The sequence below is a fragment of the Homo sapiens genome, chromosome 15 (assembly GCF_000001405.40).
Source record: "Homo sapiens chromosome 15, GRCh38.p14 Primary Assembly".
Lineage (NCBI taxonomy): Eukaryota > Metazoa > Chordata > Mammalia > Primates > Hominidae > Homo > Homo sapiens.
Window position 1 is genome coordinate 60150326 of NC_000015.10, and position 144179 is coordinate 60294504.

Here is a 144179-nt window from a genome sequence, read left to right on the forward strand (position 1 = left end):
TTGAATGTAATGAGCAATGGATTTCAACATCCTTTAAGTAAATACAAGGTCTTTCAGCCCTCTTTCATTTAAACACTGCTCAGTGCAAGCCAATGGTGAATTCTGGCTGAAAGAAATGCAATTCAGTGTAAGCAATTCAGCAAGACAGGGAGGTTGTCAAAATGACACCAAAGGGGTACCTAGCTCTCCTGTGATCTGTTCAGCTCCTGGGTTGGATTGGACCACGTTGGATGAGGGCATGAAGATCCTTTGCTTCAGGAAACCCTCCACAGATATGTGTCTCTCCAGTTGAGCATTTGATAAGCAGCAGCTCTGGGTTCAAAGTTCTATTCCCTGCCAAGTACTGTGTCTTCTGTTAAGTGCAGTAGCTTGAATATTCAACCAAGCAGACTTAGAACAGATGCCCTCAAGGGGTGTGGAACTTGACAAATACAAGTGCCTGAATATAAGGCACCCCCAGCAAGCAACGCTGAGGGTCCCAGTGGGCAGATCTTGCCTGAACTCCAGGCAGGTGGGTGGCAAAGCACCAGATTTCAATGCAGAGTCAGATCGCTACTCTTTCATTTTTATTTCAAATAAACAATTTATTCAATCATAATTGTTTGATTAGTATTTTGTGTATGAAGTTTAATAAATGCATAAAATAAGGGAGCAGTTTGGGCAACTATATTAAATATTAAACAGCAGAGCATAATAGTGCAAAGTCCTTACTGTATTCTTTATTGCTGCGTTTTTCATCGCAGCCCATCAGCAAGTGAGTAAACAAGTTCACCACAGTCTGGGTTTTGGGTTCTTTTTTTTTTTTTGGAGACAGAGTCTCTGTTGTCGAAGCTGGAGTATAGTGGCATGATCATGACTCACTGCAGCCTCGACCTCCGCAGGCTCAGGTGATTCTCCCACCTCAGCCTCCCGAGTAGCTGGGACTACAGGCGTAAGCCATTACACTCGGCTAGTTTTTATATTTTTTTGTAGAGACAAAGTTTCACCATATTGCCCAGGCTGGTCTCAACCTCCTGGACTCAAGTGATCTGCCCACCTCGGCCTCCCAAAGTGCTGGGATTACAGGCATGAGCCACTGCGCTCGGCAGTCTGGGCATTTTTAAGCAGATGTGACCAAACTGCCGCCTTGGTCATTAAAATATACTAATGTTGCTAAAAATTCCAGGAAAGCAGCTATAGTCCTGGAGATCTGAATGCATACAGTGCTCCCAGAGGCCATACCCCCACCTCACCATCAAGAAGGCAAAGGGTTGACGCTCCCCCTCAACCATCTTCTCCTCCCAATTCATTTCCAGGTATAGTCACTTTAGCTGGTTGCACATGTATATTAATGGAGCAAGGAAAACTGTCCATGGGGATTTTCCTGTCTCCTCATTCCCACCCACAATCCCCAGGAATGGCCTTCACTGTATAAGCTGGTTTTTCTAGAGAAGTCTTTTATAAGCATTCTAACAAGTGGCTTCACTTGGCCACATTGTGGATCCTAGAGGAGTCTTGAGGAAGGAGCCTACTCAGGAGCCCTAGGGTTTCTTTGTTTACTAAGTCAGATAACTACCAACCCTCCTTTCATAGGTGAAGAATCCTGAGGTGAACGGTGTGTCTGCACCATCAAGATCGTGTGCCTCTGGTCTAGACCATCAGTTCTCAAAATGTGGCCTCCAGGTTATCAACATCAGGCTGAGAACCCGTTAGGAGTGGCAATTCTCAGCTTCACTCCAGGCCTACTAAATCAAAAGCTCTGGGACTAGGTCCAGCAAGTCTGTGGTCTAGCAAGCCTACCAGGTGATTGTGATGCTTGCTAAGGTTTGAAAAGTATACATTATTCTCAATTCTGATCCTTCCAGAGGTGGTAGAGAACAGCGTAGAGTGTGGATCCTACAGCCAGGCTTTCTAACTTCTCACCATAGGTTTCCCACTAATTGGATGATGTTCCACAAGTTACTTCACCCTTCTGTGCCTCAGTTTACTTATCTGTAAATGAAGTTCATGGTAGTGTACCTACTACTCATTGGATGGTTGTGAGAATTCAATGGATTGTTTTAATTTTTGTTAGCTATTTTTATTGGGTTTAAACTACTTGTTGAGGTGACTTCTCCTAAGAGAAGGAAGACCTGATCTGAGTTCTGCCTTGCACAAACACCTTTACCCTTCTGAGCCTCAACAACTCCGTCTGTAAAATGGGAAGATTACATCTGAGCTACTTGCATCACTGAGCTGGCATGAAGACAAAGTGAGAAAATGTGGCAGTGCCTTGTAAACCGAAAGAGCTATTCAAGGCAAAGTAGTAAATACATGCCACACCCACCAACTTGGCTACATGACTTTCTCCCTCAACAGCTACAGTGTGAATCCAGCGAGCTATCTTTCTCAGTTTCTTCCCACCAGCCGATCACCCTACTCTCTTTTTAGGGCAATTCATATTGAGAACAGCTGCCACAGTCTGCAAGTTCTTTTTCTACTGTCTCGCGTAGTGTTTTAGACATCAGACATTCTGCCCCCTTTTCAATGACATTATTAACTCCATCTGAGTTGGAAATATGCCATAGGTAGGCCGGGTGCGGTGGCTCACACCTGTAATCCCAGCACTTTGGGAGGCCAAGGTGGGCGGATCACGAGGTCAGGAGATCGAGACCATCCTGGCCAATATGGTGAAACACCTTCTCTACTAAAAATAAAAAATATACCCGGGCATGGTGGCGCACACCTGTAGTCCCAGCTACTCAGGAGCCTGAGGCAGAAGAATTGCTTGAATCCGGGAGGCGGAGGTTGCAGTGAGCTGAGATCACGCCATTGTGCTCCAGCCTGCGAATAGAGCAAGAATCCATCTCAAAAAAAAAAAAAAAAAGATAAACAGAAAATAAGCCATAGGCAGCAGAATGACTTACTTGTTGATATCTTCCCAAGCTACAGAACAACTATGGCGAAGATGCATTACTAATACATCCTAATGATTGAATAACTATTAGGAACAAGGTACTGTACCAAGGCTCCACATACCTCATTTCACTTAGTTATCAGAACAACCAAGAAAGCAAGAACTCCAAATATTTCTGTTTTACAAGTAAGAAAACCAAGGCTGAGAGGTTAAGTAACTTGACCAATGTTTTCCAGCTAGGAAGATCTCTTGAATTCCAAGAGTTCTTTCAACAGATCCACACTGTAGAATAAAATCATCTTTTTCTGGAATGCTTTTGGCACTTTGAAAATTCAGCATGCTAAGGTGGGAACAAAGACAAATGAACCAGCTCATATCACATGGCTCTAGATAAGAAAACTTGCATTTGGGTAGAGTTCAAGTGGCATTTCAGAAATGAATGCTCAATAAGCATTTCATCATTCTCCAGGCACTACCTTTTGTCACCACGAAAATCAAGGCTGTGCTGTGGACGGCACCTAACATTCCCTAAGTAAGCCAAAATCAAATTACTGCTCGAATCGCATTTTACAATTATTAAACTTACCATGTAGGTTTACCTGTTTGCCTCCTCCTAGGGTACATCGTTTTTTAGCCAATAATCAAAATGACATGCGACAATATCTTTTATTGACTTTATTTTTTAAATACTTTTTATCAAAGATGCCAATATGTAGAGAATCGCTTAGAAAAGCTCAAGTATCTGTAAAATCTAAAGTTTATTTTAAAATGTGCGCTACATAACAGGATTCTGTTTACCCATAATATTATATTAGGATTTGAGATAAAAATGTTCAAAGATCACCAAATGGGTATATAAAAACCTAGGACTGCAGAAATTTAAATAGAGCCAGACCTTTCAATCAACTTCTTTACTTGAGATGTGATGTCTGACAGCTTCAGTAGACTCACCCATGCTTCTGCAACTAGTGGAAGCAAGACTCAAAACCTAGGTTTTTAATGGGGTTTTAAGCCTAGCATTGTTATAATGCCTTGAAAAAAAAAATCTATGTAGTCTCCCAAGCATACAGACCTGAGAATTGCCCTCCAGATATATTTGAATAAATTAATTTGCTAACTCAATTGCAAATGAAATGTAATTCAATGGATCTTTTCATCTCATGCATGAGTTCTGCTGAGGTTCAGAGTGCATTTGCTTCAACTTTTGAAGTAGATTTTGTAAAGTTCCTTAGCTGTTACCCATGGATGGTGTGAATTTATGGAGTGCTAGCCTGGATGAAAACAGCATTATAACATAAAATGCATCATTAATACTTTAAAACCCAGTATGATTTATATTTATATAAATAACATAAAGGAAGCCAATTAAACCAAAGTCACTGGAGTGTAAATAACATAAGAACTTATTGTTCTGTAAGCTACAGAAAATAAACTAATAATGAAAGTATTTATCATACATCTAAAAACTACGCAGGTATGAGTGGGTTAAGCTGACTGCAAGGGGAAAACGTTTTTGTTTTCCCAACATCCTCTAATGCAGGCCCAACATTTTATACAATTTAGATCCATTTAAAACATGACATTATATCTGCAAGTTACCTTTTGTCCATTCAAGTAATTAATAATTTAAGTTAACAAGGATGTCTTGATTCAAATGCTGTAATCTGACTAGGAGGATATTTAAAATTCATTACAGTACATTAAACTTGCAGTAAACAGTTAGCTTCATTGCAAAATAAATAAATAGCCAATTTGCTTTGATCAGCAGAAATTCTGATAAAATCAGCAAAACACCAATTAAAATGTGAAAAATATCACCTACCATAGTTACTCTAATGGAACATGCTCTTACAGGAAGGAACTGATTCAATGTTTATTTTCATACCAGCTGTGGCTTCCAAATGTAAATCATTTCACTTCTTGCTAGTGTATGCCGATCCTCCGTGGCCCCTGCATTGATCCTATGGTCGAATAATTTGCACGTAGTATTACATAACAAGGAAGCTCTACTGGGGCTGCAGTTGAATTCCCTTAATTGTCTGGCAAATCATCATTTTCTTTATGTGTTTTACTAGTATTCTCATTTTGGGGATTACTGTTAACTGATGGAGGGCAAAAGCCATCACCAAATAGCCACAGTTCTTCCTGGCACATGTGACAACTGTCCTAGGTTGAGACAATCTCTTTTACAATAATTCTGACACTTTGATCTTTCTTGTCACATCAGTCACTGGAGTCTGTTAGTACAACGCTATGTATCCACATAATTCAGACTTCTGTTGCAGCGCAAGTTCGAGTTCAGTACGGGTTTGCTTATTTCTAGGATTTAACCCAGTACCAGGAGCCTGCCAATGCTAGTAAATGAGCTCTGGATGGACTGAGGAGTCTCTCTTGAATCTCAGAACCCAGGAACCAGTTTTCAGGTCCTCAGTGCTTTCGAAGTGAAAGAATAATTAAGGTAAAAGCAGAAAAGGCTACTTAACACTTCTCTGCATGCCCCATTTATGGAATTTTTGTTAAAGAACAAAAATAGAATTGCATCAAACTGCAAGATGGATTTTCTTTCCTCATCTGCCTTTTCTTCTATGTAGGCAGTTTCTTCTTGACAGAAACCATGAATTCATTTCTAACAAGCACTGTGGAATCTCTGTCAGTTCGGCCACTTCAGAAATTAGTAACAGGAAAGGAATGTGCAAAAATGAAAACAGTTGCGCTGTGTCGTGGGTGCTGTTTTCTTCTTTTGAATTTTCTCAAAATGTTGCTTCATCATCTTTTCAATAATTAGATGCAATAGATATCAAGGAAGAAATGTTTATGATGAGACCCTCATTGTGGCCCATTTGCAGATACACTTGCTCATTATCTAGGAAGGAGATGGAGCCTGAGTTTAAGCAAATCCATAATTCGAGAACTCCAAAGTTAGATTTTAAAACCTTAGGGCAATCCATAATGAGTTTACAATGAAATGAAATAGAGTTTTATGGAGTTTAAAACAACTAATTGTTTGGGAGCTGCTTTCATTCATTTGAAGTTTTGTCCAATTATTGCCATTGCATTTCACTCCTTGAATTTATATTTTTCCCAGAGTTAGGGGGTTCTTTGGAATAGTAAGAGGATGTGCCAGCCCATTTGCCAATAAGATGAATCCTACATGTTTGCCTTAAACCTATACTATACCTGCAAAACTCAACCTTGAACCTACCCGTATGAATTTGAGACTGTATTGTATCCTTTAAAAAAAGTAGAGAGACCCATGATCCTACCCGCAACTGGTCATTTCCATGTGATTAGAAAAGCATAATGGTGATACCTAAATGACGAGTTAACAGGTGCAGCACACCAACATGGCACATGTATACACATGTAACAAACCTGCACGTTGTGCACATGTACCCTAGAACTTAAAGTATAATAATAATAAATAAATAAGTAAGAAAAGCATAATGGTGTAGGGGTGAAACCAGAATGGTTTTTATACAGACCCCAGCCACCACCACGTTTGTGTGATCTTAGGCAAACGCCTTAAGCTCTCCAAGCCTCATTTTCCAGTATTTCTACAATGGGATAACAATACGCTTAATTGACTGGATTGTTGTGAAGACTGGATGATCATAAATGTGAAGTATGTAGGATAATTCAGCAAGGCATTCTGTACCTTATCTGGCAACTCAGGGCTTAAGTTCTGGTATTTACAGACTTTAAAATTTCATGCTTTTCCTCAATTATTTGGGAATCAAGCAAAGAGAAGGTTAGAAGTAAAATATTTAGATGATTGCCCTAATTCTTCACTTTACGCACAGAGGAAGAAAGTTTCCACTGTCACTCTGGATGTCCTTGGGACACCATGACATGCAATCAACATCAGCTGTGCTGGCTGATAATTCAGAGGCTATGATACCCTTGTTTATGGCACCTTCAGTTCCAAAGACATTTTTACTTGACTAATTCACTGTTTCATACCAAGCAGGGGATGAAGAAGAAATCATTCAAACTAAATGCTACTTTGAAGTTCAGTTACTTGGCTGGAAAACAGCAGATAAATTGATAATTGCAAATGGTCTGAAATTTGAATAATTTCTTTTCCACTTCAACTAAATCTATTGAGCACACCCAAATAATTTAAAAGTGCTGAAAATAAGCAGTATTGGGGATTAATGAAGGCAATATATTCACTGTTGCATTTATTATTTCTAAATTATAGCACTACCACTTGAAGGAATGCAATGAAGTTGAAATGAAGCAATTTTGTTGTTAAATATTGTCATTTAGAATAAAACGCATGTGACTGTAGAACTGAAATCACACAGGCTGTTGCTGTTTACTTTTCATACTCATTTTCAAGTGAATTTTTAGAAAAAGTAATAACAAGAAAGTCCTGTGGTTCAATGACACCACGAAGGATTTACCAGACTTTGCTTAGAATGGGAGGCCCGGCCAGGGGCAGTGGCTCACACCTGTAATCCCAGCACTTTGGGAGGCCGAGGTGGGCAGATCACAAGGTCAGGAGATCGAGACCATCCTGGCCAACATGGTGAAAACCCGTCTCTACTAAAATACAAAAAATTAGCTGGGCATGGTGGTGCGCACCTGTAGTCGCAGCTACTCAGGAGGCTGAGGCAGGGGAATCATTTGAAACCAGGAGGCGGAGATTGCAGTGAGCCAATATCACGCCACTGCATTCCAGCCTGGCAACAGAGCAAGACTCCATCTCAAAAAAAAAAAAAAAAAAAAAACCCAAAAAAAAACAAAAAAACAATGGGAGGCCCAAGGAGGTAGAGATGGGTACTCAGACCCTGGCTGCTCCTCTGGGGGTTCAGCTAGAAGTGGCTCTTCTTGCTTTTAGATTGGCTCTAACATAGTACCTCAAAGAACTTAGTGGGGTCATGTGAAACTTTGGTTTTGAAGTCAGAGGGACCCAGGCATCAGGAGGTTCTTTAGGGGCACAGACCTGTCCTCATAGAGCTTATTTTCTATTGGGGGAGATTAAAAATTAAAATATTTTACGTCAGATGATGACGGGTGTTATGGGAGGAAAATGGGCTTTTTGGCTGTGTGGCTTTGGGCAAATTACTTATCCTCTCTGAGCTTCAAGGCTCTTTTAAGAACTACAGATAACTTATGCAAGGGCACACAGTTCCTGAGGGGCAGAAGTGATAACTGCGATTGTTTTTATTACTCTTATTTTCACTATTATTTTTCCTCCATTTTGTTAGAAATGAAAACCAACAAAATTAGGGTTGCCAGATAAAACACAGGATGCCCAGTTAAATTTAAATTTCAGAAAAACAATGAATAATTTCTTAGCATACATATGTCCCATACAATATGTGGAATATACTTAAACTAAAAAAAATCATTTATTATTTATCTGAAATTCAAATTTAACCAGGCATTCTGTATCCTCTTCCCTCCCCAAAATATAGCAACCCTGAGGGAAAAAGCCCCCTCAGGGAAATCTGTTGAAATTAAGATCCTTCTGAGTCAAGTTCTCCTTCCCTGCTAATTTCTCCACAACTTTGATGTTTTCTTTATCTTTTAAAACAAATTATGTGTGGCCAGTTGCGGTGGCTTACGCCTGTAATCCCAGCACTTTGGAAGACCAAGGTAGGTGGATCACTTGAGACCAATAGTTTGAGACCAGCCTGGCCAACATGGTGAAACACTGTCTCTACTACAAAAAAATAAGTAAATAAATACAAAAATTAGCCAGGTGTGGTGGTGTGCACCTGTAATCCCAGCTACTGGGGAAGCTGAGACATGAGAATCGCTTGAATACAGGAGGCAGAGGTTGCAGTGCGCCAGGATCATGCCACTGCACTCCAGCCTGGGTGACGGAGTGAGACTCTGTCTCAAAGGAAAAGAAAAAGAAAAGAAAAAAAGAAAACAAAAAACAAATTGTGTGTAATAACAAATTCTTTATTAAAGAGAAAGGTGCACAGTCCTAGTATCTTCAGGGCAGCTCTGTATTCCTTAGAGCAGAGTTCTGTGCATGTGGGGCCACCAGGAATACAACTTCATCTGTGAAACAGGATGCAAAGTAACAACAGTGATCTACCTGTAGGGCATCATGGATGGCATGTGCTCAAGGGCGTGGAAACTCAGTGTGGAGCTCGGCACAAGGTAAGTGCACAAAACAGCAAAATAATTGTTATTATTCACTCATCCATTCCACAAACATTGACTGAGTTCCTCCTATATGATGGGTACTGTTTGAGGCACAGTGAACAACTTCCATTGTCTGGAGGTTCCACACAGCATAGACCCTACTGTCATAGAACTTACTTTCTAATGTCAGAGACAAATAAAATGCTGTACATCAGATGATATTAAGTACTATGGAAGGCAAAAAGGGAAGGTGGGGATAGAGTGTGACAGGAAGTTATTCTCAGCTGGGTGGTTGCAGAAGAAAGGCAGCACCAATGAATGACATTCGAGCAGAATCCTCAATGAAGGTAGACAGCAAGCCACACAGATATCTGGGAGAGGAACATTCAAGGAGGCAACAGCAAAAGCAAAGGCCCTAATACAGGTAAATGTTGATATGTTGGAGGGAAATCATTATTGATGAGATGGACGAGGAAATCCGTCACAACAAGCCAGTTTACCTGGAAAGACTAGTCTTATATAGACCTCAGGCTCTCATCTTCAACCCATTTGCAACCCCTGCTTGCAAAGCTTGATGAATCCCTGGTATGTGTCTGAAAAAGTGCCACACTTTTGAAGCCTGTGCTTAGGAGGAGCAAACACTGTCCCAGCTGCTGCCACTGGGTATCTACACAGTAGGCAATGTTCCCACAGCCACCTGGATGTGGAACTACACATAGAACCTTGCAATGGGAAGACAGCTTCCAGCTCATCACACCCACTTCCATTTTTGCTTTCTATTCAGCTATTTTTCTTTTCTTAGCTTTCTAAGCCTTGTTACATTGAATAATCACCACAAAATTCTGTCCCTTCAAGTGGCTAGTATAGAAGCCGACCTCTGGCACCTCTTTTTCCTAGTCATCATGCAGTGCATGTAAGTTGGTGACATCACCTTCAGGAGAAGTCTAGGTTATTTAAAATCTTTGAAAAATGCAGCTTGACTAGTTTTTTAGTACCTTCAAACCATCCTATCTTTAGAGCTCTTGAAAGTGCTTCCAAGAATAGAGCAGAATTATTTAAAATAATCAAATTCCTTTTAACATGCCAGTCCTATATTAAAGTGGTCCTTGGATTTAGTAATTGTTTCTCACTCTTAAGTAGAATAAACATTTCTTTCATTTACATTTCTTTCTACTTTTCTCCTATATAAAATATAAAGATACCCAGTAAATTAATGTGATAGGATCTATACATTCAACATTGTAAAGAACTTATTTGTAAAGTTCTTTTTATTCCTCTCAGTAAATATTTTATCACTGTGGTGGTGGGTAAAATAGATACTAGGACATTGTTCCTGCTGCTGCACCTACCAGAATGAACCCTGATATGTCCAGGATACTGAGGCATAAAAAATTGCCTCTGATAGAGCTTCTGAAAATTTGGTAGGTGCAGTTGAAGACCTCGGAACAATGGTTCCTTGAACTTTCTGCACAGGACATGTTTATTCCTTTTTGACTTTTTTTGAGACAAAATCTCACTTGATGCCCAGGCTGGGTGTAGTGCAGTGGAGCAATTACAGCTCACTGCAGCCTCAACCTCCCGGGCTCAGGTGATCCTCCCACCTCAGCCTCCTAACTGGGACTACAGGCACACACTGGCATGACCGGCTAATTTTTCGTATTTTTTTGTAGGGATGAGGCTTCGTTATATTGTCCAGCCTGGCCTTTTTGACGTTTATCAAAATGTGTGAGCAATTTCCAGTGCTACTGACAACACAGGAGCCCATAAAGGGGAAAAAGCCATTCAGGCTAGAAGTTCACTACATTGAATCCTTTAACCTATTAAGAAGTATGTATTGTAAGACAAAGAGTGTACTGTAAGTTATGTTAACTAGCTAAGTCATCCTTTAGGAAGGTGAAACCATTTGCTAAGATCCCTACCCCACGTGCTGACCAAGGATTTCCATTTCCATGACAAATGGCCACCCTCTCTTATCTCCTTGGATGAAGATCCCTGGCTACAGCTTCTATCACCCTTGGATCTGGTTATAACCCTCAGAACGAAAGTCTTTAAAAAAAAGGAAAAGATTCTCAGCCTGACACGCTGGTTTTGTCTGAGAGATTTGGCTTACAAAAATAGTGCTATATACTGACTGCATGCCCACTTTATAGAAGTGACTATTGTTAATTAAGCACCAACTTCTCATTGTAATTATCTACCTTAAAAAGAATTCTGCCTGAAGGCGGAAGGGCTCCCGAACATTTTATTTTGTGACATTGAAGATAAATCCCAACCTCCCAAAAGTTTTTTCCTTCCCACAACAAAAAATAGGATGTAGAACATTAAAATGACAACAATAACAATCCCCCTTCCACTCCCCAAAATAACCTGGAGAGGAAAACAGCAGCTTCCTATAAACAAACACCATGAAAACTTAATGTATTTATTAGTAAAGAAAAATAAACCTTCCTCTCCATGCTGGTCAGTTATCCCGTTCATTTCTTAATAGTCCTATATTCATAAAAGGCCGAAGGACTCTGCCCTTGACAAGCTAACTGAGCAGGAAAAGGCAATCATGTGTACAAGGCTGTCACCCACCCCACAAATTATGATAAAATATACCTCAGGATTGCAAAAAAGAGTTGCATATCTCCAGTGACATCCACAGTAGTACGTTTAAGGATTTGAATAGAACAGCAATTTATTTTGCACTAACATGTTTTATGGTTATCATCAAGCATTATGTCTTCAGAGACTGAAAGGTGATGTTTTTATGGACTCTGGCTCCTTGTTGCATTATCTTCACAGCTCAGAAATGATCTCTTGCTCTTTTTTTAGTTCCTCCTTCTCACCCACTACCTTTGCCCCTCCTTTAACAAAGCAGCGATTTTTGCAAAGAAAAGGGGAAAAAACAAAATAAATCCGCATTAGACAAAGGGCACAAATGAACAGATTTCCAACCCTGAATAGTTTCAGAATGAATGATTATCTGGCTAATTAGTGAAATAAATAATAATAATTGCCTGTCCCTCCTCATTAGAGCCCTTAATAGCAAATGGAACCCCAGTGCAGAGTGCCAGCAAGCTGGTTTCACAGCTCAGTGCTGAGTTGAGAAAAATAGACAGTCTGTATTGCAGATGTTCACATGCCAACCCTAAAACCAGAAAAGCCAGAAAAACTGGGGACTTCAGGATCTGTAAGGGAGATGGCTTGGGACATAGAGGGAATATTTCTGACTTCCTTCCATGCTTAAGAATTATGCTATGTTCTGGGCATCCAAGAAGTGAGCTAAGACCTATGAACATAGACCATGGACGCCAGAACACAGAAGAAGTTATTCTTATTGTTCAAAGTTTATCCAGTAGCAGCTAAGTTCTTAAAGTCCGATCCAATCCAACTGCAGCATTATTTATCTTGCTGCTTGTTAAACCCATGGGTTCCGGGCTCCCTCCCAGACCACCGACTCAGAAGCTCTGGGACTGGGCCCAAGGCCTGCATGCTCATCAGGATTACCGAGTGCTTCTTATGCCCCTGAAATTTGAGAACCTCTACTAGTCAACGGCTGGTGAAACTGGACAATGCTGTGAAATAAAGCATGTTTCGCCTGATGGAGAAGATGCTGTAGCAGGAAATCTCATGAGATCTGACCATCCTCTTGCAGAGATTTTTACCCTGGGGTTGAGCCACAACATCCTTATTGCCAGGGCAACTCTCAGTACCATCCTTGCCACAACATCTAAAATTAACATAAGACCTCCTTGCTGTTTTGATCCCTGGAGCCAGCCCAGCCAAACATATTACTCAACACTGAAGGCATTTGATTGGCTTCTAATGAGGCAGCAGATCAGCTTTTAGGGGTCTGTTCTCAGTGTGATGTATGAGTTAAGCTCCCGGTAATGTTAATCAGTTGGGAGTTCCCACTGCTCAGGCAACTGTCTTGTAAAGCTCTCACTACTTGACCGCCAACTTATCTTAGCCTATTCTTTCTGTTTTGAAGTCCACCAGTGTTCCGATGCCAGCAAGAATGTGAATAAAAAGACTGCCTTTAAACTTCTCCCACGTTCTGAATAAACCTCCTTTCAAGATGTCCTGAGGCTCCATCCACACTGTTCCCCACACCATGATACATTTACCCAGCCAAAGTGAGTAACTAGTAATTGATTCAACTATAATGCACTTAGCACTGAGGAGACAGGGGTGTTTCTTGAATTTGAAGAACTCAGAGTCTATCCTGGGAGGCAATCATAATACCCCCAGACCCACAAAACAGATTGGGTGGAGTCTCAAAGAAGAGGAGACACTCAAGAGGCAGAGGAATGATGCTGAGAGAAGATGTTTGGGAGAAGAGCATTTCAGCAAGGGAAGGATAGGCTTACACCTGGGGCCAACTTACCCAACAGGTTGCAACTTGCCTGAGCCTCCACCAGTAAGTGCCATGCCCAGGGGCCATGATTCTCTTAGGAGACCATAGAAATATTGTAGTTCTGATTTATTTTAAAGTCAGAAAAAAATGAATATATAATAATGAATCTAGCCTCATCTTTATACCAACACAGTCATAAAAAAAATGTATAGTCCTTTTTTAATAGATGAAGAGATCCATGAAGGCAAAAGTGCCTAGGGCCCTCAACAATCGTAATGCATCTGCACTCCCATGCTTACTGCAGCATTATTCACAGCAGCCAAGATTTGGAAGCAACCTAAGTGTCCATCAACAGATGAATGAATAAAGAAAATGTGGTACACATACACAATGGAATACTATTCAGCCATAAAAAAGAATGAGATCCCATCATTTGCAACAACATGGATAGAACTGGAGGACATTATGTTAAGTGAAATAAGCCAGACACAGAAAGATAAACTTCACATGTTCTCACTCATTTGTGGGAACTAAAAATTAAAGCAATTAAACTCATGGAAATAGTAGAATGATGATTACCAGACGCTAGGAAGGATAGTTGGGCGAAGGGAGAAGGTGAGGATGGTTAATGGATATAAAAACATAGTTAGATAGAAGGAATAAGATCTAGCATTTGATAGCACAACAGGGTGATTACAGTCAACAATAACTTATCGTACATGTTAAAGTAACCAAAAGTATAATTAGAATGTTTATAACACAATAAATGATAAATGCTTGAGGTGACGGATACCCCACTTACCCTGATATGATTATGCATTGTATGCCTGTAACAAAATATCTTACATACCCCATAAATACATACGCCTACTATGTACACATAAAAAACAAAGTAAAAAATATAATTCCCAATGTAAGTTGAAAAAACATATCTTAGATGTCTTTTGCTGTCATGGATAAAAGTCCATTTTCCTCCTACAATTAAACATTTATATTTTAAAAAGTCATAGTGCAGCCCCAGCTTATGCAAAGATACAAGTGAGTGTCTGGAAGTGCAAGTGACAATATTGAAAATATATGGAGCCTCACTCCGTAAGAGGTACTTTTCTACCAGTCCTGCAGGTATTAACCTCTGGATTCCTCACAACCCAGTGCAGTAGGCACAATTACCACCACCCCAACTTTACAGATAAATGAAGGCAGAAGAGGATAAAGCTCCCCAAAGCCATTCAGTCCTACAGATAACCAGGCCACATATCTGAGTACTATGGCTCTAAAATCTGCACACTTACACTCCATGTGGGTGTTCCCCAAATTGTCTAATTATTTGTGATGAGGGCCCATTTTCTTTATTTCCTATCAATCACAGACCAATATCTTTGTAAAATAAATAAATAAATAATAAATTGCCAGAAAAAGGAAATGCAAAAAGAGTACAAAAAACCAAGCCCAATTTTAAAAAATCAATTCAACAGACACAAAATTACATTCCAATAATTGTGCTTGACAATTGCAGCCATGTCAAATTTTTCTAAAATGTTCTCAGGGCTTATTCTCGATGTCTATTTTTACCTCACATCAGATGGGTAACAGCCTGCAGACCAGCCGGGGTCCTGGCCCACATGCTAGGCATGCTGCCCTGGCCAAAGGAGCTGCAGTTGGCTTTTGCAGTAGTGGAAGCAAGGAAGGGGGAAAAGGAAGAAAAATGCCACTTTGCCAAAATGTCAGTGAGAAGAACAAAGAAGGTGAGGATGGGAACTGAGTAAATTAGGATGTGTGCCTTTTCAACCAACCTGAGGTTGTGCTTTTGTGCCAAGCACCTGCCTATCACAGGCAGAGCTGGGGACCGTGGTGTCAGAGCCTCTATCCATGAAAGCCTCAAATTTTAGACTTTTGAGGTGATACATATGAGCACTGATGCAGACTCACGGGATCCAAAGTAGAACGTTCAACAACAAATGTAGAACTGTGACCCACGAACTGTCCACACTCCCAATGGTCCTCAATAAACTAATATTTTTAATTGAATCCTTCATTTGTCTTATAATTCATATAATGGCTACATTATAAAATTTTGTATCAAAAATTATGTATTGAATGTAAACATAACATATACCACAATTTTGCATTTTCTTTCTGTACTTTTCTTTGTATCATAAGTATCTTCCTGAACATGTAGGGGAAAATAGGATTTTGGTAAGCACAATCATATTTTAGACATCCCAAGAGACACACTGTATTAGATTCAAAAAAATCAGACTTTATGGTGAATTCTATTTCCTTGTCTGTAAAAGGAGAGCAATAACCTATAATAACCTGTAAAAGACTCTGAAAACCTTACTGTGATGTTTTTAAACCAGCGGTTGTAAGTAGTATTCTCTTTTGTTAATCCAAGCTTTCACACCAAGGTTTGTGAAAGATGCACCTCTATTTCTTGGTATAGCATTTAAGCCATGCGCTGTCTTCCATGTACATCTCAATCGGGAGATTGTAGGCTGGTAATTGTCCTAATATGAAAAGTAATCACTTCAAGGGCCTAAGGAAAGGAGTTTTGGGGTATTATTTAATTCAATCCCCTGCCTAGAAAATCTTAATATCTGGCTGAGTGCGGTGGCTCAAGCCTGTAATCCCAGCACTTTTGGAGGCTGAGGCAGGTGGATCACGAGCTCAGGAGATCGAGACCATCCTGGCTAACACGGTGAAACCCCGTCTCTACTAAAAATACAAAAAATTAGCCAGGTGTGGTGGCGGGCACCTGTAGCCCCAGCTACTCGGGAGGCTGAGGCAGGAGAATGGCGTGAACCCGGGAGGCGGAGCTTGCAATAAGTCAAGATGGCGCCACTGCACTCCAGCCTGGGTGACACAGCGAGACTCCGTCTCAAAAAACAAAAAAAAAACCAACCAAACAAACAAACAAAAAAAAAAAACCCAGAATAATCTTAATATCTGATCTTAATTCTACCACATTTTAATTCGTTCACTTACTTTCCATCAGAAATTTCCCCATTTGGTAATGGGGAAAGGAAATGAATCTTGCTCGTTTCCCACCGAAGGAGACGTGACCCCCTGAGATATAGAGGTTTAGAATTTCTTGTTAATGGCAAAATCGTGAACAGTGTTGTAACTCAGGCAGCTAGTCCACGATAGTCACTGTCCTGAGAGAAGAACAGCCTGCTCATAAAGAAGATAGAGCACATGAGCATCCTCCCAGAAATGGACCAACACAACCATTTTGATAATGCCAATATGGCGCCCCTAAGAAAGGAGTGGACCCCGCCCCTGGGAAGAACAGTAGCACCTCCTAAGAAGACAGAAACGCGTGTGTTCTCATCCTATCACCATGGAACCTGTGCAGCTTCCCAGGAGACTTGGAGACCTGTTATGCTGAGATAATAACTTCGCAGTGCTCTTCTAAGAGCTTTGCAGGTAACTACCTTATTTGATTCTCACAACAACCCTGAAATAGGTACTGTTGGTTGACAGAGAAACTGACGCGTTGTATTGGTGAGTAACTTTCTAGGAGTCACACAGCTACTTATTGGTGCTGCTGTGGTTTCAATCCGGCTGTTCAAATAAGTGTTGAATACAATGCATTATATTGATTTGACCCATATTCTTCCATGTAGAGGCTTTATTCCGCCCATTGGAGGGCTCTCTTTTTGAAGACTATCATCAGAAATTGAAATATAAGAGGCAGGGAAGCCAGTATTAGCAGTACTAAAAAAAATAGTTATAAAAAGCATGTACACAGTAAGAAACTTTTGCTATTATATTTACTTCTCTAACTGCAGTATTTTATTATACCTATAATTAAAGATGAGCAAAGGATCGCTCTGAGAGATTATATAGTTATTATAGTCACACAATTGATTTGGACTTGATTGGAGATCTTAACCCGCCACTTAAAAAGCTACATTGATGCTATTTCTAAGTCTCTGTTTTCTAACCACCATTCTTGTGGGTTGTCAGGGCAAACTATTTCTATCTGGTGCACACACTCTCTATTCCACCCCCTCATGAACAAATACAGTTTCTGTAGGTTTTCTTTACCCATCTCTTCTTTGTAACGCCTGAGGTCTAACATGCAAAATATTTAGACAGTTTAAAGCTTAGTTGCGGCACGGCGTGGTGGTTCATGCCTGTAATCCCAGCACTTTGGGAGGCCGAGGCGGGCGGATCACTTGAGGTCAGGAGACCAGCCTGGCCATCATGGTGAAACCCCATCTCTACTAAAAATACAGAAAAATTAGCCGGGCATGGTGCTGAGCACCTGTAATCCCAGCTATTTCGGGGGCTGAGGCAGGAGAATTGCTTGAACTCGGGAGGTGGAGGTTGCAGTGAGCCAAGATCACGTTATTGTACTCTAGCCTGGGCAACAAGACCGAGACTCCTTCTCAAAAAAAAAAAAAAAAAAAAAAAAAAAAAAAAAAAAAGCTTAGTTGGACATTTTAGGGTTGGGAAATACTCCCCTATCCCATGCAGCTCATTTCTCTGTGAATCAGGTAGTGAAAGGAGCTTCCCAAAAGGCACAGATGATTTGTATATGCTAAGCTTAAACCGAGGAACCCAACTCGTAGCACTAATAATTATTGCAATTTGTTGAGAATAACAATAGCTTCGTAAAGCCCAGTGTTTCCCTAAAGGGCAAGTATAATAGGCCTATAACTTCAAACGTGTAAGAATAATTTGTTATTCATGTTAATCCCCTCGCCATTGCCAGCCACATCAATCTTTTTCAAAAGGGGAGCACTGGAAAAACCACTGAAGTCTGAAGGGAAAAAATAAACATGTAAGGTGAACAGGAGCACACAGTAAAGCAACTCTGTGATTCTGCTGGTTGCTGCCAGGGACTCGTAATGTTTCATTAACGTTCACCCACCACCCCATACCCATTTGGCTCCAACTCTCAGTAAGGCAGGGATGTGAGCCAGGAGAAGAATACCACCATCAAGTCATTGCTGGCTATTCCTACGAGGATACTATTTTTCAAAATTTTTTGCCACCTGAGGCCCAGGCAAAATTACTGGCCCTTGTTTAAATCACTGCATTCTTTACTCATGTACAGGTCAGTTTCAACTCAGAAACAGTGCCTACTTTAAAAAATGTACACACACCCAAACAGCCACCCTTGTTTCCGGGACTTAGATTTCAAACCTACAGAAGTATTTCAAGTAAAAAGGATGCTTAGGAATAAGCAGTAGCTGACAATAAAAGAAAAGAAGATGCAATATGGATGGAGGTGACTGAAAACCAGGAATTCAAATGAACTGAAGGTACAGCCTGTGGACCAACATCCTCCTGGAATAGAAATAAATAGCATTGGTAGTTTCAATTACATCCCCTCCCCACTTTCACTTAAATCATGAATCTAGATTTACACAAGATTTATACACTTCTGACCACAAATGGGCCTCCACATACCTTCATTTTCTTGTGCCATGCACATGAAAGAGAAGGGAAAGAAAGATTTTTTTTCCCCTTTGGTTTGCCTGGACATGGCACGAGGAAACATGAGCATTAGTGATGTCTAGCTTTCTCAGTTCTTGGCCTTTGAGGGCAAACAAGGCTCCTTTCCAGGTAGACACTGACCAAAGGCCTTAAAGCATGAGTGTCTCAGTTTGTTTTGGCTGCTATGACAAAATACCTTAAACTGGGTAATTTACAAATAATAGAAATTAATTGTCACAGTTCTGCAGGCTGGAAAGTCCAAGATCAGCATGCTGGCAGATTCAATGTCTGATGAGTCCTCCCCCTTTGCTCCATAGATGGCACCATGTCGCTGCATCCTCACATGGCAGAAAGCATGAACAGCTCCCTAGCACCTCTTTTATAAGGTCACTAATCCCATTTATGTGGGCTCTGACCTCATGACTTAATCACCCCTTAATACTATCACATTGGCAAGTAAGTTTCAACATATGAATTTTGGGGTCGCACTCAGACCACGGCAATGGGAAAATTAATATTTGTTTTCATATAACAGGGCATTTGATTCTCCTCTCTGCCATTAGCATGCAACAAGCCATGTAACCTTCCAGGTTTACAGAAGGCAAACCTCAACCACTGACTCCTCCTGGGTGCTTTTTGATCCAGTAGTCTGTATGGCCTACAGGTAGACCGCTTCCTTCAATCACTGCTTGAGGAATCACTGGAGGAGGAGTCTTATTGCGATGAGAGACTGTCTGGGTCCCATGTTGTCAGGGGCAGGCCCAAGAGACAGAGAGTTGTAGGATGGGCATATAGAAGTAGGGCAGTTGCTAATAATTGTCTTAATAAGTTATTCTAGATTTGCCAGGCCTGCACCTCAGCAGTTGCAAGCCACTTTTACTTCTGGGGTATATTTTTTCTTTTAAATTATTTTTATAGTTTCTTAAATTAAAAAATTATAAGCTCATTATAAAATAGCACCTGAAGCACACAAATTAAAAGTAAGAATTTTTTTGATTTTTGAGGCAGGGTCTCAGTCTTTCACCCAAGATGGAGTGTGCAGTGGCACATTCACAGCTCACTGCAGCCTTCACCTCCCAGGCTCGAGCAACCCTTCCACCTCAGTCTCCTGCATAGCTGGGACTAAACGCATGTGCCACCATGCCTGGCTAATTTTATTTATTTTTTGGAGAGACAGGGTTTCCCTATGTTGTCCAGGCTGGTCTTGAACTGGGCTTAAGCAATCCTCTGGCCTCAGCCTCCAAAAGTGCTGGGATTATAGCATGAGCCACCATGCCCAGCCTAAAAGTAAGAATGTCTAAGTTTCTTTCCCCAATCATCCCATTCCTTCACAGTTAACACTTTTGCTCCCAGCATTCTTTACAAATTCTGCTTCTGAAACCTGTGTTACTCTGAATTTGTCCATTGTCTTTTACTGCCCTGGCCTCTAACTTTGGATACACCCTTAACTTGATGTCTGCCACAGGACCTTGAGTTAGGTTCCCATTCACAACAGCTTGGCCTTGACAGCTTCAGTTCAGCCACTTGCCATGTTTAAGCTGGGTTTTCTCCAATTTAAATACTTTCATTTTTTAAAGAGCTGCCTGGCCTTCCTCTCATCAGCTATAGAAGAGATTTAGTGGTGGTGGTTTTACAAGCTAAAATACAATCAAGAAGTTGTGAATAAGACATTCTAGCCTAGAAGGAATGAATGGTATCTCCTAAACTCTAAGGAAATATTGATTACAGTATTTAATCATGGAGAGTATGGAAGAAAATAACAAAATACTATATTAAGCATATTTATGAACTGTAACATGATTTTATGAACTATAAAACATTAACTTCATTTTCTTAAGGTACACTTTTGAGTCAAGAGGATATGATACTTTCACTCATTCACTTTTCACATTGTGAACTGAGATCCCTACATACCTCTCCCCCTTCTTTTGACATCGTCTGCCCTAATATGTTCTCTTAGGTAACTGTGATGTTAAAAGATAAATAGCCTCAAATACTGGATGTCTAATGTGAACATGAGTTGGGACATGAATTAGTCTAAATCATCTGGACATTTTGCACTGGCACACCCACCTTTGCTAACAAAAGTTTGTCTGGGATGATTTTCCCATTAGGAATCCTGCCCATGGCCCTTTAAAAATAAATCATACCTGTAGAAGATCCTTCTTTCCATGGTTATGGCAGAAAGCATGGGTCTTAGTTCCAAGTCTAGAATTAGATGACATGGATAGAATCTAGAAATACCAAGGCTGGGTAAAGAACATAAAACTGAGAGTGATCTCTTGTTTCAGGATGAGGTTCCCAAATGAGGTTATGTGATGAGACAACCACTCATATAGCAACAGGCATCACACAGACCACTTCTTAATATCTCTTCACCAGTCAACTGACATTCCTCCAACAGAGTTGTAAGGGCCGATCTATATGAGATGGTCAAGCAACAAGGCTGGCCTGATGAATGAGTGCAATTTGAGACCTTCCAGGTATCATGAACCCACCCACTCCATTATGACATCTAAAATTCTCCTACCATAAATTAATTTATTTGCATTTACGAGTCCCCGTTGAGTCACTAGGAAAAGCAGTAACTTAAGCTGTTGTCATTTAACTAAAGCATGCTTTGAAAGCTACCAGTACCCAAGGTTGAGGAATATAAAGGAAATACAAAGTAGGTGAAAATGGACATTTAAAGGGAAGTTAAGTTGTCAAAACCAAATTGCAGTCTTTTCTTTATTTTGCTTATGGTTTGCCCTCTTTTGGAAAATTTTCTTCCAAGCAGCGGAAAACCCTCAGAATGAAAAATGATGCACTGTAAGGAACCTGAAAGAGGATTAATTCTAAGCAGATACTTACATACTTTTGAACCAAAAGGAGAAGTATTTATGGATTCTAACCGTCCTGACCCTCTTTTCAACATAGCTGTGAATATCAATGACAGTGTTTAACACATATACATAAAGAAGGTCTATGTAGGGAAACCAGAGTTTGGATGGAATTCAACCAAAAGACACCCCCACTTGGTTTCAGGACCCTCCCTTCTAAGGAGCCAATTTCCAATAGAAAGCAACCAAACTTTAAAAAAAAATCATAGAGTAACCCATTAAATATTTCACAGAAACTCATTAAAACATTTTACTATTTGCTCTGATTATCATGTGGCTGCTTATACAGATGCCCATAAATCTGACTGCATTAGGTTCTCAGGCCTTTATTTCAGTTAATTTCTTCTCCCTATGTGGACTTGCCCAGGAAATGAGATTTAATGAGTCATCGTCCTCCCTGATAATCACAGGAGAGCTCATTAGCTTTTTGTCAGATTTGTACCAACTATCTGCCCCCAATATGCCTATGACTTCTTTTGAGTTAAATATGATATTACCAAAAGGGAGAACTGAAAAGAGCATTTCTGTACTGAATGCTGCAGACTTGAAACACTATATAAATATTTTTACATATGTTAAAAGGCATCTGAGAGCAAAAGGTAAGAAAATAACAAAAATACAACATTCCCTATTGATGGCATCACTATTTAGATGACACACATCATTAAAAAGAAATAAAGTTTGACATTTACATGTTTGGAAGTCTTTCTAAATCTGTTTAAATGCCTGAGCTGAGTCAATGCAAATGCAAGTTCAAAGAACAGAAGAAAACAATCTAATGGTTCTTAAAATTCGTGAAGTTTGAGGAGTTCTCCATCATGTATGTTAGGATACTTCACCAAGGTCTCCCAATCTCCTGACCTTCCGTTTTCACTGGAAATAACAAAAGGCTCTCATGTCACTTCATGGGAAAGGGGAAATTTTTACACTTCCCCCAAAGAAAAGCTTGAAGTAAACCTTCCATACTTTCATGGACCACCTTAGTGATAAAGTTGACTTGGCTTTCAGTAAAATTGCCCATAAAGGAAGATATGACAGTGATGGTAAAAACATCAGAGTGATTTTCTGAATTCTCATTTGAGTCCCTCAAGAGGTTACCATTTCCCTTCTAGGTACAGACAGAGTTACCTGGGCAAAGGTGTTGCTCCTGCATGGCTGAGTGACCACCACGGACCAGGGCCCAGCTCTTCATCAACATTTATTGAACGTTTGCAATCTACTTATCTGACAAAGGGCTAATATCCAGAATCTACAATGAACTCAAACAAATTTACAAGAAAAAAACCCCATCAAAAAGTGGGCAAAGGATATGAACAGACACTTCTCAAAAGAAGACATTTATGCAGCCAAAAGACACATGAAAAAATGCTCATCATCACTGGCCATCAGAGAAATGCAAATCAAAACCACAATGAGATACCACCTCACAGCAGTTAGAATGGCGATCATTAAAAAGTCAGGAAACAACAGATGCTGGAGAGGATGTGGAGGAACAGGAACACTTTTACACCGTTGGTGGGACTGTAACCTAGTTCAACCACTGTGGAAGACAGTGTGGCGGTTCCTTAAGGATCTAGAACTAGAAATACCGTTTGACCCAGCCATCCCATTACTGGGTATATACCCAAAGGATTATAAATCATGCCGCTATAAAGACACATGCACACATATGTTTATTGTGGCACTATTCACAATAGCAAAGACTTGGAACCAACCCAAACGTCCGTCAGTGATAGACTGGATCAAGAAAATGTGGCACATATACACCATGGAATACTATGCAGCCATAAAAAAGGATGAGTTCATGTCCTTTGCAGGGACATGGATAAAGCTGGAAACCATCATTCTCAGCAAACTATCACAGCGACAAAAAACCAAACACCGCATATTCTCACTCATAGGTGGGAATTGAACAACGAGAACACTTGGACACAGGAAGGGGAACATCACACACTGGGGCCTGTTGTGGGGTAGGGGTAGGGGGGAGGGATACCAATAGGAGAAATACCTAATGTAAATGATGAGTTAATGGGTACAACACACCAACAGGGCACATGTTTACATATGTAACAAACCTGCACATTGTACACATGTACCCTCGAACTTAAAGTATAATAAAAATAATAATAAAAATAAATATTTATTGAACTAACCAGGGGCCATAGAGCCTATCTGGAATGCATAAGATTATGCAGCTCTATAGTCCTTAGATTGAAACAAAGTCCTAGATTCAAACATCAGTGCTTCTGAACACTTTTTGGGTGGCATATCTTTTTCAGAATCTGATGGTAAAAATGGACTTTTGCTCAAGAAAAATGCACCACTCCACTACAAATGCACATACACACAAAATTTGGGGGACAGTTTCAGAGAGTTCTCAAACACTGCAATCTTATTTCTAGCCTTGCTTGGGGTTCCTGGACCTAAGATTAATCCTCTTATACAGATGACAATATCAAGGAATGTAATTAAAACTACTACTCATTGAGAACTTACTACATATCAGGCAATATTATCTCATTACACTCCCACAACAACCCTAAGAGGTACATCTGTTATTAACCACATTTTACGTATGAGGAAACTAGACAAAGATTTAAATTATAACAGCTTGTCAGAGGCAGAGCTGGAGCTTCAAACTCAGTGCGCCTCTGGCGTCTGTGCTCTGAGCCTCTAGAGTCTGCTGCCTGTCCTATAAAACATATTTTTATTCTAAAGCATGTTCACTTCTGCTTTCTCATTTAATCTTTGTAACTACCCTATAGTTACAAAGATTAGATTGTGATCTGATCTACCTAAGCTAATTCTAGGAGTTAGATTAAGTAGATATCTCCACTTTAGTAGGTGTTGAGGGCATTTCCAAAGTAGAGCGAGAGATTTGCTACCCACAGTCTTTTCAGACAACGAAGTCACAGTTGATGAAATTAAAAATTAAAAACCAAAATTCTGACTTGAGCCTTCTTTCTCCATTCACTACAGGTTTAAGCACTCTAGGAACACCATCTAATTTCTTTATTCATAGCCATCCACTGCCTTGAGGACTAAGTCAGCACGGTAAGGTTTTGAAGCCATGTGGTGATTCCTACAAAAACCTGGCTTCCTGTGGTTCGCAGAGCACAGTTTTGTTTCTACAAAGGCAAAGGCATAGGGAAGAACAGACAGAGGAGAAAAGTTGTCAATCTGCAGAATATAAGAATGTTTAATGTGCATATGATCATGCTGGACATTAGATGCATGGCCTTGTCTTTATATAGAACCCCAAATCTAGTTGAAATGTTAAAATATTTTTAAAACATTTAACCCTTCCCTTACCTGAACTCTACCTAGCATTCCTCAGTGCTCAGCTGTTCCCATTCCTCAGTGAATTTCTCCCTCCTGAAAACCTCTATCAGCTTGTACTGCCCATTCTGCACAAACATTCAATGTCAGTCATTTGTCCTGGCTTTCTGCTCCAGTGAAATGGCAGACTGCACAAACACAGCTTCAATTTACTTCTAAAAGCGCAGAGAAATACAGGGGGAAATGTAGCAAAAAGTTTCTGAAACAGAACCAAACTTGTAAGAAAAAATGAGAAAGAGAGAATAAAATAGAAATTCCCAGGTACAAGAAATGAGGAGGAACAACAGCCAGAGCTGCCATGGTGTCATCTGTGAACTCACGCTCTGGGGACTCAGCAAGGTGTGGGTCTAGATTTGGGCCATAAAGACCAGGGGCTGGGGTTGAAACACCCATTCAGCAACAGGAGAGGTGGAGAAGGCCTACGCAAGGTGGGGAATTAGAACTGACAACCGGCTATGAAATCAAGATCCTAGAAGGCACAGCAAAAAGGGAAGAGAAAGGAACTTTGTCTTTTCCCAGATCCAAGTGGTAAAGAAAGTCAGTTATGGGAAATCAAACCCCCAAGTCTATTTGACCATGCAGGTGTAGGGTCTAAACTCACATTATCCACCTGTAAGGAAATCTCAGTGAAGAAATTAAAGTAAAAACTGGATGCATACCAATAAAACCACTGAGATGCCCATCATAAGAAATGTAAAACTACTCTGTAGAAACATTTTCACAACCCCAGGAGCATGGAACATCCCCAAGATGGAGAAAACTCCTGCTAAGCTAATACTTAAAAGAAAAAAATTACAAATCACAAAAGAAAATAATTCTCTATAAGAAAGAGTAAGCAGATATAACAAACAGGAAGGTAATACACTAATAACTTAAGATAATAGAACAATCTGAAACCAGCAATAAAAATAAGTATATTTAAAATAAGTAGGCCAGGCATGGTGGCTCACACCTGTAATCGCAGCACTCTGGGAGGCCAAGGTGGGAGGATCACTTGAGTCTAGGAGTTTGAGACCAGCGTGGTCAGAATAGTGAGATCCTGTCTCTACAAAAAATTTTAAAAATTAGTCTGGTGTGGTGACACATGACTGTAGTCCCAGCTACTCGGGAGGATGAGGTGGGAGGATAACTTGAGCCTGGGAGGTTGAGGCTGCAGTGGGCTGCGACTGAACCACTACACTCCAGCCCGGGTGAAAGACCAAGGTCCTATCTCCGAAAAATTAAAAATAAAATAACTAAAGATATTAAAGAAAGATTTGAAGCCACGATACAAGAACAAGACACCCTATAATAAAAAATACATTTGGAAACAAATCATGTCATACTTTTGGAAATTGATAAAACACAGTGAATTTAAAACTAAATAAATAATGTATTAGTTTCTTAGGGCTGCCATGACAAAGTGCCACAAATTGGGTGGCTTAGAACAACAGAAATGTATTGCCAGAAATGTACTTTTAGACGCTTTTTTAAACCCAAAATCAAGATGTTAGCAGGGTCTTGCTCCCTCCCTCTGAAACTTGAAAGGAGAAGTTCCTTCCTTGTCTCTTGCAGCTTCTTCTAGCCCCCGGAGTTCCTTGGCTTGTTGCAGCAAAGCTCCAATCTTCACATGGCATTCTCCCTATGCCTCTTCACATAGTCCTCCCTCTGGGCATGCCTCTGTGTCCAAATTATCCCTTTTTATAAGGACACAAGTCATAGTAGATTAGGGCCACCTTAACGACCTCATTTTAATTTGATTACCTCTGCAACAATCCTATCTCCAAATAAGGCCACATTCTGAGATACTAAGATTAGGACTTAAATGTAACATTTTTGGAGGACACAATTCAATCCATAACATAACAGATACAACAGAAGAGAATCGATGAAAGGAAAGATAAATCAGGGAATTAACCACAATGCAGCATAGAAAAATTGATAGGAAATATAAAAGCTAAAAGTTATGCAGAATAGAATAAAAAGATTCAATATACGTTTCTTAGGAGTTCCAAAAGGAAGGAGTAAAAAGGATGAAAGAGAAGCAATATTCAGTGAGATCATGGGTGAGATTTTCCAGAATTTATGAAAACAGATCCGTAGATTTAGGAAACACAGAAAGTAAAGCAGGGCAAAGAAAAATCCACAGCTATATACATCCTAATGAAACTGCAGATCTTCAAAAATAAAATCTTAAACAAAGACAGATGAACTATAAAGATTAGGTTGGTGACAGATTTTTCTTTTTTTCTTTTTTTTTTTTTTTTTTTTTTGAGACGGAGTCTCAGTTTTGTTGCCCAGGTTAGAGTGCAATGGCGCAATCTCGGCTCACTGCAACCTCTGCCTCCCAGGTTCAAGCGATTGTCCTGCCTCAGCCTCCCAAGTAGCTGGGATTACAGGTGCCCGTCACCACACCCAGCTAATTTTGTATTTTTAGTAGAGACGGGGTTTCACCATGTTGGTCAGGCTGGTCTTGAACTCCCGACCTCAGGTAATCTGCCTGCCTCAGCCTCCCAAAGTGCTGGGATTACAGGTGTGAGCCACCGTGCCTGGCTGGCAGATTTGTCATCACCAAAATTAAAAACTAAAACAAGAGTAATCAGTGCTGGTAGAAATCTGGATAGTGTTTAACTGCTGGGGGACTAGCGGCTGGCAGGGGCCATGAGGGAGCTTCTAGGGTGCTGGCCATGTTTAGTTTCTTGACCTAGTTCTGATTACATTTCCTTGTTGATTACATGTGCTCATTACGTGTATCCATGATGGGTGTGCTTTTTCTATATGAATGCCATAATCCAATGAAGATTTTTTTTAAAAAGAGAGACCAGAAGACAAAGGAATAATGCCTTCAAAGTGCTGAGGAGAAAATAAGTCAGCAAAATTATCACTCAGGTAGATTGACAAGGTAAAGATATTACAATCAGATAAAGATTGTGAGACATTACTGTTCACCACCTTTGCTGAAAGAACCGCTAAAGGATGTATTGTAGGAGGAAGACAATTGAACCCAGAATGAAGGAATAGCATTGCAAGGAGCAATAGTGAGGCAAGAAATTGTGAGGCAAATCTAAAAAAAATACTCACTGAAAAATAGTAAAGATGACAAAGTTTTAACCAAGGAAGAATCAAAATCCTAGGGGAAAAATATCCAAGATGGTGAGAGAGACCTTTGGGTACAAAGTTTCTTGTATTATTTGAGAGAAGGGAAGAAGTATTGAATTTCAACTCTAAGTATATGTGTTAAAAATTGAATGGCCACTAAAAAGTAAGAAGTAGATATATAACTTTCAAAGCAGTATGAGGGGGGTGGGGCATAAAGAAAATTCAGTCTATCTAAGGGAAGCCAGTGAAGGAGGAAAAAAAAAAAAAAGCCAAGAAAAGTTGTTGAATAAAAAGTCCAAAGAAATTATGGCTTAAATCATGAATGGACCAAGCTAGTCAATTAAGAATAGATATTCTTAACTTTTTCTTTTAGAGGCAGGGTCTTGCTCTGTCACCTGGGCTGCAGTGCAAGTGGTACAATCATAGCTTGCTGCAGCCTTCAACTCTTGGGCTCAAGTGATCCTCCCACCTCAGCTTCACAAGTAGTTGGGACCACAGGCACAAGCGCCAGTGGCTGGTTAATTTTTTAAATGTTCTTTTTTTTTTTTTTTCGTAGAAATGAGATCTTACTATATTGCCCAGGCTAGCCATGCTAGCTTTCCTCCATCTGTCTCCCCCTCCTCAGGCTTTCCTATTTCCTGGCTTCAACCAATCCCCCTGCCTTGGACTCCAGAAGTGCTAGGATTACAGGTGTGAGCCACCACACTTGGCCTCTTAAATTTATAATAATTTAGTTATATGCTGTTTATAAGAGACAAGTATGAAATACAATGACACAAATAAGTTGAAAAGAAATGATTGGAAAAACATGTATGAGTCAAATCTAATCCAAAGAAAGTTTTTAAAGACTAAGATTAGAAAAAAAAAAAAAAAATAAGGGGAAAAATTCTTATTAGAAGAAGAGTCATTAGTATATGAGGAAAAAAAAGGACCAATTCACCAAGAAGATATAACAATCATGAGATTGAAAGAACCAAAGAACATTGCCTCAATCTATATGAAGCAAAAAATTTAGCTGAATTACAAGGAGAAATTGATCAATTCTCCACAGTGCTGGGAGATTTTAACATTGGTGCTTTAAATCTGATGAGTCTACATTTCATCTCCACAATCAAACTGTAAGGTTCTTGAGGTCAGAGTGCGTGTCTTATGCCATGTTCCCCCAATATATGAGATGCATTTCCCCTCCCTCCCAAAGTATCTGAACATATAAATGTCCCCGCTCATATAAATGGTTAAAAGACAGTGCGCTATAGGCAAGTGCAAAGCACAGAAAGTATGTACTAATAATTTATTACTGATAGTAGACACTTTTTGTAACAAGTAAGACTATTACAAGTAGAATAATTAATGAAGACATAAAATAATGGAGTCAAGAGAGAGAAAAGAAAATTGTCCCTATACTTCTTTTGAAGCATTTATGAGACACCAGGTTCATTTCTTAAATTATTCAAACTACTGTATAAACTAATTGGAAGATCATGTATATTCATTTTAAATGGGAAAAAAATGGACCTAGAAAGAATTTTAAAAGTGCAAACAGAATTTGCATTTGGTGGATATAAGACAGTAGCAATGATACTACCCCCTAGTGGCAGAGCATAGCAACCCCAACAGGATAATGAAGGTATGTGTTGTATATCCCATGGGTCATTTTCCTAACAAAAGTATTAAGCTGTAAGAAGTATTCTGTAGATCATAAAGTTGATTGTAGTAAATGTTCAATCAATGTCTGCTGTTGTTATTGTCATCACTACAGTGTCATCAGCATTTTTGTTATGCTCAGCCTATAGCTAAGTGCCTTTGTGACAGGTATCAATATCCAGGACATCAGCTGTGGCCAGGGCTACAAGGTCACACCACATAGAAAGGGCAATTTATATTAAGGGAACAGCCTTCAGCCACTTTTTTTTTTTTTTTTTTAGAGCGGAGCAGTGTAACCATCAGACACCAGGAGGCTTCCTGGCCTTCTCAGTACATCACGCAATGGCAGCTTTTTGAAGATCAGTAACATGAAGTCTGTCCTAAAGAACATTGAAGGTATCCCTCCTGGAAAACAATGCTATTTTCTTATGGTCCACAAGGAAAAGAAAGAAGGAATGTAAGTATTCCAGTTACAACTCACTAGGATCCATCCATGTGTAAATACATCCCACAAGGTGGATTAAAAGTATATAAATTTGTGTTAAAAAGAAGGTAAAATGGTTATTATATAAGATGCTGATATTAGGGGAAAATTAGTGAAGGATACGTAGGAACTCTCTGTACTCTCTCTGCAACTTTTCTGTAAGTCTAAAATTATTCCAAAATTAGAAGTTTCTATTTTTAAAAATTGATGGTCAAAAAGAAAAGAAGAAGGTAAAATTCTTATTGTATTTGTCAAGAGATTCACTGACAGCAAATGCCATAACCTATAGGTAGCAGACAGCAATTTTATTTTAGTTGGAAAAATGTGGGTCCAGAATGGAATTTCTTGAGAATGTCCAGAATTTCTTGAGATGTCCATTAGGCATTCTTCTAAACCAGTGCCCCAGTGCAGGCTTTGAGCAATCTACTTCTACAACAGAAAGGCAGTTGTAGAACCCCTGCATAGCTTGTCCTACAAAGAAAATAATACTCTTTATAATTTGGGCCATTTCCCGTAAGGTTTGGGTCATTTTTGTCATGTGCCTTTTAGACCAGTCAGGTGGAACACTTAACTATGTTAAATCATTTTTTCAAGAGTTATGACTAAACGATTGGCAAAGGAGCTGGAGTTGGAGGTAAACACTGAAGAAATGTGGTCAAAGGCAATTTGAAGTTGACCTGGTGGTCTAAAGTGCAATGACCAAACTATTCAGCTCTCAATGATTGATGTGTGGACTTCACACAAAAGCAAATGTGGAAATTGTGATTCCAATCTCAACACAAATCCAGTCAGTTGCTAGTCTAACCTGTTGGGTTATTTTTAAGTTTTAAAACATTGTTGATAATTAAAACCACAATGGGCTGCCAGGTCAAACCCATGAGAATGGCCAAGATAAGAGAACTGTACAATACTAAGTGTTGGCAAGGGCATGAAATATTTGGAACGCTCACACACTGCTGGTGGGAGTATAAAACGGAGTAACATGCTGAAGAACCATTTGGCAGCTTCTTATGCATCTACCGCATGACCCAGTAATCCCACTTCTAGGTACTTACATAAAACAAATGAAAACACAGGTCCACAAAAGCACTTGTACACGAAGGGCAGACTTTTTAATTTTTTTTGAAGTACTATTTAAAAATTGTTTATTATAGTTCATGTTTTTGGTGTCTTATCTAAGGAATTTTGTTCATCGCCAGGGTTATGAAGACTTCCTTTTCTTCTAGAACTTTTGTAGTTTTAGCATTTATATCTAGTCTATAATCCATTCTGAGTTAATAAAAACAGACTGATACCCAAAAGTTCATGGGAGCTTTATTCATAATGGCCTCAAACTGGAGACAATCAAATGTGCATCAGCAAGAGAATGGATAAATACAAAGTGGTATATCCAGACAGCAACAAGGAATAATACACATTGATACAATAGTTGATACACACAATGACATGAATCTCAAAAATATTATGTTCAGCAAAAAAATGTAGACACAGGAGAGTATTCTGTATGTTTCCATTTGTCTGAAGTTCAACAACAAGCAAATCTAATCCGTGGTGATAGCAGTCAGAAGAGCGGTTGCTGGGGCTGGCGAAGAAGGTGGTAATAACAGGAATGAAGCACCAGGAGACTTTCTAGGGAGATGGCAATGTTCCAAAATTTGTGGGGTTTGTTTGTTTAAGACAGAGTCTCGCTCTATCGCCCAGGCTGGAGTGCAGTGGTGCGATCCTGGCTTACTGCAACCTCTGCCTCCCGGGTTCAAGCGATTCTCCTGTCTCAGCCTCCCGAGTAGCAGGGACTACAGGCACCCATCGCCACGCACAGCTCATTTTTGTATTTTCAGTAGAGACAGGGTTTCAGCATGTTGGCCAGGCTGGTCTCAAACTCCTGACCTCAGGTGATCCACCTGCATCGGCCTCCCAAAGTGCTGGGATTACAAGCGCGAGCCACCATGCCCAGCCCCGAAACTTGTTTTGAGTGGTTCCACAGACATTTTGACAGTTACACAGAAATTCACTGGTCAAAAAATTTCCACCTATCTACACTCAGGAACTGCACATTTCGTTGTACGTAAATTATACCTCAATTAAAAAAAAAACTGCTGACTTCAGCGCTGATATTTGCTCTGCTAAATTTAATCCACTAGAAAAAACCTTCCAAGGCACAGGGCCACTTTCCCAGTAAAAGTATTTTCAGCTTTTGGGGCCTTGTCCTTGTGCAGTATTGTTGCAGAGAGAAGCTACAAAGCAGAAAGGTAAAAATCAAGGTGGTACAGAGTTACATCTCTGAGAGAGCAGCTAACTTTTCTGGTTCCTGTATTCACAAAATGACTAACAGCAGGTTCTCGAATCTCTGCCACTTGCCCTCTCTAGGAATAGTTGAGTGACAATGAACAGAATTCATTTTTTATTAACTTACTACCAAATAGTTTTATTTTCAAAACAGGAACATCCGGCAGAATCTCAGCTTTCATTTTGAATTCAGTGTTCCCGCTTCATCCATTATTCATACACACTGCACTTTCCTGGTTTGTGATTTTACTAAATTTCTTCATTTGAATTATGGCCTTGTGGTCAACAGCGGGCAATATATTATTCTTATATAATTTTTAAATACAAAGGCAAACGGCACGGAACAATTAGAATCGATGGCTTGGGAGTCTGGCACTCAGATGTCATAGGCAAATGCTGTTTTCTTGACTTTAACCTATGGGTTCCACTTCATGTGGGTTGTATTTTTCATACATCAGGAGTTTTTATAAATTTCCTATTCAATCCAGCAGCCCTACTTTGTTCGCAAAATATAAGCAAAACAAATATGTCAGGGTAATGATGCCAGGACTCTCCCTTATTGAAAAAAGCAGTTTATTAATACCTTATTGCTACAAGCTAGATCTTATTATCATCTTGGGTCATTTAGAATCTTATTAGGTATTCTGCTGGTGGATGAATAATCCTGTGATAAATTCTTTGCCATGTCCTTCACAGTTGTCATAGCAGGATCATAAACAGCATTTATAACAATCTAACCTAGAGGAAGCGGCTGACAATGGTCTGCTTAGCATGCAGGAAATATTCAGATCGGCAGTGTCTGGTTAGACACAAGCCCACAGGAGAGCTCCCAAAGTTAAATGTAGCATGGGTTTCTCTGAAGATTCCCCTTCAAAAACGGCAGGAGGTCAGGGACGTGGGGACCAAAAACATTTTGGAAGCCACAGATAGTTTCTTTCCATCAGATCTGCCGGGCGGCAGGGGAAGGCCAAAGCACAAGCCATTTTGTTCCTGACGGGCTATTCAGGTCTTGATTCCCAAACTCCAGATCAAGGTACAAAGTATTTTACGTCAACTGTTGTTTTATTCTCACAGATGAAATTGTGATTTGCCTGTATTACTACTGTGTGTCTAATTAGTACATTTGATGAGAAGATGAATCTGAAGGTGAACGAGATTATGGGTATAATTCCCAGCACAAACTAGGTGTTTTTACTCTATTCCAAAACTGTAGATCTCATCACTTATAAAAACCCATGATGTATACATACATACATATATATATATATATATATTCCTATTCACATAGCGAGAACCATGACTGGAAATCCGCCATGACTCTTCCTAGAAAAACCCATTCAAGAGGCAAATGAGCCAGTCCAAATTTCTCCAGCTTCATCTCCTATCATTTCCTGCCACTCACAATTAGTTCACAATTAATCTCTTATTATTTGCTAAACAAGTCTGGGCCTTTTATAAAAGCTGTTGTCTTTGTACAGAATGCCCTTGCTTTGTTTTTCTTTGTCAGACATCCTAAGTTGGTTTCTCCCAGAAGAACCTGAAACAAGGATTTGAGGGAAAGTAACTTATTTTGGAGGTGATCTCAGAAGCAGAGACAGGGAAGATAAGGAAACCAGTAATGTGAGCATTACTAAGCAGGTTGTCACTGTGGGCGACTGAGGCACAACCCCCCCGGGGGACCTCCCAGTGGGAGGATGGGGTATTTATTGATTTGCTCCCATCAGTCATGGATTGTGGGCTGCTCTGATGGGATAACTTAACTCCCTAGCCCTGCCAGCCTGCCAGTGAGAGAGAGCCCTCAGACAAGCAGCTGAGTCTGAGAACACCATTATGGTGGATGCCACAGCAGGGAGGGTAGGGCACCGACAACATTCACTCCCCGGCCTAAGTCCTCCTTCCCCTTCAAGTCTTAACCTCAGTGTGACTTTCTCTGGGTAAGCTTCCTTGACTCCGCCACTCTGACTTAGGCAGCCCTTGACTGGATTCTCATAGCAACACTCTGAGTCACGGCACTTGCCTGATCACATTGTAGCTTCCCCTCTAAATAATAAGTTCCTCTCGGGAGGGAGTCGTACCTAACTCACGTTCATATCACCAGTGTAGTCCCTGGCACGTTAAAGAAACTCAGTAGATTGATACATTCCACAAATATTTATTGAGGACTTACCATATGCCAGAAACTATTCTAGAAGCCAGGGGCTAGAGCAGTGAGCAATATATTCTACTCAGGGACCTTATAATGGACAGAGGTAGGAAAAACCCATATAACCAAATTGACATAATATGTTCAGGTGTTAGTAAATGCTAGAGAGAAAATAAGAGAGGATAAGGGGTAGAAAATGACTAGGGTGAGGAGAGGTTGCTATTTTAGCCACGCTGCTGAGGATAGGCTTTTCTGAGAAGGAAATATCTGAACAGAGATTAAAAAATTAATGGGCAGGGGCTAGGGAAAGGGAGGGATGATAAGGCAGAGCACAGAGGATCTTGAGTGCAGTCAAACTGTTCTGTATGATACCATTATGGTGGATACATGTCATTATGCACTGGTCAAACCCATAGAACATACAAAACCAAGAGTGAATTGTCATGTCAACTATGGAATTTGGGTGATGATGATGTGTCAATGCAGGTTAATCGATTTTAACAAATGTACCACTCTGTGCAGGATGTTGATAGTGGGGAGGCTCTGCGTGTCTGGGGGCAGAAGATGGATGGGAACTCTCTATACTTTCCCTCAATTTTGCTGTGAACCTAAAACTTCTCTAAAAAATGAAGTCTAAGCCACGTACAGTGACTCATGCCTGTAATCTCAGCACTTTGGGAAGCTGAAGGGAGCACATTATTTGAGACCAGGAGTTCAAGACCATCCTGGGCAACATAGCAAGACCCCATCTCTAAAAAAATTAATAAAGTCTATTTAAAAAATTAGTAATAATGAGAAAGACCTAGTCTTGTAAAGATATGGAAGAAAGACAGTTCCTGGCAGAGGAAATAGCAAGTGCAAAGACCTGCAGGTGGGAACAATCATGGCGTATTCAACAGTCAGAAAAGCTAGACTGTAGTGAAGGAGGAGGAAAAGGTCAGAAGAGCTCTGAAAGGCTGGCGAAATCCAGATCACATAGGGACTTTTGGGTGTTATAAACCATCTCAATCTAATATCCTAAAATCAACTAGAAGAAAACTCGAGACTACATTAAAAACCATTTCCCTCAATTATCCGGATATTTAAGCTCACTTTCACTTCTAAATTTACTTATTATGACAGCTGCCTCATTTTGTGTGGTACACCAGAGGGCTGCAATGTTGACTAGAGTGCTTTCCCAGCTATTCACTCACACATTTGAAATAACACCAAAGGTGCCATCCCTGAAATAGCCACAGCCATAAAAAATTAAGTCCCTTATGATGGTTGGCTTCTTGCATCAGCTCTGTTACAATTAACTTTTGGAAGTCCTTTACTATCGTATCTTCAGTTTCCTCTTCAGCAGAGTACAAGGATAGGGACTAAATGGCCTTCACAGTATTTGGCAGCCCTACAAGTCTATGAATCAAATTGTTCAAGGTGAAAATAGAAGATATGTGGCTGATTATTTTAAGTTTTTAATAGGAGCAATTTTTAAACATTCACAGACATGGAAAGAATACATAATGAAACTGCATGTAGCCATTTTCGATCATCAAAATTTATGAGCATTGTGCCATGGCTGGCTTATTTCACACATATCAGAATTTATGCAACTAAATATCCATGCTCCCCTTCAAGGTGGGCACCCTGAGAATCCATCCATGGATAGAATGATGCAACACATTCTTGTGCATATTCCAGCAGGAATGGGCTGACTTGGGAAAAACCTTATAATCAAGGCCAGAGAATAAGATAAAGTAGATGACCATTCATGTGGCCAATATTAAACATATAAAAAAAATAGGTTTTGAGCAAGGGTTTATTCACTACTGGAATACATGTTTTCATGTATTTATTCAGTAAATACAGCATACGAAGCCCAGGGATAGACACTATAAGGCAGGGGTCCCTAATCCCCTAGGCTACAGGCTGGTACTGGTCCGTGACCTGTTAGGAACTGGACCACATAACAGGTGGTGAGTGGCGGGTGAGCAAGCAAAGCTTCATCTGTATTTATAGCTGCTACCCATCCCTGACATTACCGCCTGGGCTCCACCTCCTGTCAGAACAGTGAAGGCATTAGATTCATATAGGAAAATGGACCCTACTGTGATCTGCACATGCAAGGGATCTAGGTTGTGCAATCCTTATGAGAATCTAATGCCTGATGATCTGTCACTGTCTCTCCCATCGCCCCCACATGGGACCATCTGGTTACAGGAAAATAAGCTCAGGGCTCCCACTGATTCTACATTATGGTGAGTTGTATCATTATTTCATTATATATTAAAATGTAATAATAATAGAAATAAAGTGCAAAATAAATGTGCTTGAATCATCCTGAAACCATCCCCCCAACAGCCCCTCATCTATGGAAAAATTGTCTTCCATGAAATTGGTCCCTGGAGCTAAAAAGTTTGGGGACTGCTGCTATAAGGGATACAAAAATTGAAGGACACACAGTTCTTTCCTCAAGGAACTCATAGCCCCGTAGATTCAGAATTTGCAGGTCTATGCTGGCTCTGATGCCCACATCCCAGGATGCTTGATCCCACAGCAGTCTCATCATCACACCTGGGTATTCTGACTTGCCGTTGCCTCCCTTTCCAAGGCAGCCTTTGTTCTAGTTCACAGTCACTTCTGTCTCCATCTTGGTGAGCAACATGTTTAACATGTTTTCCTTCTGTAGCACTGGGGACAGGGTGATCTGCTTTTCCTCAGACTCTACACACAGAAAAGGTTGAGCCTCCCGCGCACTTGACCCTCCCTTGATGGACATCACCTGCCATGGCCCTTTGGGACGACGGGAGGTTCTGCTCTGAGTGATTTCTCCTGCAGTGTCTGGTGCCCCCTGGACCAATCGTTCCCACAATTCCCAGGGAGTGAATGTGCAACTCTTTAACTGATTGACTTACCACCAGCCAATTAGAGCTTAAACTGTCTAATTAAGCCAGAGATGGAGCCATCAACTCACTGAATTCTGAGGCCTATTAACTTCACCTAAACAATAGAATGAGGTCAGGTGTGTATTATCATTGGGAATAACTAGTAAAACCAGCGTAAAGCACTTTGCAAATATAAAACACTCTGGGAATGTTGGTAAGAATAAACAAAAGATAGGTCTAGACTAAAAAAAAAGTCAAAACCTGTGCAAAATTCATATACAACCTCTTTTTAAATAGCCTCTCCTCAAATGCATAAACTTCTGAATTCACTATTTGTCTAAACAGCAGAGTAAAATATGCATCATTACATAGGACTCTACCATAAATGGTCTCCATTCTTATTTATTTTTCATAATTACCTTTGACCAGTGTTGTTTACTACGTTATGACTATCAAGACAGCTCTATTACACTGGTTTAGCCACAATTCACAATTCATATGTGCTTCTTTCTCAAATCTTATATCAATATCATAATTACTCCCCATTTTTCTCTTTTAAGACAATAAAACTGCTCACTTCAGAAACAGGGAAATCATCATTCTCTTGGAGGGTGAATAAGAAGTACTTACTGACTTGCTTTAAAATCAGGCAGCTCATTGTTCGTGTCCTTTGTAGGGACATGGATGAAGCTGGAAACTATTCTGAGCAAACTATCTCCAAGACAGAAAACCAAACATCCCATGTTCTCACTCATAGGTGGGAATTGAACAATGAGAACACTTGAACACAGGGTGGGGAACATCACACACTGGGGCCTGTCGTGGGGTGGGGGGAGGGGGGGAGGGAGAGCATTAGGAGATATACCTAATGTAAATGACGAGTTAACGGGTGCAGCACACCAACATGGCACATGTATGCATATGTAACAAACCTGCATGTTGTGCACATGTACCCTAGAACTTAAAGTATAATAAAAAAAAACAGACAGCTCATTTATGAAAAGATTAAAATTGTCCGCTCAAAACACCTTTTTTCACCGTAAAACTAGCAACTGCAAAGAAAGACAATATACACAGAGAGATTTTTGAACCTGATTTATTTAGCCAAGAACAAATGTTTTTGTAAACATCACCACACAGAGAGAACCCATTCTAGTCTGTTCCTAAAGCTACAGCTGCGTTGGACCCTGAGATCATATTTAGCAAAGAGACATTTTTAAGAAAGTCAGCATGAGAGAGAGAAAAAAATCTTCTCAGGTATGTGTATGTTATTAATCATAATTAAGGCAGGTTTGACAGCTTCCTGGCAATAGAGATGATAAGTTCCTTTTCTCTGACATCAAAATCCTAAAGGAATACTAGCTATTTCATTATCAACTTCACTGGTCTTTACACCTATGATATCCACTTCGAGAATATGAGGTCTTAGAGAAACCTGAGCTCTGACAATTATTGTTTGCCCACCACTGACACCGGGTAGGGTATAACACAAGCTGGGCTCTTACTGAGATCTTACTTTAGTACAGAGATCCACGCTGGGGTTAAAATATGAGTTTCAGGAAAACACATGGCCTGCTCCATAATGCATTTCCACTGAAGGGTCATCCTTCAGAGTTGTTGGTTTTTGTCTGTGCAGATGGCTCTGCACTTTTGATTTCCCATTAAATTGGAAAGGGAGCACTTGGTCCCCACTGCAATGGCATCCTGACAAGATATTGAGAAATGGGAGATGGATCTATTTCACGAGTTAGATTCATTTTCATAAAACCAAACAAGAGAATTGCCTCCATTTAATCACACCCAATTTCATTAACGTGCTTTCTAAAATACCTCCACTTTGGAAAGATTCTTACGATGGCTACATCTTAAAGGAAGCATCACCAGGATATCAGTTTGGTGCCTTTGCAGGTGATCTCAAGGAATTTATTCTAACCATCTACTGACCATAAACTCCAGCCGAGTTTCTCGGGCCCAGCAGGGAAATGTGGCCTGTAGTGTGGAAATCCTCAGCTCGCCTTCTACTTCTTTCACAGAAAACATGAGCTTAACAGACCCTTACCTATGTTGGCACCTACATAATGGTGTAGGTTGAAATTTGGATGATCCTCAAGCATCCCATGTTCCTCTTTGTGCCTGTCTTTACGTCTTTCGGCACTGAAACGTTTGTGCTTCCCAGGACTTACTCCAGGGAAGGAAGTGTTCACTAGGAGCTCTACTCTTCGGTAATCTATAGATAGTTCCTCATGAAGGGAAGTAGCAGAAAAGGTTTCACTAATTTGTTAGAAAACTATTTTATTGAAAAGAACAAAGAAGAGTCCTTCCCACACATTGATTAGGAAAAAGAGAAGCATGTTGGGGGGAGTTTTTCCAATGGCTTTTAACTCAAGATTATGTTTAAAACCAAAAACCAGAACAAAACAAAACTTAGCAAGAATAGTGAGAACCAAAAGCAAGGAAAACATGAACTAGTATTACCATGAAAAAAATACTGCGAAGATATTCTTCATCCACATCATAACCAAAACCTAGATTTAAAATCAGGGAAACAGCCTGGACAAGATAGCAAGACCCCACCTCAACAAAAAATAATTGCTTAAAAATTAGCTAGGTGATATACCTAATGTTAAATGACAAGTTAATGGGTGCAGCACACCAACATGGCACATGTATACATATGTAACAAACCTGCACGTTGTGCACATGTACCCTAAAACTTAAAGTATAATAATAAAAAAAAATTAGCTAGGTGTGGTGGTATGCACCTGTAGTCCCAGCTACTTAAAAGCCTGAGGCAGGAGGACTGCTTGAGCCTGAGAGTTCAAGATTACAGTGAACCATGATTGTACCTCTGTACTCCAGCCTGATGACAGAGCAAAATCCTGTCTCTAAAAAAATAAATTTTTAAAAAGTAAAGTCAGGGAAAAAGTAGGATGAAAAGCCAAACGATTGTTGTCTCAGAAGGAAGAACCCAGCACCGTCAAATCTCAACCATGATAGAAACAGTTGTCTCCACCAGCAAAACCATCTAGAGGAGCCAACACATGCTGGGAGGGGTGGGGGTAGGCTAAAGACAAATAATTTCTATTATGTCATGAATAGAAAGAAAATACATTTCTAAATCTTAATTACTCAATTTTCAGCTTATTTTGCCCATATCAATCTAGAAGTGCAATCTGTGATGTTCTGGAGTTAGAAGAGACCTCAAGGGAAAACAAACAAGTTAACGTCCCTCGTCATGACAGGACTGCCCCCCCCCACCCCCAAATCAGTTACTTATTAATGAAGGGTGTCTGCCTCTGCTAACTTAACCTCATGGCTATGATATTAAGTTAACATCATAACATACCTTTAAATATGGTCTTTAAGATGTTAAAATCACCACGTCTGCTGACTAGGCGTTTTATTGTCTATTCTTGGCTATATCTCATCTTAGTGAGATCCCATGGGATTTAGCAATTAGTATGGATACAGCAGTTTGATAATCAAAAGTAATTAATGGCATCGAAACACAGTCTTGCCTGTTTCTGAGGACTTGTTACACGTGTTTGGGTCTTTCTTTTTAAATAAGCCACTTGATTCCTGTTAGAATAAATGCCAACAGATAGCAAACACTGTAGTTTAATATACTGACATGTTTGAAGCGACACTGAAAGGCTGACTCAATGTGCCAGTTGGCGATAAGTTCTTAAGTCACTTATAATTCATGATTCTAAACACAAAAGAAACACCAGTGTTGCTCTTCGCAATGATGTATACCATATATAGTACAGGCATTTACAATCTTCCTTTTAAAAAAAAAGTAGAATTATAAAATAGAGACTGTCAACTGTCAAATGGAAATTTAAGAAAAATTATGGTTATTTCTTTCAGCACTGATTTAAATATTGCTGAGGAAAGTAAAAGGAGAGAGATACTTTATTGTAAGTGTTCAGTTTGCCATGAATCAAATGAAAAAAATTCCAAAATTTCTCACAGTAAAAGAGAAGCGTATGTGGGTTCAGTTGAAACAGACAAATGAAATTCTCATCCGAGAACTTGGTATTCCTTTTAACAAGCCACCACCCATCTTGTCACTGATGAAGTTGAATCTGTTTTTATATCAATAGGGTACAAGGAGTGAAGGTTTGGAAAGGGGAGCAGGTTTCCAAAGAGTCAAGCCTCCCTCTTCCCAGGAGAACTGAATTTTCCATTGATTTTCTTTTAAAATGTCCTCAGTTTCAGACAGACTGAAGCCCAACACACATGAGCCCTTTCAGTAGTCCACATCTGTAACTCATTTCCATTTCTTAAAAAATTGATGATGTTTGATTTAATGCCAAAATCTCCCCAAGCACAAGGGACGCTAGCTTCAGGCAGCTTGGTATCATTATTTATAAAGCTAACACTTGAACCTTTACTGGGAACCCAAAGTGAGAAGACCGAGGTGGCTGGCAGCTGCAGAAATAAGAAGCTCTGTGGAGGCTCTTCTGGAAGACTCCATGCTTGGCATTTCTCTTTTTAGTATCACTGAAGGTTGAGACAAACATCAAGTGTGGGCAATTTGAACAAACCTTTAATATCATCTGCTAATCTTCAAGAGCAAATGGAGTAAATGTAAAGTGTCCTGTCAAGGATTAAAGTCTCTTTGGTGTAGGATTATGCAAATATGCTAACTTGAAACCATACTTATTTTTTAAGGGCATTTTATTTTAATCATATGTGCGACCTGTTCTGTGCTCAAACAATATTTGAGAATAATTTCCGAAACTTTAAACAACTAAGAGAGAGTAACATTGAAAGGCAAAGGGACTCAGATGCCCTTTCTCCAATCTAGGGAAGGGGAAACATAGCAGATAACTTGCTCATCTCTTACAGGCAACTAGATAAATGTGCACCTTCTAGCTCACCCACATTACTTTCTACCAGTAACAATATACTACATTTTGTTTAGGCTGAAGACAATATACATAAGAAATATGGCATTTGTAGGCAAACTCATAACCTCATAACTATACCTCCCTTATAGCTGCAATCATATAAAATGAGCATTTATTAAGTTTCTGAGAAATCTCAAAGGTTATTTTTATTATGAAATATCTAGATAGAAAAATCATTTAACAATCACACATGTAACTAACCATTTATTTTTGTCATAGCTTAACATTTTGCTTCAGATAGCTTAACATTTGTTTCAGATCTTTTTCTTAAGGAAGTGAGTCATTACAGATACAGTTGAGGCCCCTCAAGCATCCCCACCTAATTCAATGCCCATTTCCCCTGCCAAAAAGAAAAATTGAAAATCAGCTCTGGTCAAGACAGCTGTGTTGTATAGATCACACTGGCCCCTGGAGTTGTGCCCCCAGCACCTCAATGCTGGGATTGCATCTTTTTTAGTTTTCCTCATTTTTTTTTCCATCACAGGTTCATTTCCATTCAAGCAAGGAGATGGGAAACAAATTCTAGAAATGCCTAAACTTTCCTAAAGTGAAGTCATATTCTTAACAGAGGCCAGTCTTTGATAAAACCAGAAGTTAGCTTTTGAAAGGAGGGACTCTAGGTAAAACTGTCCACAAAAAAGGTCTCTTCCTTTTCTGCTTTCTTCACTCTATTTTTTATTTTATTTCGAGGCAAGGTCTCACTCTGTCACCCAGGCTGAAATGCAGTGGCATGATTACCGCTCACTGCAGTCTCAACCTTGTGGGCACAAGCAATCCTCCCACCTCAGGCCCCTGGAGTAGCTGGCACTACAGGTGTGCACCTCCATGCCCAGCTAATTTTTGTATTTTTCGTAAAGACGGGGTTTCCCCATGTTGCCCAGGCTGGTCTCAAACTCCTGAGTTCAAGCAATCCTCCCACCTGGGCCTCCCAAAGTGCTGCGATTACAGGCATGCGCCACCATGCCCAGCCAGAATTTCATTTTTTGATTAAAAAATATTTCCATATTTTCATCCTTACCATTGATATAAAGTTCTCTACAACACACATTTAATAAGTATTATTTTTGCAATATTTGCCTCAAATTGTTGTGTTTAAGAAAATCAGATGTTACTAATAGAGCTAGTAGAGATAAGGTCACAACAGATTCTTTCTAAAGTGGTTGCACCATATGCTCTATTAGCAGCTTGGAAGAGGACCTAGTACTTCATATTGTAATGCATAATAATGGTTGATCCCCTCCCTTGCATAACACATTAGGGAATCTTTAATATTTCAAACCAAAGGAAGTAAGTTTTAAGCATCAGCAATAGGAAGATGTGGAAAGTTTAGGCAAGGGGTCTTTCAGTATTTCACATCGTGTTGTTACTTTTAGCACACTCCCATCACCTCTCTTGTTCTCCTACTCTGCACCCCATACTTTAACCAGAGTGCTCTTGAAAACCGAATCTGATCATGCCACTCCCAACTTACAACTCTTGGGTGCCTTCCCATGGTGTTAAGGAGAAACTCTAAGCCCCTTTCCCACCACAGGCTACCTGAAGAGGCCCTGTTCCCTCTCCTCTTCCTGTCTGCATTTGCCACTCTGACCTCCTTTCCATTTCTTAAAGGTGCCAAGCTCTTTCCCACCTCAGAGTCTTTGTATGTTTTCTTTGCCTGAAACACTCTTTTCCCTTCTCTGTGGTTGGCCAATTCTAAGCCATTTTTCACATCTCAGCTGACAAGTGCCTTTAATAACAAAAAATTTCCCTGGCTTCTCGTATATCTAAATCAGGACTCCCTTATGTAATCTTATTATATCTGTTGTTTTTTAAATTATAATTTACAAATGCATATTTATTTGTATGAGTATTTGTTTAATGCCCGTTTCTCTTGTTAGACTATAAACTTCATAAGGCTAAGCATCATGATCCTTTTTCACTTCTAAATTTACCAGCATAGTGCCTCTTATAGAATCAATCATTATTGCTTGACTAAATGATTGAAAATACCCTGCTCCAGACCTCAATATTTAAAGCTTCCTTTCCCAAACTTGCACAATTGCCCCAAGCCTTCCCTCTTCTTCTCTAACTTAATCTCCACTCCAATCTCTGCCCCCCTCCTTTTCCCTTTCCACACACGTTTGCATGTCTCCACCCACTTGGAAAAAGGAACTAAGGGCTGGTAACAAAAAGTATGCCTTATGATGATTACATGCATTCTAGTCTATTTCTATTACATACTGCAACATAAAATGTCATTATATGGTATACATGCAATGAAAGGTTTATTTCAAATTTTAGAAGTATGTCTTTAAAGACATCATGAGAACACCTCCATGGATTCAAGATGATTTTGGTAAGCACGAATGGTTAAATTAATAAGCCAAATAGCTACTTTGCAAGCATGGACTCAACCAAGAATTCTAAACTATAAGCTGGAAGACAATGTCACCCCATGAAGCAGCTATCAGGTTTTTAAAAGTGGTTTTGAACAGAATTGCAAGTATTATTAACTGTAACAGAATAGTTGTGTTCCCCCAGGTAGTTCTGAAAAATACTGCACATCATCTTGTCACTTAATATTCAGAGACAAATTTGGAGGTTCAAATTTGTATTTTTATCGTGTACATAAACATTTTTCCAGTCACACTAACAAGGAGGGGGAGGAGGAAGACGAGGAGGAGGGGGAGGAGGAAGACGAGGAGGAAGGGGAGGAGGAGAAGGCAACCAAAAAAGGTGGATCATCATGAAATTAAAGTCCCATGCTGAAAACTAAGTACTCTGAAGAGCACTGGTTTTTTTAACTGATAAATGTTCTTACATACATTTTTCAACCTTCTTTATTCACCATTACACGATTTCATCCAATGATTCCATGTTTCTTTTCCTTTAAGAACTCCGGGTATAACTGATGTAATTTTAGAGTTCATGCCTCTCTCCCTTCAAAACAGACTAGCAATGACTAGCAATACTCTAAAGGTTGAAATAATTGTGCCAAGAAGAGGACACAGCAGAGGCAAATTGTCCCCATTCCAAAAGCAGCTAAAGCTATAAACAGAAAACAGTGTTGAATCCAAAATCCAAGAATTTGACCTGGGGATGTTGCTAGCTGTGTTCTTCTGGGACTTTTTTATTTTGTTGCTCAGCAACCACAATCCCCATTCTTTGTTCAGACAGATGCTCCAGACCTCCAGATCCAGAGATGAGCAGGCTTGTAATTTCCTTCTTGAACTTACTTTCAAACTAGTGATTCAAGGTAGAAGGGAGAGAGGCATAAATAAAGAATCTTCCAATGAAATCTTTAAGACATTCATTTATTTACTCAACAAGCATTTACTGAGCTCCTATCATGTACTTAGGAATTGTGGCCACAAGGGATATGATGGTGAACAAGATTTCCCTTCTTCATGAAGCCTGTCTTGGGATGGGAAGCACCATGCATGAAACAATTACACAAATGAACATCAACTATTCATTGTGGTGAGTTCGTGGAAGGAAAAGTATAGGCTCCTGTTCATAATTATAAAAGAGGGAGCACGCTTTGTCTGGATTTTGAAGCTGATTATTTTTTTTTTCTCCAAGCTAATTTTGCATATTTATTTAGGAAGACTTTCAAAGATGGGCAAGGTTTAAAAATTTGTTTATTTAAACTTTTAGTATTTTAAGTTCAGGGTATATGTGCAGGTTTGTTACACAGGTAAATGTGTGTCTTGGAGGTTTGTTGTACAGATTATTTCATCACCCAGGCATTAAGCCTAGTACCCATTAGTTATTTTTCCTGATCCTCTCCTTGCCACCCTTGAGCTGAACTATTAATAAAAGAGAAATGAATAGGAATAAAGGGAAGGAAGGAGGGAACCCTCCTGGCACAGGGAGTGGCAAGCACAAAGGACTGGAAGTAAGACAGCACACAGGGCGGCACACCTGCTGCATAAAGGGAAGGTGGCAGAAACTCAGCTGAGAGGTAGGCCAGGGCCCAGTCACCAAGGGCCTTTTAGGCCACTGTAAAGATTGGGGTCTTTGTCTAAAGAGAAACTTGAAGTCATTGAAAGGATGTCACTAGTGACATTCATAATCCAACTGAGTCTTCAGATCACTCTGACTGCCACGTTGACATGTATTAAAGGAGGTAAGGACAGCAGCAGGAAGCCCAGTGGCAACACGATTTGATGTGTAATTTTTAAGATCATTGGCTATCATATGGAGGAGGAGTTGGAGGGAAGCCATAGTGTACGTGGGGACATGTATGTGGATCACTTGAGGCTGGAGGGCAGTGGCACAATCTTGGCTCACTTCAACCTCCATCTTCGGAGTTCAATCAACTCTCATGCCCCAGGTTCCTAAGTAGCTGGGATTACAGGCAGGCATCAGCATGCCTGGCTACTTTTTTTGTACTTTTAGTAGCGATGGGGTTTCACCATATTGACCAGGCTGGTCTCGAACTCCTGGCCTTAAGTGATCTGGCCACCTCAGCCTACCAAAGTGCTGGGATTGCAGGCGTGAGTCACTGTACCCCACCATCAACAACACATTTGAGGCCCCACCTTCACCAAGTTACCACACTTCTCAGCCTGCCTCTTTATGGCTAAACTCAGCCTTCTTCTCGGTTTACCTTTCCTATTCTTATTTTCTCTTTTAAAATTTTTTTTGTTTTATTGAGTGGATATATGTAACTTTGAACACATTGCTATTTCTCATTTTATAAGATTCTATAAGAAATTATTTTTAAAAATTATTCATTATATAGTAACTTATTCTCTTGTTTAAAATATGATACACATTCATTGCAGAAACAAGAAGAAAATAAGAATAATCTAGAATCCCACCCTGGGGAGATTGCATTAGTTAACATCTTGGTGTATAGTCTTCCCATCTTATTTCTATGCTTATCTATATACCTATATATATCATCTTCCAGTTTTTCCATAGAAACGAATGTGTGTATGTGTTTGTGTGTATGCATTTGTATAAGTCTCTTAGGTTCATTTTGGAATGAGAGAAATTGATATCAAGAGAAAATAATAAATAGAGCGATGGATAGACCAAAATTTTCTCTACATTTTGAGCCCTAGATGATTTAAATCCTAGGCTGGTTTTTTGACATTATCAAAATTGTTTCTTCCCAACTACTTCTGTCAATAAATAATACTCCTGCTTGCTCAATCAGAAACAATTGCTTGGCCAAGTGATGAATGATGACTTAGAGGTTATGTGATTCCAGTCTTTCCATCTTGAGTCCTAAGAGTATTCAGGTTGATGGAAGACTGACCACAGGTAAAAAGTAAACACTCCCTATGGTCATGTCACATAGTCCCAGACCATACAGCACATTATATTTTAAGTTGTTTATATAGCAAAACTAGATTGGCCAGTGGAAATGACAAATCTCTTAGCTTTCTTGCTTCTAGGGCCAATCTATGAAAAGGCAGAAATTTGCTCCCAAGTTTTATCAAGACTAGTTTTGTTTTGTTTTGTTTTTAATTGCAAACCAACCTGAATCCAGTTCCCAAAAGGGAGGAATAATCAAGAACTACAGCCATCTGTACTAGCTGTCTTAGGAAAGCTGTAGCAGTAACACCTAGAGTAGGCACCACTTGGAACTCATGCAGTAGAAAACTGTGAGCAATGTGCACTTTAATCAGATGTTCAACCTTGCCCAGCTCTCTCCTCTGATAATCAGTTGGGACTGTCCTGAAATGCAAATACCTAATAGCATAGTCTACATGGTTTCATCTGGGTCACACCTATGTGGCCATTTTGTACTGAAACCCATAGAAATTTGTGGCAGCTATATCATACCCCAACCCCAAACCAGAAGAGAATATTTAAGCGTTTAAACAAGTCTGAACTATATTGACCAGGAGGGACAAACTGTTCACTGCAGGACTTTCCCACCTGAATTCTTCCTCCTTCTCTTCCTCTCATCCTCCCTTCCATCCTGCCTTTATGTATCAAATAAATAGGCTCAATACTTTGAATGTTTTCTATTGAGATGAATACAGTTTTTAAAATTAATTCAGCAGCACATTTGTTTATATGTAAAAATCTTTACATTCTAGACTTACCACAAAATCCCCTTCCAGATGTCTATCCCTAATTAGTCAGGATGTGTTTCAAAAAGGTAACTTTATTGGAATATTAATTCAGTTCAATTTTAAAACTTTTATTGAGCATGAAACATATGCCAGACACTATTCCAGGCGCTGGTGACCTCAAAAAAGAGACATAAACCCATCCTCATGAATTGTCCAGTTTAGTAGGTACCTCATAAACCCTGAGTAAAATATCCTAACTTTAAAAAGACGATATACTTTGATTAACATTTTGAATGTTTACTTAGATTTTAATACATAAGTCCAATGGGTTCTCCTCTTTAAACTTCATCTTCTTTCTGATTACCCTGAAATGCCTGTTGCTCTCTAATGACGAGTTAATAGAATTCCTACTTTCAGGAATATCTGTATAGTTCATACACTCCTTTTCTACACACACACACACACACACACACACACACAGAGAGAGAGAGAGAGAGAGAGAGAGAACATGTTCCTTTAAAGGGACTAATATGTTTAAGAAATTAGATGGTATGATAGGGCATTTCAGGAGATAACTAGAAAGCTAATTTTTAAAATAACATATCAAACAGAAATTGCAAAACCAAAAACATAATAACTGAAATTAAAAATTCAATGAATTAAGAGCAGATTAGACATAGCTAAAGAGAATATTAGAACTAGAAACTTGTCTTTAAAAATATATACCCCATCTAAAGTACAGATTAACAAACAAAGATGGAAAATACAAAAAAAAAAAACTATGTGTAAGAATTTTGTGGATAGAAGTGTAGAACTGTTAAAAGACAGAAAATAAAACCTAAATGAGTAAAAAGCTGTGTAATGATTTGTATATATGATGTATAATGATTATGGAGGGAAAAGTCAATATCATAAATATGTCACTTATCACTCAAGTTTATCTCTAAATACAGTAAAATGTCAAAGCTCCCAATAGGGACATGGGTGGGTGTGTAATTTGACAAGCTGTCTCTAAAATCCATATGGAAGTAAAAGACTATGAAATAGCTGAAACAGTTTTAAAGAATAAGGACAAGCGGAACTCAGATTACCAGCTTGAAAGACTTTTATTATAAATTAAGGCTTTAAAGACTTAATATAAGTTAAGACTTCAAAGACTTATAAATCCACAGGAATTAAAAAGCATGCTATGGCTCAGGAATAAAGAGATCAGCAAAACAGAATAGCTAGCCAGAAATTGAGTACACCCTCCACCTCCCCATCCAAGTACATGGGAGCTTGGAGGCATAACCAGGCAATGAGGGAAAGGAAGTCATCAAATAGTATGAGGACAACCAGCTGTCTACATGGAAAAAGTAGTATTTATTTATACCGTAATTTAATAGTGTATATAAAATTAATTTTAAGAACATTAAAGACTAAATGTGAAAAAATAAAATTTTAAAACATTTAGTAAAAACACATAAGACAGAATATTTTTAGGACCTAATGGTATAGAAAGAATTTTCAAAGACACAAAATAACTAATTATATTGGAAGAGATTAATAAATTCTAGTACATTAAACTTAAATCTTTTAACAAAAAATCACAAACAAAATTTAAAGGGAAAACCGCAAACCAGAAGAAAAATCTTGCAATGCATAGAACCGATTAAGAAATACCCAGAATATATAAAGAACTTCTACAAATCAACAAGAAAAAGACAAACAATGTAAAAGAAAAATAAGCCAAGTCTATGAACAAGTAATTCACAAAAGAGAAACCTCAAACAGCCAAAAACATAGGAAAAGATGTTCAACTTCAGTAAAAATGAGGGAAATGCAAATTAAAACAACAATGAGATATCATTTCATACCATCAGAATGTCAAAAACTCTAAAAGCCTGACAATACAAATGTAGAGAATGACACAAGATGACAGGAACTCTCATTCATTGTGAGGAGAAGCATAAAGATGTACAATTCTGGAGAGTAATTTGTCAACATCTAATAAAGTTTAATATGTGCATGTTTTATAAACCAAAGATGTCATTCCTTGGTAAATAAGGAAACAAACCCTCACACAGGTTTATTATGTTCCAAGCCCTGTTCTAAATGTTTTATATATTAACTCATTTAATCCTTACAACAATTCCATGAGCAAGGTACTCACAGCACAGAGAGGTTAAGTGATTTAAGGTCACATAACTAGTTAATGGCACAGCTAACAAGGAAACCCAGCAAACTGACGCCAGAATTCATATTCTTAATTCTTATAATATGCGACCTCTCTAGACGTCTTCTTACATATGTGCAAAAGGGGACATGTACTAAGATATTTACTCAGTAAATTATTTGTAGTGGTAAAACACTGGAAATGACCTAAAGGCCATCAAGAGGAAAATGAAAATGAAATGTGGTATCTTCATTAAATGAAATAGTGCATAATATTAAAATGAATAAACTAGACTTAACCTGTATCAATAATGATGAATCTGAAAAGCTCAATGTTGGGAAATAAAAGAAAGTTGCAGAAACATAAGTACAGTATCTAGAATTTGTCAACATCCTATTGGAGCCAGAATTGCTCTCATCTAATCAAACATAAGCTTCAGGCCCCTTTCAAGCCCCTGGGAGGGGCTCTGGCAACATGTTCACATGGCCGTATGTTTTGTAATTTTTATAAGTAAAATATTTTAGCCACACTTGGTTAAGACAATTGTCGCTTCTCACACCAACTTCAACAATTTCCTGTCCCTTCATATCATGTAGCATTGGAGTGACCAGGGGCACTTTTTGGATCTGATTGAGGAGAAGTTAATTATGGACACATTTAGTTTAGGTTTTATGGGACACATCCATGTGCTTTATAACCCATCTAATGCAAGAATTGCCCCCAGAAATATTCCTGCTACCTATCAAAGGTGCGTTCCCTAAGGCGTGATCAAGACATAATTGTGTTCTACAGCACCAAGAACCGGAAGTGTGGAGATGATCCAAAAGAGGCCATATTTGAAATGGATGGAATCAGAAGCTGGTCTTTGAAAAACTCAGTCATCAGACATGTAAAATTTCAAATGGGAGATTCGGTTTTCACTGATGCCAATTGAAAACAAAGCTCTCTTTTTAGGAATGGACTCATAATATAGCATATACAATTATAAACACACTGCTTTTATTTTGTTTTGGGGAAAACTTTCCAAAATAGAATTTCTCATTATTCCTATGTTTGTAGGGCAAAAACTCGTAGCAGCACTACAAAACAAATGAGTATTTCTGTGTACAGACTCATCCTTTACAAATTTCTACTATTAAGAACAACAACGACAAAAAAGCCTGATGCTGCATTGTACACCTATAATCCCAGCTACTCAGGAGGCTGAGGCAGGAGGAATGCTTGAGCTCAGGAGTTTGAGGTCAGCTTGGGCAACATAGTAAGACCACATTTCAAAAATAAAATAAAAGAATATGAACGTTCGATCAACAATGCTAAAGGGAAAAAATTATCTTTGTATTCATATTGTTGTTACTTAGGTAATGATATTTGTCTAAACATTCAGGAAACAATATCTATTTAGAAAAAAAATTAAGAAAACTATACAGAAAATATTAAATCATTTCACATAAAGTATGCAGCCAAAAACCTGGAGAAAAAATTTAACAGGGGTATGTCAAATAGTTAATTAACACAAATACTATTATTTTTCCAAATTTTTGTGATATTTGTCAGTTTTTACAATTTGTAATTTATTTTTCTTATTATTTCTCATATTTTTCACCTTAAAATATTGCCAAAATTTTGTAAGTTTCTGTGTGTAAAACTGAAATCTGCCCAAATCACAATATATTATTTCCTTTTAACTTATAAACGGTAAAAGGTGAAAACACACGCGGGAAGAACATGCAGCAACTTTGGGATCCTGTTTACCTTAGGACTGGAAAGCGGGGCCTGAGTGATGGGCACTGGCACCCCCCACTGTGTTCAGTGCATTTTACATACTCCGTAATTGCAATCCCTGAAATCTGGTGTGGATAAGCATCAAGCTAAATCTGAGATATGGTCTCATTCATGGAATTGTTTTGTTAAGTGACTAGGTGGGATGAGATTTGCCTCATTCTATAAAACTGGATATCTGACCTCTATTTTTACAAAATAGATGCAGTTAAATTAAGTGAAATCATAGTAAGAGAGATTTGTACACATTATAAAAGTGTATAATGTTAGATAGTTTGCAAAATGGCAATCTATATTATATGCAAGTATTACTAATGTCAATATTATCTGACATTTACTGATTGCTCAATATATGTCAGGTACAGTTCTATGTGCCTTATCTATGTTTATCTCATTTAATAATCCCAATAAGACTGAGACAGCTATTACTATTTTATATATCAGATCAAATATGTAACTTCTGATGGAAATGAAAAGTATATTTGATAAACTACACAATGTTTACCTATATTAATTAATACCTATAAAATATTTAAATAGTTAGACAGTTGCCTTTCTCAATTCACTCAAAAGCTATTAGTCTAGGTATATGATGTAATGTTAAGAGTTGGGGAATGGTCAGTCAAGAATGCTACAAACAATTATTGAATCCATTTTTAGTTTTTCAGTAGTTATTGAATGATACATATCTAATACATGTCATGAAAGATCTCAGTTTGAATTTTGAGGAATAATATGAAGTAATGTATATAGGCTTTCAGTTTCTCACTCACATTTTAATTCAGCTTCCACACTATTTCTTCTAAAATCAAAACTCAGCAAATTCAGATTACTCTCCCATCAAACTCAGAAATTCTGTTTTGGTATTTATCTGTGGACTCTTAAAATGCCACAACTTATAACAGGAATTTGCAGCATTATGGAATCAAGAGTTCCATTAAATATCACGCATTCAACAACTATATTTGCATAAAGTAGAACCCATGTACCGCAAACGGGATGGGAGAGGGGAAAAATCCCCTGCCCTCGCCGAGTTCGCAGATCCCATCTGAACCAATCAATAACATTATCAATTGTAGACAGAGGCACCTACAGAGAATTCTAAAATAAAACCACATGTGCAGATACATAGATGGGGGCCTGAGGACACAAAAACTGAAAGGAAAAAAGAAACCCAGCAGACCAGATTCTTCGTAAACCTCACTGCTTCACTCCTAAATGGATCCAAAGTCCAACAGCTTCATTACAATGGCCTGACTCAGGAGCAGGAGCTTTGAAATATCGCATCATGGTGGCAAACGGAGGGGTGAAGGGGATCTTTGGTGAAGCTAATGAAAAAAAAAAAAAAGTTGGACAGAACATTTCCTGCTGGAACGTGTTGAGAGTGTGTGGTGTTTCAACCATGGGCTCCTGATGATGGAACTTTAGTTGCTGAACATGAAGATAATTTCAGCACCCTACAATTATGTGCCTAATTAAAATTAAGAAATTAGAACACAGTTAAAAGGAATAATATTTTGCTCACAGCTAATTTCATTAAAGTATTAATGAACAGGACTCTTTTTATGGCCAGAGGGCAACCACTTTCTACAGAGTACTTCCATGCTAGCTAATTTATTCATGCATGAAAAACAATCCAATGAGAAATGAGGGAGCTGAGAACTGCTGGTCCTAATTAAAATATTTAAAACACCATGTCTATTTTCTTCCATCTAGCCAAATACCTAAGCCTGAGCCAGCATGGTGCCAATTAACATGGAAAAAGCAAATACAAACACCCACGGTTTCTGATTAAAGTGCACATTATTGTACCATGCAATATATTGTTCGGCACATATATGTAAATGTTTAATTAACCCATGTCTAAATCTCAGCAACATTCAGAAATCGATACTTTAATCCCTAAACAAGTGGCAATCTGTGTAGGGAGACGCTGACTTATTTATCACCGTGTTTTATTCAAACCTCATTTGTAGCAGTCGTGTGCTGGCCATGCTAAAGCGTTTCTTAAGGGAAACGGGAGGGAGGAGATTCTTTGCTTGGCAGACTTCTTTTCAGATGGCAGCGAGATTGTTAGTCGCCAAAGACTCGTGAAAGGAACTAGGCTAGCCTCAGGTGATATGAAATTTTTCATTAATAATGCAGGGGGAAGTCTGGATCTAAACCCATTTGTCAGCCTGGATAGCAACAACAATAACAACACCTGCACATGTACACGCACACGCACACGCGCGCACACACACACACACACCCACCCCTCTTCTCTTTGTTAACTAAAGACCTATCTGTTGGAACAAACTCCAAGACATCCCTACCACGGCAGCATGTTGGAGAAAAATGTCTAAAACCCAGAAGTCGAAGATTTGAAAATCTTACAAGTACCCATCAGAATTTTATCATTATGTTAAAAGCAACCATAAAAGGAGAGTTAACATTTTAGCAGCTGCCAGAGTTAACAAGCACTTTCAGTTCAGTTATTTCTACTTCACAATCCTGGGAGGCAGGCTGAGCAAGGGACACCAAAGCTGAGGGCAGTAAAACGATTTGGGGAAGCCACACACAGCACACGCCAGAGCCAGAACTTGAACCCGCATCTGTGAATTCTATAATCATTCCACTCCACACCACATTGATTAAAACGGCTCTTAATTTTTTATGTAGAAGAGACCAAATCTTCAGAAACCCAATTACTACCTATTTAGTTATGAAAAGTCATTTATCCTTTGCTTTTTAGCATTTCTTAGGAGGTAGGGAAGGTGAGGATATATTAAACACAGTTTCTTCTTTCTGAGGTTTCTCATTGTTTTTAGCAACTAAAACCATGGGATTTTAGACTAAGATCTTAGATATCATTTGCCCAGAGCATTTCAAACTGTTTGTGGCAGCAGAATCCCTTTTTTTCCCCAAATACCATCTTTGTATATACAACCAATATATTGACACAGATAAAAGCAGACCCTTCTGATGGAGGGGGCTGAGGCACTGCCACAGAACCCGTTTTCTGAAAACCACTGTGTTCATCAAAGTGTTTATTAAACAGCTGGAGGAACTGAGGTCCAGAGAGGTGAGGACACAAGGGAAGTACTCATGCAAGATAATAGCAGACCTGGAATACACCTACAGTAATCTTGACCCTCTGCCCCATGCTCTTTCCACAGCATCATGGTCCCTAATGAAATCAACCTAGACTATGATGCAGTTAAAGAGCCAAATAGAGGTGAGAGTGTTTGTGCAAAATTACCAGCAACAATACAGGAATGTATGGTCATAAGGCAGGACAGCCTAGTGTACAAAGCAAGAGGTGAGATTCAGAGGCAAGAGACTTAAGAAAAAGATTTGTCTCTGTCCTACAGGCTCTTCATTTCCATTCCCTGGGGCCCAGATTCCTCATTTGAAAATGGTGTTGATATCTCACAGAATTGTATTAAGAACCAAACAAGAATCAAGGAATGTGCCCTTTCAAAAGTATTTTATCACACTGCATTGCAATTGCTTGTCTGTTTCTGTCACTGGACTCTCAGCATTATTCCGAGATAATGTCAATGTTTTACTATCTATTCATCCTCAGTCTAGAGTTGCTGCTCAAATAGCATTGGATGATGTTGAACTCATAATGACTAACATATATTGTGCATTTATTTACTATATGTTAAATATAATGCTAAGCATGTGACATTGATCATATATTTCATCTTGACACCCTCATAAGACATACTGTCACTGTCCCCATTGCACAACTGAGAAACAGAGACACAGAAAAGTGACTTACCTGTCCAGTGTTCCAGAACTATTATAATAAGCTGTGGAGCAAAAAACCGACACTGAGATGGTCAAACTTCAGAGCCTAAGCTCTTAGTCACTGTGTTATACAAAAGCAGCAAAATAAGGTAATAAACCAAAAGTTATCAGCTAGGGCATGAGGCAAATATCTTAGGTGGGAAAGCATGTGAAACACTGGGCATCCACTGAGAAACATGAAGTGCAAATTCCAAGAAGAGTTTTGTTCTCGATGACTGTTCTAAAAAGCAGAAATTAGGGAGAATAAGAGAACATTTCTAACCTCTAAGAATGATATTGGGAAAGAGATATTTCCACTGTTAAACTCTCAGAAAATGGTCTGATTCAATGTGTCTAAAAGAGAAAGACTCTCAAATACGCTATCCTTGTGATCAACAGCCTCATCGTTCTCATTTATAAATATACATACACACCCCCAAAAAATCATGCTGTACTGTGAAGTAGATGTTTATGGTCACAGTGCAGGTTGATGAGAGTCAACAGAAAGATGGCACTGGTCCTCTCATATGTAACCATGGAATTATTGCTTACAAATGTAAGCAGACTCAGCAAGTGTTCATGGAAACTCATTAATGATGTGTTCATACTTGCTCATGAAGGAAAGTTGTGCACACCCGAGACACATCCCAGACATTTTCAGGTGTAATCATAATTAGCATAATGGTCAAAAATTGAATAATGGGCCTGAACAGATCACTGGTCTAACCCTATGTAATAGTCTTCATGAGATCTTGACATTAATTGGTAATTAGTAACTACAGTCGTGTATGTAAATTCTCTCTTTGATGATGAGATGGGTTACATTTCCTGGGTTCCTAATTTTCAGCTGGCATTGACTAAACCCTTGCTGATTATAGTTTTCCAATTATTGAGAAGACTTCAAGGAGACAGCTCATATTCCGTCATTTTACACCTTACAGCCTATCTGCATCCTACTAAATTTCTCAGTTCTTTGGAATCTGAAGTAATCTAATTAAATATATTTTCTTATAACATACCAACATGTAAGTTAATATTTCAAACATTTGGTATTTTCTCCAAAACAGCCAGTATGAGATAACTAGATTTTTCAAAAGGTTTGTTTGTTTTTAATTCTCTTCCCATAAGCAAGTTTGGTTTTTGAAATTTTCCCTTTCAAGAAAGAAAAAATAAGCAACAAAGCAGATCTCGAAAACAGAGCCTACATTTTTATGCATCTTTAGCCAGATAAACATTAGTCCTTCCCCAGAACTGGCGCAGCTATTCTGAAGAATGTAAACTTGCTGTTTTCTCAGTATGCAGATAGCCTGTTGTCATAGATCCTCATAGTAATGAACAACTTCTCAATATTTAATAAGCCTGGCATTCCTGTCCCCAGGCGGAAAGCACAGACAGTTGGTAGCCAGCTACTAACTGACCATTAAAATACAGAATCTGTCTTTAAAATGTGCTTCACAAACAGGTTCCATCACCTGCAGTGGAGAGCAAGTGCTGTCCTCTGCAGTGAGGTGGCCTATTCTGCCTGGAAGAGAAGTGGCAGGAGCAAGCCAAGTTAGCCTGCTCAGTATTCAAACAGGGGCCATCAAGAACAGAATCTTGTTTACAAAGGGGAGGAAAGCCCATCCACAGCCCTTCTCTTCGCAGTGTTGTTAGCTCCAAGAACTGCCAAGCAAGTAGAAATTAGGAAAGCTCACCATGGTAGTTTTGTCAATGTACAACAACAAAACCATTCTGCAACTCTGGTTTTGTTTTTTTTTTTTTTTCCATTCTTTCCATGCTTGCTTATACACAGGAGCATTTTCTGCTGTCTCTGGTGTGCTGTGTGAGTATATATTGCAACAATAATGCTCACTAATTGGACCAAGATGCCACTGATTCCAAACAATATTTGAGCATTTCAGCATTGCCTTTTTTAAAATCCAAGGAACAAAAACTAATGTTATATGATTATATGGAAATTCAGGAAATCATTAATACAATTATATCATTTTCTGAATAATAGAAAAGCTAACATAATGAGTTCTCTTTGCTCTTATTGACCATTAAGAGAAGATGCTTGGCTGTAACTATAATTTCAGGTTAACACAAATATTCCCATGATCGCATTAAGTACAGAGTTTAAAAATTCTTGAGTAGGCCTACCACAACTCTTGTTACCAACACACTTCATAAGACATGATCGTCTTGTCTTCTCTTTCATCAACAGTGATAGGAATTACTGTGGCTTTTTTGGCCCATTTTCTACAGGGAAAAAAGGGAATTTTATTTCTTAACCATTTCAGGGGAATGGTTGCATGCGTAATTATGCAGGGAAAATAAAAAAGGTGTGGACGGTGGGTGGTTGACTTTCTAGCTGATGACTGGCTCTCATCACCATCCTCCAACAGTGTGTAACCCAAATCCATGTCTCAGCAATGCTAAAAATAACAACTTCGTGGCCCTTTTGGACACTTTCCAGGAGCATTCATTCTGTAAGCGTTGACAGTCATATACTGCCAAGCAGCAGAAGGAGCAAACCTGCTCTATGTTGCTGCATGAGGAGACAATATGAGGATAAGCAGTAAAAAATACAATGGAGCAGATTTAGAGCCTTCATGAGAACTTTCTAGCACAATTGTTCAGTAATATAATGAATAGGGTAACTTTCATGATAGAGGCACTCAAAGGCTGAAAGACTACCTATTATAGATGCCACTAACAATATTTTTAAATTAGAGTATTTTTCTCAAAAGTTTATGTAAAATCCCAGAATATAACACAAATAAAAATAGCACTGCTCTAGTTCAAGTGTGAGACAGAAGACCTGTGACCTGCAACTCCATTCACTCACATTGTTTTATCCTCCAAGGCTCCTCAGGCAATCCTAGAGGACTCCAGGGAACACAGTTTAAAAACCACTGCTGGCCGGGCACAGTGGCTCCCCCCTCTGTAATCACAACACTTTGGGAGGCTGAGGCGGGCAGATCGCTTGAGGTCAGGAATTCGAGACAACTCTGCCCATGGTGAAACCCCACTCTACTAAAAATACAAACATTAGCTGGGTGTGGTGGCGTGCACCTGTAATCCCAGCTACTCGGGAGGCTAAGGCAGGAGAATCACTTGAACTCAGGAGGCAGAGGTTGCAGTGAGCCGAGATCATGCCACTGCATTCCAGCGTGGGTGACAGAATGAGACTGTCTCAGAACAACAACAACAAAACACTGCTGTAGAAAATATTCCTAAATGACATGGGAGATCATACTAAGCAATTCTCAAGCTTTTCTACACTGGGAAACACATGGCAAGTGTTACCATAATTACTATATAATTACCATATACAATTTGATCTAATGTTTATACCCAGATTCAAATATCCCCAAAAAGTTAGTGAGGAAGTGAAGCACCACAAAAATTCTCAGGCTCTCCAAGTGTTAAAAGTACACACAGGTTTTGGCTATTGTGAATGCTGCTGCAGTAAACAATGGGGATGCAGATAGATCTTCGAGCTCTTGAAGAGAAATATATATCCAAAAGAAGTGGTATTGCTGGATCATATGGTAGCTCTATTTTTAGTTTGGTGAGGAGCATCATACTGTTTTCCATATAAGGCTGTACTAATTTATATTCCCACCAATAGTGTATAAGAGTTCCAATAATAACTATTCTAACAAATATGAGGTAACATTGTGGTTTTGATCTGCATTGTCCTGATGATTAGGGATGTTGAGTACCTTTTCATATACCTGGTGGCCATTTTTATGTCTTTGTTGGAGAAATGTCTATTCAAGTTCTTTGCTCATTTTTTAATCAGGTTGTGTTGATTTTTCTTTTTTGCTATTGAGTTATACAAGATCCTTATATATTTTGGATATTAGCCCCTTATCAGATAGGTGGTTTTCAAATATTTTTTCCTATTCTGTAGGTTACTGATTTGTCTTTTTGATTGTTTCCTTTGCTATGCAAAAGCTATTCAGTTAGTATAGCCCCGCTTGTCTATATTGAGGTTTGCTTTCTGTTCTTTTGGTGTCAAATCCAAGAAATCATTTCCAAGATCAATGTCAAGAAGCTTTTCCTCTATGTTTTTTTAAGGGGTTTTACCATTTCATGTCTTATGATTAAGTCTTTAATCCATTTTGAGCTAATTTTTGACTATGGTATAAGATATGAAAACAAAGAAAATTTCCATTGACAGATGAGTAAAAATGTGATAGACATACAATGAAATATTATTCACCTTTTATAAAGAAGAAAATCCTACCATTTGTAACAACATAGATGAACTTAAAGAACATTATGCTAAGTGAAAAGCCAGACACAAAAGGACAAATACTGCATGATTGCACTTATACGAGGTATCTAAAATAGCAAGACTCAGAAGCAGAGAATAGAATGGTGGTTGAAAGGGGCTGGGGAAAGGGGGGAATGAGGAATTGTTGTTCAGCGGGTATAAAGTTTCAGGTATGCAAGATGAATAAGTTCTAGAGATCTCCTCTATAACATAGTACCTGTAGTTCACAACATGATGGTGCATACTTTGAAATGTGATAAAAGAACAGATCTCAGATCTCATATTAAGTGTTCTTACTACAAAAGATACTCTCAAAAAGAATACAAGGACATTTTTGTAGGTAATGAATATAGTATCTTGGTTGTGGTGATGGTATCATGGCTGTATATGTATATATCTAAACTCATCAAAATGTATACATTAATTATGTGCAATTTTTTTTGAGATAGACTAGCTCTGTCACCCAGTTTGGAGTGTAGTGGCATGATCTTGGCTCACTGTAACCTCCACCTCCCAGGTTCAAGAGATTCTCCTGCCTCAGCCTCTTCAGTAGCTGGGATTACAGGTGCCTACCATTACACTGGGCTAATTTTATATTTTTAGTAGAGATGGGGTTTCAGCCATGTTGGCCAGGCTAGTCTTGAACTCCTGACCTCAAATGATCTGCCTGCCTCGGCCTCCCAAATTGCTAGGATTACAGGCATGAGCCACCGTGCCCGGCCCGATATGTGCAATTTTTGTGTATTAGTTATACCTCAATATAGGTTTTTAAAAGTTTAAAAAATAATACTTGTACATCTTGGGTAACTAACTATAATTCAGCATACCACATTCCCTCAAGAAACCTTCCAGAATACAAGAGAGTTAGAAAGACATTTTACCTATATAGCCTTGAATCTGCTTGAATTCGTAAAAGCAACAATTTTTTTTTTTTTAAAATTCTCAACTCTGAGTGCCTTATCAATAATGGTAAGTTCTTCATGACATACCTCACAACTGACCACAAAACATCAGGGGGTTGTAACCCTGGGTTTAAGAATCTGGATGACCGGATGAAGTGACACCCACACCCAAACCAATGCACTGGAACTGCTTCTGCATTCTAGCTAACATTGAAGTCAGGTAGACACTGTAATGTAATTATATAACCATTCCGAAGTAACCAAACGCTTAGAATTTTATGTATGAAAGCAAATTGGTCAATTTCTCTCTATTCAGCCGGAGGTTTGGCATCATAGAAAAACTACCGTGATGAAATGTTACTGCTCCTGGTAATTTTTTCAAAATACTCAACATCACCATGATCAGCAGCTTAGACCTATCTATGTAGCAGAGTTTAAAACGCTGGTATGTCTTTTAAATAAATAACTTTTTTGAGTATTGATGATGGGCCAAGCATGGTTCCGAATGTTTTACATGTGTTTCATAAGAATCTCATGATATAGGTATTATGGCTACGCCTTCCCCTTTTTTCACTGTGTAAACTGAGGCTTAAGAGGAGCTAAGTAGCTTACCAAACTCCACACAATAGCTATGTTGTGGAGCGGGGATTTGAACCAAGGCAAATCTGACCCCAAAAGCTCACAAGCTTAACCTTTACGCCCTGCAAGAAGCCAGCAAAGTCCTACTATCCAGAAAGAAGCCTTAGAGTTTGGTCACCAAAGACCTGATTCTCCAATTATTATATGAGCTTCTCATCTCTGCTCCATATCCTCCATGAGCCAAGAAGAAAAAAATAAGATGAAATAAGGGACAGAGTTGAGGAATTGGAGCAAAGGGTATGGCTAAGCTACTTCCACTGCAAAAGACAAGATATGCCAAGAATTCAGATTAGTTCATGAAAAGTCAAAACATGATTTTTTTTTTTTTTTGAGAAGATGAAGATGAACTGTGTTGGCTAGCCACGAGGCTGAAGAATAATTAGAAACACCCCTCCATATCTCATTGATGAGTCCAGGGGGCGCTGGCTCCATGCTAGACTCAACACAGTGCCAGGAGTCTCTTAGTGAGCCAGCCCCAAGCTGACACACAGAAGGCCTGTTGCTCCCAGCAAAGACTGTTGTCAGCAATGCGAAAACCACAGCAGTGACATCATTGACCAAGGATCCAGAGAATTCTTTAGAATTCCAAAAGCCCCACTATAAAGACACGTGCACAGGTATGTTTATTGCAGCAGTATTTACAATAGCAAAGACTTGGAACCAACCCAAATGCCCATCAATGACAGCCTGGATAAAGAAATGTGGCACATATATACCATGGAATACTATGCAGCCATAAAAAGAATGAGTTCATGTCCTTTGCAGGAACATGAAGCTGGAAGCCATCATTCTCAGCAGACTAACACAGGAACAGAAAACCAAACACCTCATGTTCTCACTCGTAAGTGGGAGTTGAATAGTGAGAACACATGGACATAGGGAGGGGAAAAGCAAACACCGGGTGGGGGTGGAGGGCAAGGGGAGGGAGAGCATTAAGACAAATACCTAATGCACGTGGGGCTTAAAACTTAGATGACGGGTTGATAGGTGCAATAAACCACCATGGCACATGTACACCTATGCAACAAACCTGCAGGTTCTGCACATGTATCCTAGAACTTAAAGTAAAATTAAAAGAAAAAAGAATTCCAAAAGCTCCTAGCCATGGTAGCTTTTAATCTTTACAACCAGCTATGAAGCACACGTTATCACCTGTGGCACAGAGAAGGAAACTGAGATGCAGAGAAGCCAAGTGACTACTCAAAGCTTCTCAGCTGATTGGGGCAGAGTTGAGACACAGGTCTTCTGATGCCCAGGCACCCTCCTCCCCTTGGCACAGACATAACTCATTCACTAGACTGACCATAGAGCCTCAGGGTTAGAGTGAGCAGGCTCCGATCTGAGCTCATGTCTTGGCTCCACTATTGACTGGTTTCCAGATGGCTCTTGGCAAGTTACTTACCCTTTTTAAGCCTCTGTTTTCCAGGCTGTAAAATGGGAATCCAAACAGCATATGCCTCACAGGGCTTTTATGGTAATTAACTGAAATGAGATGAGTTAATGTGTAGAAAGAATAATAGCAAGCATTCACAAATGGTAGTTTTTATTATTAATCATTCACTCACTGAACAAACTTTGATTAGATGGTTATTCCGTGCCAGGCCTGTGGGCTTGGACCTGATGATATTAACAAACCCTGCCCTGAGGTTACTCAAAGTCCTTCTTGGGTGACCAATACAAAGAGAGACTTATAAGGCAAGTGGGGAAGTATAATGATATGGTAAGTTAAGATGCAGGATAGTGTAACAGGCACATAGAATGGCTTTCTCTAGAGCAGCGGTCCCAACCTTTTTGGCACTGGGGACTGGTTTCATGGAAGACAATTTTCCCATGGACCTGGGGGCTTGGGGATGGTTTCGGGATGATTCAAGCACATTACATTTATTGTGCACTTTATGCACTTTATTTCTGTTATTACATTGTAATATATAATGAAATAATTATAAAACTCGCCATAATGTAGAATCAGTGGGAGCCCTGAGCTTGTTTTCCTCAACTAGATGGTCCCATCAGGGGTTGATGGGAGACAATGATAGATCATCAGGCACTAGATTCTCATAAGGAACACACAACCTAGATCCTTCACATGCGCAGTTCATGATAGGGTTCACGCTCCTGTGAGAATCTGATGCTTCCACTGATCTGACAGGAGGCGGAGCTAAGGTGGTCATGCTCACTCACCTCCTGCTGTGCAGCCCAGTTCCTAACAGGCCATGGACTAGTACTGGTCTGTAGCCTGGGGGTTGGGGACCCCTGCTCTAGAGCAGCAGATGCTCTAAGAGGGTTTATAAAACACAATCTTTTAGTAACAAAGAAGATACTACAAATGTAAACATTGTTCCAAATTCAGTTTCAATGTCACAAAACTTTAAAAAAAAAAACAAAAAACAAAAAACCCTGAGATTTAGAGGTGAAGACCCTTCATTGAAATCTCAATTCCATAAACTACCAACTACATGACTTTGAATTAAATAACCTAACTTCTCTGGACCTCAATGTACTCATCTCTAAAACTGGGATACAGTAGTAACACACCTCATGGGCTTGTCAGGAAGATGAAATGATGTAACATATGTGAAAGGGCTTTGTAAATGAGGAATTATTACTGATTATAGGGAAAGGGGAGAAGGATGAAGAAACAGAGGAAAAAGGAGAGAGAAGGAGGAAGGAGAAAAAGGAGGAAGTGCCCAGCATCTGCTGAGGGGACTGGGCAGCCATGCGGGCAGAAGTTCTTTCTCCCACACTCTCAGGTGTACACAAGGAGGATGTTTCTAGCTAAATAAGGCAGACAAGGATTTTGCCAAAATTTTACATCTACCCGATTAGCCCCCTCCCATGTGGTCAGCTTGCTCCTGATTCTCAGGCTCTATGGCTCTTCTGAGACTTGGGCGTCTTAACTTGGGGAAACCACGCTACCTGCCTGTGAGCGTGGAACTAGAGGCTGCAATCTGCCAGGGCTGCCGTCTGCCTCCAGCTTGGAGTCTTTGTGTCCCCTGTGGTTCACTCCCTAGTTGCAGAGAATGCCACTACAAGACTTGGGGTCGTGGGTGGGCAATCCATCCCAGCTATGTGCAGAAATGTTTCCCTTTACCACAATCTCTCAGAGGCCCAGTCAATACTGAACTGGGCCTCCAGGGGGGAATCTGAGTTTGCCAGCGGACAAGGACAGTGCATTGCATCTGCAGGGTACTCGGCATGGAAAAAGATGCAGTGCCATAACAGAGCCTCTGGGGGGGTGGGTGGGAGAGTAACAAGCAAGGCACAGGGTGTGCAGAGAAGGTGGAGGTGGAAAATGAAGGGCCACAGGTGTCAGCCAGGGAACTTCTAGTCTTTATCACGGAGAGTGTGGGAGACCCACGGGGGTGTAAACAGCGGAGGCATGTGGTCCATCTAAAGAGGCCACCCTGGCCATAGAGTAGTAGAGAACAGACCAGAAACTGGGGGCATGCATGGCAGAGAGATCATTATCTAAAAGGCTCATATGGAGGGCATGGACTCCACCCCAGTGTGCCTGACGAGAAAGGCAGATTCAAGAGCTACTTAAAGGCAAAATCAACAAGACTCGAAAACTGGTTTGACACAGGGGAGTGAAACAAAGAACGAAAGCAACAATGAATCTACTGTGGGTGGCTGGATTAATGAACTATGGTTTTACTAAACATTAGTCCATTTCAGTAAAAATAATATCTCCTTAGATTGAAAAGGAGGCTTATTTTTATTATATAAATCTCATTTTATATGCATATGAATTTGGTCTAGCTTGTGGGTTAGGTAATACCTCTTAGTAGATGATGGTCGAGGCTCAGAGAGACTAATGCCTGCCTAAGTTCACATAGACAGCTACAACAAAGAAGAGTCACTGTTCTCCCATTAACCCAGGCTTGACAAATAGGTCCCAAATTGTATGCCAACTCTGATGAATTGGTAATAACTACTGAAGCACAAAGTTTAGACTCTGGTATTGAGTCTGGCCTTGGAAAGCTAGGAACTGTAACAAATTGGCAATGCCTGCCCTGACACCTGGAAAGAAGAATGGCAAGACGACAGCTTTTTGCCAGCCCTGCACCAGAAATAGTGACTCATTAGAAACTGATAGAACAAGATGACAGATTTGATTTGATCCAGCATATGGCTCCTAAAAATATCATTGGATCAAACTTTGGGTCAATTAACAAAATAAATAGCAGAAGATTGTGAAGTGACCAAAACATGCCTAAGTGCCCTTGACCTCAGGTCTTCATTTCACCACTTCCAAATGGGAAGCTCCATTTCTTCCAGATGACTAGAATCTTGTTGCAGTTCTTCAGGTGTCAAAGTGCCCCACACACCACCACACCTTCCCTGAATTTTTGGGCAATGCAACATTATATTCTTGCCCCATTGGAAACCCTTTTCCTGGAAAGCAGAAAAGAAGAGAAGAAAGAACAGGACTGGGTTTGAGAACTTCTACTCTTTATCTATAAAATAGAGATTAATACCCCAATCTCAGTTGTCATATAGCAGGCATTCTATAAATACTTTAATTTTTTTGTTTTCATTATTTTTATTTATATAATAAACTGAAGAGTCAAAGGGTGGGGATATTTTAGACAAGATTTGGACAGGATCTTAAGGTCCTGCCTCTTCCTGCCTCTAATGACAAGTATTTCCAAAATCTGATTTCCGCATGGTTTATTTAAGAGAAAAAGAATCCGCACCTACTTTTACTGCTATTTAATGTTCTAAGTCAAAGATAAAAATAAAAATTGTTCCTAAGTCCAACTGTCATACGCTAAGGCAACTCAATCAACAAAATCGATGATAAAAGTTCTAAGCTGAAATTCCATGAGTCTATGAGCTGGAATTTTTGTTCTCTCAAAGAAGCAAATCCTTCCCTTGAGCAACGTGCAGAAGTAGGAGACTGAGTCTAACAGTGGTTTAGAGTGCACACTTTGGAATCAAACAGACCTGAGTTTGAATTCCAGCTCTGCCATTTACTAGCTATGTGGACTTGAGAAAGATACTCAATTGCTCCCAGCCTCAGCTGTGTGTAAATTGAGCACACTAATACCTACTTCAGAGGGTTTGATCAAACTAAAACGAAATAATGTGTATAAAACCCTTAGCAAAGTGCCTGGCACATAGTAAATGTACTTCCTATTATGTAGATAGATTACAAGTTGCACTTCTTATTATGTAGACAAAGCAATATGAAAATAACATTGAAATGTTTGAACACATTGTCTATATGGTCTTGCCTCCCCAAAGCAGTTGCCTAATTATAACAGTCTGTCTTCCCAGGGTGGAGAATATCAACTATAGACTTCTCGGGAATAAATTCCATCAAGCCAATCTATATATTTGATAATATATATAATAAACCTTAAAGTGATGGGCAGAAATTTGCACTGTGTTGGTGCAAACATCTTGGTATCATGTAATTATCATTAAGGGTGCTTCATAATTGTTTTAAAAATTGTTTTACAGTACCAACATTTTCTGTGTAACACAGTAAATTTAAGTTCTCATTTGACACTGAAAAACCCACTCAGTCACAGGGTTAAGAAACTAATAAAATTACTATTTTTCAAGTCCTTAGTACATATTTAGCATGATTCTAGGCATGGCACAGGCAGAAGAAAAGTATAAAATATAGCTTCTACATATAACTTACGGTTTTACTAAGGAGATGATTGGGTAAAGACAGTCCATTCAAATGCCATAATCAACAGTGCATAGTCAAGGGCCAGCCACCAAGCAGCTGGGAGAGAGAACATTGAGCTAATATTTGGAATAAACCAGGTTTGCCAGTCAATTATCAGAAGTACCTGGTTGGTAAGGAGTCCTGCAGAGAAGAGAAGTTGTTTTCTGACAGCCTTAAGCAGTTGATCATGCCTAAAGACAACATTATCAATGTCCACTAGGCTCTTTATCTTTACTGGCGCCATTTTTACAGACTTTTTTTTTATGGGAGGAAATATTTATTCTCATATAGAACCCCATTATAAAAACTTTCAGAAACCCCTTTCCTCCCACTATTGCAGTCACCACACAAAAAAGGAAAAAAATTGCAGATCTGGGATTCTTTTAAATTAATGTTGATTTCTACTGCTCAGTAGTACCATATGTGGAATTCTTGTTACAACTTGCACCAACTTTTTCTTGAGAGTCGAGTCTATTGCTCAACTCCTAAGTAGGCAGCGTTTTCCCTTACCCCACCTCCATTCAGCTCTCACAAAATCCATTAGACAACTTTCTGCCTCAGAACAAAAGGGCTTCCAGGATGTTTCACACGCTCTTCTTTGTGGGTTTGAAATTACACACAGCAGTGCCAAAGGTAAGGCATTTCTACAGGTTTTCTTTTTTTTTAACCTTTTCTATTTTTTTATTACAGTTCTGGGTGTTTTGTTGTTTTTGTTTTTCTCTTTTTTTTCCCCCCAACTCCCTCTGCCTCTTGTGGTATATATCTGTGGCCTACAGCAATTACTTTAGACTTTTTAGACACGTCCGGATAGAGATAGATGACACAAGTGATCTACTTATCTTCCTTTCCCATCACCAATAAAAGTGACAGCCCGCCTAATTAGGCCTAATAAAGCAGCCGCAGAAAGAGTGGCGCAGCAGCGATCTAAAGCGAGATGGCATTGACCCGAAGATACAGGTGCTGCCTTAAGGCGTTTGCTGCTATTACTCTCTCTCCAATACATTACATCTCTGCTCATGCCATATTCAAATGCAAGTAGCATGTTTTTCTCCTCAATTCTTAGATCAAGAACAAAAAAAAATCCTATCTAATCAAAAAAGGCACTGACAATTTTTCAGCCCCACATTAAAAGCAAAGAGTCATTCAGAACAGTGCACTCCATATTCTATTTTATAATATCACTTTAAGCTATTGCTTTGAATCTCAGACATTTCTTTGTTAAGAAGGAAAATCAAAAATTCATCAGAAGAAGTTCTTTCTTCCCCCCTCTCTTTTTTTTTTCTTCCAGGGCTAGCATGGGGTTTGGAGCTGGAACCAACATTTGTAGAAGTTAGGGGTCCTTAAGCAATTATTAGCGATGAGAGCTTGACACGCTTGAGAGTTGTCAACAACTGACTTTAAACAAAGTGGAAGGAAAGAGAAATAAATGGTGCTCTCAGCAAAATTAATATACAGGCCTGCAAATTAATGATGTCGTGTATTTTTTAAACAAGGGGAAAAAATCTGAACTTTGCATGAAACAGCATTTTAAGTACATCTTTGCAAAAATTATCAGATTGTCAAAGGGCATGAAAGCAAATTGAGTCTGCAACTATTCATAATATTTCCACATATGCTAAATACAAAATTTATCTTACTTTATTCACCTGTTCTGTAGCAATTATTTAAAGCTATTAGAAAGGGGGACATGTCCTTGATCTGAAGTGCCAGTGACTGCTCCACAGCATTTATTATAAGAAACATAACCTTCCCAGCCTTGCCTGCATACACACACACACACACACACACACACACACACAAATATGCATTCTTCTCTGCTTACTACTGACTAAATTCTACTTAGCCCTGTGCATCCTATCTCACATTTTTTAAACTTATTTCTGCAAATAATCCCTCCATTCACATTGTTTTAATTGCTGCCTGTATCCAAATAAGTTTCTAAGATATTACTTCTAACCCTCTTCTTCTGTGTCCAAAATGAAGCCCATTATCTTCTTCTCACCCTTGCCCAATCTGGGCCCTCTTAAAACATTCCTCCTCTGCAATGTTCCCCCATGACTAAGAGTAGTTACAGTTCCCTTGCTGAGAACCATTAATCCATCTCAACTTCCTCTCTCTCTCTGTTGGTCTTTCCAGAATGAGAATGATTTGCATAGTAGTCATAGCTATCATCTATGGAAGACCTCCCTGGTGTTACACATGATAACATGTATGTCGCGTACAGTAGTTAAGTGCCCTAACAATATTGAATAGGCCATTTTTTGGTCCACATGTTTTAACCAGTAAGGGAACTTTAAGAAGTAATTTGCGCAAGGCTACATAGCCAGTAAGTGGCAGAATTGGAATTTGTGCTTGCTGGCTATTGTAACAAATCTGTAAATAATAAAAATTTTAAAAGAGCAGGGCTTTGGAATTAGTGAACAAGTTGTCTCATTTCATCATGTGCATCCTCACAATTATAATTATGTCCCCTAACCACTTCTCCTTGAATAATGGAATAAGTCATTCGCTGAGTTTTCCCTCTCTGGTACCCACCCTAATCCATCATGTCAGAAGACCAATCCCCATTTCCTTCCACACAAAATTTCCGGCTCTGCCCTCTATCATCTAGGTCATACTGGGAGACTTACCTACCTTCCCTGAGTCACAGTTTCCTCTTACTGCCACTTACTGTCTGACTTCACCTTTATGAGTCTCAGGGTTGCCCTTGGAAAAATGGAGGTGATAATGATACCTGCCTCTTAAAAGGCTATTGAGAAGATTTAGTGAGATAATGTTTCTGAAATTCATAGCAGTGCCTGTCACATAGTAAGTGTTCAACAATATAAACTACTGTTATTAACAGCTGAATAACAGTTCAAGATAAAGGAGCCAGCACGCAATGGGGATGGACTTCAGTTTCACATAAAACAGAAATGGCAACAACATTGGGATTATCAATCTTATTGCTTTATTTGTGCCATCTTATATAAGACCGATAGGAGAATTTCTATTCCTTATCGTGAGAACTGGTTTATCTCACATTCTAACAGTAGGAAATTCTATCTACGATATTTCCGAATTTACCAGAATTCATATCCATAATGATAGCTTCGTGCCTTAGAAAATTCTGATGTGCCTGATTCTGAACAGAATTTCCTACAGTATATCTTGATGTAATCTTATTATTTGTGAATTGGCCATACATTTTGGTATAAAAATAATGAGAACCCCATTCCCTGATCATTCACCATAACTCAGTTCACCACCTTATGGAGCTAACACAAGACCAAATGGTTTAAACTTTCAGCGTTAGTTGATAACTATTCTAATATGAATTGGTTCATCAGCTCTCATTTCTTTCTACTAAAAGATCCTGAGGAAGACGGAAAGCCAAGATTGGGTATATAGAATACAATAAAACTTTGTTTTACTTGGGATGATGATGTTGTTTCAGGTGGTCCATTCCCAAAATATATTCATTCATAAACCCCAGATTAGACAATGGTGGCCACTCAGTCCTTCTTAATAGCAATGAATGGAAATGGGTTTTACCAAAAGATTTCAACATTTTCTTGCTTCCACATAAAGACCTTTTGATGTATTTTCTAACATTTCACAACTAGATTAAAACATAACAAGTAAGGGGTCTGTTGTCTCTCCTAAGTCCTTCTCCATTAAGAAACAATATATATATATATAAAAGAAATGTCAGGCTACACAACAAAGGGACCCCTTACATGAATGCACAAAGCTGTGCATGTTCTCTCATACACTCATGGTAGCTAATGCTGTGCACACAAGGGGGCTCTGTAAAAGTGATCCAGTGGGCCAGGCATAGTAGCTCATGCCTGTAATCCCAGCAGTTCGGGAGGCCGAGGTAGGAGGATCACCTGAGATCAGAAGTTTGAGACCAGCCTGGCCAACATGGCAATTACCCCGTTGCTACTAAAAATACAAAAATTAGCCTGGTGTGGTGGCACATGCCTGTAATCCCAGCTACTCAGGAAGCTGAGGCAGGAGAGAATTGCTTGAACCTGGGAAGCAGAAGTTGCAGTAAGCCAAGATTGTGCCACTGCACTCCAACCTGGGCAACAGAGTGAGACTCTGTTTCAAAAAAAAAAAAAACAAAAAGTGGTCAAATTACAAAAATAGTAGATTGTGTAACAAAAGCAGCACACACTAAAATGATAATTCTCATATTCACAAAAGCAGAGGCAGGCCTTCTCTTGTGACTATTAGAAGTCCTGTATGGATAAATGCTAGGTCAATATCAGAACTGTTTTCCCATCTGTTTTGCCAACCACTCCCTGCTATTGGTTTAGCATGTTTTCAATACCTCAGTGACTCAAAGGTCCAATGTTTCCTTCCCAGGTATATTTCCAGCCTCCATAGTAAAGTTTTTAAGCTCACATGTCTCATGAGGAGTTTAATAAATTCATTGTTTTGTTTAGTCTGATTATCTTAGCCAGAAGCAACTAGGGAGCTGTATTAGTATTTGGTTTATTTCAAAATTAGTGGGCATGCTTTGCATTTTGAAAATCCCTATGTGATAATTCTTAGGAAGAGCCCTTCTGGCCACTCAGAGGCTTATCTGCAAATGGGTGGGTGTCCTCCTATACCCTTGGCTACTAGAGCAATGGCCTGACCCACAGTTATGTTAAATACATGACCAATCTTTTTGAAGGACTGTGTACAGTAAATAGTACTGCCTTTCTTTTCTCCATAATTCACTGGCATCTGTTGTAATTGGCAACTGGCTTTTGCATTTCCCCCTTTGGCTTTCTGCTGTGTTTTGAATACACCTATTTAAGTAACAGATCAGCAAACTAAATGCAAAGAAATACTCTTGCTCAAAACACTTATGGACGTTGCTGATTCAGCATGGCTCAGTATTAACTGGTAATAAACTAAAGCTCTTAACCCTCAACAAAATTAAATACAGTTCATGTGCTTTTCTCTATAGGCCTGTATCTGTCCTTCCAAGGAAGGAACACCTAAACACACACACACACACCCATACACACACACACACACACACACACACAGAGAGAGAGCAATTACATTTTTCATCATCCCTTTTCAGTTAAAGAGAAATAATAAAAGCTATTACATGAAAACAAAACAAAAACAACCTCACCTGTAAAGCAGCACAAGATATTCCATAGTAAGACTGAGTCTTTCCCAATGATGAAGGCCATGTGTTCAGAAATCCCAAGTTCCAGAGCTATCAGTGAGCTCCAGAGCAAAATCAGAAACAGGCAGTCGTGGGGTTTAATCACAAAATCATCAAGCGATTTCACATCGAGAACATCTCACATATCACAAAAGCAGGTTCCATCCAGCCTGTCATGCCTCCCTCCTTCCAACACTGACATCACTTCTTGCCAGAGGGGAAAAAAATTGCTTTTTAAATATTGACTTTCTCAGTCACTGCCAAGGCCAACCAGTCAGCCGTGAACCACATTTGTTGCTGCCATCTTATACAGATCTTGAGCACTGCTGCTTGCCAAGAAGCATCTCCAGGGCAATGGCAAAGCCGCAATAACTATCCCGAGCTGAGATTCCAGCCATTGAGCCAGGAATGCAGGGGATAATTCCCGTACTTCAGATTAGGAGTCAGCATTCAACCTCCTAGTGACACCCCTAATGACCCTCAACCCTCTGCATTCTGGGTCCTTACTTTTCACTGCAAGTCTCCTGATCCAACCTTCCTATGGAGCTAGTAATAATCACTAGCATTTATTTAACAGTTACTACAGTATGTGCCAGGCACTGTTCTAAATTATTTTAAATTTATTACTACTACCACCACTACTAATAGTAATAGCTAACACTTGTAGAGCATGTAGTATTTGTCAGGCACTGTTTCAAGAATTTTACATATTCAATCCTCACAACACACCTAGGAGATAGGTACCATTATTATACCTGTTTTATAGAAGAGGAAACTGCAGCAGAGCGCTTACCTGAGGATACATCTAGCATGTGGAGGAGCTGAACTTCCAACACAAGCTGCCCGACTCTAGAGCCTGCTGTCTATACATCCTCTCTATAGGAGAGGCACGCCTTTAACAAGTAATCATAATTCCAGGTTCCTTTAGAGAGGGACCTCAGAAGAAGTTTCTGAGATCTGGGCCAGATCTGGTCTCCACTTCCTGGAGAAAGTGATTATTAAGTTTTGAAGAACCAGAAGGAATAAGCCAGGGAGCAAAGAAAAAGTTTCCTAACGTGTCTGTGCAGACACAGACCCAGTGGGGAGATGGGTGAGGGTGTGTAGAGAAGGCTTTACTCAGAAGATTTCAGGGAGCTCTATAAAGTTAGAGCAGAGGATGCAGAGGGAAAGGACTGAGAGATAACAGTGAAGGGATCCTGAAGCCAGTCCATGAGGGGCCTTGATTATTCTAAAGAGTTAGATTGTGCCCTGAGAGTAAAGGCGAGCTTTTAAAGGACATGAAGCCAAAAGACTGTCTGTCATACATGAATTTCCTTTCCAGAAGTACCCCTCAGCAGCCCTGTAGTCATCCCATTACACACAAAGAAAGACTAGTTAGGAAGCTATGAGCATAATCTAGATGAGAAATTATGAGAGTCTGAACTAACACAATGGCAATCATTATAAGCATAGGAGAAAATACCCACTGTTGAACATTTTGATATTAATGAAGAATGCTTGTCTAGAAATGGGATCCTCAAAGTTATTTCCCCTAGAGGACTTGACTATAGTCGACCTATTCTCCACAGACATCCTAGGTGTAGCACCATACCTTGTAATCAAACATGAATGAGCTCACCCTTTCAAGTTGAATTCAAGTATGCCAGAACTCATTTTCATTGCATAATAAAATATTTAATTAGCCAAAATATTAAAAGCCCGGGTCTAATTAAAAAATCTTTCCCATCATCATCCTCCTCCCTTTTTACATTAAGCCATTTTACCATAGTAACTTAAAGAACATCTCTACTATGTCTTCCCTTGGGCCGTGATTCCTAAAGTAACGTCCATAACCCACCAGGAACCCACAGGTTAGCTCGCCTCTTGTAACATATGTGCAGGTAACTGACACCACACCTGGCTCACAATAGATGCTCAAAAAGCTTTATGTTAAAAAAAATCGATGAGTTTGTGAAACCTATGATTTGAACTCGGGCACAAACAATTTTCATTTAATATTTCACAATTGTATGTCTTATCACATTCTCATGAAACTCTATGCCATTTTGCTTTTTTTCCTCTGGCAAAGTCTCTTATGGGATATCTTGCTATAAAAACAGTGGTGTAGGTGATTATATGGATTATCATCCATTGACCAAAACAGTTTGAGAATCACTGCCAAGGGACTTATGGAGACTTATGGAGATTTCACAGAAACCACTCCTAGTTAGCTTTATAATCACAAGGAGCTGAACCGGGAGTCATCTAAAACAGTAGCTAACTAAAAAATATTCTATGGCTCACTAGGATTTTAGAGCTGGAGGGAACCAGCACCCAAAAGAGAAGTGATTACGTGAAAGTCACATAACCAATCAGTGCCAAGTTCAGACCAGGACGTATGACTCTTAATTCCTAGATCTGTATTCTTTTCACTAACCCATGCTGCTGCTTGCTCATTTAGTTTTCAAATATTACTAAAATATACTTGAAGTTTAATGGTCTACAAGCCAAAGATGAGCATGTAATGTTAAGATGGAAAACAAGCTTCAGAAATCCTAGTGTTTAGTCCTAATGTGCCACTTGCTAGTTGGGCAGTTGCTTAATTTCTTTGAATCTCAGCTTTCTTGTTAGGCAATGGCAGTAAACTCACCAGTCCTCCTTCTCACTATCCATGAAGATCAGCAGTTCCTTCTCCACGACTGCTCCCCCTCTTCTTAGAAGCCTATTTATGGCATCTTGGTCTCAAGGGCCTGTTTCCACCTCAACCTACTACCTGGTTTCCTCTTCTTTCATAACCAAAACGAATCACAGTCATAGCCACCACACACTCTGGATCAGAAGTGGCCCCACCAGTTGTTAGCTGTGTGACTTGTGTCAAGTCACTGAATCCCTCCAAGCCTTGATTTTCTCATGTGTAAAATGGAGCTATTATTAGTTCCCATTTCCAGATTGCTGCAAGACTTAAATGAGATATTTGAAGTAAAGCACCATGAGTATTCATTCAACAAATATTTATTCAGCACCTGTTATTCACCAGTGAACCCAAAGTGATTCAAGCTCTCGTTCTCCACAAGGCCTGGGTGTTTCACCTCTGAGAGTTTTCCTGCATCTTCTTATTTCACTTTGGAGGCTCACAATAAAGCCTGTTACTTTGAGGTCAACAGAGCATGTCTCTTTGCCTTAAAACTTGCAGAAGCAAAGCACGATAACATTGGTAAAACTACCACAAAAACTTTAAAAACACAATTGGAAGGGATTTTTATGAGTACTTCCAAGCATAAGGAAAGATTTGGCAAGTGAAGCCCAACATTGCCTTTCCTTCCTTGAGAAGCTGGAAACTGAGGAACTGGAAATCTTCCTCAGGTGTCTCACTAAGAAACCCAGGTGCTATCCCAGTCAATTATTTGTACTTCCTTGAGAACAAATTTGAATTTGCAATCTGTTGGGAATGAAGTCTGTCTCAGTGGAGTTTCTTAACACTCTTTGGATCTGTCTTCTCACACTTACCTTTTCCCATTTTGTGCTGTTTTTATACATATCTCATCACTCTCAGGAGGCTATAAGCCCCTGGAAGGCAAGATTAGTGGGTGGTTACCCATGATATCATGTTTCTCCTTCCAGAAACCCAGCCTTGTGCCTGACACAGAGTAGACCCTCAATAAGGTTTATTGCTAACTGTTGAAACAGATACTGGGAGTGATTCAAGGGGCTAAGCCCTCCAGAGAGCAGTGCATTTTGGTGGCCATTCCTTCTGCAATACTCTCTACATTTTTCTTTTAAGTCCACCCGTGTGCTTTATAAGTAAATAGAAAATGCTAACCTTAGCATATTCAAAAGAACGTTTAAGCATGCAGCAATTAGGTTATCTCTTGGTTATTTATTTCTTCGGCTTGTTATTAGCTGTGTGCAGAATATTATTCTAATTATGTCAGCCCAATCAGCAGTATTGCATGTCCAGGCTCATTTCCATTAGTTTGAGCTTTGTCTTTCACACTGTGATACTAATTCAATGAGACATCAAACATTTAAATCGACCCGGGATGCCGAGGTCAGGCAGTTTTGCCCTTCCACTCTATTAGCACTCGGGTGTAAATGTGTTTGTCACTCCCCACATGACGAATAGTATCAGGGTGACTACTGAAGCACAAATGAGCAATGCACTATTATTTTGTTCTATAATATCAATATGTGTTTATTCAGTGCTCATGTTAGCCAACTGGAAACAGTCATTTTAATACAGTCATACAAAGTGCTCTATTCTCACCGAAGCATTTCTTTAGAACATTTGCTGGACTTGCAATGCAATTGGGCCAAAGGGAGGAAAATAAAAATGGTTGCTGGAGGTAGAAGGAACCATGAAGTTCTTAAAAATCAGAGCTTCCAGTCACACCAGCAAGAACTTAGAAACCACAAAAACAAAAGGTAGAATGCAACTACCAGCTTTTCTGTGCGCTTTGTAAAACTCTTCGACTCTCTGGTTAACAGTTTAAAAATCAAGGTGCAACATATAGTATTTAAACAAATATAAATCTACCTTGCAGTTAGCTGAAGTTTCTCCTTCTGACTCTTTTTGAGAGCAAATAAATTGGTAAGCAGAAACAATAAAAGATTTTGGGTGTTTTTCCCTCAGTTTGTTTGCTTGATTTTGTTTCCTCAATAGCGTAGATACACGACAATAAATTTTACCCGAGGTTTCAACAAACCCCATCTCTGCTACTGTCATATGATTTACCCTCGTTATTATAAGACTTAAATCTGAATATTAGTATAATAGAGTGTTACCCGTAGTCTTTTAGTTTCTTATTTCACATTTTAACATCTAAAAAATCACTACAAAAACTGATTCAGTGAGAAGCCTAAGCTAAGATGGTGTACTCTCATAAGTAGGCACTGTCGGTTCTAATGGGAATTCTATTTCTGGGTCTCATTGCCTTTTCACAATTTCCATAGCACAGGCTTTGTGATTCCCATGGTGCACACGAAAAACTCACCCTAGAGAAGTAGATGTTCTAGCTCAAGATTCCACAGCTCGTCAATAATGAAGCCAGAACCAGAGTCTGGGTTTCTAGATTGCTGCATGGTCATGACCTGCTCCAAAACCTCAAACTACCCACCCACATCTTTAAACTGCTGGCCCAGAGTGTGGGTCACTCCTACTGTGGTATCATTCCTTATCCAGGCTCTACTTCAATCTTGGCTCCCAGAACATTCCATATAGCCTGTGCTTGGCAATCTGCCCAGGTTGTCTTATCTATTTTCTCCAAATCATAAACTCCTCAACTAATGCTTGCATGTGCAAAGATATGCATTGGAAGAAAGTAGGAGGATAAATCATCCCTAACCACTGCCAACAGGTTCAACGAATTAAACCAATGTATGTTAATTGAAAAATCGTTCTTTATAAATATAGATAAACTTTAAAAGACACGATTAAGTACTTTTTAATAGCTTTAAAAAAATCGCCTTTACTTTAAATGACCTTTAGATGTATTTTTTGTTCTATTGATTTTACTATTTTAACTGCAGATACATCTTTTAATTTACTCCAAGGGAATTAACCGACAACCTTCCATTTTCTGTTTGGGTCTCATTTTAAATGCCAGAACTACCCCTAATGTAGCTATCATCAAAACTTAAAACTCCACAGTTTAAGAAACAAAGTTCTGACAACTGGTTCCACTGTGGGGGGAAATGGAACTTTTTATTCTGATACTATAATTAGACCAAGAAACTGAAAGCACACTCCAAAATAAGAATTTGCTGCTATGACTAGTCAATGTCATTTATGCTCAGGGAAGAGAGAGAGGTGTAATAAACTTTGACAACTTATTTGCAACATTTTATATTTAACATCATTATATCTACATTTTGAAAGCAGCACATCAGACTTTTGTTCTCTAAAATCGAAGCTGAGCAGAATTGCAAGTAGAAATAAGTGACCAACTCCAAAGCTGAGGACCAGCCCCTGTGATGTGGATGTAACCCTTTGAGAGCACAGCATTCTGGAAAGATGACAGGCACGATGTAGGGAAGCCAGAGATCACCTCCAATCCTCCTTTCAGCTCTTGGTGGGATATTCAGCTGGATCTGAATACTGACACTAGGAAGATGAATGAACAAGAGAGAAGTACACACATTTCATTCATGTTGCATGTCCATGGGGATCTGCATAAGAGAGTAAAGTCTGAAGAAGTGACCAAAGCAAGATGGAGACAAAGAGCAATAAATTTGAGGAAAAAATGGCAAGGCAAAAAAAAAAAAAAAAAGAAAAGAAAATCTGGCTAAGGATAGCAAATTTTCTAGGGGAATCACTAGGAGATATAGCAGGGGTGAAATAGGTGGAAGATAGCGTTGCTTCAGGAAGTATGTTAATTCAGGGTCCATTGCAGCCTCCAATCACCAGTCTGTGGGTAATAGGAATATTTTCTCACCATGGTATAGTGAGGACTCCCCTCCTAGAGGAATCTTTGTCCCTTGCTGCATGCAGGAAGAGACAGCTCAGCTCACCCTCTCTGAAACAATTTCTCCAATGTTTTCAACTTGAAATAATCAATATACTAATCTGGCATATTTGGGATGGCACATCCTTCACTCCTTCAGTGGTAAATAAACCACTGGATGAAATCAGGGCTGGCAACCTTCTGAAAGGGGTGTACTGAAGAGCCGACTCCTCTCCTCTCCCTCTGGCATGCTGTTCCCTTGCCAACCACATCTTTGCGAAGTAGAAGAGGCCTATATCCACCTGCCAATTGTCACGTGGGAAGGGCCACTGACCCTCATGGGCATGGTGGCCCAGCCACCCAAGTGTGTGTTGAAGAGCCATGGCTTATGCACCATCTCAGGCAGTGACCAGACAGGCTCACTCTCACCAACTCTGCAACCATCGATCAAAGAAGTGGGATTCATCAGGTATCCTCCAAGATAATTCTGATGACATAAGAAGTATTGGTAGAATAAAATAATGAGACCAAAAGAAAGAGAAAAGGTTAACAGACCAGACACCAGAGAAATTAATGATTATGTTCTTCCCTTTCTTCCCCTCCTATTAAGAAAAAAAAAATTTAAAAACCAGATAGGGGAAATAGTGAGCAAATTTTCTAATTGGGAGTGGAGATGAGGAAGTGGGGGAGACATGGAATCATCATAGCAGACTAGGAAAGAAAGGGAAGAAAAAGAGAAACCATATTTAATGTAATGTGCAGAAGTAGCCATTTATTTACACACCCTTTCCATTTAGAAAAGATGTGTTTCGGCCTCTGGCTGAATGTACATACTAATTAGTGCTAATGAATATAAATGATACTCACAACTCAACCTGTTTACAAAGTCCCCCCATGTCATTCAGGGAAGAATTGAGTTTGGAAATGAGATATGTGTTGTGTTCTTGGGCTTGACGATGACCTAGAGGTTACCGAAGCTAAGGACAATGAAATCAATTAGCAATTAACAAGGCAAGAAAGAGTCAAACCCACAAAATTCAGTACCTCCAGCGGTAGGCACTGTTACAGAGGAAGACACACTCTTCCCATAGGGTAACATGTTTAGCTCGGCACAACCAGCAGCTGTTGAGGGTGGGAGTTCAGGGAACAACTTTAAAATCATGAGAGGTCTACCGGAAAAAAAAAAAAAAAAGTAAAATAAGATGAAAAGAAGTATGCTTTATTAAGCTTAGGGAGACATTACCCTACAGGAAAAGGAATAAACTACAGGGCTGTTTGGTGTTCATATGCCAAGCTGAAGAAGTATCACCCATACTGAGGTCATATCACTCTTCAGAGAGGGCGTGGAAGCTCTGCACCCTGCCGCCCCAGCCCCCATGCATCTCTTCCATTTGGCTGCCCCTGAGTCATTGCCTTTATAAGAAACTAGCAATAGTAAGTAAAATACATTTCTGGAGTTTTCTGAATTGTTCTAGCAAGTTATCAAACTTGAGAAGGGGGGCCTGAGAAGTCTCAAAAGTGCAGTGGCTCGGCAGAGGTGTGGTAGCCTGGACACCTCATTTTCAGCTGACATCTGACATGGGGGCGTCTTCCGGAACTAAGCCCTTAACCTGTGGGGTCTGCATTAACTCCAGGAGTTAGTGTCAAAAATGAACTGAATTCCTGAACACCCAGTTGGTGTCAGATAGTTGGAGAAATATCAAGGGGCCATGTAGTACAAAGGAAAGCAGCTTTATATAAGCTCAATAAATGTACCGAGAATTTTACAAGACAAAAATGAGCTGGATTAGAAATGAAAAGATGATAACTGGTATGCTCTGTTTAATAAGATAAGAAAGAAAAAGTGCAACATGTTAATAAGATCTCTGTTTTTAGTTCTGTGAAATAAAATGTGAGGTTTTCAAAAGGCAAGCCTCAGATATTTGGAAAATTCACTTACGGGATGCCTCATTACCCGGTGGGCCCAGGATCCGATGCCTGGTGTTCCGACATTCTTGGAAAACATTACTCCCTTACCATTAGATGCAGCTCCTGCCTTTGAAGACATTGCAGTATAGTATATTTTACAAGTGCCAGAGTCCTAAAAGAGCAGCGACTTTCTCCATCTGCAGAGGCAAAACCTGAGCCGAGGCAAGGAAAGTGACTTTCTCAAGGTCTCACAATAATCAGGGGCAGAGACAGGCCCCACCGACAGCCCCTGATTCTAGGCCTCCTGTTGTTTCTGGGAAATTAAGCCCAGTCCCAGAGAATAATAATAAATTTGGCCCCTGCAAACTGCCTGTCTACCTAGCTCACCCTTGTGAATAGAGGAGAAAAGCCAAGACCGTTGGCAAAAAGGACCTAGGGAATTTGGGAGTGTGCCTAATAAGAGGAAGCTGAACTCACCTTGCTTGCTAGATCCCACAGCCCTCTCTTTCACTAAAACCATGCCTGCCTCATCCAGGAAGCCCACCAGGCTAGTTTCACCTACTTCTGACCACTCACAGCATCCCAATTCTTCCACCGACTAGCCAGGTGATATTTCCCTGATAACTCTAGCCTCAGTCTCCTCATCAGAAAAATCAAGATACTAAGACCTACTTCCTTGGATAGTTGTGAAGATTTAATGAGATAATGTGTATAAAGGGGCCACCCACAACATCTGGCAAAAAGTAAGTACTTAAAGGAAGGTCTTCACACATTATTACAACAGTAACCTCGAGGCCTTGAGCAAATAACTCTCAGCCAGCCAAGTTGCTGGGTGGCTCTCTGTGGTCACTTTAGTATATATTGCATTTAATTTTGTGACTTTGGTGCCACGGCAGCCTTACCCACCATGAGCTCCTGGAATTCAGGGCTGATGCATACACATGCATACATGTGCTCGCCTCTTTTGCCTCCCTTCTCTTCCTAGATTGGAATCTTCTTCAGAACAGGGACATCTGTGGTCTCTCAGGAGTGTGGTTGGCACAGACCAGCTCCCCTGCAGCTGACTATGTCTGAGCTGATAAATAGTAACTAACACTTTAAAGGTTGTTAGAATCGTTTAAAGGCAATTTCACATATAGAATTTCATTTGATCCCTGCAATTACCCTGGAAGGTGAGCAGGACACTTATTTTTATCCCCATCTTAGAGGAGAAAACAGTGGCTCAGAGAGGTAAAATGACTTGCCTCTCACCTCAAGTGGAGCTGATCCATTTTTGGAATCAATAGCATCCTTGTCTGGTTCATCAGCTTTCAACAGAGGATATCAATCCTTCCCCCAGATGACCATTAAAACATGAACATTGCTGTACAGTGTCCACTCAATGAAGACTCGCTGAACACATTTTTCTATGATTTTAGCATCTACGGCTTTTGTGTCTCCCTAAAGCAACTTGTTTTTAACTTATTGAAAGTGAACATCTATCCAACACAGGTCAGTAAGCTATGGTCAAATCTGGCCCATAACTTGTTTTTGTATGGTCCACAAGCTAAGAATTTTAAAGAGCTGTGAAGAACAAAATAAAGCAAAACAAGCAAAATAGAAAATGCAGTGGAGATGGATGTGGCCTGCAAAGCCTAAATTATCTATGGACCGAGTGCAGTGGCTCACGCCTATAATCCTAGCACTTTGGGAGGCCGAGGTGGGTGGACTGCCTGAGCTCAGGAGTTCGAGACAAGCCTGGGCAACATAATGAAACCCCATCTCTACTAAAAATACAAAAGAAATTAGCCGGGTGTGGTGGCGGGCACCTGTAATCCCAGCTACTCGAGAGGCTGAGGCAGGAGAATTGCTTGAACTCTGGAGGCGGAGGTTGCAGTGAGCTGAGATCGCACCACTGCACTCCAGCACTCTAGCCTGGGTGACAGAGCAAGACTCTGTCTCTACAAAAAATAAATAAATAAATAAATAAATAAATAAATAAATCTACGATCTGGTCTATTAAAGAAAAGGTTTACTGGTGCCTGATTTAGACTGTGGTTCCCTTTTGCATTGTCAGCTCAGAAGCTGACAGCCCAGCATGGGACCCTTCTTCAGCAACTGGATAGGACTTCATGCAGTGTATTTCAGGAACCCCACTCTAAGCTCCGTTTTGCTTTCAAAATAAAAATTTGGCTGGGTGCAGTGGCTCACGCCTGTAATCCCAATACTTTGTGAAGCCAAGGCAGGTGGATCATTTGAGGTCAGGAGTTCCAGACCAGCTTGGTCAACATGGTGAGACCCTGTCTCTACTAAAACTACAAAAATTAGCTGGGCGTGGTGGTGCATGCCTGTAATCCCAGCTACTTAGGAGGCTGAGGTAGGAGAATCGCTTGAACCTGGGAGGCAGAGGTTGCAATGAGCCGAAATTGTACCATCGCACTCCTGCCTGGGCAACAGAGGGAGACTGTCTCAGGAAAAAAAAAAAAAAAAAAAAAGAAATAAATATTTGATGTGACTCTTTTGATGCTGAAGAAATTGGGACTACCACTGATGATCCTAAAATACAGACTATTAAATACTCTGGTTCCTTTATTACCAAGCAGTATGTGTAACTGACATCCACACTTTATCCTTTATCCAAATGTCCTTGAACCTTTTCCCTTTCATGATTCTTTCTTAAGGTTGCCTCCAAGTGTCCTAACTAATGTTTCCTTCAATTTTTAAACTTATTTTTACTGTTTTGTCTTGCATGGTAATAGTTTATCTTGCACCATAGTCATTTTTGAAAATTATTAAATCTTTTTGGGAACAAGAATTTGCAGACCATGCATTAAATAACTTCCTTAATGTTATCTAGGTACACTAAGCTGGCTTGAACCCAATTCACCTTATTCCACATCCAGGGCTTTCCCCCGCCAGACACTATGCCTAAAAGTCAAAATTCATGTTTCTAAATGGAAACAGTTGTAGGTGAAACCCTGTGACTTTGTGATGCCCCCCAGCTGTATCCCACTCTCCCAGAAGGACCATCCTGAAGTAGCCACTTGGGCTTTCTCTTATGTTACCATAGGAGGCATACACACAGATCAGGAATACTCCTGATTGTTTTGAATCCAGCTACCTACCATTCCAAAGGAAGAGGTGTGGGCCAAAAATCCTGTCCCAATAATATAGAAGGAATCACTGGGAATCATGTGGGACCAAATGGCAGGGTTTGGGTCCTGCCCTCCCCAACCATCAGTTACGTGACTTTGAACCAGTTGTCTACTCTCTCTGAATCTGTTTCTGTATCTGTAGAAGGGGGCCCATACCTGACTTAATATCCTCCTGGAGTTGTCAGGAATTGCACAGGCAAGAGTGAATAATAAAACACCTAGCAACTTTTAGAAGCCCTGTACAATTCTAAGATTATTACAGTGGCAGCTCTTCTACAAACCAGGCTAAGAGGCTCGGAGTTCATCAGTCCCCTCCCTACCCCCACCATCAGCTCAACTGCTCTAAGAATTTGGGCAAACAGATTTTTGGGGGAAAGCAAGGGAGTTTCGCTTTTTCCGTCACTTAGTCCCATAAGCTACATGGCCCTCCAGAGGCTAGAAGGACCCCTTATTTACAGAGGAAACAGAAGACAATGCATGCACCCCCAATAGGCTTTAAATGACACTCTATACACTTCCATGGAGAATCTTCAACTTAAAAAATCAATGGCAAAAGAACCCTAACCCATGCTGCCAATTAGACGAGACGGAGGAGTCTGGAATACAAAGCAACAGTGACCCCAGTCTGGCTCCAGGGAATGGCTAGGCTAACCCTACGCATTACCCACTTCAAATTTTCATGATTCTGTCATGCATATATTATACAACCCCACACAGAATAAACATATTATTTTCGTGTTTTATTTTCCCTCCCCAAGATGAGTAATTAAGCCCCTGTGTATTGCATCTATTCACTTGAGAACATGCTTTTCATTTGACAGATCAGAAGATTAAGCATATATTTTTCCTCTTCTTTCAAACCAGCCACTGACTCTGTGAAATGCTGGATTCCTTCCTTCCTTGAAAATGCTGTTCTTTCAAGTGGTTTTCACCTTGAGACTAAGGAACACCTTTCACCCTCAGTCTTGATCATAGCATAGGCTGGTCCAGGAGAGATGTGGCTTGAAACCAGCAGGGCCAACATTTTTTGCAAGTAGAAGAGGCAACACGAATCCATTTCAAGACTGCTCATGGGGTAAGAGGGAAACCTTCTAGCTACCAACAAAGGCTTTTCCAAGACCTCTACCGGCTCCATGCACTCTTAAGTTTTTTGGAAGCCTTACCTTACCCACATTGTATCAAATATCCTACATCCCACTTTATAGGAGATGCACATAAAATCATATCAGTTGAAATGAGTTGCAGTTGATTGGGAAACATGTTTCATTTTGTAAAAGCTTAAACATTTATTAATATGAATTTTATAGTTTCAGATTTTTCATTAGTAATTTCCTTCCAGGATCCCAACATTTTATTAGGCTCTTGCAAAGTCCAAGTCCCAGGCTCTGTGTTTATGGATCCAATGGTTAAATTACCCTGTTGCCAACTATCGCCCCTTAGGCTGTAAGAGAAAAGTTACACTGACAGTGTATGGCATTCTTACCTGGGGCAGTTCCTGTCCCTTCCACACCACAGTTCCATGACCAGTAAGGTATTACCAGGGCTGAGTTAGCCAAGAGAACCAGCAGACTGCTGTCAGCAGGTGGGGTTTAGAGGTTCAGGAAGTGGCTGGATTTGAAAAGGAAGTAGAAAATCTACTCAAGGCAGTGAGACAGAGCACGGACCTCCTCTTAGGGCCTGCGGGGGCCCCCTGCAAGCCTGGAAATAAAGGAAAACCTTGAGTTCCTGCAAGGGAAGTTCTAGAGACAAAGCTATCCCCGAGAAGTAAATTCTCACTTGCTAATCAAGAAGATAATAGCCTCAAACAACAGCCAAGGAAACTGGAATCACCGGATATTTAGTTCTCTTATAGAAACTAAAGATAATAACTCATATCTCCAAGCTGTTTTCAGGAACCTGGATTCCAACTCAACAGACTCGTCATAGGCCTCAGAGAAGGGGGAACTGGAGACTGACCTCTGACCACCATTCTTTATTTTAAATATTTTCCTGAGGGGCCTGGAGAAAGTCATACCCATCAGCCAAAGCTAACATTATTGCCTGCGGGCCCAAATTAAGGAAGCTTCTCTTCCTTAACCAAGTGCAAATCAGAAAATCTTTGAATGTGCCTATGTTCAGTAAGCCCCCACTTAAAGAATATCCTGCCCTCTTAGGCCAAAATCAATTTGTAATCTCTATGTATTGATTTACAATTTTGCCTGTAACTTCTGCTTTTCCAAAATTTACTTCTGTCTTTAAAAACCATTACCTGTAAGCCATCAGGGAGGTCAGGATTTCAATGTTAGCTGCCTGTTTCTCCTTGCTTGGTGGCCTGAAAAATAAGCAACTTCGTTTCTCCTGCAGCACACTTGGTATAGACATCTGGTGTCACTGCACCAGGCGAGCAGACTCCAGTTCGATTTGATAGCAGCAGTAAATGGGAAATGCTAGCATCTCTCCTAGTCTTAGGTTATGGTCCCAGTTGGAGAAAGCAGCCAACTACAGGAAGGGACAGAAATGTAACAGACAGATCCTTGATAAGCTTCCCACACAGCCTAGGCTGCCTGACTGGCTGTACTCCACACAAGGAAGACCACACGAGGCCTGAAAAAGAGTGAACACTGGCGTCGCTTCCAAGATGGACGAATAGGAAGAGCTCCAGTCTGCAGCTCCCATCGAGATTTATACAGAAGATGGGTGAGTTCTGCATTTCCAACTGAGGTACCTTGTTCATCTCACTGGAACTGGTTGGACAGTGGGTATAGCGCATGGAGGGTGAGCCGAAGCAAGGCAGGGCGTTGCCTCACCCAGGAAGCACAAGTGGTTGGGGGATTTCCCTTTCCTAGCCAAGGGAAGCTGTGACAGAATGTATCTGGAGAAAAGGTACACTCTTGACCAAATACTGCGCTATTCCCAGTCTTAGCAACCGACAGACCAGGAGATACCCTCCTGTGCCTGGCTCGGCAGGTCCCACGCCCACGGAGCCTTACTCACTGCTAGCCCAGCAGTGTGAGATTGACCTGTGATGCTGCAGCTGGATGGGGGATGGAGCATCCACCATTGCTGAGGCATGAGCAGCTCACAGTATAAACAAAGAGGCCTGGAAGCATGAAATGGGCGGAGCCCACCACAGCTCAGCAAGGCCTACGGCCTCTATAGATTATACCTCTTGGGGCAGGGCATAGTAGAACAAAAGGCAGCAGACAGCTTCTGCAGACTTTTAAACGTCCCTGTCTGACAGCTCTAAAGAAAGCAGTGGTTCTCTCAGCACAGCATTCAAGCTCCAAGAACAGACTGCCTCCTCAAGTGGGTCCCTGACCCTCGTGTAGTGGGACTGGGAAACACCTCCCAGTAGGGGCCAGCAGACATGTCAAACGGGTAGATGCCTCTCTGGGAGGAAGCTTCCAGAGGAAGGATCAGGCAGCAATATTTGCTGTTCTGCAGCCTCTGCTGGTGATACCCAGGCAAACAGGGTCTGGACTGGACCTCTAGCAAACTCCAACAGACCAGCAGCTGAGGGGTCTGACTGTTAGAAGGAAAACTAACCAACAGAAAGGAATAGAATCAACATCAACAAAAAGGACATCCACACCAAAACCCCATCTGTAGGTCACACACATCAAAGACCAAAGATAGATAAAACCACAAAATGGGGAGAAACCAGAGCAGAAAAGCTGAAGATTCCAAAAAACACAGCACCTCTTCTCCTCCCAAGGATTGCAACTCCTCACCAGCAAGGAACAAAACTGGATGGAGAATGAGTTTGACGAGTTGACAGAAGTAGGCTTCAGAGGGTCGGTAATAACAAACTTCTCCAAGCTAAAGGAGCATGTTCTAACCTATCGCAAGGAAGCTAAAAACCTTGAAAAAAGATTAGACAAACGGCTAACTAGGATAAACAGTGTAGAGAAGACCTTAAATGACCTGATGGAGCTGAAAACCATGGCACAAGAACTTCGTGACCTATGCACAAGCTTCAATAACTGATTTGATCAAGTGGAAGAAAGGATATCAGTGACTGAAGATCAAACTAATGAAATAAAGTGAGAAGACAAGATTAGAGAAAGAAGAGTGAAAGGAAACGAACAAAACCTCCAAGAAATATGGGACTATGTGAAAAGACCAAATCTACGTTTGATTGGTGTACCTGAAAGTGATGGGGAGAATGGAACCAAGTTAGGAAACACTCTTCAGGATATTATCCAGGAGAACTCCCCCAACCTACAAAAGCAGGCCAACATTCAAATTCAGGAAATACAGAGAACGCCACAAAGACACTCCTCGAGAAGAGCAACCCCAAGACACATAATTGTCAGATTCACCAAGGTTAAAATGAAGGAAAAAAATATTAAGGGCAGCCAGAGAGAAAGATCTGGTTACCCACAAAGGGAAGCCCATCAGACTAACAACAGATCTCTCAGCAGAAACCCTACAAGCCAGAAGAGAGTGCGGGCCAATATTCAACATTCTTAAACAATTTTCAACCCAGAATCTCATATCCAGCCAAACTAAGTTTCATAAGTGAAGCAGAAATAAAATCCTTTACAGACAAGCAAATGCTGAGAGATTTTGTCACTACCAGGCCTGCTTTACAAGAGCTCCTGAAGGAAGCACCAAACATGGAAAGGAACTACCAGTACCAGCTATGGCAAAAATATGCCAAATGGTAAAGACCATCAGTGCTATGAAGAAACTGCATCAATTAACAGGCAAAATAACTAGCTAACATCATAATGACAGGATCAAATTCAAACATAACAATATTAACCTTAAATGTAAATTGGCTAAATGTCCCAATTAAAAGACATAGACTGGCAAACTGGATAAAGAGTCAAGACCCATCTGTGTGCTGTATTCAGGGGACCCATCTCACATGCAAAGACACACATAGGCTCAAAATAAAGGGATGGAGGAAGATCTACCAAGAAAATGGAAAGCAAAAATGAAAGCAGGGGTTGCAATCCTAGTCTTTGATAAAACAGACTTTAAACCAACAAAGATCAAAAGGGACAAAGAAGGCTACTACATAATGGTAAAAGGATCAATTCAACAAGAAGAGCTAACTATCCTAAATATATATGCACCCAATACGGGAACACCCAGATTTATAAAGCAAGTCCTTAGAGACAAACAAAGAGACTTAGACTCCCACACAATAATAATGGGAGATTTTAACACCCCACTGTCACTATTAAACAGATAAATGAGACAGAAGGTTAACAAGGATATCCAGGACTTGAACTCAGCTCTGGACCAAGTGGACCTAATAGACATCTACAGAACTCTACACCCCAAATCAACAGAATATACATTCTCTCAGCACCACATTGTATTTATTCTAAATTTGACCACATATTTGGCCAGTAAAACACTCCTCAGCAAAAGAATAGAAATCACAGCAAACTGTCTCTCAGACCACAATGCAATCAAATTAGAACTCAGGATTAAGAAACTCACTCAAAACTGCACAACTACATGGAAACTGAATGACTTGCTCCTGAATGACTACTGGGTAAATAACAAAATGAAGGCAGAAATAAAGATGTTCTTTGAAACCAATGAGAACAAAGACACAACGTACCAGAATCTCTGGGACACACTTAAAGCGGTGTGTAGAGGGAAATTTATAGCACTAAATACCCACAAGAGAAAGCAGGAAAGATCTAAAATTGACACCCTAACATCACAACTAAAAGAAGTAGAGAAGAGCAAACAAATTCAAAAGCTAGCAGAAGGCAAGAAATAACTAAGATCAGAGCAGAACTGAAGGAGATAGAGACACAAAAAACCCTTCCAAAAAAAAAAAAAAAAAATCAATGAATCCAGGAGCTGTTTTTTTTTTTTTTTAAAAGATCAACAAAATAGACCACTACCAAGACTAATAAATTAGAAAAGAGAGGAATCAAACAGACGCAATACAAAATGATAAAGGGGATATCACCACCAATCCCACAGAATACAAACTACCATCAGAGAATACTATAAACATCTCTTTGCAAATAAACTAGAAAATCTAGAAGAAATGGATAAATTCCTGGACACATACACCCTCCCAAGACTAAACCAGGCAGAAGTTGAATCTCTGAATAGACCAAAAACAGGTTCTGAAATTGAGGCAATAATAGCCTACCAACCAAAAAAAAGTCCAGGACCACATGGATTCACAGCTGAATTCTACCAGAGGTACAAAGAGGAGCTGGTACCATTCCTTCTGAAATTATTTCAATCAATAGAAAAAGAGGGAATCCTCCCTAACTCATTTTATGAGGCTAGCATCATCCTGTTACCAAAGCCTGGTTGAGACACAACAAAAAAAGAGAATTTTAGACGAATATCTGTGATGAACATCGATGAAAAAATCCTCAATAAAATACTGGCAGACCAAATCCAGCAGCACATCAAAAAGCTTATCTACCACAATCAAGTGGGCTTCACCCCTGGGATGCAAGGCTGGTTCAACATATGTAAATCAGTAAACATAATCCATCACATAAACAGAACCAACGACAAAAACCACATGATTATCTCAATAGATGCAGAAAAGGCCTTTGACAAACTTCAACAGCCTTCATGCTAAAAACTCTCAATAAACTAGGTATTGATGGAACGTATCTCAAAATAATAAGAACTACTTATGACAAACCCACAACCAACATCATACTCAATGGGCAAAAACTGGAAGCATTCCCTCTGAAAACCGGCACAAGACAGGGATGCCCTCTCTCACCACTGCTATTCAATATAGTGTTGGAAGTTCTGGCCAGGGCAATCAGGCAAAAGAAAGAAATAAAGGGTATTCAATTAGGAAAAGAGGAAGTCAAATTGTCCCTGTTTGCAGATGACATGATTGTGTATTTAGAAAACCCCATCATCTCAGCCCAAAATCTCCTGAAGCTGATAAGCAACTTCAGCTAAGTCTCAGGATACAAAATCAATGTGTAAAATCACAAGCATTCCTATACACCAATAATAGACAAACAGAGAGCCAAATCATGAGTCAACTCCCATTCACAATTACTACAAAGAGAATAAAATACCTAGGAATCCAACTTACAAGGGATGAGAAGGACCTCTTCAAGGAGAACTACAAACCACTGCTCAATGAAATAAAAGAGGACAAAAACAAATAGAAGAACATTCCATGCTCATGGATGGGAATAATCAGTATCGTGAAAATGGCCATACTGCCCAAAGTCATTTATAGATTCAATGCTATCCCCTTCAAGCTACCAATGACTTTCTTCACAGAATTGGAAAAAACTACTTTAAAGTTCATATGGAACCAAAAAAGAGCCTGCATAGCCAAGACAATCCTACGCAAAAAGAACAAACCTGGAGGTATCACACTACCTGACTTCAAACTATACTACAAGGCTACAGTAACCAAAACAGCATGGTACTAGTATCAAAACAGATATATAGACCAATGGAATAGAACAGAGGCCTCAGAAATAACACCACACATCTACAACCATCTGATCTTTGACAAACCTGACAATAACAAGCAATAGGGAAAGGATTTCCTATTTAATAAATGGTGCTGGGAAAACTGGCTAGCCATATGTAGAAAGCTGAAAATGGATCCTTTCCTTACACCCTATACAAAAATTAACTCAAGGTGGATTAAAGACTTAAATGTTAGACCTAACACCATAAAAACCCTAGAAGAAAACCTAGGCAATACCATTCAGGACATAGGCATGGGCAAAGACTTCATAACTAAAACACCAAAAGCAATGGCAACAAAAGCCAAATTTGACAAATGGAACCTAATTAAACAAAAAAGCCTTGGTACAGCAAAAGAAACTATCATCAGAGTGAACAGGCAACCTACAGAATGGGAGAAAATTTTTGTAATCTACCCATCTGACAAAGGGCTAATATCCAGAATCTACAAAGAACTTAAACACATTTACAAGAAAAAAAAAACCCATGAAAAAGTGGGCAAAGGATATGAACAGACACTTCTCAAAAGAAGACATCTGTGCAGCCAACAGACACAAAAAAATGCTCATCATCACTGGTCACAGAAATGCAAATCAAAACCACCATGGGATACCATCTCACGCCAGTTAGAATGGCAATCATTAAAAAGTCAGGAAACAACAGATGCTGGTGAGGAGGTGGAGAAATAGGAACACTTTTACACTGCTGGTGGGAGTGTAAATTATTTCAACCATTGTGGAAGACAGTGTGGTGATTCCTCAAGGATCTAGAACTAGAAATACCATTTGATCCAGTAATCCCATTACTGGGCATATACCCAAAGGATTACAAATCATTCTACAATAAAGACACATGCACACATATGTTTATTGTGGCACTATTTACAATAGCAAAGACTTGGAACCAACCCAAATGGCCATCAATGATAGACCGGATTCAGAAAATGTGGCACATATACACCATGGAATACTATGCAGCCATAAAAAACGATGAGTTCATGTCCTTTGCAGGGACATGGATAAAGCTGGAAACCATCATTCTAAGCAAACTATCACAAGGACAGAAAACCAAACACTGCATGTTCTCACTCACAGGTGGGAGTTGAACAATGAGAACACATGGACATAGGGTGGAGAACATCACACACCAGGGCTAGTTGTGGGGTGGGGGGCTGGGGGAGGGATAGCATTGAGAGAAATACCTAATGTAAATGACGAGTTAATGGGTGCAACACACCAACATGGCACAGGTATACCTGTGTAACATACCTGCACTTTGTGCACATGTACCCTAAAACTTAAAGTATAATAAAAAAAGAAAAAGAAAAAGAGTGAACACTGAGGCCAACCTGGAAACAGCATTAACATTGAATGTGCTCCCCATCCCATGCATGGATCAACTGGCAGGGAAAGGAAGCCTAGGTTTTGCGCAAATTTTCTGACCAATCACTGGTTAGCCATATACAGACCCACAGGCACCCACTAGAAGGCCAGACTTAAAAATAAGAAGGATTGAAAGAAATCAAAGCATAGCTATCACTGGCAGCATGCATACCACAAGGAGAGAGATTCCACAGATTAAGTCCAGGAAAGGTGGTTTTTGGTTGTTTTTTGGGTTTTGTTGTTGTTATTGTTTTCTCAAAAGACAGTTTTCCACTCCAACATTTAAAGAACTCAGAAATCACCACTCTGTCCTCACAAGAGAAAAGCCGGACACTCTGAATGTCAAAACTCTTTTGATCCATCACAGAATTGAGCAAAGAGGGCAAACCACCATCCCCAAAACTGGAGAAACAGGAGAATATACGGAATCACAGATGACCAGAAACAGAGGTCACAGGAAGTAGTAACTGGGAAGAACACTTGGATGCTAATAGACGAATTGCTGGAGGTGGAGCAAGATCTGGCTTGAGAGTTAAAAACTCCTGGGGGCCCACTCATAGGGATACTCCAACACTTTCATGAGTTTCACCTCCAAAAGCCCCATCAGATTCTCACACTGAAGATGCGAGAAAAATGTCTGGCATCCAGCAGGGAGATAAGGAAATAACAATTTTGAAATAAACCTGGGGTTGGAGGAGTAACCATTATAATTTGTTAACTGAGCATTCCTTTCTCTGTAATAAAATCCTGCCCTCAAGAGAAATTTCTTTACCAGACTCTTATCCGACCTAGGAGAATGGCAATTAGACAACTTGAGCCCTTTCTGTCCTATTTCACATCAGGGGACAAAAAAAAGACTAAGACACTCTCCTGAAAAGACTCAGACCCACTTTAAAAAACCCTGAAATTTAATCATATTATAGAATGCTTCAACTCCCTGATACTTATCGCCACATCAACAGGGCTCTAGTACAGTGACAGTGGATTACAACTGAGAGAGCTGCAAGATACAGACTCCATCTAAGAAAAAGTAGATAAACATAAAACCTCGCCCTAATAGCCTATTTACCTCAGTTCCCATGAACTGATACATCATTTCTGGCTTTCAACAAAAAAATTATAAGGCATGCTAATGACTGGAAAAAACAGTCTGAAAAGACAAAGCAAGTGTCAGAACCATACTCAGGTATGACAGGTATTAGAATTATCAAATGGGAATTTAAAATAACTGATTAATACACCAAGAGCTCTAATGAAAAAAGTGGACAACATGCAAGAACAGATGGGTAATATAAGCAGAGAGATGGGAACACTAAGTAAGAATCAAAGGAAACACTAAAAATCAAGAACACTAAACCAGAAATGAAGGATGCCTTTGATGAACTCATCCTTGCTTGGTGCCCTGACCCATAAACTGGGTCAGGCTGAGAAAGAAGCAGTAAGCTTAAAGATATTTCCATAGAAATTTCCCAAACTGAAAACCAAAGAGAAAAAAGAATAGGGGGAGAAATGAACAGAATACCCAAGAACTGTGGGAAAATTGAAAAAGGTATAAATATGCATAATGAGAATGCTAGAAGGAAAAGGAAGACAGAAAAGGATTTGATATATGTGAATAATAATGGCTGAGACTATTCTGAAATTAATGACAGGCTTGAAACCACAGATCCAAGAAGCCCAAAGAATGCCAATGATATTTAATATCAAAAAATTTACAAACCACATATAACCAAATACAAACAGAAAATTATGAAAGAAGCCAGAGGAAAAGCATTACCTTACCTATAGAGGAACAAGGAGAATAATTTCAATGAACTTTAGAAACCATGTAAACAAGAAAAGAATGGAGTGAAATATTTAAACTGTTGAAAAAAACTCCACCAATCTAGAATTCCATACCCAGTGAAATAATCCATCAAAGGTGAATAAGAAATAAAGACTTTCTCAGAACAAAAAAAGAGGGAATTTGTTGCCAGTAGACCTGCAAGAAGTGTTAAAAGGAATTATTTAGAAAGAAGGAAAATTATATAGATCAGAAGTTTGAATCTACATAAAGCAAAAGAAAGAACATTAGAAAAGGAACTAATGAAGGTAAAATAAAATGTGTTGTTTTTCTTATTCTTAACTGGCCTAACAGATAACTGTCCAAATAATAGCAATATATTTAATAATTATAGCTTATGGACAAGTAAAATGGATGACATTAATGGTATAAAGAGATGGGAGGAAGAAATTGGGAATATTTTGTTATATGGCACTTACACTACTTGTGAAATGGTATAGTATTATTTGAAAGTAGACTTAGATTATGTAAATAAACATCACAAATGCTAGAGCAACCACTAAAAAATGTTAAGACTTATAATCAATATGCTAAAAAAAGGAGAGCAATGGAATAATAAAATGCTCCATTAAAACCAAGGCAATAAGAAAAAAGAAGCAAAGAACAAATATAAAGCAATTACAAAAATGGTAGATACTAACCCAACTATATCAATAATAGTTTTAAGAATGAATGGTCTAAATAAACCAGTTAAAAGACAGAGACTGTCAATGTGGCTGAAAAACAAGACCCAACTGTATGCTATCTATGAGAAATCCACTGTAAATATAAAGACACAGATAGGGTAAAAGTAAAGGGATGGAAAGAGATATGCCATGTTAGAACTAATCAAAAGAAGCTATAGTGGCTATATTAATTTCAGAAAGCAGACTTCAGAGCAAGAAAATTATCAGGATGAAGGGTATTTCATAATGTCAAAGCGATCAGTTCTGCAACAAGATACACGGTGCTTATATGCACCTAACAAGAAAATGTCAAAATAGGTGAGACAAAAACTGATAAAACTGCAGGAAAATATAGGGAAACCCATTATTATAATTGAAGACTTCATCACACCTGTCTCTATAATTGACAGATCCAGCATGTAGAAAATTAGTAAAGATAGAGTGAACAGAATAGCACCATCAATATGAATTGACATTTAGAGGATAGTTTATCTAACAACAGAATATATAGTCTCAACCTAGAGCATACAAAAAGATGACCACATTTTGGATCATAAAATACACCTGTTTCAAAGCTGGCCTTTGGGATTGGATCCACTCAGGACAAGACCAAGGATCACATCCTTCTCAGGCAGCCAGTGTGACAATTCTACAGAGCATTTTAAGCAAAGCCAACTAAATTCATCATTAAGTAAGATATAGGAAAACTCCAATTAAACAAAGTGCTTCAGAAATAGGTTGTCCTTAGATGTCCAAGACTACAGGATTAAATAAATGATGGGACATCCAAATAGTGCAATACACAAGAGTTATTAAAAATCATGTTCAAGAATGTAATTAACATTGGAAATGCTGTTATGTAAAATCTTATATGAAAAACTGATCAAAAAAAGTAGGAACAATTTTTTAACCTATAATACAGATGAGAAAAAGACATCAAAAAGCTATCAAGATTATTTCTGTATAATTTTTTCTTCTTTTCTAAATTTTCTCAACTTTGTACAATAAACATTTATTACTTTGATGTGAGAAAAATATTGTGATTGGAAATTGATTAACCTGTTTAATTATATTTTTTAATGAATGAAAAATTAAGTAAAATACTTTTGGATGGTTTAAGTATTTTAGTGCATACTGTGAACTAAAGCACAACACAAACCCAGTGGTCTGATTATATTCAGTGAAATCAGTCAATCAACCAACCAATCCAGAAAAGCACCCCTGGCATATTTAAGCCTATTAAAAACAAAAACAAAACCACTTGTAAATTTAAGACAAATGAAAAAAATTGCATCTTTTCTTCTTATGTAAGCATCTCATAGGGCCTACAGCTTATAAAGCAAAACATCATTAATCATCACCATAGAACCACGAATGCAGGTATAGGGGGTTTAAAATCCACTGATTCAGGTATCATAGCTTGGAACAGCATTTAGTGACTGAACTCCTGGATTACATATCTTGCATATGTGGTATTTTTTTCAAAAGTTCAGTGCAACACAAATTCCAAAGAGCTCAGCTCTTTGGATTCCTGTTATAATCCTGTTGTACTCATTTTTGGGGTGCCATTTCAAACATGCAAGTTTTACTTAAGTTCTTACACTCATATTTAGATTTAAAAAATTATTCATTTATTGGTTTTAGTAGGTAAAATAGTCAGGTGGTTCAAATATCAAAGAGCACTAAAGTGCATAGTCTGAAAAGCCTCCCTGCCATCCATATACCCATCTACACAGTTCCCATCCTTCTCCAACGAACAACCACTATTGTTAGTTTCTGGTTTATCCTTCCAGAGACTTTAAATATATATATACAAGCACAGTATATGATTTCCTTCCTCTATTTTATCCAAAATATTATGCTATTATTCACCTTCCTTTTATTACCTAACAGTGAAACATATCTTAGAGATCTTTTAAAATCCTAATATAAACGATATGTTATATGGCACTTACACTACTTGTGAAAGTATTTACTAGTAGAATGAGAACGACATTCTCATTCTTTTTTACAGTTGCATAGTATTGTTTTGTAGGAAGTTATCATAAGTATTAAGCAGTCCCCTATGGATAGATGTCCAAGTTTTCCAATCTTCTGACAAACAACTCTGCAATAAGTTATCTATTACATAAATTATACAAATGCATAGGTATATCTATAAGGTAAATTGCTAGATGTTGAAGTGCTGCATAAAAGGGAATATTTTTAATTGTCATTCCATTGCCAAATTGCCCTCCAGAGGATTTTCACCAATTTATACTCCCACAAGCAATTTATGAAAGTGATCATTTCTCTACATCCTTGCCCAGGACGTGTTAGCAAACTTTTAGCCTTTGCCTAAGTGGTAAAAAAAAAAAAAAAAAAAAAAAAGATTACTACAGTGCAGTTTTAATTTACCTGTCTCTTCTATTATGTGCAAGGTGGAGCATCTTTGCATGTATTTAAGTTTTATCTGTGGCTCCTTTTGGTAAACTTTCTAATAAGTATTTTGTTATTGACATTTAGGATCTCTTTATATTCTAAAGAAGATAGTTCTTTGCAATAGGAGCTTAAAATATTTTTCCCAATTTATCATCTTTCTTTTGATATTGCTTTTTGGGGGGAGTGGGAGGAGACAGAGTCTTGCTCTGTGACCTAGGCTGGAGTACAATGGCACAATCTCGGCTCACTCCAACTTCTGCCTCCCGGGTTCAAGCGATTCTTGTGCCTCAGCCTCTTGAGTAGCTGGGAATATACGTGCATGCTACCACACCCGGCTAATTTTCGTATTTTTAGTAGAGACAGGGTTTCACCATGGTGGCCAGGCTGGTCTTGAACTCCTGACTTCAGGTAATCTGCCCACGTCAGCCTCCCAAAGTGCCGGAATTACATACCTGGCTGTGTTTGATTTTTACTATGTAAAAAAAAACTTACAGATATGCATGTAATATAAACACACATACTTGAATCTATTCATCTTTAAGACTTCTAGACTTTAAGTCATAGTTTACAAACCCTTTCTTATTTTGAGATTTAAAAGCATTCTTTCATGCTTTCTTCTTTAATTCAATGTATTCATTTATTTATATTAAAATTTTTCTCCATTTGGATTTTTCTTTGTATACAGTGCGAAGTATGAATTCAACTTAATTTTTTCCAGGCTGTCCTTTGTCTCACATCACCAGTTTTTAAATAGTTCATTTTTCCCACTGATTTGCATTGCCACCCTTTCATATATTAAAATTGTGCGTATTTTAGATTTCTAGACTTTTTGTTCTTTCATTTCTCTGACATGTACTAACAATACACTAACAATAGCTAATGCTGTATAACATACAATAGCTGCAACATCTATTTCTCCGAATTTTTGTTCTTCTTCAAAGATCTTTCTAGCTCTTAGAGAAAAAATTTTCCTATATGTTGCATGTAACTACATACAACTAATTTTGCCTGGTTTTCAAGAGAAATAAATAATCTTTCTGGTATTTTTGAGGTCCTGTCTTAATGTATAAATTAACTTAGAGAAGATTGACATCATTATGATGTCGAGTCATTTTTGACAAGAACAGGATAGGCCTTTTCCCATTTTTTTCAATTATTTTAAGGTCTTCGGGAATGTTTTCAAATTTTCTTTATATATGGACTTTTACTTTTATTAAATTTATTCCCATGTATTTTATCTTTTGGTTGCTACTGCATATAGTTTTTTCTTTTGTCTTCTGTTTTCCTTTTACCCTTTTATCTGATTCCAGATCAGTGGGAAAAATGAACTGTTCAAAAACTGGTGATGAGAAAACAGGGCAGCCTGGAAAAAATTAAGTTGAATCTATACTTCATGTTGTACCAAAGAAAAATCCAAATAGAGAAATTTTTTTTTTTTTTTTTAGATAGTCTCGCTCTGTCACCAGGCTAGAGTGCAGTGGCGTGATCTCGGCTCATTGCAACCCCTGCCTCCCAGGTTCAAGTGATTCTCCTGCCTCAGCCTCCCAAGTAGCTGGGACTACAGGCATACGTCACCACACCTGGCTAATTTTTGTATTTTTAGTAGAGACAGGGTTTCACCATGTTGGCCAGGATGGTCTCAATCTCTTGACCTTGTGATCCGCCCACCTCGGCCTCCCAAAGTTTTGGGATTACAGGCGTAAGCCACCATGCCTGGCCCCAAATGGAGAAAATGTTAAGGGCTGTTTAAGTCATAGTTAGACTCCCAGATCCAGGCATGGCACAACCCCTACTCCAACACAGGATTGAAAGGTTTTTGTTTTGTTTTTTGTCTCATGAAGGTAAAGCAAAGAGTATTTCAAGTAAAAACTACTAGGTACAGTTGACGGTGGAGGTACCATTCACAAACAGGGAGAACATGTGAAACTGAGTCCCTCCCGCTAGCCTTGCCCCACTTAGCTTAGGGAACCCTAGCAGCCAGGCAGTCTTACCTACGCAGAAGACTGAAAGATTCTTTCATGGAGGTCTTATCAGTCCAAGAGCAAAAACTAATGCACACTGTATTGAGGGGTTCCTCACTGAAGTCTCAGCCTAATTACTCTAAAATAAAACACTCAAGTCCCACTCATGTGCTCCCATATTCCAAACAGATTTTTAGTCTCTTCGTCTGCTCAAGCTGTCATAACAAAATACTACAGATTGGGTGGCTTAAACAGATATTTATTTTCTCACAGCTCTGGAAGCTGGGAAGTTCATGATCAAAGTGCCAGGAAATTCAGTTTCTGGCTTGCAGATGGTCGCCATCTCACCATGGGCACACATGTCCTTTCCTTGGTGCTTATGGGTAGTGAGGGGGAGAGAGAGTGACAGCATGCACGAGCTCTGATACCTCTTCTTATAAGGATCAGCCCCCTCCGCTTGACCTTATTTAACCTTGACTACTTCCTTATAGGCTCCATCTCCAAACACAGTCACATTAAGGGGTTAGGGCTTCAACATGTGAATTTGGGGTTGATAGAAGTTTTCAGTCCCTCTGACATTGTCAAACCAAACTGTTGTCTACAGGATTTCAACCTATGGACAGTGATTAGCAAGCATCAGCTCTGCCCTTCTTATTTGACTGTTGCACCTCTGGGTGTGCCCACTGACTTTCCATGCCAAGGTATAACTAAATGGGAAAGTACTTCCTGTTTCAGAATCAAGATATTTAGATCCATTGGATCTACAGTAGATAGGATCTGGTGTTACCTTCTGTGGACACCACCACACCTTTCTAAGTCTGTTAGAGGCTTCTAAAACTGGTACAGATGGAGAACTGAAGACTCCCCATTTTTTCTTTTCATTGACTTTAAACATGTTCCATTTTAAGGCCTTGTTTGAAAATATCTATTGACTGGTATATAGAAATGTACATCTCTGTAATAATTGTGCTTTTTTGATATACAAACGCTTCACCCCCTAATAATCCTTAAGCAAACACAGGTGGGATTCCCATCACCAGCAGAGGCTGATAGCAGCTTCTTATTGGAATGGGTGAGCATTGCAAATGAGCATTGCAAAACAGCCCAGACTGGGACAGCCACATACCACTCTGTCACCAAGACATCCCTTCCAAGCACTGCCACCTCTACTACTGTGAGCTCTTTGCCTCCCTCCCATCTGCCTATAGGGCCACAAAGGAAACTCTTATCCTTCATCAAACCCAGCTCTGAACAGTGAGTTTATGTGAGATATGTTGTCCCTTTGTTTGCTCCTGACAAGCGTAAAGAAACACTTTCACTGCTGATAATAATGGTTAATTTATCACATCCAGCCGAGGCTGACCTCTGGGCGTCCCAGCCCCTCCATCACCTTCACACCTGCTCAAGCTAATTGTTAGAGCCAAGTGTAAATGAAAATCAACTGGGCTAATAATGAATGGAGCCCATTACTTCCAAAAGCACATTGCTTTACAAAGGTTTATCAAGAAACATTATAACCAGTTCCCCCCACCCCCTGCGCCCCCCCATCCCCCGTCACAGTTCCCTATTTTATAGATGAGAAAAAAGTGAGCAAACAAGGAGGGACCAGCCTATGAAAACAGGCACAAGCACAGAGACTGGAAACACATTTGACTTTGGCTTCCTGAGCTCTACAACAGCTATTCCTGTGTGTTACCAAAATTCACTCAATGTATCGAAAGAGTGAGGTTTACAATATTTATCCCAATGTTGTTGTCATCTGTTTATATAAGTAAATGAGATCATTACTGGATGTGAAGACCTTAATTAATATGCTAATCTCATTCCTCCACCAAAACCATTTTTTAAGGTGGCCATCTTCATGTCTTCCCCAGTCACTGTCACCTCCCCTAGAACTGCCTTGCCATTCTCATCTGAAAGCACAGACCCAGTTCCCAAATCACTGATATGACATAACCAGAACTCCTGTTAAAGACAACTGAGTGTCTTCAAGGGGCAGCTATTAGATTGTCAGGAATTATCAGCTGTAGTTAGAAGATATAGCCCTAAGGGGGTTTGAGAAATCCCTTCCCATCACCAAATTGGGGGTTTAATGTGTCTGGGAACATTTTTAAACTTTTTTGTATTGTAATATATTTGTTCATTTTTAATTTATTTGCAGTACAAGCAGTTCACATCCCCATCTCAAGCCATAAATCAAAAAGATTATTGATCTCCCAGCACATTCACTGATAAAAGGAAATACCAGCAACTCCATGCATCTGAGCATACAACTTATATGGACTTCTAGCAAGTGATCCCCTGGACTTAAAAACATGTAAGACCTCCAGATCACCAGTTTGAACTTAATTTGGACCAAATATTGAGTCATTCTGTGTTAGATTTGAATCAATTGTTCATAGGATGCAAATAACCAGTTTACAATATGAACAAGTGCGACTGATTACCCCAAATTTTGACTTCCTTGCCTAACTATCCAGAAAATTACTCTCAAACCCAGTAGAGGATTCCATAGCCTTGCACTGACAAGGCCTTTATTAACTACCTTAATCTGGGCATCTTACTTACCCAGGTTTTCTAATACTTCCTAGAGAGACATACTAATCAGTGACTTCTGCAGTATCTGCCTAATAGCCTTAGATTTTGAGGGCACCAATAAAAACATATGCTGCACAGCATCTGCTTGTAAGGTGGAAAGGCCAGTTAGGTGAGCACAAAGCCTCTGAATAGCAGTATCAACTTGCTTCAGAGGAACAAGATATGAATTAGTATTCTACAAGAAAAGAGGATAGGATCTATGGTTGTAGTAGTCCGTTTTCATACTGCTGTAAAGAACTTCCCAAAGATTGAGTAATTTATAAAGGAGAGGTTTAATTGACTCACAGTTCAGCAGGGCTGGGGAGGCCTCAGGAAACTTACAATCATGGAGTGACGCAAAGGAGAAGCAAAGCACCTTCTTCAAAAGGTGGCAAGAAGAAGTGCCGAGTGACGAAGGGAAGAGCTCCTTATAAAACCATGAGATCTCGTGAGAACTCACTGTCACGAGAACAGCATGGGGAAACTGGCCCCATGATTCAATTACCTACACCTGGTCTCTCCCTTGACACGTGGGGATTATGGGGGTTGTGGGTATTACAACTCAAGATGTGATTTGGGTGTGGACACAAAGCCTAACCATATCAATGGTCAAATAAGAATGGAAAAAATATTGGGTTTAATTACATTCAATAGACTCCTTTCTTTCAAGGCAGGGATTCTCAGAAGTAATACATATGTCAGCCTACTTTTCATTGACATGAATATAAAATCCTCATTTCACAGAACACCTGTGAATATATTGAATAACATTAGTATTCAACAGAACAGGATCAGGAAACTTCCTCTAGAAGGCGCTTTCCAAATAAAGACCAAATACACTGCTGCAGGAGGGAAGAATAAATTCATTTACATATATGTCTGTGGTAAGGGATAAAATCTTAAATTTTTGCTGGCTTCACTTATATGAAATAATTCAGTGATTTGGGATTTTGTGTTAGTTAGCTCTTGTTGCAATAAGTCTACATAACAAACAATTTCCATATCTCAGACATTTATAACATTAACTTCTCATTCACAGGTCTGAATCCTGGCTGGGACAGTTTGGCTTTAAGTAGTACATCAAATTCAGGTGTGTTCCATGTGTTTTTCATTCAGGAATCCAGGCAAAAAAGCTGTGGCTACCTCAGTGTGCTTTTCTCGTGGTGTAGAACAGGTGCACAAAATTGCTGGCAAACATTTACCAAACCTCTTAAGCCTCAGCCTAGAACTGATCACCTATCACTTTACCACATTCCATTGGTCAAAGAAAGTCATATGGCCACACCCAAAACTAGTGGGGCAGGGTGGTATATTCTACCCACAGAGAAGACAGGCAAGGGCAGGGAGAGAAGGAAGAATGGTAAGTAACTAATAATATTCACTACATTGACCATAAATTCAAGATTTAACCATGTGTGGGAATTCAATCATATTTTTATTTCCTTTAAACACAAATGTCCTGGTCAATAATTCAAACGTGCACATTATTAGACTTAATAATAGGAATATAGAGCCCACTTCTTTTCTTTCTTCTTGTTCTTCCTTGCTTTGGAAAAGTCAGCATTCAATGTGTATGTGTGCCAATCCAGGGAAGTCAGAAGACTATGGCATCTTCCATCCAGATTCCTGGGTGGATGTCCTGAACACCAACACCATAGTCAAATGTTTATTTAAGAACACTAGTGTATGCTTCTTTAATACAGTGTAACAAGTTACCACAAATTTAGCATCTTAGAACAATACACATTTATTGTCTCATGGTTTCTGTGAGTCAGGAATCCAGACACAGCTTTGGCTGAGTCCTGTGCAAGGCTGCAGTCAAGGTCAGCCAGGACTGACTTCTCATCTGAAAGCTCATGTGGAGAAAGATTCACTTTCAGGCTCACTGGGGTGTTGGCAAAATTCATCTTCTTGCAGGCATAGGACTCACGGCATCTTGTGTCTCCAAAGCCAGAAAGGAGAGAAAAACTGTAGAGCAATTCTGCTAGCAAGGCAGAGTCTTCTAAAATGAAATATAATCACAAGAGTAGTATTGCATCACCGTCTCCATACTCTGTGGCCTAGAAATAAGTCAGGGGTCCTGCCCACACCCAAGGGGAGTGAATATACAAAAGCATAAACACCAAGGGGCAGGAATCATGGAGACCACCTTAAAGTTTGTCCACCACAACTAGAAACCTAAAAAATATGTTTATGTCTATTAAGAACACATGGGCACAGGGAGGGGCACATCACACACCAGGGCCTGTCAGGGGGTGGGGGGGCAAGGGGTGGGATAGCATTAGGAGAAGTACCTAACATAGATGACACATTGATAGGTGCAGCAAACCACCATGGCACATGTATACCTATGTAACAAACCTGCACATTCTCCACATGTATCCCAGAACTTAAAGTAAAATTTATATATATATATCCTGCTTTTCCCAAATTTTACCAGTGGAGAATCACTCTCCATCATGTTCTAGAATTGCATTCACACTTAGGAGAACTCGCATTCACTGGCTAATTCTATATTGCGTGCTATTTTAAGATCTTTTCAGGAAGGAAACTTCTGCCATCAGTTGGCCAATGCTGTTCCATCAGTGAGTATTCAGTGTCACTAACCAACAGAATGACCAAGAAATCATTCCAGTCAGAAAAGGCCCAAGTACCAACGATTGGACAGTCGTGATTTATATTTGTGCCTGATATGACCAACATAAGTCACACTGGTTATGCATGGAAATGCAACCATCAGCTGACAAGAACTGAAACTTATGACTCATGCTGTGTCAACTCTGAGCCAAAGCAGTCAGTCAACTCAAAGGGAGTAAACATCAGTCAAACAGATGATTTGGCAGCCTAACTATTTAACAACTGATGATGACTGGAATTTTCACTTTTCCATCAGTCACATAGACTTGTCTCAGGAAGAGAAATAACTGAAGTTTAGAGTAGTTTTCTTTTGATTTTTCATAAAAGTCATTCATCCCAAAACATTTGCTGAATGCCTGCTGTGTTCTAGGTACTCTATTTAGTGCTTGGAATATAGAGATGAAAGACTGAAGTAGTGTTAGAAATGAAAAATCATTGTTAAATTCTTTCTCTTCTAATACGATTATCTATGCTGCTAAGCAATTTTCTCAGTGATCATCAGCCATCAGCCATCAAAACCCGGGACCTTCCCCACAGCTCCTCTTTTAACCCTAATATTTAACCAAAAATTGCTCTGCTGCGGCAAAACCTCAATACGTATACACTGCCTTGGTTCCAAAGAGTAATTGGAATGGGCTTACTACTTTCTAGTGGATTTATAGAAAAAGCCATCTGATAAAAATATATTTACTATGATGCCCATTATAACATCTGAGGTTAAGAATACTTTGTATTCTACAAACATTTGAAAGCCAGAGGTCACGTAAAACAAATGCAGGTTTAATACAAATGCACAAAATTACACATAAACAGAGAACGCTACAGAGAGAGAGATAACCTTGGATAACTTGGCTCTTTCCTTCCCTATTCTCTTTCTGGAGGTAATCGTATACATTCCCATGGCTTTTATACACTAAAGCTTTTAGACAGCAAGTAGATGACAAACTCACTTTAATAATCAGTTATCATAAGCTTGGTATTGGGGTTAAAAATAAACTCTTGACAAAGGACTCCTTTATTCTTAAATCCCTTTTATTGTCAAGGACTCCTTTATTCTAATGCAGTGGCTCCTGAAAAACTTTCCTTTCCAAGGATACTTTTCCAAACACAATCAATAATCTACAATCAACTTTGTAATCTCTTTAGAAGCCAGGACCTTCTCAGCTTTGGAGTTTTGATGATAAAATGCATAGCTGGATTTCTACAAGCCCAAGATCTAAAAACTGTATTTGTTGGTTATTAATCAGATTATTAATAATCTGGTGTTTGAGACATACTGTGAAGTCAACAGTTATAAAAATTATTAATTTTAGAAATTCAGAGTTATAATGGGTCTAAAAATATAGTTAGAATGAATGAATAAGGCCTAGCATTTGATAGCATAAAAGGGTGACTGTAGTCAATAATAATTCAATTGTATATTTTAAAATAACTGGAAGAATATAGCTGGATTGTTTGTAACACAAAGGATAAATGCTTGACAGGATGGATACTTCATCTTCCGTGATGTGATTATTACATGCTGCAGAACATCTCATGTAACCCATTAATATATACGCCTATTATGTACCCACAAAAATTAAAAATTAAAAAAAGAAATTCAGAGTTAAAATGAAGTTTTGTTTTGTTTTGTTTTGGCTGAGACAGAATCTCGCTCTGTTGTCCAGGCTGGAGTGCAGTGGCGTGATCTTGGCTCACTGCAACCTCCGCCTCCCTGCAACCTCCACCTCCTGGGCTCAAGTGATTCTCCTGCCTCAGCCTCCCCAGTAACTGGGATTACAGGCGCACATCACCATGCCCGGCTAATTTTTGTATTTGTAGTAGAGATGGAGTTTCACCAGGTTGGCCAGGCTGGTCTCGAACTCCTGACCTCAAGTGATCTTCCAGCCTTGGCCTCCCAAAGTGCTGGGATTACAGGCATAGAGCCACTGTGCCTGGCCTGAAATGAGTTGTAGCCTGAAAACCAGATGTGTTTCACATCTGGTCTATCCCCTCTCCAGAGCTCAATTCTCCACAGCAACATCTGTAGCAGGTAGTTTGTCCAGCTCTTACTCAAACAGCCCCAGCCAAATCGCCCCAGCTTTCCAGTGGGGAGCTCACACCTTCTGAGAGTTTATTTCATCTTCTCACATCACCTTAGCATATATTCCTTATTTTACTCAGTGTTTTTGTCATATAGCTTTAATCCACGATCTTGGCTATACCCCTTGGAAAAAAAATCTTTGAAAAAAACATTAGTTTTTTTACATTGTATGTAATGCCTTCATACAATGGTTCTCCAAATATTGGAAATCCCCTGCCATGTCCTGAATACTCTCTTCCAAAAATGCCTTGAGTCATTCCTCGTTGAACATTGTAAAATCAAATTTAGCCCAAAGCTGCCTTCTTACGAATTTTAAGTTCAGCCTAAAGGTTTCTCTGTTACATAGTGAACTATAACCTAAATGGAGGTGTAAACAGACTGTAACCTACTCTTGTGCAATCACCACGTTTAAGCCAATCAGGGAGGCCAACTGTTCATAAAAGCAAACTCCGAGCTGTCAGCAATCTAGCTATTTCTCTACCTCACTTCCATTTTCTGTACATCACTTTTCTTTCTTCCTTTTTCCTTTTTGTTTTTGTTTTTTTTGTTTGTTTGTTTTTTTTTTGAGACACTTTTGTTCTGTCACCCAGGCTGGAGTGCAGTGGTGCGATCTCGGCTTATTGCAACCTCTACCTCCTGGGTCAAGCGATTCCCCTGCCTCAGCCTCCCTGAGTACCTGAGTAGCTGTGACTACAGGTGTATGCCACCACGCCTGGCTAATTTTTTGTATTTTAGTAGAGATGGGATTTTACCATGTTGCCCAGGCTGGTCTCGAGCTCCCTAGCTCAGGCAGTCCACCCACCTCAGCCTCCCAAAGTGTTAGGATTACAGACATGAGCCACCACCCCTAGCCTTTCTTTTCCTGTCTATAAATCTTCTTCCACAACATGGTTGTGCCAGAGTCTCTTAGCCTACTCTGGCTAGGAGGCTGCCTGATTCACGAATCGTTCTTTGCTCAATTAAACTCTGTTAAATTTAATTTGACTAAGGTTTTTCTTTTTTAACAACATGATTTTGGTTTTACTACCATCCTGGTTTCTAATCTCGTATCTATAGATTTTATCCATGATTTTGTAACACAATCATTCTTTTGATCAACAAAGGGTAAATTACTACAGCAACTGCACCTACAATTAAGGATAACTTACTTTCTGCATTATTTTATGCCATACTCTGAAAAGCAATACAAAGTTCCCAGGTAGAATACATTGCTCTGGAAATGTAATCAATCACAGGATCCATGGTGGATTAAAGGCTGAGAACCATTGCTTTAAATAATCCCCAGTTTGTTTATATTCTTTGAAAAGTGTAGTAGCCAGAATTGAATGCAAAAACCAAGAGGTGGGTTAGCAAAGGCAATCCAGACTTGTTCACTAAATCAAAACTTTCTTCTCTTCCCACTCCTACCTCCCCTTCAGGGTTCAGCTAAAGCTTTGCCTCATACATGAAACCCTTCAACTGGAAGAACAAAATTTTTAATTCCCAAAGTGCTCCCATTGGACACAGACCTAGGCTGGACTCTTGAGATCCTCCACTCCCAGCCATGTGTCCTTGGGCAGCCTTCCTGATCCTCCCTGAACTCAACTTCCTGAGGTGTAAAATAGGGGTTGTTTCACCTCACCAGATAGCTTGGAATTTCTAGCACCATACTTTGTGATGTTATTTCATTGCCTTTCTTCTATTCCACTCTAAACTGTGCTCAGAACATTGAGCTGCTAAGCTTCAAATACAGGGCATACCCGCATACCCAGAATTATCATACCAGGAAAGAAGATAGAGTGCTAAGAAATTGAAATTAATAAAAGTCAACACAGAATTATTGCACTGGCCATCAATGGAAATCATCCTAGAATGCTACCCACAATTAGAGATGACTTGTAACATAAGACTAAGGTGCCACCCAAAAATGTTCTCTGCAATGGGTCAATCTAAACAAGAACTCTTGCCAGATGATCTATAAACTAACCACAACAAGTTGCCTTACATACATGTAACAACACTTCTGCTAATCTGCACAAGTCTAGAAAAAGAGGAATTTACAGTAATTTGATTGTCCACAAGACTGTTACTCTAGGTCTAGGTAATCAGTGCTGACTCCTACCACAGACACTAAAGAAGAGTGATTCATCAAGTTATCACTCAAGAATATTAAACTCCTCCACTGAACTATGGGACTCACTGGGAACCTTCGAACCTGTGACATAATCTCCTGAGTGAACAAACATACAGAAGAGTGTGTCTGGTGTGGAGAATTGACACCAGTCACATTCTCCCATTGCCAATTAATACATCATCACTCCAGCTTATGCACTGGTCCCTCGTGGGATTTCTGCATGTCAATTGATTTCTCAGCCTAATCCCCCCTGGGGAAATAAACTGAGTTCTCTTCTTAAGCTGAGCAATACAAGCTGCACTATGAAGAAGATTCTCATGCTGACTCTAACATGGCCTCGTTCCTCTAACAGCAACACATAGATATTGGTGCCTCATCAAACATGTGGGGGTTGGGGACTCTACAGCCCCTTTTCCCTCATAAGATCCTCCTCTGCCCAACTTTCCAGCTCTGCTCCCTCCAAGAAAGAAGGAGTTGCAGCTCTGGTCAGATTGAAAGACATTCATAAGGCCACAAACAGGAAAGGACAGGATAGCTGTTGTTAGAGGCCCAGTCAATGCTCCCTTTCCTCCATGATCTGGGTCTCAGCTATGGCCTTCTCCTCTTCACCTCTTCTGAGATAGGAATATAGCTGGGACTACAGACCCAGTTGCCTTCCTCTCTTTTCCCACAGGCTCAGCTGAACATACTATTTTCAATATTCAATTTGGTGGTAGGATAGAGGGTTTTCAGTGGAATAAGATGTACCATTGGACCCCAAGCCTAAGCCACATTCTTCTTTCTAATTTTTGCCATAGAGCTCTAGCAAAAGCCCCACCCACTTAAGCCCTACAAATGCCAACTGGTTTTCTTTATTAGTCTAATTTTCTCAAATAGAATGCAAGCACCCTGAAAGTATGATTGATATTCTAGATTCTTCCTGTACCATTTTCTCCCCTAGCACCTAGTACTAAATATTTGCAAAGTGAGGTTATTTGCCTTTCACTTGGTGTATGGATTTACTATTTACATCCTGAGCCTCTGAGCTTTTCTTATTAACCCAAACCAATCAACATAGTTCTATTCTTTGTGCCGACACAATTATAAATATTAAGATGTTCTAAGATTTTCTTAAAATCAAAATAAATGGGAAATTTAAATTTCTGGAGAAAGGGCATAGCTCCCCTAAAATTTATTTGAAAATTCTAGTCTGAAAAACATTGACTACTACACAGAGTGACTCGCAGAGACAATGAATAGTACAGACAATGGAAAAGGGGTGTCAGGTATTCACATGCTCAAAACACACGCACTATTTGTCCTTCAAGGACCAAAGTGTGTTAACTTTAATGATGTAGAGATAGCCAGATTGGGGAGGGGGTCAGAAGGAGAAAGAAAGGAGCCCTGAGTCAGACTTCTTGCCGTAGCTTCCTGAAGCTTCCTAGTTCTCACCTCAGTCACTAGCCTTGCCTCCCTGATGCAGCAGAGAGTGTGGGTGAGAGAGCAGGTGCTGCAGCGTGGCTTTCTGTGTTCGAATCCCAGCCCTGCCACTGCCAGCTGTGGCTTTGGGAAACTTACTTGGCATCTTCAAGCCTCCCTTTCCTCATCTGCAGTATGAGGATTGCAACATTTTGTCTATGTATGTGAGTAGCCATGCCTGGCACCTACTTAGCACACAGCAAATCATCCTGGGTTCTTGACTCTTGCTTCCCATCCTGTTCTTGAGCCATTCTTCAGTCTTCCCTCCCAGCCAAAAGGGAAGAGGATTCATCGTCTTACTTGGGCTGATCCTCCCATCTCTGCCCTGGACTATGCCACTCCTGCCTTGCCTTGGAGACTTGCTCAGCTGAATGCAGCCTCCCTTTCTAGTGGACACACCCAATCAGCATCCTAATGCCCTCTTAAACCTTAAAACCTCCTCCCTCAACCCCAAGTCCCTACCAACTACTTCCCTACATCCATCCTCTTCTTCAGAAAAAGTCACCTATTTTTCAAAGGCCAGCTCCTAAAAGGTGATCTGTAACTCTTACCCTTTCATTCACTTCATGACCCCTGCAGTTGAGAGTCTGACCACACCCCAACAAGGCTGATAATGCTTCCTCCATGCTAAATCCAATAGACATGCATCACTGAAACTTATATGCTTAGCAGCAACATTAGACCACATTGTGCTCTCTTTCCTTCTTGAAATGTTCTGCTCCCTAGGGTTTCAGGACACCACATTCCCCTTATTTTTCTCCTGCCTCTTTGGCGAGTCTTTTTTAGGTTGTTTGTGTGTTTTTTTGAGACAGAGTCTCTCTCTGTCGCCCAGAGTGAAATATAATGGGGTGATCTCAGCTCACTGCAACTCTGCCTCTCAGGTTCAAGAGATCCTCCTGCCTCAGCCTCCTGAGTAGCTGGTATTATAGGCCTGTGCCACCATGCCTGGCTAATTTTTGTGTTTTTAGTAGAGACGGGGTTTCACCATGTTGTCCAGGCTAGTCTTGAACTCCTAGACTCAAGTTATCCACCCACCACAGCCTCCCAAAATGCTGGGATTACAGGCGTGAACCACCATCCCGGGCTCTTAGTCTTTTTTGAGAATGCCTTCTTTCTGCTGGTCATCCAAATATTGGTATTTTTCAGGGCTCAAATTTTGGCCATCATCTCTTCTATCACTTTACATGCTGCCTTCACTCTCCTGGATGCTGATGATTCCAGCCCAGGTTTCTCTCCCGAACTCGAGACCACCAGCACCCCACCCCGCTCTAGCCAAATGCCTACTATATATCTCCATTCAAACTTCCTATAAACATCTCAATTCAATAACACAAAACTAAATGCGTAAGAGCCCTCCTCAAATCTGGTACTCCCGCTGTCTTCCCTATGCTCACATCTGGTAAAACAAAAGTGTGTGTTTTTGCACAAAATTGAATAATATGGACTTTTGAACCCTAAGCACACACAAATATACATTCATCAAAGTCTTTGGCAGACTTAATCAAAAGTATTTGAAGTGTTTTTTCAAGAGCCTAGGGAAGGAAAAAAAATCTCTTTCTCCCTTTCCCTTTGCCCAAAAGCAGGCTTTCAGCTCCTTGTCAGTGAGACTCACCTTTTTTTTTTGTTTTTGGTTTTGTTTTTGGTTTTTTGAGACAGGGTCTCCCTCGCCCAGGCTGGAGTGCTCACTGTACCTTGACCTCCCAGACTCAGGTGATTCTCCCACCTCAGCCTCCTGAGTACGAGGACTACAACCGCATGCCACCATACCCAGCTAAACTTTTTTTAATTATTTGTAGAGATAAGGTCTCACTATGTTGCCGAGGCTGGCCTCGAACTCTTAGACTCAAACAATTCTTTTGCCTCAGCCTCCCAAAGTGCTAGGATTACAGGTGTGAGCCACCATATAGAGACCCACTTTTTCATCATGGCTAACTCAAAGCTCATCCCCTCATATCACGTCTTCCCAGAAGCTTTCCTCATATTACTTCTTCCCAGAAGCCTTCCCTAAGTCCTTGAAAGCAAGTTAAATGTCTCTTCTCCGTGCCCTCAAAGTTTCCTGTTTCAACCCTTACACTGAATACTTAATACCACCACCATCAGGGCTGGGTTAAAAGCAGGGCTTTCTCCTCCACCAGGATCTGAGCTCCTTAGAACTCTGCTTTAGTTATCTTGGTAACTTCAGTATATGACACAAAATAAATGCTCAATAATGTTGGTGGAATGAAAATGGCAAATATTGCTGATACACATCAACTAGGTGGGAGAGTAAATGGCTTGAATTAGAAACCCAGCATTTTAGCCCAGATTCTAACCCTGACTTCATCATGTGACCCTGGGCAAGTTCCTTCACTTCTTGAGTCTAGATTTTTGTATCTTTCAAGGAAATCAGAACAGCAATATCACTTTCTTCATAAGGCTATTGAGACATTTAAATGAGATGAGGTTCATCAAGTGTCTTAGCATGTAAAAGGTTTTATAACACTATTCTGCAAATCTATTGGGAATGGATAGAAGATAATGGAGCTGGGGAGAGGGAAGGCAGAGGAAATTTGCAAAGTTTTACTCAAGTGATATAAATTCAAGTTTGCATGTATCCCCATTTTGAAAATGGAAATAGTGTCAAGATAACATAAATAATCTAAAGAGGACAGTTTGCTAATAATATGACCAGGGATTAGTGGGATGCAGGTGGGGTTGGCTGTGTTATTAGCAGACATATGGAATACTGGTGTCTTTTCAAACGTGTGGAGACTGGGCTCTCTCAAGAGTTGGAAAGAAGGGTACTATCATTTATTTTCCCCTTGAAAAACATCATGATGCTATAAGTAATCCAAATGGAACTAAAATGGTTAAAGTCACAAAGCAGCTCAGCATTTATTAGCAATTCAGGCTAAGGCAACGCACAAGCACTAATATTAACTATGGATCTTAGCCCTTGGAGTTGGAGAGCTGAACCCGGCTTCCTACAGACCAAACACTTACGCTAATAGAAGAGAAACTTTCTGAAAAAAAGGCAGCCAAATCTAAGAGACCTGTCAACACCAGGGTCATCAGCGTAGAGCTAACCAGGAAAGAGCTGAAATCAAAGGCTGTCTCTGCCTCCCCTACACACCCTGTTCAGTGGGAGCCCATGGTGGCCACAGCTCCTTTAACAATATTTATAATGAAGGAACAACGCTGGAGATGTCAACCCTGATTATTCATAAAGCTTCCTCCTGCTCAGATCCACCCTGGGGCTAACAGTAAAAGTACCTGATTCCCAATTCTCAAACACAAAATCATACAGAGCTTGAAAGAGGAGCTGACTAATAAAGTTTGCATATCCCTAAGAAAAAGAGCATACAAGGAAGAAGAAAAGGAATGGCAAGATTAAACAAAAACAGTAAGCTTGGATGGGACATGATAAAAATTTTAAAAGGCAAGAACGTAAATCTATTTTTTTCTTTTTCTTTTTTTTTAAATGTCCTTCTTCATTTACATTTCAGTATAAGCCATTCGGAGGGAACAGCTGTTTTATCTCCTGACTAGAACACAGAGGTGCTTTGAACATTTACTGTGGGAGTGTAATGTTGCTAAACTCTGTTCTGGAGAGTGGTCTAGTGGCTTTAAACTGTAAGGAGAGGCAGAGGGAGGGCTTCATCTCTGGTTCTATTAGATAAAAAGGTCGCCAAAGCTAAGGCTTTGAGAACTCACTGAGGCGGGTTGTGTGGGAGTAATGGTGCCAACCAGCTCCAAAGTCGAAGCCTGGGCTCTGTGGCCCCCTTATTTCATGGCCAATTTATTCACTGGAGCTTTTCTTCTTAGTTTTCTCACTTGGGAAACAAGAATTATAATACTACTTTCCTTCTAGGATTGCTGAGAAGATTTAATCAAATAAGGAAAATAAAGTCCAGGGCCTGGATTAAGTGAGCACTTAACAAATGTCACTTATTTGGTGTTATTGTCAATCTTGACAAAATTTGTCAAGTAGAAATCAAACTTTTTTTAATTTGGTGATTGTAATCAAGGAATGGCTTGAAATTATGGTGTTTACTAATGTTGTTTGCCAAATATCCCAAGTCTTCTTTCCTCCCTGGCAATGCTAGGCTAGGACAATACTTCCTAATCCCTTGTGTTTGGGTGGAGTCATGTGACTAGCTCTGGCCAATAGTTGTGAGAGAAAGTGCCCCTGTGTCCCTCCTAGGCCAGAGCATTTAATTGTCAGAGCAAGACCCTCCCAGGGCTCTCTTCCCATTGCCATGATACCTGCAAATGTTCAAAATGATGACTGTTCCCAACCTGGGCTCTGAGGTTAAGAGAAAGAGAACAAAGATCCTCTTTCCCACCTGCAATGGACTTGAAGAATTGGGGAGAAATAAGCCATTGTTGTTTTAAGCCACTGAGGTATGATATGGGAGTTTGTTGCTGTAGTATGGCCTAGCCAGTGCTGACTGGAGCAGAGCTGTTCTAATTTTGGTTGTTTTAGAATTAAAGAAATTTTGGCAAGCATGTACCATAAACTAATCCCTATGCTACATGTTTTCATATGTATTATCTACTTTAGTTTTTTACAAAAAAAAAAAATGTTTTAAAGGCCCTGAAATGGAAATCATCTCCATTTCACAGATACATATAAAGGAGACAAGAATGATTAATGAGTGCGTGTTCGTCTGCCTCCCTCCTCCTAATCTCCTTTTCTTACTCTCCTAGGTGTTCTGGCTTTGCCAGCTTATTCTCCCATCTTCTAATTCAGAATCGTGCACACACACTCACTCACACAAATGATGTTTAAGAATGGGTGGTGGCCGGGCACAGTGACCCACATCTGTAATCCCAGCACTTTGGGAGGCAGAGGCAGTTGGATCACCTGAGGTCAGGAGTTCGAGACCAGCCTGGACAACATGGTGAAACCCCATGTGTACTAAAAATACAAAAAAGTAGCCAAGCTTGGTGGTGGGTGCATGTCATTCCAGTTACTCAGGAGGCTGAGGCAGGAGAATCGCTTGAACCTGGGAGGCAGAGGTTGCAGTGAGCCAAGATCAGGCCACCGCACTCCAGCCTAGGTAACAGAGTAAGACTCCATCTCAAAAACAAAACAAAAAAAACAAACAAAAAAAACAGAATGCATGAAGATGCTTGTACAACAATGTGCAATGCCATTTCATGTTTTTAATGTACTTAATGCTAGTAAATTGCATACTTAAAAATTGTTAAAATGGTAAATGTTTGTATATATATTTTACCATAATAAAAAAATATAAGATGAATGGGTAGACAGAGAGATGGACAGATGAGTAAATATGTGACAAGGATACATAACAATATGTTAATTATAAAAAAAAACAGATAGTGGACATCTGGGTGTTCACGGCACAATTTTTTCAATTTGTTGTATTTTTGAAACTACTTATAATAACATATTAGAAAAAAAAGAATGGGTAGAGAAGAGCAAGACTAGAGGGGCAAAATTAAATGTGGAAGAACATAGATGCTGAAAGCTAGATCCACCTACATAATAAAATGTGAGGAGAAAAGGAGGGGAAACTGCAGACTTGTTGTGAGGGGAGTTGGGTGCTGGGGTGAAAGTCGTGGGGTGAAGGTTGAGGAGTGAGATGCTCCAGAGCAGCTTCAAGGTGGAGAAGACAGAAAGGAGGGAGACAGGAGTTAAGGAAGTGCTAGCGGCTTTGAACTGTATCCCTTTTAACATTCGTTGAGCCATGAAAGTAAGTATTGGAGTCCTTTTTCGTTACTTTTGGATCCTGGACTATTCTTTATATGTAACTCCACAGTGGAGCTGAAACCATAGAGAGTGCTGATTTTCTGAGGGTTTCACAGTGAAACTGATACAGAAAGATTGGATAGTGTGCCAAAAAGAAGAATTCCCAGCCAGGTAAGGTGGCTCCTGCCTGTAAGCCCAGCACTTTGGGAAGCCCAGGCAGGAGGATCACTTGAGCCAAGGAGTTTGAGACAGCCCAGGCAACATAGTGAGATATCGACAAAAAAAATTTTTTAATTAGCCAGGTGTGGTCATTCATACCTGTGGTCCCAGCTACTCAAGAGGCTGAGGCAAGAGGAATGGTTGAGCCCAGGAGTTCTTGCACCACTGCACTCCAGCCTGGGTGACAGAGCAAGATCCTGCCTCAAAGAAAAGAAGAAGGAGGAGGAGGAGGAGGAGAAGAAGCAGCAGCAGAAGCGGGAGAAGGAGAAGCAGAAGCAGAAGAAGCAGAATCAGAAGAAGCAGAAGAAGAAGAAGAAGAAGAAGAAGCAGGAGCAGCAGCAGAAAAAGCAGAAAAAGAATTCCCACTATAAAACAGCAGATATCTCATCTCTGGGTTGGCTGCCCTGCAATCTTCCCCATACTCCCTTGTTGATACTTTTTTCTTTTAGAATCCCACAACATCTGAGCAGTGCCTTCCAGAGCACACAGCACTCAACTGGATTGGATCCTCATTTCTGAAATGAAGAGACTGCAGCTCAGTGAATATAAGCAACTTGCACAAGGGTCTAGCCTGCAGTAAGTGGCAGAGCTAAAGCCTATGGTCTTTTCACCACCCCATGCTACCACATCTCTCAAACCCTGTCTCCCAGGAAAACTGTTGCCTATCATTTAAGGCTTAAATGAAGTCAAAATCTTTCACAAAACCTTCATGGAGTACCTTAGCCTTAAACAAATCCCTTTCTCCCTTCCCAAATTCTATAGGTCCGTACAGACAGTACAATGCCATTTATATTGTCCTAGATATTTCACTGTTGTTTTGTCCGTTCAAATTTTATCTCTCTGACAAGATTACAGGGTCGTTACATAGAAATTTGTGTTTTTTCTTTATTGCTGCAAAATCCACTTAAGTTCCAAGCATAGATGAGGCACTCAACAAAGGCATGGACAATTGATTCTAATTTCTTTTGGGTTGTCACCAAAGTTAAGGATCTAAAAAGTTCGACTCGTAAGGACTGTTGCTTTGGGATCAGCCTTAGGACAAGTCTTAACTTAAGACTTGTGGCTTTGATATTTGGTGGTCCAGAAAATCATAATAGGGAGTTAACCAAAAGGAGGAAGACAGTACAGACTATAGCTTATGTACTTCACTGATCAAAACTTACCAAAGCTATTTCCATTACTGATTCACCAACTTTCAGACGTTTGCTAAATAGAGCTGATTCTTGTCTATAAGTAGTTAAAGAGTTGTGAAAAAATATAAACAAACATTTAAAAGAATTGGGTAGACACATTATCCTAAACTTATTGAGGAAAGTATGTTTATGAGACTAAAGTTAAAGGAATATTGGACATTGATAAATATCAAATTACATTTAATTACCAAACTACTCTTATTTTTTAAACATGTAAACGTTGTTAAGTTCACATAACTGAGCAAAATATGAAATTTGAGTGTTTGAGTTTCTGTTTTTCGAGGTAACATGTCACTCACTTAGAAACAAACATATTCAATTTGTGGTAGCTTTTTGGATGAATCTTTAGGGTTTTCTAGGTAAACAATCAATCAGTGAATAGCAAAAGTTTGACTTCCTCTTTACTGATTTGGATACTCTTTATTTCTATCTCTTGTCTGATTGCTCTGGCTAGGACTTCCTGTACTATATTGAATAGAAGTGGTAAAAGTGGGCCTCCTTGTCTTATTCCAGTTCTCAGGGGGAATTCTTTCAACTTTTCCCCATTCAGTATAATGTTGGCTGTGAGTTTGTCATATATGGCTTTTATTACCTTAAAAGGTTTTTCTTCTATACCAATTTTGCTGAGGGTTTTAATCATACAGGGATGCTGGATTTTGTCAAACGCATTTTCTGCATCTATTGAGATGATCATGTGATGTTTGCTTTTAGTTCTGTTTATGTGGTGTATCACATTTATTGACTTGCAAATGTTAAACCGTCTCTGCATCCCTGGTATGAAACCCACTTGAGCATGGTGGATTACCTTTTGGATATGCTGTTGGATTCATTTAGCTAGAATTTTGTTAAGGATTTTTGTATCCATGATCATCAGGGATATTGGTCTATAGTTTTCCTTTTTTGTTATGCTCTTTCCTAGTTTTGGTATTAGGGTGATACTGGCTTCATGGAGTGATTTAGGAAGGATTCCCTCTTTCTCTATCTTTTGGAATAGTGTCAACAGGATTGGTACCAATTCTTCTTTGAATGTCTGATAGAATTCAGCTGTGAATCCATCTGGTCCTGGACTTTTTTGGAGACAATTTTTAAATTACCATTTCAATCTCGCTGCTTGTTATTTGTTCAGGATTTCTATTTCTTCCTGCTTTAATTTAGGATGGTTGAATATTTCCAGGAGTTTATCCATCTCCTCTAGGTTTTCAAGCTTGTGCACATAAAATTGTTCATAGTAGTCTTGAATAATCTTTCATGTTCCTGTGGTATCAGTTGTAATAGCTCTCACTTCGTTTCTAATTGAGCTTATTTGGATCTCCTCTCTTCTTTTCTTGATTAATCTCGCTAACAGTCTATCAATTTTATCTTTTCAAAGAACCAGCTTTTATTTTCATTTATCTTTCGTAACTTTTTTTGTTTCAATTTCATTTAATTCTGTTCTGATCTTTGTTATTTTTTTTTCTTCTGCTGCGTTTGGGTTTGGTTTGTTCTCATTTCTCTAGTTCCTCGACGTGTGACCTTAGATTGTCTATTTGTGCTCTCTGAGACTTTTTGATGTAGGCATTTAATGCTATGAACTTTCCTCTTAGCACCACTTTTGCTGAATCCAAGAGGTTTTGATAGGTTGTGTCACTATCATAGTTCGGTTCAAAACTTTTTAAAATTTCCATCTTGATTTCATTGTCGACCCAATAATAACTCAGGAGCAGATTATTTAATTTCCATGAATTTTCATGGTTTTGAGGGTTCCTTTTGGAGTTGATTTCCAATTTTATTCCACTGTGGTCTGACAGAGTATTTGATATAATTTTGATTTTCTTAAATTTATTGAGACTTGTTTTGTGGCCTATCATATGGTCTATCTTGGAGAATGTTTCATGTGCTGATTAATAGAATGTATATTGTACAGTTGTTGGGTAGAATGTTCTGTAAATATCTGTTAAGTCCATTTGCTCTAGGATATAGTTTAAATCCATTTTTTCTTCGTTGACATTCTGTTTTGATGACCTAGTGCTATCAGTGGAGTACTGAAGTCCCTCACTATTATTATGCTTCCATCTATCTCATTTCTTAGGTCTAGTAACAATTGTTTTATAAATTTGGGACCTCCAGTATTAAGTGCATATATATTTAAGATTGTGATATTTTCCCGTTGGACTAGTCCTTTCATCATTACATAATGTCCCTCTTTGTCTTTTTTAACTGTTGTTGCTTTAAAGTCTGTTTTGTCTGATATAAGAATAGCTATTCCTACTCGCTTTTGGTGTTCGTTTGCATGGGATGTTTTTTCTACCCCTTTACCATAAGTTTATATGAGTCCTTATGTGTTGGGTGAGTCTCTTGAACACAGCACTTATTGGTTGGTGAATTCTTATCCAATCTGCCATTCTGTACCTTCTAAGTGGAGCACTTAGGCCATTAACATTATGCATTAATTTTGAGATGTGAGGTACTATTCTATTCATCATGCTAGTTGTTGCCTGAATACCTTGGTGTGTTTTTTTTTCCCCCCCACTGTGTTATTGTTTTATAGGTCCTGTGAGACTTATGCTTTAAGGAGGTTCTGTTTTGGTGTATTTCGAGGTTTTGTTTCATGATTCCTGCTCCTTTCAGCAGTTCTGGTAGCGCTGGCTTAGTAGTGGCAAATTCTCTTAGCATTTGTTTGTCTGAAAAAGACTATATCTCTCCCTCATTTATAAAGCTCAGTTTTGCTGGATACAAAATTCTTGGCTGATCATTGTTTTGTTTAAGGAGGCTAAAGATATGACCTCAATTCTTTCTAGTGTGTAGGATTTCTTCTGAGAAATCTGCTGTTAATCTGATAGGTTTTCCTTTATAGGTTACTTGATACTGCCTCACAACTCTTAAGATTCTTTCTTTTGTCTTTACTTTAGATAACCTAATGACTATGTGCCTAAGCAAAGATCTTTTTCCGAGGTATGTCCCGGGTATTCTTTGAGCTTCTTGGATTTGGATGTCTACATCTCTAGAGAGGCCAGGGAAGTTTTCCTCAATTACTCCTTCAAATAAGTTTTCCGAACTTTTAGATTTCCCTTCTTTCTCAGGAACACTAATTATTCTTATGTTTGGTCATTTAATATTATCCCAAATTTCTTAGAGGTTTTGTTCTTTTTTTTTTTTTTTTTTTGAGACGGAGTATCACTCTTGTTGCCCGGGCTGGAGTGCAATGGTGTGATCTCAGCTCACCACAACCTCCGTCTCCTGGGTTCAAGTGATTCTCCTGCCTCAGCCTCCCAAGTAGCTGGGATTACAGGCATGCACTGCCACTCCCAGCTAATTTTGTATTTTCAGTAGAGAGGGGGTTTCTCCATGTTGGTCAGGCTGGTCTTGAACTCCTGACTTCAGGTGATCCGCCCACCTCAGCCTCCCAAAGTGCTGGGATTACAAGTGTGAGCCACTGTGCCCGGCCTTCATTTTTTTTTTTTTTTTTTTTTTTTTTTTTTTGCGACAGAGTCTGGCTCTGTCACCCAGGCTGGAGTGCGATGGCGCAGTCTCTGCTCACTGCAACCTCCCCCTCCCGGGTCCAGGTGATTCTCCTGCCTCAGCCTCCTGGGTAGCTGAGATTACAAGCACGTGCCACCATGCCTGGCTAATTTTTGTATTTTTAGTAGAGACGGGGTTTCACCATGTTGGTCAGGCTGGTCTCGAACTCCTGACATTGTGGTCCACCTGCTTCAGCCTCCCAAAGTGGTGGGATTACAGGCGTGAGCCACCACGCCCAGCCCTGGCCTTCATTTTTTAATTCTTTTTTCTTTGTCTGTCAGATAGGTTAATTTGAAAGCCTTGTCTTAGAGCTCTGAAGTTCTTTCTTCTGCTTGTTTGATTCTATTGTTGGAATTTGCCAGTGTATCTTGCATTTCCCCAATAGTGTCCTTCATCTCCAAAAGTTGTGACTGTTTTTTATTTATGCTCTCTATTTCTCTGGAGATTTTTCCATCCATATCCTGTACCATTTTTAAATTTCTTTAAGTTGATATTCACATTTCTCTGGTGCCTCCTTGAGTAGCTTAATAATCGACCTTCTGAATTCTTTTTCTGGCAATTCAGAGATTTCTTCTTTGGTTGTATCCATTGCTGGTGAACTAGTCTGATCTTCTGGGGATGTTAATGAACCTTGTTTTATCATATTATCAGAATTGTTTTTCTGGTTTCTCTCATTTGGGTAGACTATGTCAGAGGAAAGAGCCGGGGCTCAAGGCTGCTGTTCAGATTCTTTTCTCCCACAGGGTGCTCCGTTGATGTGGTGCTCTCTCCCTTCCCCTAGGGATGGGGCTTCCTGAGAGCCGGACTGCAGTGATTATTATTTCTCTTCTGGGTCTAGCCTCCCAGTGGAGCTACCAGGCTCTGGGATGGTACTGGGGAGTATCTGCAAGGAGCCCAGTGATGTGATCCATCTTCAAGTCTCTCAGTCATGGATACCAGCACCTGCTCCAGTGGAGGTAGCAGAGTAATGAAGTGGACTCTGTGAGGGTCTTTGGTTGAAGTTTTGTTTAGCGTGCTAGTTTTCTTGGATGCTGGTTGTGTTGGTAGTAAAGGTGTCACGTAGACAGAATTAGGACCTCTGGTGGTAGCCAGGATGTTGCAGGTGGTGGAGTTAGCTGCTGCTTTCTCCTTTCTTGGGACAGGGTTGTTCTTTCATGGGTTGCTGTAATGGTTTGTGTTAGTTGGCCTCCAGCTAGGAGGTGGCACTTTCAAGAGAGCATCAGCTGTGGTAGTATAGGGAGGATACAAGCTTGCTCTAGAGTCACCCAGATATGTATTCCCAGGCAGTGGGCAGGGTCATAGAGCTTTCAAGAGATTATGTCTTTTTTCTTCAGCTACCAAGGCAATAGAGAAAGATCGTCAGGTGGGGATAGGGTTATGGGGATCTGAGCTCAGGCTTTCCTTGGGCAGGGCTTGCAGTGGCCACTGTGGGGGATGGGGATGTGGTTCTCAGGCCAATGGAGTTATGCTCCTATGGGGATTGTGGCTGCCTCTGCTGCATCACACAGGTTGCCAGGGAAGTGATGGAAAGCCAGCAGCGACAGGCCTCAATCAAAGCCCACACAGACAGAAAGGCCAGTCTCACTCCCACTGTGTTCTCCAACAGCACTGAGTTTATATCCAGGCAGCTGGTGAGCAGGCCTGAGATCTTGACCCAGGCTTCAAGCCTCCTCATTGAGAAAGCAAGCACGGCTTTCAGGCTTCGCCCTTCCCCACCACTGCTTCTGCGCTTGTATCTGCACTTCCCATTCAGCCCCCAACTTCCAGATTCTGCCCTGGAAAATTCACACATGGTCAAAATTATTACAAATTTCAGCTGGAAGTTTCCTTCTCTCTGTGGTCTTTCCCCAGTTCCACTGACAACCCTCCCCAAGGGTCCCAGTGAGATAAAGTCAGAAATGGATTCCCTGGGCTTCCTTAGGGGCTGGGAGTGCCAAAGGCCTGAGAGCCCCTGGCAAACCACTGGTGTAAGTCCAAGAGTCCAAAAGCTGAAGAATTTGGAGTCTGATGTTCAAGGTCACGGAGCATCCAGCATGGCAGAAAAATGAAGGCCAGAAGACTCAACGAGTCTGCTCTTTCCATTTTCTTCCGCCTGCTTTATTCTAGCTGTGCTGTGCTGGCAGCTGATTAGATGGTACCCACCCAGATTGAGAGTGGGTCTGCATCGCCCAGTCCACGGACTCAACTGTTAATCTTGTTTGGCAACACCCTCACAGACACACCCAGGAACAATACTTTGCATCCTTCATTCCAATCAAGTTGACACTCAATACTAACCATCACAAAAATCAAAGATGTTCCTAGATACTGCATGCTCCCCTGTGAAGAAGTAAATGCCATTAATTCGATGGAAGGGAAATCACAAGACAATTATGATCTTGGCAACAATACTGATTTAACATTTTAAAAACACCATTCCCATTACATGTTTATTATTTCATATAATTCTCACACTGAAAAAAAATTTTCCCATTTTGGTGGGGAAGAATTGGCTTTAGGATGCACCTTGCCAATAATCACATGGCCAATAATTAATGGCAAAGACAGGATTACAACCCCTGTTCTAACTCCAAAGCTGGAATCCTTAAACACTCATAGAACTCTATTTTGACTAATCATGGTATTAGTAAAATAGAACCATAAAAAGAATATTAAAATTCAGACCTAAGGCTCAGTCCAGGCCAGGCACGGTGGCTCACACCTATATTCCCAGCACTTTGGGAGGCCGAGGCGGGCAGATCACTTGAAGTTGGAGTTTGAGACCAGCCTGGCCAACATGGTGAAACCCCGTCTCTACTAAAAATAAAAAATTAGCCAGGCATGGTGGCAGGCATCTGTAATCCCAGCTACTTGGGAAGCTAAGGCAGGAGAATCGCTTGAGCCCAGGAGGTGGAGGTTACAGTGAGCCACGTTCACACCACCACACTCCAGCCTGGGCGACAGAGCGAGACTCCATCCTCAACCCTTGATATACAGGCCCCACTGCAGACCAATTAAATAAAATTCTCTGGGAGTGGAACCCAGGTACTGGTGCAGCCTAAAAGTTCTGCAAATGATTCTAACTAATGTCCACCCAGGGTTAAGAGCCATACCAGTGTTTTATTTTCTCCTCAGCCTTTTCCAGTGCTTCTGACAAAAAGCACAACTGTCTGGTTTTGCAAGCTTGTGCTCTATTTAGGTATCGCTGCCAAGGTGAAAAAGGTAAAACAGTTAAAGACAGGCAGTTTGCAGAGGAGATAAAAGCAAAAGGCCCTAAAATTCAGAATTAAATCGAGGTGATAAGTTATGCAATACTAGAAAGGGCCTTAAATTGCTAGTGTTCAAATTCATTAAGCTTTCTGAAGATTACATGGACTCTTTTAGAAAATATCAGCTGGTAATCTGTTGTACCTGATCATATCAATAAATAGATGCCTTTTGGATTCTGTCTCTACACACAAATCATTTGAGGCAGAAGACAACAAATTACTTCAAAGTGCACGATATTTTTAATGTAACCAACCACTTAACTCATTTTTTGCCTGATTTTAATTCATTCCATCCTTACCCCTCCAAAATTGGTACATGTATGCAGATATGATCAGAGTCATTTTAATAAATGTCTGGCATTGATCAAAGGAAATATCTGGTGACTTTTGTTAATTAACTAAAGTCCGTAGTTTAAGATTCACACCTTGTGTTGTATAGTTTTATGGGTTTTGACAAATGCATAATGTCATGTATCCACCATTACAGTATCACATAGAATATTTCCACCACCCTAAAATTCCTCTCTGTTTTACCTATGTATCCCCGCTCCTCTGACATTTTCCCCTCAAACCCTCTGGCAAAACTGATATTTTTACTGTCTCTGCAATTTTATCTTTGCTAGAATGTCATGTAGTTGGAATCATACGGTTTGTTGCCTTTTCACACTGTTTTGTTTCACTTAGGAATATGCACTTAAGATTCTTCCATGTCTTTTCACAGCTGGATAGCTCATTTATTTTCTTGTTCCTCAATATATAATTCCGGAATGCTCCTATTTCCTTTCAGTACTTTAAAGACCTCATTCCATTAACTCCTGACTTCCATTATTCATGCTGAAAAGTTAGCTGTATGTCTTATCGTTGTTTGTTGAAATAATTTCTTTCTGTAGTTGCTTTTAAGATTTTTCTCTTTGCCTTTGGTTTCTACAGTTGTATTAAGAGGGGCCTAGATGAATTTTATTTAAATTTATTCTATTTGGGGATTCATAAACCTTTTTAATTTTAGCTGACTTCATATCTTTTCTCATTTTTGGAAACCTTGCTTGGTAGCTCTTCAAACATTGGTTCTACCACATTATCTCCCTCTTTTCATTTATAAATTTTAACTGAAAATATTCCACTTTGTTCCATATGTCTCTTACATTTATGCTTTATTTTATACATTTTTTCTCCATGTTCTTGTCCGAATATTTTCTATTGACCTGTCTTCCAGTTCATTGCTCATCTCTTTCACAGTCTAATGTGCTGTTAAATCCATATATGAAGCTTTTAATTTCACTTACTATATTTTTATTTTTATAATTTCCACTTAATTATGTTTTATAAATTCTCATTTTCTGGTAAAATTTTCAATTTTAATATCTGTTCTTTAACATACTAATCACAGTAATTTTTAAATAAACTTTTTCATTTTAAAAGTTTTAGATTTACAGAAAAATTACAAAGATAGTACAAAAAGCCTCCATATACCTCACACTATAATTAACATCCAACATGGCCTTGGGGTATAGAAACATTTCTTAAACAAGATTCAACAAGCAGAAATTATTAAGAAAAAGTGATCCATAAATTTGACTATACTAAATTTTAAATTTTGCATAGCAAAAAAATACCAGGAGATAAAAACATAAGATAAAGATAAGGAGAAAACATTTTCAAATATAACTAACAAGGAATTAATAAATTATCTTTCTTTAAAACTTCCTCAAGAATGCTTATACACTATACTGCTCAGGTGATGGGTGCACCAAAATCTCAGAAATCACCACAAAAGAATTTGTTTATGTGACCGACACCACCTGTTCCCAAAAACCTATGGAAATAAAAAATTCAAAACATTATAAAAAATACTTATACACCGTTGGTAGGAATGTAAATTAGTTCAGCCACTGTAGAAAACAGTTTGGAGATTTATCAAAGAACTTAAAACAGAACTACCATTCAACCCATCAATCTCATTACTAGGTATATATCCAAAAGAAAAGCCATTCTACCAAAAACATGCATGTGTGTGTATGTTTATGATAGCACTATTCACAATAGCAAAGACATGGAACCAACCTAGGTACCCATCAATGATGGACTGGATAAAGAAAATGTGGTATATATACACCATGGAATACTAAACAGTCACAAAAAAGAAAAAATCATATCCTTTACAACAACATGGATGCAGGTTAGAGGCTATTGTCCTAAGTGAATTAATGCAGGAAAAGAAAATAAAATATCATATGTTCTCACTTCTAAGAGAGCTAAACACTGGATGCTCATGGACATAAAGATGGCAACAAGAGACACTTGGGATTACTAGGTGGGAAAGGATGGGAGAGGGGCAAGAGTTGCAAAACTAACTATTGGTACTATACTCACTACTTGGGTGACAGGATTAATCATACCCCAAATATCAGCATCATGCTGTGTACATGTAACAAACGTACACATGTACCCCCAAATCTAAAATAAAAGTGGTAATTATAAATTAAATAAAATAAATCTCCCTTAAATTAATAATAAAAATTAATTCAGTTCACAGTTGAGGGGAACAGAATGGTCAAGTAACAAAATGATGCTTAACTTTGGTAGTAATCAAAAAATGTAAATTTTTAAAACTCCTCAAATAGACAAAAAATTTAAAGCCCAGCAATATCACATAATGGCAGAGATGTAGAACAATAGGAGCTCTGATATAATGCTCATTTTTATCTTTTAACAAAAAGGCTTTGGAGAGTAATTTAGCAAAATTCTGTAAAAGTGGAGCTGTGTATATTCTAAAACCCAAGAGTCTCTAGGTGTCTGTTCTACTGAAAATCTTGCATATAAGCACAACAGACATGTACAAGGGTTATATAGCAATTATTTATAATAGTTAAAAATTAGAAACAACCTCAAGATGCCTCAATAAGAGGATCACTGAATCCTGTTATTTAAGTGGAATTATATTCTATATAAAATTGAATTCTATTCATTCAGTGAAATGGTACATAGTAGTTAAAATATTGATCCCACCATATGTGAATCAACAGACAAATCTCAAAAACCAAATAGTGACTGGAAAAAGTATGCTGTTTTTTGTAAATGTTTTTTGTGTTTAAAACACACAAAAATGTTACAAACATAACATGTTATTTAGTTTAAAATGGAAAGTGAAGAGAAATGGAAAAGAAAATATATGAAGTACATATCACAAAAAATATCAAAATTGTGTGTGCTTGAAATGCTTCATGATTTTTTAACATAAGTGTTTAGGTACAGTCTCTGCAGAGATCTGAAACTACTATGGGTCAGACAAGGAAGCTTTCCTTCCATGTTCACAGTCAATGGGCTGGTGCCCAGGCTAGTGGGGCAGTTCTGCCATGTGCAACTGAGTGTTTCCATCTCTAACACCCACCACTACATCTACAGAATATGCAATGTAGAGCAGGAAAATGTCCAGGAGGAAGTGCGTTATGCCTTTTAAGGGCACAACCTGAAATTGCCACACATTTCTTCCTCTCACTTCCCATTGGCCAGAACTTTGCCACTTGACCATATCTTGTAAGAGAATGTGAGAGATGTTACCTCTGGCTGGGAAACCGCATGCCCAACTAAACTCTCCAGTTCAATTATTAAAGGAAGAAGAGAAGAAGGAATACAGCTGGACCATTAGCTTCCTCCACCACAGGGTGAATAGGGTGGAACCACGACATAGGTGCAGCACTGGCATTTATAGAGAGGTAACTTGTCCTTTTGCCTTAATCTCAGGATGCAGCCCCACAGCGTCCCTGCTCATCTTTCTTCTCATAGCTTCCTTGTCCCTAGTCTTACTCAGCTCCCCCTCATTCCAAAAGCACCTTCCACAAACAAGACACTCTGAGGGACTGGTGGTTCAAAGATGGCATGACATGGACCCTGGCATCAAAAGAAAATCACTTTTATGATAACCATGTTCACCACAAAAATGGCAGCATACGTGGTTTAATCTAAGCATTGGGAGGTCCCGTGAGCCAGCCATGGGAGTCTGTGAAAGCTGCCCTGTGATGCCTTTCCAGGCTTCACAGAGAAAGTAGCCCCGGAACTGAGGCTAGGAAACTGAATAGGGGGCTGTCAGGGAGATGAATGGGGTTCTGACCAAAAGAAATAAAATACGAAAAGGTAAGAGAATGAGAAGCATAACACGTTCAGAAAAACAAAGAAGTTCAGTGTGGATGTAAATTAACAAGGCAGTGAACCGGAGACAAGGCTAGCCAAGTTAGGTGGAGGTCAGATCATGGAGTTTTTCATTCATGCAGAGAAGCTCAGACTTTCTCCTGCATATGTGGAGGGAACCATTAACAAATTTAGAACGAGGAAGGGACAAAATTAGATTTGCTGGAAAGATCACTCTCATTGCAATGTGGAGAATGAACCAGAATAGAGACAAAGGCAGAGGAGACCATTCCAGGGATGCAGAAAGATGAGTTCAATTTGTGACTTGTCTGGTTTGAGGTCCCTGTGGGACACCCAGTGGGGATGGCAGTAAATATAGTGTTGGACATCCAGGCCTGGAGCTCGAGAAAGAAGTTCTGGCTTCCACAGTGTGCCATTCCTTCAGTTTGTAGTTTCTGGCACAGATAAAGAGTTTTTAAGCCCTAGCACTCTCTGCTTCCTCAGTTCATGGTGGCTGCTCTGCCACTCCATGACAGTCAGAATCCTGGTATTGGGGCCTGTCTACCACTCTAGTTAAGTGGCCCTACATTATACAGCACTGATGACAGCATAGTGCTAGGAATTCATACCTAGTTAAACACCTTACTAATGGAGCAAAGTCAGCCAAAGGGAGACCTCTGGAGTGCATACCAATCTCTGTGTTTGGCCCTGTCATGTTTAGCAATTTTATTAGACAACATGAAGACAGACAAGCCATCTTTAACCAATTTCCTGGTGATGCAAAGATAGAAGAAGCAAGTTTGTGGATGCCAGAATAAGAATTCAGAGAGAACTAACTATGCTAAAATCAACAAGATAAAATATAATGGGAAAACATGAAAAAGCCTGTCAAATTTATTCAAATAAATGAATTGCAAAGTAAACTCAGGAGGAAATCCAACTAAAGATATTTGGTACCCAGAAAACCTAATTCTTATAAAAGTCCCTGGAAAACTTTATCCTGAGCATGAGGACCACCATTTCCAAGAGGTTGATAAGCAAAACAGATCTGAATACATTTTAGAGTGTGATGGCTACCACGTTAAATAAAGTAGGTGGCATAATCTTCCCTCCAAGTTACTATTCTGTTCTTCAGGGACTTCCACATGCACTCACCCTGTATTCTCTGGACACTCAGCTACATTTCCCTCTGCAAATATATTTCTAGACATGCTATTTCAAAGTACATGTTAATCTATCTATTTTTATAGCTACTAAACAAGACTAAATGCAGCTTCCAGACAATAATCCGATCATCCTTATTCTTAATAGGTCTCCCCTGAGTAATGTTCACACAGCACCACTGTGCTTATCCCTCAGATTTCCATCACCATTGTAATTCATTATTTTAATAATTTTCGATGGTTGTAAGCTCCATGTCTGATGGCTTCACCACTCTATCTCCAGTGCCTCATACAGAGCTGGCCCTTAGTGCAGACAGAATAAATATTTATAGAAGGAGTAAATAAATGAATGAAAAAACAAACCATAGACACCCAGCAAGAAAGATAACCCATTTTAGTAATGCAAGATCATTTCAAAGATCTTTCTTGTGCAACTGTTACATGGTGGGAAAATAGATTCTTTTAGCCACTGTTTCACTAATTAATCAGAATAATTACTGGTGTCTGAATCATTACTTGTTTCTAGTCAAATAACCTATATACCTGTAGTCATCTGCAGCAAAGGGCTTGCCTGGTAGAGAAAAGTAGCAAAAAATGAAATAATATTGTCACATTTCTCCCTACATCATCAAGTTTCCTAGTATAAGATAGATACTCTAGGTGAGAAAACATTTAGTCTTTTCTCCCCTTTACCTTCTCTCACATCCATTTTCATTTTTTAGCTGGAAACAAATTATATTGTTAAAATCCCAAGCAAAGTCTTGATGCATAAGGCATGAAAAAATGATGATTTGTTATAAAAGGACTGATTTGGCTATGAATAGGAGAAAGATGGAAAGAGAGAGGGTTAGGAGGTAATTCAGAGAATGCCAGCAGAATATGGGTGAAGCTAATTGCGTCAATTCTCTTTGAAGCAGCACCTGCCCATTTTATTACAATTCCACAGGCAGCTAGTGATTTGGCTCTGCCCTTACACTCAACTACAGCAAATCAAAAATTCTCTCTGCTGAACTTTCATTGAGGATTCCATATCATGTAAGTGCAGGCCATTTCATTTTTGCAGTGGCCTAATTAAGGTGTTTCAGTTCACATTTGTACTGTAAACCATACCATAAAAAGCTACCATTAAAAAATTTTGCAAGCAATCAATCCCACTGCTTTAATAGGGGGGAAAATGTCATTTTGAAATTACTGTCATGCAGGATTATTGAACTAGTTGTCAGCAACCCACTTCAAAATTCATTTAGGAGAGACCAATCTAGACGTTTGCCCATGTAAGAACTTCACACATTAACTGAATTTCTTAATTTTCAAAATGCCAAAAATTTAGCCCTCACCCCTAATCAACAGATCAAACAAATGGTTTCAGAAGATAACCAATTCCACTACTACCAACAGATGTAGGCAGTGGGAGAGGAATCCTCCCACCCTTAAGAGGATGCACCTGCGAATTGAGCATTGAAAGCTTCGTATCACAAAGGGAGAGCTTCTTTGCTCTCACTGTATAATTAGCTTTGCACACCTTTAATGTTTTGTTGCTTTACACATCTGGAAGGTAATATCACCCTATTCCACAAAGTTTCTAAAAAATCCATCTCACTTCCAGATAATTCTAATTCTTAATTTGTGGGAAAAGAGAACTTTCAATGTAGTTGCAATAAACAATTTATTTCTGATTTCAAAAACTCTCCCTCCTCCACTCCCTTTGAACTTGTCTAAAATAAGAGTTGGTTTTTTTGTTTGTTTGCTTGTTTTTGTTTTTGTTTTAAACTTTCTGGCCAGGCATGGTGGCTCACACCTGTAATCCTAGCGCTTTAGGAAGCTGAGGCAAGAGGATTACTTGAGGCTAGGAGTTTGAGACCAGCTGGGCAACATAGCAAGACCCCATCTCTACAACAAATATTTTTAAAATTGCATAAAACTTTTCTTATGTTGTGAAGTAGGAACAGTGTTCCAGAACTGACATCAGGTAAAGCAAGTACATCTTCCTCCACTGTGTGAGGGCTGTGGGGCAAAATTTTCAACTGCTTCACTGGAAGCATAGATTACAAAGCCACTCAAGAGATACAAAGAAGAGCCTGATTTTCTTACAAAAACATCTCAGGCAGTAATGCAAAATTAGGAAATTCTGCTAAGATCCCAGTGACTGCTCAAAAATAAAGTACCACATTCACAACCCAAAATGGGAGACTTGTTTCCTTAAGGAAACACATCACATGAACATTGTAAATAGCCTAACAAATATTTCAGATGAGCTTTCCAGAACTTTGACCTGCTGATTAAGAGGTTTGACAGTTATATTTAAGTTTTATGTCCACTCTACATAAATGACCATTCTGAAGGCAAAAAACAACAGCAACAAAAAAAATATGGTGGCAAACACAAAATTAGTTGGTTGTTAGCTTTAAAAATTGGTTTTTTGGCCAGGGCATGGGTGGCTCACGCCTATAATCCCAACTCTTTGGGAGGCCAAGACAGATGGATCACCTGAGGTCAGGAGTTTGAGACTAGCCTGGCCAATATAGTGAAACCCTGTCTCTACTAAAAATACAAAAATTAGCTGGGCCAGAATCGCTTGAGCCCAGGAGGCGGAGCTTGCAGTAAGCAAGATCACATCACTGCACTCCAGCCTGGGCGACAGAACAAGACTCCATCTCCAAAACAAAAAAAAAAAAAAAAGATTAATTTTCCCACTTGGGAGGCTGAGATAGGAGGACAGCTTAAGCCTAGGAGCTCAAGGCTGCAGTGAGCCATGATCAAGCCACTGTACTTTAGCCTGGACAACAGAGATAGACCCTGGTTCAAAAAAACAACAAAAAAAATGTTTATAGTGCCTTGTGAAAGGCATATGTACACTTAAGGGACTTTCTCCACTGTTCCTCACCTCCTCTGATTCCCTAAATGTCAACAACCCAGGAAATAAAATGCTTAAGTTATCACATATTAGAATCCTTCCAATCCATTCTTCAACCCTTTGTTGATCATAAGGTGCTTATTACTACTGAAGATTGCATACATCTTCATAACTATAGTTTCCAATCGTAACTGCATCTAAATGGAACATAAAATATATTGGGATTGAAGAAAACAGTACAAATTTAGATTTCTTTTTATATGCATTATGGCCAAGATATGTGAACGATATCCTTTGACATTTTAAATCCCAGTTCTCTAGAAGCCAAATGTGTATTTATAGCCGGAACAAAGAAAGCAAATAAAAAGAATCATTTCACACCACAACTATTATTATAAGCGATAAACTGACTAGTCAGGAGGCAATGTATACTTTAACCACTTTTGGAAACAGATGCTTCTAAATGTGACTAATTTTCCTCAACATTTAACAGCAACATCAGAAATTAAACATGTTACAGCAACCATTAGGTTCAGTCCCACCCCTGTTCCTATCAGTGTTGTCTATTAGGGAAATCATATCCTATTAACATACTTACATTAATTGAGGAAGGAAGCTTGAAGGAAAGAAAAGAACTGGCTATCACTAAACACTGGTATCTACTTGCTGGCCCCATTGCCCTTCTGACCAAGAAAGTTGGTGGATGAAGTTGAGGCTTTTTAAAATAAGTTTTCTTAGCTAGAATCCTTGATCCATTCCCAGAAGCTGTAGTACATTTCTACTTCAAATGAAATATCCTACTTGTAAATGTCTTAGACTATTGAATAATAAGAAAGCTTGGAGCAGCTATCCAACTCCAATCCTGGTTTTGTCTGAACCTACAACAAATAGCCAAGGAAGAATACAGAATTACACAAAGAACTTCTCCTGATGGCTAGCTTAGGCAAGGTTCAAGGTACAAGACTAGACAAGTACTGACTTTATCAAGCATTCTCAACTAGACAGTTGGGTGAAAATCCTTTCCCCAAAGCTCTTTGTTCTGATGTCTGACTTAGATGCTACAAGAATGTGAAGTGTTTACCAATGCTTTTTCTGAAACCTTTGCTCCAAAGATATGATGATCATTAATATGTCCTGTCCTGCCTTCTTGAGGAATGCATTACCAGTGCTTAAATATGAATATTGTGCTTGTACCTCAAAATGACAGCTCAAGAAATGCAAGGGGACTATGGTGTCAACTGCCAATCCCAACAAGTCATCCTTCCATAACTGGCAGCAAATCTGCAGTTGTACAGGTCTGCAGCAACCTCAAGTCTTGCCTCCTCAGAAGAAAGAATTTGTCTGAGGAGCATAAGGTAGAAGGAGAGACTGAAGCAAGTTTTATAGCAGAAATGAAAGTTTATTAAAGAGCATTAGAGGAGCAGGAACAGAAGGAAATAAAGTACACCTAGAAGAGGGCCAAACAAGTGCATGGTTTGACATTTTGACTTGGGGTTTTATATGTTGGCATACTTCTGGGGTCTTACATCTATCTCTTTTCCCCTGATTCTTCCCTTGGTGTGGGCTGTCCGCATGTGCACTGGCCTGCCAGCACTTGGGAGGTGAGCATGTACAGTGTGTCTACTGGAGTTGTATGAATGCTCACTTGAGGCATTCTTCCCTTACCTGTTGAATGTCCTGGGAGGTCATATACCAGCTAAACTCTGCCATTTTGCCTCTGAATGTGCATGCTTGAGCCCCCTAGACCAACTCCTGAGATCTTATCAGGAGGCTGCTGATCACCAGATTCAGATGTTTCTATCTATTGGAAGACTGCCTTTCCCTGGCACCAGCTGAGACCAATTATTATTTTAGAGAGACAGTATGACAACTGCCTGACCATCACCTGATGGTTTCTTGACATTCCTGGTGGGGTGGAGGGGAGCCGTTTCCTGCCCTGCTCATGCCTGACGAGTGACCTACTATAACACTTCAAGATAGGCAGAAAGTCAGGGAAAGTTCTAAAAAGGTTGACTAGAGTAAGGGAGAGGATGGGGAGCCTGATACACTAAAAATCTTAGAGTGCTTTAGTCTGAGAAGATGGAGAATGAAAGGAGAAATAACCAAAGAGAGACTTTTTAAAATCATAAGAGTAGAGGTAACATAAACATAAGTTTTTTCACAAAAAGCTAGAATAGGGAGGGTGTAGAGACATGAATAGAGGGGCAATTTCAACATTACAAATGAATATGTTTAGAATAAGAAACTGCTTTCCATTGTAAATTGATGCAACCAATTTACTCAATCTCCCCATTGCATGTCTCTGTCACTTTAGGTGTAACCCATTCTTCTCCCAAAATGTGGTTAAAGTTACAAGCACAGTCATAGGAAATAAAACCATATCAAGGATTGTTGTGGTATTTTTCTGTTGTTCTTGTCAACAAAATGACTCAAACTCTGTAAAATATTTGAAGAGATTTATCTGAGCCATGTATAAGTGACCAATGGCCCGTGACACATCCCTCTGGAGATCCTTAGAACATTGCCCAAGGTGGTCAGGCTATAAGTTGGTTTTATACAATTTAAGGGGACATAAAACATCAATCAATGCATGTAAAATGTACATTGGTTTGGTCTGGAAAGGTGGGACAACTGGAAATGGTGGGTGGGGGTAGTGGGGGGAGGCTTCCAGGTCTTAGGTGGATTCAAAGATTTTCTGATTTGCAATTGGTCGAGTTATTGACTGAAGACTTAGAATCAATACAAAGGAATCTCTGGGTTAAGATAAGGGGTTGTGGAGGCCAAGGTTTTATCATGCAGATCAGCCTCCAGGTAGCAGGCTTTAGAGAATAGATTGTAAATGTTTCTTATCAGATGTAAAAAGTTGGTTCTATCTGTCTTAAGATCTCTGTGCTGATGTTAATGCTGGTCAACTGTGAGACATGTCTGACACCCACCCCCTTCCTATCATGGCCTGAACTAATTTTTCAGGTTAACTTTGGAATGCCCTTGGCTGAAAGGAGGGGTCCATTCAGATAGTTGTGAGGCTTAGAATGTTATTCTTGGTTTATATTCTTTAATTTGAATGTCTCCTGAGACACAAGCACTCATTCTGCTACCTAGAGCATGCTGTCTCTTTCGGTCCTTCCTGGTGAATATCTTTCCTCATGAAACAAGGGGGCAAGTTCTACAAAGAATATGTTCAGGTTGCAAGTTTCGGTGACTACAGGTGTATTATTATAAAACATGTTGAGAAGGAAGAGCAGGTATTGGAAGGCTCCTCCCAAAACTTGGGAGGACTTGTAAGATATTCAGCAGATGATATCAGGGGCAATGATCTTAGAATTGTGGCAAGCCCTTTGAGTACCATAGATATGCACCATCCACTCCCTTAGTATGAAGTAGTCCAAGTAAATCACATACATTTGTACCCACATTTTCTCGCTGCTGCAACTTGGGAAGGAACTTAAGGAATTCCCAGGATCCGGAAATGATTAAACACATTCTCTGGTGATTTTTGTGATTTGGTATAAGTTATAAGCAATTATAGATTGGACTACCTATCCCTACTGCCACCTGGAGACTGATGCACCCAAAGTGGTCAGGATAGGTAACAAGAGGGACACCAAAATGTCACTTATTTTAAATCAAGAGTCTTACACAGACTAGGAAAGTGTCTACTACATGTTGTCTATTGTTCAGTGGTAAGAACAGTAGAAGAGAAGAAATCACAATATTTAATCACAGAAAATCCACTCATTTATTAATTCAGTCACACCGACTGGAGGCTTAGCACCCAGAAAGAGAATCATTAGTGTTCTTACCTAAGGTAAAAAAGTGTCGAGGACAGTGTGGCCTTAAGGTGGTGCTGAAGTCAAATCTAGGAAAGTCCAGTAGTCCAGCTAGGACACCATCAATCAGGACACCCACAGAACCAAGCTGGAGGAGATGGGGGTGGCACTGAGGAATCAGGAAAGCCAAGTGCCAGGTGAGGCAGGAGCAGATGAACCTGAGGTTGTCTGGATCTACTCCCCAAGACCGACCAGGCAGAGGGACGGAAGAGACATTAAGTGTTTGAACCAGGTGGTTCTCAAAACTTTTCAGTCTGAGTCCCTGTTGCTTAGCAAAAGAACAAATTACCTGCCTCAACTCCTCCTGACTGCTATGGCTAGGAAGAAACCCCAAAAATACATAAATAAATGAGAAATCTGGTTTTTTAAAAATATTTTTAACATATTATTAATTATACCAGAACTAAAATTGTGGACACAAGCATTTTTAGGGTACAACCCATGAAGCATAAAGAGACACCATGAATGTTCATGGCAATGAATATTTATTGAAAACCCAGATTGACCAGAAACTGCCAGGTATTAAAATGACAATGAGGCCAGGCGCGGTGGCTCACGCCTGTAATCCCAGCACTTTGGCAGGCCGAGGCAGGCGGATCACGAGGTCAGGAGGTTGAGGCCATTCTGGCTAACATGGTGAAACCCCGTCTCTACTGAAAATACAAAAAAAATTAGCCGGGCATGTTGGCGGGTGCCTGTAGTCCCAGCTACTCAGGAGGCTGAGGCAGGAGAATGGTGTGAACCCAGGAGGCAGAGCTTGCAGTGAGCTGAAATAGCGCCACTGCACTCCCGCCTGGGCAACAGAGTGAGACTCCGTCTCAAAAAAAAAAAAAAAATGACAATGAAAAATGAGACAAACATGGTTTCTACCTCCAGGGAATTTAGATTCTAACAATTTACAGATCACACTGGATAGCAGCCACTCTAACCAATACAGACTATCAAGGCACATCGGACAACAGTGTGCACTAGACCTCCATTGATGAGCGTACCTGTGGCACCAAAGGATTCCTTGAGCCTGCAGGAATTTATAAACCCAGCTACCTTGCATGAGATTCATTGGCTTTGAGCTGTAATCAGGTTGCTAGAATATATAATAAGGACAAAGAGATCATCTCCACCAGCCATTTGGAGAAATGCCCTTTAAACACTTCAGAGCTGAAAAAAATTGACCGGATTTCATAAAATTGAGTGCTGTATTATCACATTGATATGGATGGAAATACATCTGAATTTTTGATCATTGGTATACAGTCTGGACTAGTTTACCTCAGCTTAATTGACCTGTTGAAAAGACACCAAATAAAGCTTACATGCCTTAGCCTGACATTCAGCCCCTCATAACATGGTGAAACCCCATCTCTACCAAAAATACAAAAATTAGCCAGGCCTGGTGTCAGACACCTGTAATACTAGCTACTCGGGAGGCCGAGCCAGGCAAATCCCTTGAACCCGGGAGGCAGAGGTTGCAGTGAGCCAGGATCGTGCCGTTACACTCCAGCCTGGGTGACAAGAATGAAACTCAGCTTCGAAAAAAAAAAAAAATAGAGAATTAAAGGCCCCCACCTAATAGGATTTTTTGTAATGATTAAGCAAGCTAACATCTGTAAAGTTCTAACACAGTAAGTGATCAATAGGTACTCATTATTATTATTATCCCCATCATCATCATCATTAATTCCTGCTACCAAATTATAAGATCCCTAAAGACCAGAATGTATCCCACTCACATTTTAATTCCCCTACAGTGTCTATAGCTCAGTAACCTTTTGCTTAGGTGTGTATGTCCTGGCAAACCTTTAACAACCAGCTCTCTGGGGATGGAGAAAACCCTGATTTATAGTAATTGCCAGTTTCTATGGTGTAAATACTCCCATCATGGCCAATGTCAAGCACACGAGATGATATTACTGAAAGTGGCATTAGGAAGAGATGCATATAATCAGTTCTTGGGAGTTGTAAAAACCACTTCAGCCCACACTGGATGCACTTGGTAAATAACGATGGAATTGAAAATGGGACCAAACCTTAAGTAATTTTATACCATGGCCAGCAAAGAGCCAGGTGCATGGCCACTATGAGTAGTAGGATCTGTTCCCCATCACCTGCATTATGAGTAAAATAATCAGGCTTCTCTCCCAACAAAGAATTTTACCTCGTCATCTCTCAGATTTCACTATTGCCAAAAAAATTCTAAGTGTAACTTTAACAGAAAACTTCGTCACTTCAGGATACATGTAAACTATGTATCAATTTTAAAAAAAATGAGAGTCAGCCAGGTGCTCATGCCTGTAATCCCAGCATTTTGGGAGACAGAGGTGGGCGGATCGCTTGAGCGCAGGAGTCCAAGAAGAGCCTGGGCAACATGGCAAAACCCAATCTCTACCAAAATAATAATAATAGTACAAAAATTTGCCAGGCATGGTGGTGCATACCTGCAGCCTAGCTACTCGGGAGGCAAAGGTGGGAGGATCGCTTCAGCCTGGAAGGTTGAAGCTGCAGTGAGTCATGATCACGCCACTGTCCTCCAGCCTGGGCAACAGAACAAGACCGTATCTCAAAAAAAGAAAGAAAAAAGAGTCACAGTATTTATCATTACCAATAAAATGTGCACTGTTGATTAATAAGCCAATAATACTAAGAAACTAATAAATGAAATAAATGTGAATCACTTGAGAGAAGAAATCACAAAGCATTAGAACACTTATTGGATTCTCAATTAGTGTAACCTGTTATCTTGAAGGAGCATTTCTTTCATATAGGCCCATAGCCTGGTCGGCCCTGACTGGTCCAGCATTGACTACCTCCTCAGCCAAGTCCTGCTTCAGGCCCCTCCCAAGACGAGCTGCCCTCAGCCATTTCAGCCACCCGAGGGAACAGATAGCTGCGGTGGTTCTCTCCCCTGCCTCTCTCACTGAGCTCTTCCTCTCCCTTTCCGTCAGTATTCAGAAGCATAACTTATATACTTCTAAACTCTTTTCGACTGAGTAAAATTAAGCCTCTGAAATAAAATCTTTACTTTATCTTCGTTTTCTCTCAAAATCAGCCTCAACTCTAGATGCCTTCATCTGAGAGGATGTTTTTTCTCATCTCCATTTCAAATTGTTGTCTTTCACTGTACATGTCTCTCAGACTTCAATCCCTCCGTGTCTCTCAAATCTGTGAGTGTGGAATGAGTGTGTGTATCTTCTTAATAAAAATGTCTCTTTTGACATGAGCTGTACTTGTCATAAAAACTTCTCTCAGTAACTGCCTAATTTACTCAACTCTTTCCTCCTAAAAATCTCCATACTTTGGGAAGAAATAGTCACTGCATGCCGTATGTCTCTCATAGTTCTAACCATAACCTCTAGACACCTCTGTCTGAACACCTCTCCCCTCTCAGTAGCAGTCAGAATGGCCCAGACCTCTGTTAAAGAAAACACATAGCTTTTCTGGGTATCATAAACAAACAACTAAGACTGCAAAAAACAAATCTGCCAACTTAAGCAAGTGCAATAAAATGTTCACATAGCTGGGTTTGGATCAGAAGCATTCAATGAGTGTTATCTTCAGCGTCCTTATTATTCTAACACCAGGTGCTAATCATCAGTAGATCAGTCTACAAATCATTAAATCTCATCAAGGAAACTTCTACACTTACTTTCCTTGGCAGAAGTGAATCCATTCTTTAATATATGTGTGGAGACAAATTAATTCTTCTCCTTCTAGATAATTCCTACCTGGGAGAGCTCTATCATAACATACATCATACAGATGGTCTAAAAGTGATGTCTTCTATTTAGCAGTTATTAAGAGCATTATTTAAATTGATTAATCCTGAAGTCTGCACCAAACTAGGAGGAATCATGGAACAATCTGATGAAGAGGGTTTGACAAGGGAAAACCCAGGCTTTACCATATAATTTGGGAGGCCCTATTTATGAAAACACAACAACAATGAATACAAAATTAACTACAAAAGGGGAAGGTTTTTTAAAAAGAGGTGTGTGCAAGTGAGGAGTCCTGAAATTTAAGTTTCATAAATTTCACAGTAAATCTGCCTTCCACCTTGGGGGTTTTCCTAAGAAGTGCTTTCTACGTGGGCAGCCCACTTAATCCTCACACTGGCCGAAGAAAGGTACGAGTTCCAGCTTCATTTTGTGATTGAGAACGCTGAGACTGAGAAAGGTTGAGCAACTTGCCAAGGTCACACCACCTTGAAGAGTAGAGCCAGGACCCAACTCCTGCACCCCCTGTATTGTGTATTGGCCAATACACAATGCTGCCTGCTGAGATCAAGAGAATATTTATAAGTCTTACTTCTATCATTTCTCTCCTAAATTTCCTAAGAAAAAGAGGCAAAAGTAAGTGTGTTTATTTTAAAGTGAACATAAATTTGGGCCTTGAAGTTGCACAGAGAATACTCCATCTTAGGTCTTACGTTTTCATCCCCAGTTGCTCACATCCAATCCTCCCAAACAAAATGAGTCTCTTCATCAGTCATGACCAAATGGGTTTTGAGTGGATGAAAGTTATTGCTGCTGGTTGATTTTGGGTTCTCCAAATCACAAAGTTCAGATCATTTCGAATGTCAAACTGGCACTTAACAAGCAACAGCTGAGAATCTGACTTGATTTTATTTTGGAGTAAAATCCTTTCCAAGCTAAAGTATTATTCTATAATTCCTCACATTACCTAGAAGTGTCATCAAATAGAATATAAAGATATTTTTCACATCCTTAAGTAACTCAAAAAAATTGGGGATGATCCTTCTAATATGGAAGGCTCAGGAATAAAGTTGCTCATTTTCAAAGAGGGCATTAACTTCCGTAGGACCCAAAGGCCATTAGGTGTAGTGAAATAGGTGATTTGACAAATAGATCCCTAAGAGGCAAAAAGAGTTAATGTACCTAACATATTCACCACCAATGTCATTCAAAACTTTGAAATTAAAGCCACAAAGGACTGCACAACCATGAATTAAGGTAATCAAGAGTATTTATCAAATAAATACACAGTACTTCACTTACACACACACACACACACACACACACACACACACACACACACACGGACTACAAAGGTAGTACTGCCACATACCAACTAAGAAGAGATAGCTCCAAGACTAATTTGTTGACTAACATCCATATTTTCAAAGCAGTTTGAAAAGAGCTAATTTGTTTAACAAATTAATATCCGTTTGTTAGCAGTCAGTAATTAGGAAAAACAGAAATCGAAAGAGAGAAGCCTTGTCTTCCTATGGGCTGGCTGGCACTTACATTTGGAAAAATTGTCCAGGAAAACCAAGAACTCTACTACCTTAGCCTCTTCTTTTCTATACACGCTTTTCTAGCTTTGGTCTAGACGCTAGCTCCATGGAACACTATAGCACACCAAGAAATTTGAAGGGACTAATGAGGGACGAACCCAAAGTCAAGCTTGTGTAAGACTGTTTGAACTGGATAGGCCCCAAATGCAATAGAATCTCAGAGCTATGTCACTCATCAAGGAGCTGGATCAGGTATGGAGTTGGGTGTATTTGGGGACCCATACAAAGGTATTATTTATTTCTAGGATCCAGAAGACCTTCTTGGAGGTCACTGAAACTCTGAGCATCACTTTTCTCCCTTCAAATGTTTATTGAACACCTACTTTGTGTCAGGCACTGAGATAGGAGTTCTACGTAGACCGTCTGTAATCTATGACTGACTTGTTCATCTTTTTGTTCTCAGGACCTAGTACAGGACCTGGCACATAGTAGGTGGCTCAATAATAGAAGTCATTATCATCATCATCATCATCATCATCACTTTTGTTACTGGTATATAGGTTCATTGGTGACATAGAGATGAACATTTTCAGAGGTGTGTTCCTGTAAGATTGGTGGAACCCATAAGTCCTGGTCCTGGAAGCTGTCAGCCACCAAAGTGATGGTTTGCAGGGGAGTGGGACAGAATGACTGCTTCAACAGGGCTTCCTCTCACACAATTCACCACGCACATGATAAGTTCCCATGAGGCTAGAAGGGGTTAACCCATTAGTGGTTAGAAAAATCATTTTTGTATTCCTCATCAGAAATCTACAGGGTGAACTTTTCAAAGAGGCTTGCATATTCCACACGAATTGCTTCTAAGTCAAACTACAAAAAGAGACTTAATGAGATTGTTTTAACCATGACATCTTTGAGCGCCTCTGTGCAAGGCAATACTTTAGGCGACTCATATTCATCAACACGCTTAAAGCTCATCTAGTCCTCTCGTGGCATTATTGACTTCATGTCCCATTTTAGACATGAAGAAACTAAGTCTCAGACAACCAGGAGGACAGGGAGCCTAGGGTGACACCTGCCAAGCCTTACAAGAAGTCCTCCTTCAAGAAAAGCAGAGAGCTAGGAAAAGTCTAGAGAAGGGCATTGGAGTGAGGGAGGAGACAGGGAGTTTGCTGGCCTAAATCTTAGGACCTTCAGTCTGGGAAGATGGAGAACAAAAGGCAGAACTATCAAAGGCTGTGAAATCACAATGAATAGGGAGATCATAAACATGATTTTGTTCACAAAAAGATATGTTAGACATGAGAAATGTGAGAAGTGAAGAGTGCTAAAGGACTGCATGCAATTACCTACGAGAATAAAAAGAAAAAGATGAAGCCCAAAGTCAAGATATAGAGATAGGCCAAGAAGAAGGCATTCCTACGAGACATGTTTTTATTGATTCCCTACTAAGTTTCTAGCTTCATGCTAAGATCTTTCTCATATATGATCTCATTTGATCTTGTAACAGCCCCTCGGAGAGGGTATTAAGTTTCACATAACTGCTCTAATGCTTGGCAATTTAAATTCAGTGCTTGTGACTGTGTTCTATGTTTTGAGTAGCCAGACTGTTTTCAAGTTTTCATGATGTCTTCAAATTCATAGTCACAGTTGCTCAGTCGTTGTGTTTACCTGTTTCTCTTTTCCCATTTCACTCTGTTGTTAAATTGGGAGTAACTCTGCCATTTGAACAAGTGTGCTCACTCAGACTCTTTCTTCTCCTTTCTAATGAACCCTCCATTAGTCTCCTCATCTTGCAGAAATCTAGGATTTCCCTCACAAAAAAAGCTCAAACCATTAAACAAAGAAGGTCATTTCCATGGGCCCAACAACAAAGCACAATATGGATGAAACAAAAAGGGGAACTTGAAAGCTAGAATAATAAGCTGCAGGTATTAAATAAGATGTAAATTAGCCATGATAAACATAAATGTCTTTACTTTGTGTATTACTCCATGTTCACACTGCTGATAAAGACATACTCGAGACTGGGAAGAAAAAGAGGTTTAATTGGATTTACAGTTCCACACAGCTGGGGAGACCTCAGGATCATGGCGGGAGGCAAAAGGCACTTCTTATATGGTGGCAGCAAGAGAAAATGAGAGTGAAACAAAAGCGGAAACCTCTGATAAACCCATCAGATCTCATGAGACTTATTCACTATCACAAGAATAGCACTGGAAAGACTGGCCCCCATATTCAATTACCTCCCCCTAGGTCCTTCCCACAACACATGGGAATTCTGGGAGATACAA

At 39.7% G+C, this 144179-nt stretch overlaps 1 long non-coding RNA gene across 3 annotated transcripts, besides 1 other annotated feature; it reads left to right on the forward strand.

Moving 5' to 3' along the window:
• The first annotated feature begins 16571 nt into the window (after window positions 1-16571).
• LOC105370839 (uncharacterized) lies at window positions 16572-105814 on the forward strand. Of its 3 annotated transcripts, XR_932310.3 has the most exons (5): window positions 16572-16748; window positions 29995-30170; window positions 102100-102255; window positions 103555-103605; window positions 105049-105814. It is a non-coding gene; the product is annotated as an uncharacterized LOC105370839 (long non-coding RNA). The 3 variants fall into 3 exon arrangements; XR_932311.2 differs by lacking the exons at window positions 16572-16748; window positions 29995-30170 and adding an exon at window positions 85169-85316; XR_932313.2 differs by lacking the exons at window positions 16572-16748; window positions 29995-30170 and adding an exon at window positions 100549-100639.
• Window positions 135384-135919: an enhancer, noted in NCBI's record as "OCT4-NANOG hESC enhancer chr15:60577908-60578443 (GRCh37/hg19 assembly coordinates)". NCBI's record gives its function as "activates a minimal SCP1, AML or CMV promoter by ChIP-STARR-seq in naive H9 embryonic stem cells {active_cell/tissue: H9 hESC(naive)}" and the evidence as "EXISTENCE:reporter gene assay evidence [ECO:0000049][PMID:30033119]".